Raw genomic sequence first — 144,179 nt, 5'->3', positions numbered from 1 at the left:
ATTCCTATTTATCTTCACCTTAATTTTCCATCTCCCTCCTAGGAAGGTTCAAAGGGGTCTTAACATAAACTGTGAATCAAAACCTAAGTGATATTGACATTTATGCTTGCAACAACCTTTCAATAATAAGGTGAGGAATGTTTTGTTGCAAATAGAGCTCAGTGCACTCAGCCAGACCGTATTGGCCTGCAATTCCAGCTCTGACAGACTGTCTAATATTTCACATCTAGCCAAAGGGGACTTAAAATGGCAATCCTTGAGCTAAATCCTTTTGAGTTGAAATGACAATTCATTTTCTTTACTCGAGAACAGAAGCAGATGCCTCTGCTGAAAACTGTGCTAGCTATGAGGGCAGGTTTTGTGATGGGTCCATCTCTGCTACTGCAGACTCAGTTTATTTACTCTGTGTTGACAACTTTCAGACTTTTTCAGTCTAAACCTGGTTTGAATTGGTAAGAAAAAAGTGAACCGTTGGGTATGCAATTTTTTTCCAACTGAGCTTTTTAAAATCTTCATAAGACTGTAAGTATTATGTAAGTATTACTAAATCCTAGCCTTAAGATTTTTCCTCTTTAGCTTAAACTCCAGTTCTGGTAAGATATAATCTTCATACACTGACAGTTTGTTTACAGGAAGCTCGCTGTGATGGCCTGTCCCTCTTAGTAATAATAATAATAAAAAAATTTTAGAAAGGAAAAATGTGCATGCCCAGTAGCTTACCAGGGAATCACACAACATTCTTGATTACTGAGGAGTTGTTAACATACAGGATTGGTGTTACATATACACATACACACCCATTTTGCCTTGTTCACTTGAGCAATCTTCAACACTATTATGACTACTTATCAGTATCACTTGACAGCCAAGACTGCATGATGTGGCCAGAGAGCTGATGCAGTGTCCTCTGAAGTCAACAGAAATCTTGCCGCTTTTTGAAGGATTACTTCTTGATTTCTTTTTGTCTTTGTAAAGTATTTGGAACTTTATCTTCTATGCTTAGTCTTCCCTGAAAGACAGACTTTTTAAGGGTTAAATAGCCCCATGAACTGTAGCATGGACTGCTCTCTGTGATGTTTTAAAAGCTGGTAAAATAGCTCCTCCTATTGCGATTTCATTTTCTTAGTTATCTATCTATCTAGGTTAGACTGATCGATAGATATCCAGATTAGACAAGTAGATATCTAGGACAGGGGGAGAGAGGAAGTAAAAATATCAGTCCTAGATGGGCAGGATGGATTGATGGCATTATTATTGGATAACTATTTGTTTAGTTCAGGCACAGGAAAAACACTTACTTAAAAATCCTCTGTCTTTGACGCAAAAGTTGAAGAATGACCATGGCTTCAAGATGCTGGTTGGCTTTTACCAGACAAAATGCCTATTGAATATTGTCATCACATAGATAAGTCACTGGGAAAAAGCAGGAGTGAAGTCATAAGGATGAGTTATGTCTTGCCAACTCTTGTAAGGAGGGAAAGGATATTGCCAGGCCACCACCGTTAACAAATTCTCAGACCTTTCCCGCATGCTGTGAAGGACTAGGTCATTGTGTTGGAGCTGCAGTGCATTTCCTTCCCAAACCTGAGGCAGGAAACAGGAGCACAAGGGAACAAAAGAAGAAAGAGAAGTCCAGAGATAGTTCCATTATAACCACATGTGACCACATTCAAAATATTTCCCTTCTCTTCCTCCATAAAAACATCTAAATTAAACTAAGCTATGAACCTGGACAAGAAGTGGTCTTCAGTCCTCCTTGGAGTTGCCCTCTTTTACTCCATGTTCAAACTTTTGTCATATGATTGGTATTCCTTATTCTTTCCTTTCCTGCCCAGCAAAAAGCCTGAAGTGCCTGACTAGCCAGCCAGGAAAAAGTCACAGAGAGATTGGTGAGTTACTAGAAAACCCTCCCGATTAGCATCTTCACATTTTAAAGGGGATTCAACGGATTTATTGCTTGAAAATATAATTTTTAAGATTTTGCTTTTCTTTTCCTCTTTTTCCCTGAGCAAAACATTACTGCTCATTTTTTCCTGGAAAGATATCCACCCTAGTCTAGCAACTGAAGATTAATAAGTCACTGTTATTGTTAAACCAAAGGCACTGGAAGAATGCTTGCACTCCAAGTCTCCATTAACTCCAGTAGGCTTTGTACTGAGACCTCTAGGGGAAACATGATATGAGACTAAACAGGTTTTCCAGTAATCGCATTTATTCATTCTTCCTAGTGCAATAAGGCACACCAAAGATCACTCATTATTAACCAAGAACCTTTTTAGATTTCCAAATATATTTTTCCCCAGTTAAATGCATATATAAACAGTTTGAGGATACAGTTTAATAGTTCCCTTCAGTATTAATCATTAAAACACAAAAAAATTAATTCACACTTTGAATTCACACTATTGAAATAGTTAAATGCTGAAATTTAAAACGGATCTTTCCATAACAGGATTGGGAGTATTACCTCTGGGCTAATGACTACAGTAAAGGAAATTAAAAAAGGCTGCAAAGCAAAAGTAAAAGTAGAGCTGGCTCTTACTGAAGTCAATGGCAAAATTCCTTTAAACTGCAGTAAGACAAGACCAAGCCCCAGCAGCCTGGATTCACTACAAAGCCAAGGGAGATTTTAAAAACATAAGTAATAAAAATAAGGAACAGCAAAACAATTATTAATACTATGAAGTTAGAAATCATGCCTATTAATACTTAAAATACCTCTCCAAATGCATATTTTAATTTGGTTTTAGGATTAGAACACATGTTATTAATACAAAGCAAGGATCTATTTTCTTAGTCTAATTAGTTTTTTTTTTTCTTCACAGTATACATGCAGTGTAAATGCACTCATATTTGTATATATCTTTACCATGTGTGCCTGCAGAGAGGGAAGGACCATAGTTACACGGGCAGGAAACAGAAAATGTTCCATTTTCCAAGCTTATCCTTGCCTTCAAATCTCTACAATGCCAGATTTTATCAGGAACGCTGCTTTAAAAAAATTAAAGAGAATTTGAGTTCCAGATGGAGTCTACAGTGATGTTACAAAGATAGTATAAGGAACAGAAAGTGGAAACAGATGTGTCATTTTTGCAGAGATGGATTACATTAGCGTAAAACTCTCCAAATGTTATGTGAGTTGTGACATCTGCAGCAATATTTTCAGACCTGGGTAGATCTCTTCCCCTCCCCCTGTGATTTCCTGGTTTGGATGGTCATTTCTTTCTTTACGGCTTCATAGATTGTAAGGGACCACCTAGCCTCACCCTCTCACAGACCGCAGGATTTCCCAGAATTAATCCCCAAAACAGGCTTGCCTTGAATTGCAGCAATAGACAACCCATGACTATACTTGCTAGCCATGCTAATGAATTTTTTGTTGCTATACCAAAAAGCCAAAACCAAACTTCTCAGAAGAGCCATCTTCTGAGCCCGCTCACAGGATTGTCACCACTTTTGCATAGTCATTAGCTCCTCTGTTGCATTGCTGTAACTTTTTATTCTTGGATGAATGACCTTCCCGTATGAAAATAAATTACTCTCTCTCTCTCTCTCTTTGCATCAGTACTCTGAGCCTGTCTTTTTGTATGTTTCTCTTCATGCCCAGTCTCAGTGTCCTCTGAAAACCCTATCAGAAATAACTTTCATATTTTCTTTTGTATCAGTGATGAAAATGTTACCAATGTAAAGGCCAAGAACTACCTGTCCTCTTATTAATGACAGCTCCCTGAGATGCTTACGATTTGAGAACTCATGCTGAGGTTTTAATCTGTGCTGTATCACTGAATGTCCCTTTCATGTCTTGACCAGAATGCCAAATGCCAAAACATTTTGGTGCCATTGTCTTTATGAATGAAACTTATCCCAATTTTTTAAAAATAAGATATCAAAAGCTGTTTTCTGTAAACCTGTGTCAATTGATGCTGTCACTAGGACCCTCGCTTCATTTTTCATGTAAAAGTTCTTCAGCACCTTCCCACAATTCCTCCAGCTATTGGGGTCACCCTCTTGATCTTTTAAAATATTGGTACGGGATTAATTTTTCCCAGCTCTAGTTGAGAACAAATATTTAGAGGGAGGTTTATCAAGTTAGCCGATATTAAAATACGTAGTTTGAATGGCATGTGTTCAATGTCGTTAAAGACTGGATGACTGGTGTGAATATATCTCTGTTTCTTTCTCTGTATTCAGGACATGACTACTTACTGAGCAGTTCTGCCCCTTTGTGTCATTATAGACAATTCTACCACTTTCTTTTAGCAATGAAGCAATACAGTTGTAAGATTTCTTAGTGTATTTTAAAACTTTCCTGTTATACTCTAGAAGTAAACTGGAGTTCTCTCTTTGTGTGCTTTTTTTCTTTTTTCCTTAACAAGTGTTGAATGATTCCTACCTTCTGACTCATACTACTATCAAATTTGCCTTTCTTCCATTTTTATATAAATTTGCATTTTTCCTGTTTTGGTATTTTTGTGTTTCATATCTGTTTCCACTTTCCCTTTGAGCCAGGGTTTTGGTTTGTTTTGTTTGGGTGGTATTTTTTTTTTAAACCAGTATGGCCTTCTCTCTCAATTGTGGCTTTTGGAGCATTTGGTAAAATATTCCTAAGCAGCTCCCAATTATCATTCACATTTTTCTGTTTAAATGCTTTCTCCCAAATGATTTAGCTCTTAATTGTTTTCAGCTTTATGAAACTGCTCTTTCAAAGCACTAAGAGAGAGGGTGTGTGAAAATTTTTTTTATGGTTTTCGCTAGTTTGAACACTGTTTTGCTTTCATATACATAATATAATATTGCTGAAGATGTATAGCTAAGCATTAACTATAGTATTAACACTGGGTTTTAATTTCCCTTTTACCTATCAAGGTAAAGTGCAGTAGAGGGCTCAATATTCTAGAAACATTTTCAGAGTTAAGAAATGGGTAAAAAGAAAATCCTACAACTTCTATAATGTTGAAAATAGGCATTTAAATCACCAGTCATCATGGTCTGTCCTGTCACTTGGTGACAATATTCTTAGGAGAAGAGCAAAATTAAAAATGGGGTTTGATTTGTAATTCGTTACCAGTTAAGTAGATAAATCTCCTTCCTGCAAGACTGGTCAGATCTTTTCAAGAGACACACTCACTGCTGCACTTCAGATTTCCACCATTCCTCTGAAATGTTCCTAAAGTATCTTGACTTTTTCTGAATCTGTTATCTTGACTTCTGCTGGATGCTTGGTGAAAAGGCAGGTAGGCTTGGCTTTTCAGTAGAACAACCAACCTCTTTAGGGAATTGGGGGGAATGGAGTTTGAGAGAGCAACAGTACATTAGTTTATATATTTAAAAGCAATGAAGTTTATATATTCAAAAGAAAAACACAATAAAAAGTTTGATTTTCAAATGCACTAAGTGCTGGACTACATCTGATCAGCAGGTTAATAGCCAAGCTGTGTCACCAAGATGAGCTGACAGATGCTTCAGTTTGCTCAAAAGAATTACAACCGGATGACAATATTTTTTTTTAGAATCCATTCAATCCCAAATTTTTAAATCAATTCAGTGGTAACATGGGGAAAAATAAGAACCAGTGACAAAGACTAACATCCTTCTTTGTGCTTGTAGTCAAAGTTAAATACATTTGAAACTGATATTCATTGCTGACCCGCTGGAACAAGCACAGAAATTTCTCCCAAGTGCTACATAATTCAATTATGGGCTTTGTTTAATGATTCAGAGCACACTTTAGATCATTTTTCCAATGAGCTCCTTAACTAAATAATCACTATTCTCTTCTTAACAGGATTAAAAGATATGTAGTAACTCACATGAATTACAAGAGAATTAGTTGAAGTAGTCACTTGAAGAGATCCAGTGTGGAATAGGCAGAAGTAATTTGGATGCCAAGATCAATTTCCTTATTACTGTAAGGGAGATGGTGCTTCTGAAACTAATGACATTGAAATGAAAGATTGTCAAGATCATACTGCCAAATAGTTTTAATAAATTAGTTGTAAGGGGTGAGGGATGGTCACTTATGGCAGATGTGCCAAAACAAGTAACCTTCAGGTTTAGTGGCATATCAAAAGTGTTTCCACCCAACATTTAGGTATGTGTTTTGGATTCCCCTTTTGATATAATCAGCTACATCTCTCAGGGCTGACATGTTTTGTCTGTGCCTGGCCAGTAATAGTGTTCATGAGGGGGACCTGGGCAGCTGGGGGAGGGAGAGTGTTTGTTTTACAGTGTAGGCATGGAGATATTTATTCTGCAGTGGCAAACACATTGACACATCAACCACTGTGCTGCATGTTCCCAGTCGAGAACTATTTCAAGAATAAGAGCAGACTTAGTCTGGTCAGCCACTTCCATTTTGTGTACCAGACGAAAGAAAAAAAATTTTTCAAAGCAGTTAGTCTTCATTTCACTTATCATGGCAAGAAGTGAATGATTTAAACAGGTAAGCAGAAAAGTTTGACTAATTGCTTTTCTTAGTCTGATGACTGATTTGAAGGAAACAAAACAGCACAGTGTGGTTAGAAATAAAAATGCTTTTCTGGCTGAAAGAAAAAAAAATGGTTTTAAAAAGAAGGTGTCACAGACTGAAAGGAAAGTTTGATTCAGGGAGAGAGTACTTCCTTCAAAGCATCTGTAGTAAGACCCTCAGAAACAAAAACTAGATTTAAGGAGAATGATTAATGCTTTCCCCTAGTAGCTCAACAAGTAAAATAATGCCCACCCCTATAAGGATTTCGGTTCCATTTATTAAGAAGTTTTAAATCTACATCACCTAGTTCCTTAATAACTGAATAACCAAGCTGTAGACAGGTATTGGAGAGGGTACCCTCAATCCCTCATTGCTTTTCCTCACTTCATGTTAAAACACAAGGTAATAATTGGAAATAATCACAGATCAGAAGTCTGCTTTCCCATCTCCCAAGACAATGGACCTAATTATTAGGCTGGAAAGTAATTTTTTCTGTGCTTCAAAAAATACTTAGATAACTTGCATAAAGCAAAACACCACTGATAGAAGAGGGCAGCCTGTATCAGGAAACATTAGAGAAGATCACTAGAGCACTCTTCCAAGTGCAGATTATCCATTTCATGTGTACAATGCTGTTAAAACCCTTTAGAGTTGAAAAGTGCTTAGGATCTAAACCTCCCACTTTCTGAAAAAGTCCTCTGACTTCTGGCTATTATTCAAAACACTGTTCAACCCTCTTCTCCCCAACACACACCCACCAGCATGTTAAGATGAATCCTGCACAAGTACTATGTATTAGGAACCCTAGAAATCACATGCCTAGAAACAAAACTTTCAAAGAACTAAGGCAAGGGGAAGTCTAATTTCTTGACCCCAAACATCATTAAGCAGAAGGCAGGCTACTGACAGCAGATTAGTGAAACCTGACGAGCTTCTGGTGCACACCCAGTCATCATCTCAAGCGACCGAGAATGCCTTTTTGCCAATCATCACTGGAGGCTGTTGCATCAGGTATGCTCCCAGGGGTTGGATTAGATGTCTAGCTCTCCATCCTCTACACGTGTACCAAAATTGCAACTTAGCTACTATTGCAAATCTTGCCCGCAATGCATTTATCTAAAGCTTTGCAGTTATCAAAGCAAATTACCAATTCTGCATGCACAGATGTGTTGAGAAAGACTCAGTAAAACCAGTCAATATTCTCCCAGGCTTCTGCTGGATTTCCACATGCCAGCTGTCCACTGGAGCTCCACCTTATGCTGAGTCTCTCCACTGCTGAGGCCAAGTGCAGTGGTTGGCGGTCTTCTCTTCCTCCAACAACTACATTATTAACACCAGCTCAGGAGCTGTGCTTTACATTGTCCATTTCCATTTTATAGGTATTACTGTCAGTCCCTAGCTGCCTGGTGAATTACCTTCCTTCCTTAGCAGCTGCATGCTAGATGGTGGTGCTAACAATCTCAGTTTTTCAAAAAAAGAGGAGTAAAAGGATGCTCTTAAGTATATTTTGAGTTTCCAATCACCTCCTCAGTAACAGAGCAGCAGTATGATTAAGGACAGGAGAGATGACAGGGGAGGGAAGGGAACGGAGACCTCCAATGATGGAGAGATATAAAGAACAAAAGAAAAAAAAATTCTGTTTAGAAAATGCTTTTCTTGGGAAAAAAATTACATTATGAAACTATTTATTTTTATTGCCTTTAAAAGCTATGTGGTTTTCCTTCTTTTTTTTTCTTTTGTAAATAAAAAGAACTATCAAAAGGTATTACAGTTTTTCTGTTGATACAGAAAAAAATTCTTAGCTCCACTGAAGTGAATGGCAAAATTGTTTATGACCATTTCAGTACAGGAATGTCCCCCATGCATTTACAGAGGGTACAAGCAGAACATTTCCGACATGATCAGGCCACTAAAACTTGAAAAGTTATAACAAAAGGGTGTGGGGGGGAATACAACAGATTGAAAACATTTAATTAGGAGATCCTGATGGCTTGTGTCAGCTTTCCTTCTATTCAAAATTTAATATGCTGTAAATCTGAAGCTGACATCGATAGAGTAATAATGATTAGAAGAAAATATAGAGCAAATGCCCTTCTCATTTCATTCTCATTTATGTATTGTTATATGAGTCAGATGGTTCTCAAACAAATTAGGCAGTGGGAGAGATTTAAGAGAAGAAGAAACTCATCTGAGTAGCAGCACTTTTCCAGAATAAAGAGGAAAATGCATTTTGTTTACAAAAACTCTGCTGCTTCAAAGTGGCAGAATATGTCTGGGAGAAAAAACGTCTATGGTGAATATAGTTAAGAGATTGAAGCTTTGCAATTGAAAAAGCCTCCCTGCTAAATGAATAAGACATATAGGAGATCTCTTTCCTCTGCTGGTAATGGGCACAGACAGTGATGCAGTGTCAGAGCTGCCCCTCTCCCAGTGCCAGTGACAGCAGCGATGCTGTTGATGAAAATGAGATTTCCCTGGGTGCACATAGTGTCCGAAAACCAAATAGGAAGGGACAGTGTCAATGAGTTTTTTAATAATCATAGGAACGCTGAGGAGATTGTCAGGGAAATGAGGGTTGTGGGGAGACAGACTGCATTGAAGGCTGAAGGAGATGTCTTGAATTCCTGGAGTCAAGGGCAAACTTCTCCTGGCATCTGCAGGGCCAGGAGCTCACCCTCAACATGTAAAACAGTGAATGCAAAACTTAGTAAAGGGAGCAAATTGTTTCCATATCAGAAAGAATTCTGTCAAGGAATCACTACCACTGATAAACCTACTATGATGATTTAAAAGCAAATCTTCTCATTGCCTACTAATGGTGATGTAAATGACGCTTAAAATGACCATGAGAAAGAAGCTTCTGAAATTATGGGATACTTGATATGGCAGCATGTTCACTTGTGACAGGAGTCACAAGACTTTTCCCTAAGCTGAATAATTTGAAATAAACTTCAGAGCACAACAGAGGTATGTCAATTCTGGTACATCAAGGGAGTTACTGTGGAAAACCTCCCTATGCACCAGGGACCAATATGGGTGCGAGTCTTCCTATGCTCTAACATAACTGAATAACATATCTGTAGCCAGCCTTGGTCAGAATACACACATTAATCATCTGATTTTACCTAGTAACAAATAAGATTTGTAAGATGGCAGTTAGGAACACCAATAACCCAGAAGAGAATTAGCCTGGATGAAAAGCTTACATCCCGGTTTCCAAAAGCTAAAATCTACCCCAGCTTCTTCCCTCTCTGCTCGTTTTCCTCTGCTGAAAAGTGACAGTGATTGATGTCTTCTCCCACCCAAAGTATGCTGTGGTTATTGCTCCTTATGGTTAGAATTAAGCTAACAGCCCAGCTCAAACACTCACCCATTTAGATGAAGTATTTATTAGCCATGAATCCCTCTGTTCTTACACCACCTCAAAGTTCTTGTGTACGTCACTGAGGAACACAAAGGGAAGGACTCCGGCGTTCGGTTGGAGGCTCCAGCACCAAACCCTCTAATAAGGCGAGCAAGCAGGGAACGGCTGCGAAGGCCCAGATGTTTAAACCATATGAAGCTGCAGAAGAAAATAAAGAGCAGCTGAATTACAAAGGAGGGAAGGATACAATGTTTGTCTATGGTTAAACTACTGTAAACTTTGAAATCTGTATTATGGAATCCATTAGAAAACCCATAACTTTGATTTAAAAGTAATAGTCGTAAGATTCTTACTTGACCATTATTTATGGTATAATGAGAAGGTACGTTACTAGAATCCCACAAACTAAATAGATGGATTTCATTAAAATTGTCCTGATGAAGAGTAAAATTGAAGGAAAAAGGAAATAACAGTTTTTATTTGATGCCAATTTATTTTCATAGAGCACTTTGCGCAGCAGAAACCTAGGAAGATGAAAAGACGGGGAAAACTTTTCCCTTTCTTCCATAGCATAGTGGAGCTTTTTAATGGTATTTGAAGGGCGGAAATGACCTACTTCCAGTTGCTTCTATATTAAGAATCTGGCTACATATCCAAGACTTGCCTGAAGAATCAAAGCAATGTACAAATTCAGATCAGGATTGATTTGTCAACACATCGGTTAAATAGAAGAAAATCTGTTGCTAAAGAATGTGCTGTAAAAATGAGTACTTGAAAGTCTGCCCTGCTAGGGTCCTTCAGGGACATACCTCAGATGCTCGCCTTGCCTTCCTCCCTGCTCCCTCCTTTCCAGCTCAAATGGCCACTTCCCCCCTACTAGTTCTGTTCTGCCACTTTCCTGCACCCTAGATCATGTTTCTGGCATGCTCAGCTGGCTTCCCCAAGCATGCTAGTGCTTTTCCGCTTCCAGCTCACACTCATCATCTCCCAGGGCAAAGAACCAGCGCTGGGTGCAGCCTTCCAGGTGAGTGCTCAGCCAGCCTCAGGTCAGAGGTGCTAAAGCTCTTCTGGCTTCACTGGAAACAACTCTTCTGTTTTATTCTAGGCCGTATTTACATTTTTCAATGACAGATTATATCAGCAGCTCATTAGTAACCACCATAACTCAAGTTTTCTTCTCTTCACATGTTGCCTACCAATTCACTTCTGGCTTACTGTTCCTAGGGGTGAGCCTTTGCATTTCATTTTAATATGTATATGCCCTTCAGATGGTAGAGCCCTCATGCTCGTCCACCCTTATCATAGAATCATAGAAAGCTTTGGATTGGAAAGGACCTCTACAAGTCATCTATTCCAAGCCCCCTGCAAGAGCAGGGACATCTTTAACTAAATCAGGTTGCTCAGAGCCCCATCCAACCTGACCTTGAATGTTTCCAGGGATGGGGCCCCCACTACCTCTCTGGGCAACCTGTTCCAGTGCCTCACCACCCTCATTGTAAAAAATTTCTTTCTTAAATCCAGTCTAAATCTGCCTTCCCTTAGTTTAAAACCATTGCTCCTTGTCCTGTCACAACAGGCCTTGCTAAAAAGTCTGTCCCCGTCTTTCCTATAGGCCCCATTTAAGTACTGGAAGGCTGCTATAAGGTCTCCTCCTCTTCTCCAGGCTGAACAATCCCAACTCTCTCAGCATGTCCTCGTAGGAGAGGTGCTCCAGCCCTCGGATCATTTTCGTGGCCCTCCTCTGGACCCACTCCAACAGCTCCATGTCCTTGTGCTGAGGGCTCCAGAGCTGGAGGCAGTACTCCAGGTGGGGTCTCACCAGAGCAGAGTAGAGGGGCAGAATCACCTCCCTCGACCCGCTGGCCACGCTTCTTTTGATGCAGCCCAGGATACGGTTGGCCTTCTGGGCTCCGAGCGCACATTGTTGGCTCAATGTCACCCTTGCAGCTCTGTATTCCAGTTCTTACCCACATCAGCAGCATTTCCCACATCTGTGTCACCCACTCATTTCATAAGGGCCTCTGGTGCATTGAGCTGAGACCTGCAGCCCAGTGGAAGCTGAAATCTGCAGACAAACCACATCTCACTGAATACCTGGAAAAATAAATTTTTTTTTTTGCAGCTTTTCATTATGAAGTTGCATCCACAGGTGTGCACATGTGCTTCTCAGATGTACCCCTGTGTGCACACACAGAATATGAGCATTAAAAGAGTAGGCTTTAAAACTGCTCAGTCATTTTGGTAATTTCACACTCTCAGCTATTAAACTAATGGCCTGAGCAGCTGAATTTTCTTTAGGGTGACATGTTCTCAGACAGGTTGTAAATTCAAATTATGAAGAAACTTTGATGCTCCCATTTCTTGTTCCTATTCTAATGTTTTAAACTGTTGATGTTGATTTATTAGGAGTTAAATAATCATAGCAAGAAAATAAGAGCCATGAAGTCCTTTTCACTCGTTTATTTTTAAATCTACAGACTTTTTGACCATCACTGCCTTACAGTGACACCTCCTGGAAAAAACTAGGAGAGGGAAAAAGCTGCTCCATAGAGGAACATGTGTGGGACGAGTATGAATCAGCACGGATCAGCTTTGGAGCACTCATTCCTGGCAGACTTCTGATGTTAAAATACCTACGCAGTATTGTTATAGCCATACTATGGATTCAGCTCTCTTTAAGAGAATGAATCTATTGCTAAGTAATTAATCTGGTCATATTTTTTTTTATTCCATAAAAGAGTACTCAAGTGTAGGATGGCAGTAGTACCACACTCTGTTTAGCATTTCACAGAAGTAAAAAAAACCCCACAGAATAATGTATTTTTGCTGGATAAAAATATCTTCTGTTTCAAATTATCTCTAAAAATATTGCTGTATTTTGAGAAAGCCACTTCTGTTAATACTAGAAGTCTTTAAGGGAGAATAGTAGTCGAAGTACAGACTTCTAGTTTAGGCAGGTGAAACAGGGGGAAAAAAAACCTCAAAACCATTAGAGGAGAATAGCAGAAGATGTGAAAATACATCTTCCATTTGTAGACAGCAGTTCAGCTGCTGACAATCCACTGTCGTGGCACAGCTCCCAGTTTCATCCGTTGTTCCCTCAGTGTTTAACTCAGAAGGGAGTTACGCCAACATCAACGGTAGTTTCTGAGGCAGCTCGCAATACGCTGTTGCAAAAGTGGCTCTGTTGTGTCTCACTAGACTTACAAACAAGAAGGCCTTTGAGGCTGGTTGCCATTTAAGCAAATACAAGTTTTACAAGTAAGGTCTGGGATCTGGGGATGGCCATGTTTGGTTCATTAGCAGCGCTACGCTGAAGAATAGCTTGTGCAGGAATGGCGTAGGAGTAGAGACAGTTTATTATAAAAAGCTGAAATCTAACTGAAAGCAGAGCCCTATGCCCCCACAAAGAGTACAGCAGGGTGATTTTCCAAACTCTCAGCTATGGACGTCATGAGTAGGAACTCCAAAATGTCTCAACATCCTTACTCACGTTGTCACTGATGACCCAAGTGCCATGAGTTTCCATCCATTTGTATAACAGTACTGGCTGTAAATTTCCAGCTCATTAGTTAGTATACGTAAGCATGAAATCAGCACAGCCATACTGATTTAAACCAGATGAGGGTCTGACCTTTAGTTTGGACACAGGATCATGTGGGAGAGGAAATTGTATTATATGGGAAAGAGCCATTACAACTATCAAAACAAAGCATTAGTCAGGTGAGCTTTGCTGTACTCGTAGGGGACTGAAACTTATGCCCAAACCCGCCAGGCTGGCTGGCACTGACAGCCCGGAGCACAACACACTGAGTGCTGCACCTGCCAAGCCCTCACCCCTGAGAGATGGGGCAGGCTGGCACCGCAGTGTGGCAAACCCTGGCCTGATCTGCCACCTGTGCAGATAGGGTGTGCCCCGATGTACCTGATGTGGGGACATCCCAGATTTCCGATCTCCAGAGCAGTTCAGGCTGCACAATTGGCCTGTCTGGTCCCAATGTGGAACCGGCAGATGGCCAAAACCTGCATTCAGTCTCAAGAAACTGAAAATCATCTCAGTGCTGCCAGCAAGGAAAGACTTCAGTCTTCAAGAGTCTGCTAAATTCACAACAGAGATTTTCTTCCCAATGACAATCAGCCCAATTATTCAATTATTTCCAAAGGTTTCCATTTTCCTCTGTGTTTTGGTTCCTTTTTCTGATTCCATCCAAAAGAGGACTCTACCAGTCCCAAAAATAAATTGTACTTACATCACAAAAAGGAGTTGGGGAGACTTTACTAGGCAGACACCCTTTCCAGAAGACAAGAGGAGAAAAATCCTTGGAGCAATAAAAAAATTCTCGTAGAATCAGGCTTGATCACAGATTTGGTCTAAACCCCATGAAATTTCCAGATTTGTGATTTCCATCCCTTAGAATTGATTTAGTTAGGTCCTCCAGCCTCACTCAGAAGGTAAGGTTCTCAGCAGCTGGGGGTTTCAGAAATACCAGGTACTGTAGGGTTTGTGATAAAGCAAAGAGTAGGCAACCCTGATTTTATTTGTATATAAATCTAATCTCATTATGTCTGTGTTGTTATTCCCAGGGCTGTGCCCTCTTGTACCAACCCACTACGAAGGAGGTTGCAAGGCTGAGTATAACAGGTGTATTATGGACCGTGTGAGACGGAAGGAGACTTAACATATACTCACTGGAACTCATGGGAGCAAAAAGGAAAAGAAGGAGAAGCAGCAGGAACCATCTGAGACTAGTGAGGAGAGACTAGCACAGTGATTTAAATGAAAGGGGCTTAGAGCTGGAATGTGAGCAGATGGCTATCTTTTAGAATCAGATTTTCTTTTTTTTAAAATGGTAATCAGATTTGTCAATAAGCTCAGACCATTTTTTGAAGACTTGCTATAGCTGCCCTTGCTGAGACTCTAGAAACACCACTGCAGTAGAAGAGTAGAGAAACTGAAAGAAGAAAAGGCTTTTACAAAGAACAGGTTCAGACAGTGACTATGAGGTTTGCTTTTTCTCTCGAGATCTGCTGAACTTTAAGCAAACATTATTCAAGATACAAGGGATGCATGCAGTTTTCACTGATAATTATGAGAGTCACATGGCTCTAACAAGAAGTTTATTTCAGCCTAGACATAAACCACTGGTCTTGAAACCATGACATTAGAGGGAAAGACAGGGAGACCGAGACACAAAGAGAAAGAGAGAGAGCATATGTATTTGCAAAAGGACACAATATGTTGGCTGGTATTGCTTGGCAAAGGACAGGGAGCCTTCTGTACTGTATATATAGTTATGATAAACTGCCCCTCATAAAATATTTAAATGCAAGTTCCTTTTCAATTCAAGAAGCAATCTTCAAAAAGGACCCTTTAACTGTAATAGTAATCCATATTAATTTACTACAACAATAACAGAAGTCAGTTTGCCAATTGGTGTTTTGCTTTTACTATAAAGCTTGAAATGGAAACTGTGGCCTTGATGAAAACTGTAAAATTCCAGTAAATGGGATTAGTTATCCTTTTGTGTGCCCCAGTTCCACATATCAAATAACAAGCAATGACACCCTCAGCTACCAAGTGGAAGCAAACACTTCAAAAAGGGAAAAAAAGCCACAGAGAGTATGAGTAACATTTGACATTTTCATGTCCGGAATTTCTGTAAATGTCTCTCTCCCAGAGGAGAAATATCTTCCAAAATATTTAGTTCATTGTGGTATTTCTTTGTGATAGAGTATTGTGAAATCCAGAGGGGGGAAACCCTTAATGAAAACATCTTAATATTTAATTAACGTTTTGCAACCTGGGACAGTTTAAGGCATTTAAAATCAAGGTTAGTATAGCAGATGGCAAAGGGGAATAGATTTCAATCTAAAAGATTCCTGACAGTTGTGGAGAACTTCACTGTCTGCTCTCTCTCCATCCAATAGTGCCCTGAGGCTTTTAATTCCATCCTCAAGAGAATTCCATCGAACAAGAAGCTATTGATCACACGAATATTGTATGCCTAATCACTTTGGTTTTGAGGGAATATGAAAGCCTTTAGAAAGGATTAATATTTCCATCCCAGAGCTCAATGTCACCAGTGGAAACCCTATATACTCACTTTCTGCATATGTTGGTCACACAGTATATTGGAGCCAAAGCCTAATGCATTCTGCTGCTTGTGCAATCCCAAGCGAGGCAACCAGATTGAAAAGTTTGCATATATAAGTTTCTGAGTTAATTGTCTGTTGCCATTGAGTAAAGCACCCAACTTTCATAAGATTTTGGCATACTGAATGGATGTTAAACAGATTTCCAGTGCAAACATGCTGCCAAGTGCGTTGTATAACAGGGTTTTATTATTCTGATCCATGGTTAAATTACAGGACAATAAAAATACATTTTAAAAATGTAGTTACAAATTTCAGCAATTGGCTCAGAATGAAATCAACTGTAGCAAACCCAAATCCTTGCAAGTGCTTAGTGCTTTTGTTATTCTAACTTCATGCCATGGATCAGAAATAAAAATCCCAACATAATATCTCACTAACATCAGTTAAATCCTCACAAATACTTGTAACTCCACAGCATTGGAAACATCCTAAGTCATTTATCTCCATCTTGCAAGAAATCCATGCTCCACAGCAATCCCACTCTTCAGCCTGATGAGGGGTCTGCTTCTCAAAACTCAGCCTTGGATGCCTTCCCTTGGCAGTGTTGGTAAAAAAGCCAGAATGGGAGACCGCCGACCTCCAGGATGCCCATGGCCCATTTTTAAGTGGACAACGGAAGTTCAGAGAATGGTATCTCTTCTTCTGCAATGGTAGGATGTGGCCATAAAGGGATACTGTGACATCCCCGTCTTCCCACCCTGACCAACTGGCCCAATGGAGGAGTGTACAGGTGAGAAACGGACTAAAGCTCTGCTTCTCTTGGGCACCCACAGCCATGGCAGTAGGTTTACACCTCAAAATGCTTTGTTTTAGGTAATGGAGATGATCCTGTCTTTATAGCTGATATAAACATTAGTTGCACCACATTCCTATCAGGAACGATGAAAACTTACTTTGCCTTTTGAGATGAAGGGGAGAATCCATACTACAGAACCATGTAATTCTTTGCACATTTGTCCTGGTTTCAGCTGGGGTAGAGTTAATTTTCTTCCTAGTAGCTGGTATAGTGCTGTGTTTTGGATTTAGCATGAGAATAATATCAATAACACACTAGTTAGTGTGTTAGCAACACACTAACACAGTTACTGTTAGTTAGCAACAACTTTTAGTTGTTGCTAATTCATGTTTGCACTAGTCAAGGACTTTTCAGCTTCCCATGCTCTGCTGGGCGCACAAGAAGCTGGGAGGGGGCACAGCCAGGACAGCTGACCCCAACTGGCCAAAGGGCTATTCCATACCATATGGCGTCATGCTCAGTGTATAAGCTGGGGGGAGTTGGCGGGGGGCAGCGATCGCTGCTGGGGGACTGGCTGGCCGCCGGTCGGCGGGTGGTGAGCGGTTGCATTACTTGGTTTTTTTCTGGCTTTTGTTCCTCTCGCTCTCTTGTTGTTTTCCTTTTTATTACAATTTTGTTGTTGTTGTTGTTGTTCCAATTATTAAACTGTTCTTATCTCAGCCCACGGGTTTTCTTACTTTTGCTCTTCTGATTCTCTCCCCCATCCCATTGGGGGGGAGGGTAAGCGAGCAGCTGCGTGGTGCTTAATTGCCAACTGAAGCTAAACCACAACAACATCGCATACAAGCATTTTGTGGACTTCAGGTGGAAATCCTCAATATTTCACCGTTTGGTTTTTGCAAGTTTATGTCATATATTTGATATCAGCTCTTTCTAAAGGAGCAGTAAATTGAATGAAGAAAATTAGGTACCCTGCACTGCATTCAGTCACAGACCATGCCAGGCAATGCCTGCGGATGAAAGGCAGCTGACACAGGCTGGCCAGGTAGTTTATACAACAGTAGGAAATGGCTGTGTTCTCCAGGCTCGCAGCAATTACAGCAGAGAGGGCAGAGAGAGCACACACGTACTGCACAAAGCCCAGCAAACCCAAGTGGGGCTGCAGGCAGAGCTGGCAACGATGCCAGCAGAAAATCCCAAACGCCCTCAAAATTCTCCTTTTAAGCTACAGCTGGCTGCCAACTGTTCAACAGCTGCAGAGAAGAGGAGGAGGAACAGGGAAACTTTATAATTTAACAGTATATAGCTTTGGTAGGAATAATTTCAGGGAGAAATGCAGGAAGGAAGAAAATACATGAAACACAGCGCCCTCCCCCCTTCTAAAGGAAAACGACATGGCCATTTACAAACACCAGGTTTCTGTACCAGCTGAAAGACCAGCAATAACAGAACAGCACAGACTATACTGTTTGTTAGATGGGACAAGGACTGGAGTTTAACTGCCCTACAAATATCCAAAGGAGACTCTTCAAAGTCTACAAAATACAAATGCACAAACCCCAGAAATTTTGACATTTAAAGAAAGCAAAGGCATATGAACAGATGACTCGGGACACCTGAATCAGAGCATGATTACCAAATGAGACACAAGACCCATTGGTACACTGCTCTATGTTCATAGCATCCGCTGATGAGAAGATGTATCATCCATTAAGCTAAATTAAGATGCACAAAGGAAGAGTGGCTTCTGGGACAGAATTTCCAGTAAAGCCACACTGGCAAGAGTAGCACAGACCACGTAGTCTGACACAGAGCAGACCCACCGCAGAATAAAAATTAGTATCAGAGCTTCATGGTTCCCCAGTCTGCCTGCTAAAGGGAGGCCAATAGGTATGGCACAGAAGAGAAAACGGGGAACAGCATGTTGCTGCTTTTCTAAACATACTGATATGCGAGATTTAAACTCATAGGCTGATGATTTCCCCATTATAACAGCGCTATTGCACTATTTGCAGACTAAGTTACTACTCAGCATGTTGGCTATGTCCCTAATGTGGTCCTTAATAGGAACATATTGATACACACTCCACCAGATGGAATGCATTAGACATTAAATATGAAAGTTGTTTTTGTTTTTAGAAGTCTATGTAACTTCACACACACACACAAAAATATCCCACAGACTATATATTAATCATGTTTACTGATCTCTGGAGAGTATTAGAACACTTTGAAGTTAGCCTACTGTGCCAAGCCTCTGTCACTTGAAGGCATAAATTTTCTTCTTTGCTCCTTGTGTAACTTTTTCTTTCTCTCCCCACCCCCCAATGAAGCAAGGTTAAATTTGAACTAGATGCATTTTTATATTAGCCTGCAAGAGCTTACTAGATGTGTGAATGAGTGAATTCACTTTCAAGGTACGTGTTCTAGTACCCAAGCCATCTTTTCCACCCAGTAAACTTCTCAAACAGGTACCTTTTTTGAATCCTTCTGCAACAGAATGAAAACTTTTCAAAGGTACGACTCTACCCATTAGCACATCATTAGATAGCCAAGCTTCAAACCTAAGGCTGCAAGTTACCTTTAGAAAGCAGTGATTATAAATAAAGCATCTGAGATATGGTTTCCCCCACATTGTGAAGCATAGCAATAACACACCTCCTTTAACCGAATAGGTATTTTGAATCAGAATACAAAAAATGTAAGTTCCAGTTGTAAAAAACCCAGCTGCTAGAACATACTGAAAAGATGTGCTGATAAAACTGAGCACAAAGAGTCTTATAGCATTTCCCTCCTTAAGACACAATGCCATCTAGCAGTGGAAAAGCAGTTATCTTTCAGCCATCAGCTGGTGTAGGCATGCATGGACATAGCATCAGCACAGATGTGGGCAACAGCCAGCCAGCTAATGGTAGATGGTCCCGGCATCTTTTTGCAAATCCTGGGACAGTGGGAATATCTCTTGAGTCTCTCATCAAGAGTCACTGAGAATTATTATGAATGCCATGTATGAAAGCACTTACTGCACGCCAAAGCATAAGCACTGCTTGATAAGAGCAGCTGAGGAAAGTCAGTCTAAACTATACATGCTTCCACCATTAACACCATCTTCAGCACAGCAAACAAGTAAATGCAATACTACAAAAACATAATCCTGTTCCTTCACTCAAAAAGAAACATGGACTGCGTATAAAAAAGAAAGGCACACAGAAATCTCAGCTGTAGCTAGCATACAAGTCAAAGTTAAGGACTCAAGACAAATTTTCCTTGCAGTTGCATCAGCATAAGTGATTATTTGTGGCTATGCATAGTCGATATCTATATCCATCTGCATTGCTTTTGAAAATAGGCTTCTGATTTTGACCCTCTAAACTGTACTGAAGCAAGCTGCCTACAGTAGCCTGAAATCAGTGATGAACATACATGATCCTCAGTATATTTTTCATAGCAAATAATTACTTCAGTCACTAGTTGCCATCTGACTACAGTTGTTTAAGATCAAAGATAGTCCTCAACTAGAAAGGACAACAATCAAATGGCCTTGAGAAAGCATATTGAGAGGTTTTTTCCTCTGCCTTCCAAAAAGACAGCCCGCCACAGCTAAGCAAACAAAAATTGAAAGACAGAATGCACAGAGAGCAAAAGTGCCTCTGAATCTACCGATATCACCAAAACTAGCAAAACTGGCAAAACACACTAGAGCATTTCAAACATATTAACAGTTTATGTATTTATTTTGGTGTGATTTTTTTTTTGCAGAGCCAGTGTTAAAAGCCAGCCTGCAAGAAGTCCTGGTGAGTGAACTTTCTCCTTAAGGGTGGACCCAGACCACAAAGCAGGGGAAGAAAGAAGAGCCACCCCTCTGGATGGGGGAATCATGAAGGGGCTTGTACTTGCCGAACGAGGTCTTTTCTACACAGCTATGGTGGGAAGCTGCTCAAACACTACTTTTCTCAACTGCTGGTAGATTGGGAATGTATAACAGACAAGAATGGAGCATAGGAGGGGCATTTAGGACAGGGGTGTGACACGAAAGATGGCCTCCTCAGCCCCAGGAAACTATCATTAACAACACCTGGAAAGTCATTGGTTTGACTCACCAATGGGCAAGTATAGGTCTTTTCTCTGACCATGCAGCCAAACAAATATGGCCTTTCTGAGCATCTGACTTGTGTTATACCATGCCAAGGCCTGTGCTGGCTCTCAGAAAGAACAGATTTGAAAGGTATCTATCTCCATTGCCTTGGAGCTGCCTGTTCTGTGCTGTGCCTGTAAACAGTGGGTGCCAAAACCTTACCCCAGCCTAGGATCATCAGCAGTTTCTACTTTGCTTTTTACCACCATTTTATGGGGACAAGAACCTGAGATTTTTAGTAAATAATTGTTAAAATATTAAAGAAAAATTCTACATTCATTTTGAAACTCTGAATAAATCTTAAGGCTTTCTAGCCCACTGTCTTCCCATTACATCCTAAACACACAAACATTGAAAGGAAAAAGTTATATGAGGAGCACACCCATAAAATATGTTAGTAGGTCAGACTAGTCAGTGTTACACGATTGTGTCGTGAAAGATCCTGCTACCAAAACAAATGCATGTTATTCACAAGGGAGTATTATTAAGGTAACAACAAGCCACCTGAACTCCAAATTCCCACTTTTTTATTTACATCTGAAATTTAAGCTAGTAGGAGTATGATTTAGTGCATTAAACAGAATAGCCTCTTGGAAAAAAATACCTGCCAGCATGCTTATTGCTGCACTGACACAAGATCTCTCTCCCTCTTCTTAGCACGCCCAGAGTGCACTTGCTCTTTCACCCACAACTCAGTATGGATAAAGATAAAAGATCAGAGACCCTTTTGAAGGCTTTAGAATTTGTTTCTACTTTGAACAGGTTAGTTATCAGGGCTATGATACAATTCAGAGGCAGTTTTCTGATGAAGCTGAAATGGCCACTCTCCTGGGCTGGGAAAGGATGTTACTTAAAGGGCTCCATTAGTCACCAAAGCGTTTTTCTCTTAAATGTGCAAGTTTTTGACCTTGGAGGTCAGCAATAGACTGTGCATCTGTTGTTGGTTGATTTTCCTGAAGACTCGCATCTAAGCGCTCAGGCTGATGTTTCCCTAATTGCATTTCCTTTCTACAACACTTTGCCATGGCCCCATTCAAGAAGGGGTTCATCCAGCCTGGAAGTGCTTTTTGAGGCACTCGGGACAGAGTCTGCTCCATTATTTCTGGCTGAGAAAGACCTGCCAAGCAGAGCATCACAGATCTTCACATCCCAGTAAAACTAACCAAAGGGATCCACTCAGAGCAGGGGAGGGGGAAAAAAAGAACAGTAATAATATACAACTAAATTGGAGCCATCCCACACCAGGGTCCAGTCAGCATGTGCCAGGCTACAAGGGAACTTTTATTTGCACCCAACTACAGGCAGGGAGCTCCTAGCATATGAACAATGGTATAAGAAGGGCAAAGACAGCAATTACTACCAAAATAAACAAAAACTGCAAGAAAGAAATAGAGAAATTTTTTTCCTAAATAATTCAAACAAATGGAGTAAAACTACAAAGAAAAAATTCTTCTTTAAGAATCTCTCTCCTTGCAAAAGATGAATACATCAAAGCAGGAAGCAAGCAGTGTGATGCATCAAGGTTATTGATGGTAAGTGTTCTTGTTTCCAGTGCCTATTTTGATCTCAAATGTGTGTTTCAGATGGCTTAAATAAAAGAAAAAAAACAAAAATACAAATAACCACTTCAGGCAAATACAGAGAAGCAATCTTTTTTTTTTTCCTTGCTTTTCCTTCCATGTTACTTGAATTGCTCCTTTTTTTTGTGTGCATATTTTAAAGTAAATATCTTCAAAAACCTGTTTGCATTCACCCAAGTTGTGATATACAAGAAAGGCAAAACACTGAGCAGCCTGTATATATCTTCTGCATGTGTGTAAGACCTAACGCTTTACAGTGCACATCTCTGTGCAAAGTTATACTATCAGGCTGTGATGGAGAAACTCAGTTTCTGTTTACCCTACCCACTGAGCATGTCATCAGTAGTCAAGACAGTGCCTGAAATCACTCAGGATTTCATCATGTTAAAAACAGTCCCTCAAGGAACAGAAAGCAGTCCCCCAGGTCACCTTGGAGATGATGGATACAACATATGGATTAGTATTTTGAATCAAAACCTGAGATTTCAAAGTTCCTTTTTCTTAAAAAAAAAAAACAGAAAAAAAGTCCAGCTGCACTTGATTTCCTGTTGTCATATCCTTAAACACTGCCAGTGAAAATGTCACTCAGGAAGAGCATTAAATGCACGTGCTGCCCCTGTGTGCACGCTTTAGCATAAAAGAAGTTTATACAAATACAGAATGGGAAATTTTTCAAAGATGTCACGAAAAATAATTCGCACTGGCTTTACAAGAAATTACATATCTGAAAAAAAACCAGTCCGTGGTGTGATGTATGTCACCTTGTGGCAATACTTTGCCAAATAGACAAGCCTTTTCACAGCAGCATAACTACAGTCTGTTATGTAAAGTCCAAGCATTTCAGGCTTGAAATCCAAGGAAAATGTATTTACTTCTTAAAGCTACTCTTTTACACTTTACTATATAATTGTAGAAGCTGTAAATAGTAGAGGGTTGTAGAAATTTGCTAATTCTTTCTTATTCACTAGGTGGCACTATGAATCCGTCAGGCCTATGCTAATGCGTTTAAAGCTCATCGGCAGTTTCTCCTAGAGTTGTTGCAGATGGCTGTCTGAAAAGCAATGTTATGTTTTTAGGCCTTCTTTAAGAGTTCTTCTGGGTTTTAACTTGGCATGTTTTGTCATCTTGAGCAGGAGAGCAATTTTTCAAAACGGCTGTAGAAACTAAAGCCACAAAATGCACCGCATACATACATCACTTTATATTTATAATGCTCTGAATGGTGATATAACCAGATAAAACAAAAGATCCAGCATGGCGGGGGGAGGAACAACTAACGTGTGTCTGAAGCTTCACTTACAGTGTTTATACTTTGCACAAGTTTCCTGTGAAGAAAATATTGAAGGAGAAAAAAAAAAAATTCTGAGGCCGCAGAAAATTTTATCCACTTCTAAATGTTCAGTTGTGGAGCCTGAGCTGTAATAATAATACATGATACTTAGTCTGTTTGTTGCCAGTTGGTTATTGATTGCTAAAACGTAAAGCAATAACCCATGTAGTAGAAGTTTGCTGATCTTTATTGAGAAAACAATGTGAAAATAAGGGGAACTGAAGTTAGAGCCTGACTTCCCTTAATCTGAAGAGCTAATAACATGGGACACAACACCCAGAGCTTTCCATCAAGGACCACACACTAACAGGGAGGGCAGATGTGCCAGCCCAAGGGTTTCTCACTAAAGTGTGCAGGAAGATTGAGTGTGCAGTAAAATGCCCTGAGAGCCGGCCTGAGCTCTAACGTTGGTTTGATCAGTAAGTCAACGATTTGCAAGGCTGATTAGAAAGAGAAAGGCGGAAAGAAAAATCTGATTTCACTTTGATGGCAAAGGAAAGCAGCAGCTCCTGCTTTATGCCTCTGCTGTTTCTCAAGCACGCTTGGTGGATAACTTTTCCTGGAGACCCCTGCAGCTCGTCTACGGGTTGCGGAGACAGTAAGCACCAGCCCACGGAGAAGGAAAAGACAGAGGAAAACCAAAATAAGAAATAGCTATGGCACTGCTCAGTCCAAGTGAAGACTCGATGATTGCCCATGAAGGGCCAGTGCCCGCTCCCTGTGGGAGTCTTCTCCTTGATGTAAAAATCACAGACAGGTTCTGCTATAAAGCTCCTTTCCACTTGCATAGCAGAAAAGGCCTGTATGCACAAGGATCAGTTTTTAAGAAGTGGTCTAGCCACAAAATAGAGCTAATGCCAGAGGCTGCTGTATGTGAGACCTGAAGAGGAGAGGCCAGACTGCCAGGGCATATCTGACAGGTACCCAGTACCTAGGGAGGAGATGTATGAGCTCTTGCAAGTGCTTATGAAGGCCACGATTCATGTCTAACTGGTGCGTCACAGAAAAGAAAGGTCCATTCACACCTGTGTCCCAGACCTCGCAGAGGACAAACGCCAGCCTTGCTCAGAGAGTAAATCATGCACCAGGTTTCCAAATGACCAAGAGGCCTTTAGGATTATGTTTTCAAAGGCACTTACCAGTTTGGTTACTCCTGAAAATCTGGATCTCAGGTGATGAAATAGGAGATGGGATAAATCTGACTCTAAGAAGGTGTCAGAATCATAAATATGAGAGATGAAAGTCTCTGTTAAATCATCCCTTCTGTATTAAACATATTTCCAGGATTTCTATGCAGAGTATGCATTTTTTTAAAATTAATATTCATGGGAACGGGTGCTTCTAAGTAATTCCTGAGGTCCTTTAAAAGTATTTATTTGAATGTTTTTCTTCTTCCAGTTTGTCACTTGCTCACATATCAGAAGTTTAGGAAAAGGCACAGAGCACCACTGTGCTCACAACCAGCTCCCTGAATAGTCCCTCTGCAGCTGTAACGCAGCGGGAAAGCGAAGCTGCTTGGATGTGTTAATTAGTTGGCAGCTCTCCTCAAATTTTCAGCAGTAACGCTTAGTGCTATAGGTCTGTCTCCAGGCATACACTTTTATTTTGCTGTTTCACCAAGCAAATCCTGTAAAAGGAAGAACAAGCACTGAGTTTAATAGGAGTTAATGCATTACTTTACAAGCTCTTCATGGTTGAGTCTAAAGTCTTCCTTTTGGTGATGTAACTGAGACAGCTGCAAACTGCCAGTAATGACCTCCGTTAAATGAGTTGGTCGGTTCAGTCCAACTCCCAGCAGATAAATAATGGCAGATATATCTACCCTTCAGCTATTTGACTCAGCTCTGGGAAGGAAATGTGACCCTCGTCCTGATGTGGCTCCACACGACCAGCTGTACCTGAGGGAGCAAGCGTGAGGTTAACCCCGCAACTGCGACCTTGCAGCCACAGTGTGACTGGATGTCCCTGTCACACAAGCCACCAGAGAGCCTTAACAGCCTCCAACGTGGCATCAGTTCATTAAACATGGAACCTGGACAACTTTTTGTTCTGTTTCAGGCTGTGTCAGTGGCTCGTTGCATCGCCTCAGCCAAATGCATGATCACCCAAAACTGTAAGATGGGAGGATTTTTTTTTTTTTAATTCAAAGTAGTATCTGCAATGAACAGTTAGCTCAGCTGGTTCTTTTTTAAAGCAAGATTTTAAAAGTGCTTATTTTACACATTTACTGAGTTAGTTTAAACACATTTTAGAGTAACATGCTCGATCTCCTCAATACTGAGAGCACTTTCAGACAGTGCATTACTCGGCACCTTCCACGTGTTATGTGCACTGCAGGAGGCTATCTCAGTTTTCAAAAACAATGTTAGGCAAAACCAGAGTCAACTCTGAGCACTGTAAGGGTCCAGTTTCCAAAAGCTTGGGAATTTTCTTTTTCTCTGTTTCGTCAATAAGCAGCAAGTAATTAGAACTCTCAGGATTATTTTTCCCTCTGTTTTCTGGACATCCTTAACAAAGTACACACTGAAAAAGTTTCTTTCATGAGTAGGTTTTCTTCTGCAGCTTTTCCTTATTGCAGGGTAACATCATAAGAGGACTTCAGTCAGCTGTATGTAGTAGATATCAGTTCAATTCACTTGAAGTGACATATTGTAACCAACAATCACATATAATTATTTGTACTGGTGCAAAATAAATGTATGAAATTAAAATAAAATACAATGCACTAACATATTCAGAGTTCAGTTAAGATAAAAGGATTTTACCTAGTTTTGTTTGGATGATACAGCATTTAGCCACTTCTCACATACATTGCATAAGTGGGTTTATCCTTAGTTTGGATGTATGGCTATACAACTGCCATACAGTCTGTCCCCTCTTCCCTAACAGTTGAAAAAAGATCAGTGAAGAAACTTCAGTCTCCATAAATAATTCTGCATTACGATGGTATAGCAAAAGTGTCATTTCAAGTGGTGTTTCAACGGTAGAAAACAGCTGACAATAAGTGTGGCCCTTCAAGACAACAGGTCAGGAAGATTAATTTATGTTTTTATGCAAATTATGCAAAAAGTGCAAAGAGCCAAACGTTGCTACTCTCTGTTATTAGCATCCCAGGGGAGAGATCAGTCACAGCGAGAACCAGTAACGAAGGAACAGCACAAACGTAATTCGGCAAGTGGGGAGAGACCAGCCACTGTCACCTGCGCATGTGGCCAAGGCAAAGGCACCCACCAAGGCAGAGGACCCACAGCGGGGCTCTCCACCCACAGTGGTCCCAGCCAGGCAGCTTTGAAAAATACTCCCTTTAAAATTATTAGGGATATAGTTTGTTTATAAAATTCTGTGTCATAAGGTTTGCAGCCTCACTTTCTTCAAACTGACTTATGCCAACTGCCAAATACATGTCTTAAAAAAGAGTATCTGCAGTAAGAGAGTAAATGTAGCGTTGTTTGCTCCACTGGAAAAATACTAGACTACCTGATCAGTGAAGTGATTCAGTTCTGATATTGCAGTTTCTGCTTTTTAAGGAAGTCACCTTTGATTTGGAGCTGAATAGGACTGCGAGTGTTTACCCATACAGCCATACACTGAATATTGAGATATTATCACAGCGCTTAAAACAATATTTGCTAGATTCTTTTTCAAGCATTAAACCGGGGAATTAAAAAGAAATTCTGAAAACAAAGTTTTACTGGTAAACAGCCACATTGCTCACCATTGGACTTTTCCAAGAGATAGTTTAAAGAGATCAGCTATGAATTAATTGTCCTTTCTTATCCCCACAGGAATACTTGAGGCACTACAATTCTTTTTCCATTTTTAAAGCAGCAAAGACAGCTCTAACTGGTTGCACTTCCCACACCTGTAATTACTTAATATCTTTAAATAGTTTATTATGTATGCCCCCTGTATTCTAGAGCTTAAAAGGGGGCACAGAGCTGGCTGAAGGTGATGAGCATCCTCGCTGTGATTGCAGTGGCTTCCCTGCGTGATATCCCCTCTCCCCAGGGTATCACAAACTCGTCACGATGGGGAAACTCAGTCTTTGACCAGCCACACAGTTAGCTAGCACATAGCCAGAAAAGCAGACATTAATACTTACTGTCATCTTAAGTCTGTTTAAAATAAATATCCCAAATGGCAACGCATCCCATTCCGCTCCGTTTCCAAGGGCTTTCCAGAAGGTGGCAATCTTGTTTCATATTTGTGCCTTTCCAAGCCAGGCTCCTGCAGCAGGACTGCGACCTGTGCCCTGCAGAATAAATGAAGAAAAAACAACTCGATTTTAAACTGGCAGCTACAGGCTTATTGTAGGCACAAAATCAAAGGAAAAGGAAAAAAACCCTCATCTCTAGAGATGAAGATATTATAAGGTTGAGCATTTTGACTGAAAACAATACCATTTTTAAAAGTTGTTCTTGGTAGGTGGAATTATTTTGCAACTGTCCTTTTATTTAGAATTACTTTTTAGGCCTGAGAAACTGACCATAGGCCTATTTTTATAGGCAGAACTTTTTAAGTGGCAGTGCGTGCAATGGAAAGCTTTTGTTTCTTTACTGGAGGCGTGGTTTGCCCACCTCACAAAGGAGCACAGAGGAGCTCGGTACGGGAAAGACGCCGTAAATTTTACTTCCTGGAAGAACCTGGAGTAATACAAAAGTAACAGGTGTCTGAACACACAAAAAAGTTATTCGCATAGGTATTAGGAAAAAATGAACACACTACAAAGCAATTCAGCCCTGGTTTGCAGAGAAAATGAGAAAAACTTCCCACAAATAAAGGGGAAGGAGTTACTTCTTGCACAGGGCTTAATCCCACCTGCAACACCTCACTCAGTGAAGGAAACGGGAGCTTTACCACAGCAAAGTCTGTAGTCCCTGCTGAACTGGAGGAAACACAAGTCCGGGATGATTTTTCGCTCCTCAGGTCTACTCTTCTCCCACGGCTTTTCTGTGTGTTTCGGGATAGTTTGTCCATTCTGCCCTTCCAAGGTCCTGGATGCAGACAGGGACACACTGAGACAAAGAAGTGTGTCACAGAAAAGAGCTTTACTGGGAACTTTTACAGGTGTCACAGCCCCAAGCCTGGTTATAATTTTTGCCAGTGTTTGTGCTCTCTGGAGGGGTTACTGTAACACATGCAATACTTCACGTAATTTGGTATTTTGCACCCCAGAAATGTTCTCCAGACTGAGAACCTCCTGAAAAAGAACTCCCTCTTGCAAGCTGTGTGTAAAACCCAGAGATGAGTCTCTCCAGAGGTCTAATCAGGTAGTAATAAACCATTTCTGATGTTAAAGATTTCAAACCAGTTAACATTAAAGGAAGAGCTTGTCCACAAGCAGCACCAGAAGCTGAGGTTTCTCAGGAGCGTCCCATAAGGTGCCCGGTGTCAGGATTTCCCGTCCCTGTACCTCGGACACGTGCCCAGTCAGGCTTTTGGTGCACCAATGTACTTCTGCACCTACAAAGGTGGCAGCTGAAAAGGGTTGTTTTCTCTGAGACTCAGTTGTGTCTTGCGGCAGATGCTTTTTCATCATCGTGTATATTTTTTCAAAGTTCCTCCCTGATACTTTAAGCAGTCATATTTTAAAGGACATAAGAGCACACAGAAGTAAAAGAAAAGTATTTCTGGTTCTTTGAGACTTCAGTCATTCAAGCCATGCTGTGGCTGCTGAACCACAGAGCTCCGCATCCCCTGGCTCTGAAAATACTGCATTACTTGTTGACACGCAGGGGACGTGTTTGTGCTAGTGTCTGTAAAAGCATCAATATCTCCATCCTCTGTGAGTGGCTGTTGCTCTGGGCATCCGTACAGCACAGTAACTGTAAAGGACAGAAAGCAAGAATTAGGTCAATAAATTTTATATTCCAAAGCACAACAATCATTACATTGTGCAGAGACATTTGCAGTTAGCTTAATGAAGTGAGAGTGAAGGCCCCAAGACCAAAGGGTGTGGAAACCTTCAATCTCCTGCAGACATGTAATAGCAGCAACCACCCATCTCAACATAGGGCCAAAATAAATCACTAAGATAAGAGAAGATTTCTCCAGGACACTGAAAAACACTGGAACATCTGGAAAGGAAAAAAAAAAAGTTTAGTTGAATGTGTGTTTTGGATGCTTTGTAGGAAAAATATCTGCAAGAGACTGTCTTGTCTTTAAACACTGAACATTGAGACCCAGGACGTTTCCTGGGGATTAATAACTACCGAGGAGAGTTAATGACCCAGAGAAAAGCCGAGGGTCATTAAAACCAGTCAGTCATCAGCTCATCGCGAAATGCCCTCTGCTGAAGTTTGTTAGGGTTGCTGCTAGCACCCCTCCTTCTTGGTAAATACAAGAAAAGAAAAAATTAGCAGCATACTTTTTTCTGCACAGCCAGAAAGCCCTGCAGCCATGCCTCTGTGAGGGGAAATGTTGGGGGGCACCACCATCGTGCTAAGCTTTCCAAAAAAAGGTGATAAAAATTCTCCCCTTGAATTCAGATTACATCACATAGACACTTAAATAAAATAGCACTATTTAAAAGCATTCAGCTAACAAGGTACCTGATGAGCTATCAAGAGGAGAATGTCACTAACGGTGCAGCACGTTAACGCGTGACAGAAGCTGTCTCTCCCCCCTGTTGGAAGAGCACCACGGGCTACAGGGAAGGGATGGAGCACAATTTCTGCCAGTTTTCTATGTGTCCCCAAAAGTGAACACAGCACAACTCAAATTATAGAGGAGTTGGAAATGGACCACAGAAACATTTCTAGACCTGAGAACAGTTTCTCTCTCCCTTACTGTTGCTCAGCGAGCCGCCGCCCCGCTCCCGCTTCAAAGCGCTCCCTGCGCCGAGCTGTGCTGCCTGTCAGCCCACGCGTGGGGGATCAAAGGGACGCCCGAAGCCCGGGTCACCCCCAGCAGCTCTGTCTCACCCCAGGATTACGGCGCACGTGTGAAACAGAGACCTGCTGGGGCACAGCATGGGCTGTAATGCACCCAACCCCCAGCGGAGCCCCATAAAAAAACGCAAGAAGGAAGAGTAAAAGCACGATCTAGAATACATGGTGACAGTGTACATTTCTTGCAAAATTTTGTGTAACCATCGCTTTCTTCTCGGTTCCCTTAACTCTGGAGTGTGGAGATGCCCAAGAGGAAAGACAATATTATGTTATGAAAGAGATTAGATACACCAAGTTAGGCAGCCAGGCAAATCTTTGCAAAATCAAGTATTTAATCTAGAAAATGAGGTATGTATGATTATGAAGGCATTTTACTAGCTTGCAGTTTGGGATACATACAGTATCTGCACACTTCAAACATGAAAAGTAGCATTGTTATATCATATTTCAGTGCCCTTAGGTTAGGTATAGTTCCACCTGGAAAGTCTCAGACGTCTTTCAGTAAATGCCAGATATTCATTAGTTTAACTATTATTTATTTAAGAGGTTCTTTACATAAAATATTAACTCTATTGATAAGTGCATTTACAGTTATTAATAGCACTTTTGGCTGAACAAGGACAGAACACGTTTCTGTCTTAAGGCATCCAAATATTATCAGTTACTTGAACTCTCTGATTTGGCAATGAACATTGGGAGAAGCATGCTTATCTGAACATTTCATTTGTCTGAGAGTTTGCCAGTAACAAGGGCAAGTACAAGATAGGCAACAACTACAATCACGTGTTTCCTACCTTAGTTTTACGCCATGACACTGTTGCAGGAGCCGGCAGCCAAAAGCAAAGTCATGATTGCTCTGGAAAAGACCTTCTTTCAGGGAAATCTGCGTGTGTGTTTAAGTTAAGGTAGTCAGCCATAAAAACTGGAGGCAGCAAAGTTTCCTTTAACAAGTAGATTCGGTAGTGAAGCATGTCCAATCTAAAAGTGCACTTTTACAAAACCTGAGCAGTAAGAGGCGGGGGGGAGTGGTTAACAAAGATAGCTTGACCAAACAGCAGTTAATCAGGTACAGCCATCAAAAGACCTTAAACACCAATTTTAATTCTCAGACATGCAGAAATATCCAAGTGGGCACAGATGGTCAAAGCAGTGAAATAGCGTGGGCACTACATGACTAGGGTCCTCCATATTGTCCTTAAGGCAGATAGCAGGGCAAGAATAAACAGGAACTACCCAGGCCATCTCCTTCAGCAGTAGAGGCTTCAGATAATTTTCAGAGAATCATAAAATCATTTAGGTTGGAAAGGACCTTTAAGATAATCGAGTCCAACCGTTAACCTAACACTGCCAAGTCCACCACTAAACCATGTCCCTAAGCACCACATCTACACCTCTTTTAAATACCTCCAGGGATGGCGACTCAACCACTTCCCTGGGCAGCCTCTTCCAATGCTTGACAACCCTTTCAGAGAAGAAATGTTTCCTAATATCCAATCTAAACCTCCCCTGGCGCAACTTTAGGCCATTTCCTCTCATCCTATCACTTGTTACTTGGGAAAAAAAGACCGACAGCCAGCTTGCTACAACCTCCTTTCAGGTAGTTGTAGAGGGCGATAAGGTCTCCCCTCAGCCTCCTTTTCTCCAGGCTAAACAACCCCAGTTCCCTCAGCCGCTCCTCATAAGACTTGTTCTCTAGACCCTTCACCAGCTTCGTTGCCTTCTTTTGCTGCATGGTAAAAGGTCTGCTGCATTCTTCCCCCACCACGCTGGGGTGGGCAGTGGAGCTGTGTATGAGCAATTTAAGAAAGACAGGGCAGGAGTTGTTCATCTCAGACAGAAAAATTTATATAGACACTGCGGTATCTGTGCAGTAGGGACCTTCTGGAACAGAGAGGCAATTCTTTTAGACGTGTCATTTTATTGATTTATTTGGGTAAATTATTCAGAGCTGATAAAATAAATCTCTGTATTTTCTTCTGTACAGAATCTCGCTGCACTTTCAATGGGGAAATCTTCTTGCTTCTCTTGACTGAACATTTGGCTCCTCTCAAGAGAAGCGTTCCACCAAATTTCTCTTCCTCTCCATCCCTCGCCGGAAAAGGATGCACCACTTCTCCTTACAGACTTTGTTTGGATGTTACTCCTCATGACTTTTCAAGATGTGCTGGGGCTCAAATACACAGGATAGCAACTTCCCTTTCACTGCAGAAAAGGGAGAAGACTTATTTTTAAGTAGTCCTACTTTTGAGCCAAGTCCTTAATCTTTGTTTTTTATTACAGAATTTCTCTGCACTTAGAAAAATAAAAGTTCACCAGGAGACAGAAGGATCTTAGGAAGTTCAATCCAGCCTACTCTCACCGGTGCTAATTAGGCAAATGTATTTCCCCAGTGTTTACTTCCCTTCTAAGCTTCACTTTTGTTTTCTCTGTCTCAGCATGACAATCTTAGGCAGCAGCATCCTTTCTCAGAGAGAATGGAAGAGCAATTCAGCATCCTCCACAGATTAACCTGCACATGCTGGAGTTTTACCTGACGTTTCTGTCATCAGCAATAGGCACACAAGTAAAATTATTTGCCATATCAGCTGCGTGATACCTTTTTGAAAGGGCAGGGTTCAATGTAAGGGTTAAAATAAACATGGAAAAGTGAGGCAAGGGAGAGGGAAGATTGCCAGCAAGTCAGAAATCTCTTCCAACATTTTATACACACCTTTCACTTTCTGAGTTTAGCTGGAAATCTGTCAAAACAGGGCCCTACCATCAGCTCATTTTTGACTCAAAATAGTGGCAATCAGTATGAAACATAAGTAAATACAGGCAAACAAACAAAAAAATAGTCAACCTAATAATTCTATTATGGCAAACCTGCAAGACCAGGAGGAAAGAAAAAGAATATATGGAGATTCAAAACATAGAGAAGCTTCCAATTTCACTGGCATAATATTGTCAAATATCAGGGACTACATGGAGAGCGAATGTCAGCAAAATGAACCTTTACCACTCAGTAGATGGATCTCGTGCATCGCACTGGGGGATTAGGAAGGCGATGCCGTGAGCAGCCGCAGGTCTCCTACCAGCTGCAGCAGCAGCTGCCGGACTTCGCCTGGGCACTAGACTCTTTGCTTCAAACTTGCTTGAAGAAACGTTTGCTGTACACAGAAAGTAGGTCTAAGAGGAGTATAAAGTAGTACAGCTGGGAGAGTTTCTTGGTGGTGAAAAAAAGTTTACTGCAAATCAAAAGCAGGGGAGAGAGGTAATATGCCAAAAACTGGCAAAGAGGACTCTTCTGACTTTGTTATGGGATCTCTCTGCAGATTAATTTTTCCTGTTACAATTACTGATTCTACAGGTTCTGGGGAACTAAAAAGATCAGGTACCCTGAAAACAGCTACAGCAGGAAAGCAGGAAATTATAATAGCCTAAGTTAAAAATATGGTCTTGGTGACAGCACTCTGGAGAGGTAAGATTGCACTTGCCAAGGCCAGGGGGAAAAGCAAGCTACAATAACCTGTATGATGATAGCCTTGACACGCGTTAAGTTTCAAGCTTCGAGCAGTAGCCGGCTGCGACAAGAGTGACTTTTCTAAAAATTCCTCTTTAGTCATCATGTGCAAGCAGAGACGAACTAAAAATCAAAACCTGAAGACTAAAAGACTGTTTCTTCTCAAATATCAGCCCTACATCCATGAAATACGTGCAGAATGAGAGTTACATTTTAATAGATGTCAGCTCTCTTGCCCACCAGGAGCTTTTACAGATACATGGAGCCAAGAAACTGATAGAGAAGGGCAAGAGAGAATGACTTGCTGAAACTAAGTAGGATATTGGGCCATCCTTAATAGTAACAAGACAATTGTTTTGGGGTTGGGGAAAATAAGAAAGAGTTTCTAGAGCTTCCCTACACAGTCCCTGTGAGCTGGCAGGGCTGACAGCTCAGCCACAGCTTCCACCCAGGTCTTTGCCCTTTCCACCTACAAGATCATGTGTCTGATGCCTGCTCTGCCAACGCCATCTGCACCACAGACTGCACTACCCAAAATTGTTATTCCGTTAGCCACAAAAAAAAAAAAAAGTCTTCATGCATCTCCTCAGTTTAAGACCCATTTTCAGAAATATGTTTTCAATCTAACTTATTATTCAAAGACAACATATTCACTCTCTGGAACAACTTATGGAGGGGAAAAGGATAAATATCATTTAACATAGGGAATACACTACTATACAGGGCTTTTCCCAAATGAAAACTGCAAAACTTGATAACAGCAGTCATATTCTTGCAACAATAATAGCAAATTAGTAACAGTGATGTTTTGTAAGACAACGAGTTTATCAGGATGGAAGTATCCTGAGCTAACAGGTTTCATTGGTAGTCAGAGCAGGTAATTTAGATTTGCTTCTGTAGAGCAAATTAACAGCCTATGTAATAATATGCACCACCACATACAAACTCTGTAATTTTTAGAAATTCACAGAGCTGACAGAAGACAAGAAACATTTGCTCAGAGAGAACAAGGCTGGGCAATTTTCTTCTTTCTTGACCTGGAACACTGAGATCCTCTACAAAGGGAAGCTCTGGAGATAACACTGGCTTCTGTATCTTGCAAATTCATCATCTTTCAGTCTGTCTGTTAATTTTGCCAGACAGCCATGCATCTTATTTTTGAAGATAGCTATTCTAGAGAGGAAGGATTAAGCTACCATAGCCTGAGGTCCAAGAAACTAAATTTGCTACTTCTCTGAACATCACTTTGGGACTGCCTTAAACTTTTCTGGGGCACGGGGGTGGGATGTTGGATTTCTCCAGCCCTGCTGCTTTTTGTGTGTTTGCACATGGGAGGGAAGGAGAATGCAGCCCTGACACGTGACACAGTCACAGTACAACTGCCAGGCAGCCAACACTTCTGCAAATAGCATTAGGAACTTTTCTGTTCAAAAAAACAAACTTAAATCAACATTAGCACCGTAATTATTGCAAAGCTGCTGAATGGGCCGTTCTGTTACCTAAAGTCCATTTTAATCCCAAAACAACATAGTTAGGATGGGAAAGACTTTTTAAAGGTATTTGAAATATGCATACTCCATTCAGGTCCAGGGAATCAAATTACCAGCTTGTAAGTGAGATAAGGCAGGGAGAGAGCACCGAGACCCCGGGCGGCCACGGGACTCGGGTAATTTGCTCAGCTCAGTCCTCAGGCCGAGCAAAGCCCCCGGTAACACCAGCTGGAACGTGTGCACTGCAGCCCCGGACAGCTGGGAGGAGAAAAGGCCAGTCACAAATTAAATTAAGAGGTGTAATATGCTGTGAGAAGAAAAACAAATTGAGATTGTGAAAACAGGTGCCAACTGACATTTACTCAATACTCAGTCACACTTTCCTTTCTCTCTATGTGATTAGCAGCTAAGCTGAATTAGGATAGATTTCATGCTTCTGTGACCTTCCAGAACCCCCCTACGGAAAAAGAAAAACACCTGTAGCTAGAAGTTTTTTCCCAAGAGGGTAAAAGTGCCCAACTGCTGTGGAGCTTGGTTGGCCAGACTGATAAACTAAGGCAAAAATATATGTATAAATTAGGTGACTGCAATCAGATAATTTGGGTTTTTTTAATTAGTCCAATAAGTAGCACTAAACACAGGGTTTTAAAGTAGCACCAGGCTGGCAAACTAATGGGTTTAGTCAGCTGCATCATTCAAGACTGTCTTAATAGTTGTTGTTTGGAGAATAAGCTGAAACCTGTGGGCACTCTCCTGAAATTCCCGGGAAGGACTGAAGTGAAACGCAACGGGCCCAGTCGTTCCCCGCAGAGCCTCGTTCCATTTCCATGCCTCTGAAAGCAGGACTGTGATTTTGTATCAGCTCCATTTGGGGCTCCTTGAAAGAGAGGGTTTAGCTGGGAGGGCACCAGAGATCACCCTGATACCACTACACCTGAACACTGTTCCTCCACCGGAGCTATAGCTAGTCACACTGCATGGTGGGAAACAAAACTCTTCTTCCACTGCCTGGACAGCCTCTCCCGCTCGAGCATGGAGGCTCCCATGGGCTCGGCAGTAAGCCCGGCCACTCTCGGCTAGAGGGCTCACTGGAGGCTTCTCAAGGCTTCTTCTGCTCAGTGCAGGCTCCACACAACCGGGTCCTACTCTGAGCTTCTCTCCTAGCGGGGACGCTACTGCAGATTTTCAGCAAATCAACCTGCAAACAAACCGGTTATTTCTCTTGAGCCAATTCAGATGCCACGGAGGTCCCTGACACACAAAAAAACCTTCTGGTAGGGTAACATTAAGTAGAAGATGTGCCAGGTCTAACTGCTAAATCCAGGACAACCTCCTCCTACACTCCCAGCCCTGGTAATTTCAGAAAAGTCTCTTTTGAAACAAAAAGATTGACAGGTCTGTTAAGTAGGGTCTGTGGCCACAGAGCAACTTTCAAAGCAGACATTTCCCTCTTTCCCAAAAGCACCAGAATTATCAGAACAAACGATTTTGGTGGAGCTTACCAAATGTATGTATGGCTATGTAAGGATATACCCATCCTGATCACACTTGGCTTGCAGCAAATATTCAGCCCCATCCTATGGGGCTCAGGAACACACTCACTCCTGCCCCCCCCAACCTAATTGCAAAACGTGAACCACCCCCAAACATGCTACGATGCACAGATCCCAAGTGCTTTGGGGGAAAATACTTCAAGCTACACCTTCCACTCGTTTTTAAGCTCACTGACTTTTATGTGATAACAGGAAGTTTTGGGACTCCATTAAGCACAGCAGCATTGAATTAACATTTTTTTCTCAAAACTCTCCATCACTGAACAGATGATGGCAAGCGTGTACTATAAGACCACTGGATGAAAATGTCAGGGGCCTTAGAAATAGTTCACATTCTCTGGCCTTCAGTTTCATGATCATTATCACAATAAAATGTTTTTGCTTATTCCTTGCACACCTGCTGTGTGTCAGTTTTCCCCCATTTCAGCTCCCTTACCGCATGCACTGCTCATACTGACATGTACAATCTCTTTATACCAAGCAGATCTTACACACTGTTGGCCCATCACACACTGATAAAAACCACAGCACATAAAACGCTTTGTAAAGAGAGAGGAATGTAGACTAGGAACGTGGTTCAGGGTTAGATTAAATGAGAACAGAGGTCTGGAACTTGCTGTCATGAAGTTTTTGGATCAAAATTCATAAATATTTCCGAAGTATTTGTTTTCATCTCATATGACCAACTATTCTTGTGAAATGTCAGCAGCAAATCAAGCCAAGAGACGGGCTCCTTGAATTTTGAAGCCATAAACCATAACCAAAACACTCTGCAGGGAGCGGGAAGGACGGGTGGAAGGACAGACAGAAGGGGTGTAGATCCAAGAACTCCACTCCCTGACTTCTTTTTAACCTCTACAATTCAAGGGGGGTTACATGCAGAGTTTCAGCTCCTCTATCCCACTTCTTCCTAATTGCTCTTAGTAACTTCATTACCTGTCCACGAGTACCTTATCACATGTGACATTCAATGTAAACTTGCAGTATGCACAAATCATCAGCCCAACAGTTTTACGTTAAATCATTTTAAAAATTAAAAGGTAGCTTCTTATGGATTCTTATTAATTCTAGTCCACAATACTAAAAGAAAAGTGTTATGGTGGCCACGGAAGTGCACACTTTCATTATATGCGTTGATGAAAATCACGTGAAGGATTTCTTCTCAACACGGATAGCTGAAGTTGTGACTGCCATTTTATTTAGATATGCATTAGCAATCCAGTTTTCTTAACTATGGATTTAGTAGATCATCTTGCATACAGGATATAACCCAATCATATTTTCTTACACCATTTACAGTGAAGGGTGTAACTATTGTCTACTCTCTTTGCACAGAAGTCATCACCAGAATGGACAGAGAATGCTGGGCAGAGCAAGGTGTGGCAAGATGAGAACTGTGCGTTCACTGATACTGCTTGATCTTCTGCTACACGACTTTGCAAGGGCCACTCCAGTTCTTCTGTCTCCCCTCAAACAGAACACTGTGCAGAGAACAATATTCTAGCTCTGGATTAGAAGCTCAAACTAATGCTGATACGACTTAGCCAGCTGAATTCAGCCATGTTTCTATTTTATTTTCTCTCAAAAAATATTCTAGTGAATTAGGAATGTGTCCCCCTAGTATTATCAATAAATGACAGAAATGACACTACTCCTTAAGTCAAATGAACATGCATGCAGTACAGGTGATATTGATGTCATTTTTGTTGAGAACTGTCCAAGATCAATCCCACTTTTTTAAAAATTGGAGTGGGCAAAAAATGAAACAAAGCAATCCTTCCCCCCCATTTGCAGACTGCAGAACCCCCCCTACAATTTACACAGGCTCTAACTGTATTACAAGATCCCTCATTATCCAGTATTCTCAATTCAATATGCTATGTAGAATGGAGAGAAGATGAAGTGGTCCATCCCAGAGACTTACACAAATCCCAGTGAGACAAAGAATCAAACTAGTCATGTGTGAGACCTCACTTCGCTAACTGCCCCTATTGATTCCTTCAAATTCTTCCCTTATCTTGATTACAAGAAACCCAATTATAAAGAAAATTGCTGAGAACAGTTTTATATATGAATTATACAAATTGTAGTGAATTACATTTTAGAGACTAAATAGTCATGCCATACTCTTCTACCTAGCAAGTAAATAATGAATTGTTTCAACCAGCGCTCAATCAATAGTGGCAGCAACAGCACAGAGAGGAAAAAAAAAAAATAATCTTTTCATACAAGTTTAAGGAGTCAGAGTCTTGACAGTGGCATCTCTTTACATGCTACTTTAATCAGTTTTTCTTTATTCAGTTTTTTTTTTTTTCTGTTGGTGAGTTGGGTAAAAATGCAGAAGTTTCTCTCTCCCATCATAGTCAGAAAGCCAAAAGAGTGCACCTACACAAACAGCCATCTACTGATCTACGTATTAGTAGATCTACCATCTACTGATCTACATATTACTACACTTCTTATGGCTCAAGAAGATACACTCTCTAGAGACTACATTCTTGGTAGTATCAGTACTATTGAAAAAAAAAAAAAAAAGATGGATTCTATAGCAAATAAAGTAGTCAGAACAAATGTTTATGTGTGGAATCACTTGGAATCGCTCAGGTACTTCAGCACATTCTTTCACTGGTGAGAGCCCATGTCTTTGTTCTAAAGAACCCTTGACAATAAACTCCACACTTTTGCAGGCTGCATTTACCTTATTAGCAGAACAGTTCGGCTATAGCACACTTAAAGACATTTAGCGCAACTGTTAACTGGAAGCCTCAGCACCACTTAGAACCTACACATAATACCTTCATTTTCTTTTTTTATATGTGATGTACAGGAGAACCTTGGGGCCATGTTTCCTTTACATGGCACTGCACAAAGCCAGCAAAATTGGTGAATTCCCAATTGCATGACATTCCAGTTTCACTTTGCACGAATATGATTACATAAGATAGCAGAATATTGGATGAAGCTCCTATCCCTTTCTCCCCAAAATACCTGTTGTGTTTTTACATTAGGTATAAGCAGGCCTTGTTTGTTTGCAAGAATGATGTTAGGGATTACTGGCAAGCCAGTGATTTAAATCAACATAGATAATATAAAATTGAGCAGGTAAGATATGAAACCAATTTTTTAAACAGACTATAAAGGAATGTTTTGTATGAAGTCCTTGAAAACAAAAAGGAAAACATTGTCTTTGATAATAAAATTCTAACTTCATCTTCAAACTGAGAAATAAAAAACCTGTAGCTTGCTAACATGAGATGACCTGTGCAAAGAAAGTTTTGTGCCCTAGTACTGGCTGGCTATTTTAAGAAAAAGAACAAAAAAAGTAAAAGTTTCTTTCAAGTTCTGGCTATTTTGTGCATGGAATAACTAGGTAGCTCACACAACCATCTTCCACATGTTCTGAACAACAAAGAGTGTTCCCAATTCTCACAATTTTATCAGAATCTCTTACCAACTTACCAGAGTTCTAGGTAACACAAAATTCCATCAGTATCTCTTGACTTAATTCAGAATTAGCATGTTTCTAGACCTATATAGCTGAGAAAATTCAGAACACAGATTCAAAAGACTACTCGGGACTTGCTTTTAAAACTGTTACGGTAAGAAAGAGCAAGTCTATTTTTGAAAGCTACATTCCTTACTCCTAATAAGTAGCTCTTGATTACCAACAAATTCAATATAGTCTCGTTCTCTACTTAAGCCCAACCTCAGAATTAATTTATGTACTATTCCAATTCTAAATGAGAATTCCAGTTAGCCCTTTCTGAACCAAGTATCAAATAAAACTGGCTCATGCAAATTATCCCAACCCCAACATGCCATAGTAATTCAAAGAGACATGGCATGGGAAACAGTTATTTGAGATATTTGAATACGGAAGTATTCAAACATATTTCTGTGTGCGTGGGGGTGAAACTGCAGTGGCATAGATGTTTCAAGTGTTTCGTGAAAATAAAGCTTAATTTCTTTCAAAGTACTTGACAAAAGTGAACTAATTGTTTTCACTACATAATTATCTTTCTTCCAAGAGATAAACCATGAAATCTGTAGTTAAATAAATTGATGCAGAGTGATGCTGATTCCTGAACTTTACAAAAACTTCAGCAATCCTCACACATTCGCTAGACATCAAAACCAATATAAACCAGATAATGTGATAGACTGGAGAGTTAAATAAGCCACAGACACATATTATCCTCGCTTAGCAAATGGCAGATATTTTTAAGACCTTTAAAAAAAGTTTATAATTGAGTGGGTTTCTTGCCATAAATTTATCCTAGGGTAACAGCTTCAACAAATAAGAACTTGCAATCAGCTAGTGAAATTCCTGAGATGTGTCTATATCCTGTAGGAAAAGTGTCTAAGTTAGTGAAAGCGGTAAACACTTTACCCTAGGGTCAAAGAACTAACATCTCTCTAGCTCAGGACATCTTTTTGATGAATGTGAAACAGCTGGAATAAATATATCAAGGGTAACAATTGTGCTCCCATGGTAGATCCAGCTGCTGCAAAAATAAACCCAGGGGGGAAAAGCCAAAGAGTAAAAAAACCCAACAATATAAAAAAACCTCCTACACCATACAGTCCCACTGTTTCTGCATACATATTTTTAAAATACAGGACTCTCTGCAAATACTGGTTGAAAATGAATGTAGAGATTAATTTGTTAAAAGCAAACCCAGATTATAAACTGTTTAAAGGAAATCAAGGAATGACTGTTTTATTTAAACAGCACTTAAGAGCAGTATTTTTATCTTTAGTGATTTTTTTTCCAGACTTGAGGAACATTCGTTACCTGCTAGTGAGAAAGTTATTTTAAAAATAAAGAGAGACTCATAATAATCCTGTTAATACTTTATTAGTGTAATTTTTTAGCTTTCTATTGGACAGAACATAAATGCAAACTCCAAAAAAAACTTCAGAGTCCTCTGCCATTCAGTAGAAGTGACCATGGCAGCCTGTTTCATGTTCATTCTTTGTTACGGAAACGAGAGGAGGGGGAAGGGAGGGAAAAAGCATCAATAGAACAATTAGGCACACAGCTGACACTTACTGTACAATGATATGCACAAGTAATTTATAACAGCTATATTCATGAGATGTGCTCTTCAGATTTTTCCCTTGTAATATATGAGCTTTGCTCAGTTGAGCAAGGATCATTGAGAACAAGGGAATTAACAAAAGGAGTAACAAATAAAGACTTTTAAAACAAGTCCTTAAATAAACTAACGCAACAACAGAATGCAAAATTGTTCAGCTGAGAAGACTTTTTTAACCTAGACTTCAAAACATTAAAAATTCATTTATTTTACAGTTATTCAAATACACATGCATTAAATGAAAATATTGCACAAAATTAAAATTTAGATTGTGGAATTCATATATTTTTATTTTGGTACACATTCTGGTAGCACTTAAAATTTACTGTTTAGTTCTAGCAAACACCAGCAGCACAAGCTTGAGGATGAACCAAATGAAAAATTCAATTGCTCTTTTTCTCTTAAAAATAATTAAGGCTAAAACAAGTGCATTTGTTGACAATGGCACAATTTTCAGCGGCCAGTCACAGCACCCAAAGGCCAGAAGATACACCCAGACACTTAAGTGCTGTATATTAACATTCAGTTTTGGAGACTTTCTAGGATAACAGGCTGCATGGGTTGACAGGGCAGGTATTTTAAATTGTCAACAGGAAAACCATTTAAATAAAGATACATACAAACTCTTTTTAACAAAAAGTATTAATTTCTGATGATTCTTGCCAGCCAACGGGCACCACTGAATTAGGAAGCCACTTTCTGTAATTAAATACAGAAGACAAAACTTCAATACATATATACATATGCACACACATGTATATAAATGTGTGTATAGGTATATATATGTAATAAATTCATTAAGTAAAACGACTAATAAACATGGCGTATTATGTTGAGTTCACATTCCTAGAGATATTATTTTTGTACAGAAATGTACCAAATAATTAAAAAAAAAAATCCCAAATTTGCACATCATCACTATTCTCTTGAAATTTTTCATGGTACCTACAGATAGATAAAGGGTTCCACAGATTTGACAAAACAGTATTTGAACTTCCCACTTTCATACTGCATTACAAATTCAGTGATTTAAAAGACATAAATTAGATTTGGTAGGATCAATGATATATTTACTATATCGCCAAGAACAATTGCTGAATGATCTTTCATCAGTCAGATGTCAGGTATGCTTGAGCACCCTGACATCAGAGGAAGATACAGGCATGTAAACAATAGGAGCTGGCTATGTTGATTACTTCACACAGAACTCAATAATTTTGTTAAATTCAACAGCACTTAATCATCACGCTTCTACAGAACCTGCAGAGAGGAAGGGGGAAGGGTTCTTACATATTTACCAACTTGTCTTCCTAGGGATTATAAAATAAAGGGATTTCATTTACAGTATTCAGTTCTGCAATAAAGAAAAAAGTGCACTTGAGCCCATGCATACTGTATGAGAATGTTAACAGTACAATATGATCATCATTAAGTAGTATGATAAAAGGCTACATTGCATTAATAGAGTCCATGAGAAAAAATGATCTATATAGAGGCTTCAGCCAATTTAACTAGGTCCTTTGAGAGCCTTCTATCTTCTCTTAGAACGCTTTCATAAAAGTTCTATGTTCCTCCCTCACATAAAAGGATCATTTGTTCCCATTAAGACACAAATTACTATAAGGATCCTTGGTCAATAGCCATATCTTACCCTCTGTTTAGCGTTCAGAAAAAAAACGGACTCTATAGGATTACTTTCTCTTCACCCGGATAGTGGTGCTCAAACAGTTGGGGACTATGAAAAAGAAAACACAAACTGAGATATGCTGTGGCCAAACAGGATTATTTGGTTGTTACTTTATTTTTAATTGGACAGAAATTCTTCAATGAAACTAAACAGATGGATGTGGGGCCTTGATGTCAAATTTGTATTAAAATTTTACACTATGCAAAAAATAAAAAAATTATTTAAAAAAATATTGTAGTTTTCTCTCCTTTTTATTTTCATATATACACTGAGATGCATTCAGGAATTTCCAAGTGTTTGCATATGACTAATGAAATCCTTTACCTGTGAGGAAACAACTAATTTTTCCACATGAGGCTTACACAGTAAAAGGTAAGGAATCTTTCAATTAAGTAGGACATAGTTTTTCACACCCAAAAGAAGTTTCAAATTTTAGTGGGGAGTTGTGTGTAAACTGTGTCTTAGTGCAACTTCTTCATCTTCTAACGTGATGTCTATCCTCTTTGAAACATGTACCCCCTTCCTTCTACAACTATCAACTTGACATACGTTCAAATACGCCAATTGAACATAAATATGATGCCCCTTCTCCATTGAAGTTACATGCAAAATGTATGCCAGGTGCTATAAGAGCAGAATATGGCCCTTAAAGCTACAGAATAATCAGAATAAAGGTTTATTTCTATTGCACCTCTGCCTTTACTAAAACCCCTATTAGATCTAACGTTAGTTTATTTTTCAAACATGAAAGGTGAAGTAAATGTGGCATAAAAGCCACATTACCTCAACTTTTCTTCAATAAATGTACTTTTATGATGGGGCTATAACTATTTCTCCCCTCTCCTATGAACCTGCTATTCCAGAGACTGCTTTTCCTGTTAGCTCAGCCTTTACAGGAATGTTAAAAGAGCCCTACAGAGCCTCAACAGTCATAATGTAGAACAATTCCACCTGATTCTCACACATTGCACTATCTCCCAGTGCCAAAACATCCTTTTCTTCCATTGTATCACCACAGTTGTGCTTTACTTGACAGTCTGGCACTCTTCATTGCTGGCAAAACATCGACTCAGGAACGGAAGGAATCAGCATTCTTATATATTGGGCCAGTATTCTTCTCAATGTTGCATGATGACGCACCAAATCATTTAAGACACACAAACCTTTCTGGTAGTGGTTGAATTACAAGTGAAGATGAGAAGATCCACAGGTCTTACAGATGCATTAATAATCTAATATGTGACACTAGAAGACTGGTGCAGAAATAACAGCATGTGAGTTTGAAGCCCCAGAGAATCTGCCCAAGTAATTAGTCCTGGACAAACATACACCAGCTTAATAGGTTTGAAGTGTCACCTTTTCTGCAAGGAAGGCGCTTGAGTAGAATGTAGTCTCTGCTTATACCTCTGCATCTGCTTTGACCGTGAATGCAGTTTGTTGAAGAGCTCATGGAACTTATTTTGTGGAAATAAGGTTTCTAGGAATCTCTCCAGAAACACGTACACCATTCTCTTATTCAGCTGAGTGTGCTGAAACATTTCAAAGACCCGAAGAATGCCTTTCCGTGTTGTTTCAGCGCCTATGATGTGCTTTAGTTCATCTACAAAAACAAAAGTTACACAGAAATTTAAGCTAAATTCTGCTTCTGTGTTAACAACAAACTTAAACTGAACTTTAAGTCTTTCAAATTATGTAGCTTGGAATTTGAAGTAACAGTGCCTCTATTATATATAAGATGACTAAACTAAAAGTTCTCTTACAGCAGAAAGGATTTCCAAAAATTACTTCACTTTTACACTACATACGTGGAACCATGTTATTTTACATGAAATCATACTGATTGGAATATAGGTATTTAATAGAGGAAACACTCTAGGAGGTTCCTAGAGTGTGTGGCAGATAACTTCCTGACACAGCTGGTGAGTGAGCCAACTAGGGAAGATGCCCCGCCGGACCTCTTGTTCATGAACAGAGAAGGACTTGTGAGCCATGTGATGGTTGGACGCCGTCTTGGGCAGAGTGATCACGAACTGATAGAGTCTTTGATACATGGAGAAGTGGCGAGGGGGGTCAGCAATACTGCCACCTTAGACTTCCAGAGGGCAGACTTCGGCCTGTTTAGGAGACTGGTCGACAGAGTCCCCTGGGAGGCAGCCCTAATGGGCAAAGGAGTCCAGGAAGGCTGGACATTATTTAAGGAGGAAGTCCTAAAGGCACAAGAGCGGGCTGTCCCCAGGTGCCGAAAGATGAGCCGGCAGGGAAGAAGACCGGCCTGGCTGACTAGAGAGCTCTGGCTTGAACTCAGGAAAAAGAGGAGAGTCTGTGACCTCTGGAAGAAGGGGCAGGCAACTCAGGAGGACTACAAAGGTGTAGTGAGGCTGTGCAGGGAGAAAATTAGAAGGGCCAAGCTGAGCTAGAGCTCAATCTGGCTGCTGCTGTAAAACACAACAAAAAATACTTCTTCAAATACATTAGCAGCAAAACGAGAGCTAAGGAGAATCTCCAGCCCCTAGTAAATGGGGGAGGGAACACAGTGACCAAGGATGAGGAAAAGGCTGAGGTACTTAATGCCTTCTTTGCCTCAGTCTTTAATAGCAGGGCCAATTGTTCTCTGGGTACCCAGCCCCCCGAGTCAGAAGATAGGGACGGGGACCAGAATGGAGCCCCCATAATCCAGGGGGAAATGGTTAGTGACCTGCTACACCACCTACTTAGACATTCACAAGTCTATGGGGCCTGATGAGATCCACCTGAGAGTACTGAAGGAACTGGCAGAAGTGCTCACCAAGCCCCTTTCCATCATTTACCAGCAGTCCTGGCTAACTGGGGAGGTCCCAGTTGACTGGAGATTAGCGAATGTGACACTCACCTCCAAGAAGGGCTGGAAGGAGGACCCGGGGAACTACAGGCCTGTCAGCCTGACCTCGGTACCGGGAAAGCTGATGGAGCAGATCATCCTGAGTGCCATCACATGGCATGTAGAGGATAACCAAGGGATCAAGCCCAGCCAGCATGGGTTTAGGAAAGGCAGGTCCTGCTTGACCAACCTGATCTCCTTCTATGACAAGGTGACCTGCCTAGTAGATGAGGGAAAGGCTGTTGTCTATCTAGACTTCAGTAAAGCCTTTGACACAGTTTCCCACAGCATTCTCCTGGAGAAACTGGCTGCTCATGGCTTAGGTGGGTGTAGTCTTCGCTGGGTAAAGAACTGGCTGGATGGCCGGGCCCAAAGAGTGGTGGTGAATGGAGTCTACTCCAGTTGGCGGCCGGTCACAAGTGGTGTTCCCCAGGGCTCTGTGTTGGGGCCAGTTCTGTTTCATATCTTTATCAATGATCTGGACGAAGGGATCGAGTGCACCCTCAGTAAGTTTGCAGATGACACCAAGTTGTGTGGGAGTGTTGATCTGCTTGAGGGGAGGAAGGCTCTACAGAGGGATCTGGACAGGCTGGATCGATGGGCTGAGGTCACTTGTATGAGGTTCAACAAGGCCAAGTGCAAGGTCCTGCACTTGGGCCACAGCAACCCCATGCAACACTACAGCCTTGGGGAAGAGTGGCTGGAAAGCTGCCTGTCAGAAAAGGACATGGGGGTGTTGGTTGATAGCTGGCTGAATATGAGCCGGCAGTGTGCCCAGGTGGCCAAGAAGGCCAACAGCAACCCAGCTTGTATCAAAAATAGTGTGGCCAGCAGGACTAGGGAAGTGATTGTCCCCCTGTACTTGGCACTGGTGAGGCCACACCTCCAATACTGTGTTCAGTTTTGGGCCCCCCACTACGAGAGAGACATTGAGGTGCTGGAGCATGTCCAGAGAAGGGCAACGAAGCTGGTGAAGGGTCTAGAGCATAAGTCTTATGAGGAGCGGCTGAGGGAACTGGGGTTGTTTAGCCTGGAGAAAAGGAGGCTGAGGGGAGACCTTATCACTCTCTACAACTACCTGAAAGGAGGTTGTAGAGAGGTGGGGGTTGGTCTCTTCTCCCAGGTAACAAGTGATAGGACAAGAGGAAATGGCCTCAAGTTGCACCAGGGGAGGTTTAGACTGGATATTAGGAAATTTTACTTCTCTGAAAGGGTTGTCAAGCATTGGAAGAGGCTGCCCAGGGCAGTGGTTGAGTTGCCATCCCTGGAGGTATTTAAAAGACGTTTGGATGAGGTGCATAGGGACATGGTGTAGTGGTGGTCTTGGTAGTGTTAGGTTTACGGTTGGACTCGATGATCTTAAAGGTCTTTTCCAACCTATACGATTCTGTGATTCTGTATTTCATGCATTAAACTTAAATCCTTTAGTGAAACTAAATACCGGGTTGGTTCTAAGAGCATTACAGTTGCAAAGTCACAGTATATGTGAAAATGTTCACTGCTTTAATAATTAAAAACCTTTTTATTTAAATACAGTTCATATGTCAACATTTCTTTTCAACATTTCAACAATCAGCAAGAATACTGACATTCATTCCAGTAACAATATATGGTAAGAATTATTAGGCTTCAATCCCAGACTCACTTACCTGGCATTACCTCCAGTAATTTGGTCTTTCCTGCCACTCTTGTTCTCATTCTAATAGCTTTGTCCCTCCGTGGAACAGTCTCTGCTAAAATGCCGTTGGGCCAAAAAGCATCTCTGTAACAAAAGCAAATCTGTCAAAATACATTAAAATTTTATCAAGGGAAAGGCTCTTTTTAATCCCTCAAAGCTATCTCATAAAATAAATACAAGAAAGTAATTTGCACACAACCTAACACACACTTCAAATATTAGAACAGGGAAAAGAAAAGGTGAAAAAGAAATCAAAAGCAAGAAGTACACTCAACCTATTAGTAGTTACCATATACTTTTCCAGTACAAGAATCAGATGAAAGAGAATTTTAAGAAAATATTACACACCACAAACATTCAAATACCACATAGTTGTTACATAAAATATACCTAAGATTTGCTTTTACCAATCAGTCTCTATTGCCACTGAGAGACTCTAGGCTTAGATCTATCAACTGCTTCATTAGATCTCTTGACAGTAGTTAACCTATCAACAAGCTAAAGCTGAGACAAAGTAGTTTCAGTGCAGTATAAAGCCTAATGCAAAAGACATGCCTCTGTCTAAAAAGGTATTATGTCTCAGTGAATGACATATTCTTTTTCTGAGTAAGAAGCGCACATTCTTACTTGGTTTTATTAAAGAATAACAGAATATCTGTAAAGTATGACCCTTTGGCTAATACGTTATCCTACTTCATCTCTTTCACCTCATTAAAAAAAAAGGCAAGGGGGGTGGCTCTCACTCAACAACACTGCAGAAGCCATTAAGACATTTAGGAAACGGAATGACAGAGCCTTTGATACTTTCAAACTCAGACTTCAGTTCTGTTGTATCTGCCCACATGCGAAACATATTAGCTTAGAGCTAGGGGTTTTTTAGTAATAATTGTTTGCCATTTAAGGCAAGACATGCACATGCCTTCATCAAGGTAAACAAGACGCTTCATCCAGTAATAGGATGAAATTCATAAGTATACCCATACTCTAGCTCTTCTAGACTGGTTAACACCTTTTTAAGGAAGAAGAGAAAACTCAAAAATATTCTTCATGTGACAATTACTTTCTCTCACTTAGCACATGTAAAAAGCAGGGTATGCTCCAGTCGAAATTCTGTACAGTAGTAATAATTTCCTGACATAAAAAGAATAGGAAGGATACATAGATATTAGACATCAATTGGCAAGTACTTAATATTTAACATCTATGATAAAAGGCATACCTGAAGCGTTTCACCGCATCTGCCACTTGCTCAGGAGATGTCATCCAATCAACATGATCAACTATTTTTCTAAAATCAAAGCAACAAGTCTCTCTCATTTCATTTTTAAAACAGGGAACAAATAAGTAGAGCATTTTAAAGAGCACTCCAGGGCAAACAAAGTATAATTTCAGCTTTCTCCAACTCCATAAGTAGGTTCTATACAACTGCACACTAGGAAGGCAAACACTGAATCTCAAGATAAAAATCTAAGCTCACTGATCACTCCTAAAGCTAAAGCCTTTTTCTTTTTGACGAAATGTACAATGACTAAGCAGGCTGGAAAACTGATGTTACATCTCCCATGAACATTAGATAAATGTTCTGCTTGTAGAGCGCTCCTCTTCATGGAGCGCTCTTCAAGTTCTGCTTCTGTAAGCAAAGAACCTACCTAAAATCTCCAATTACCATACTTATGTATGCAGTTACTTCATAATCTTTAACAGGAGATACAGACTGATCCTAAACTTTGACCTTCATTCATCAACACACACACACAGCTCAACAGCCAAATCTAGTATGTTTACAGAAATGATATACGCATCTGTGTATCACCATAATACCAGGATTATTTCCCTAAACATAATTTGAATTTAGTTTTCTAAGAAACAGGAAAACACAGTTTTGGTGCATAATGCCATTAAACCCCAAGAATCTCCTAGGATAAGGTATGACTGCCAAACCAGAGGAAGCTGTGAGTATCTGGAATAGCTCCAAATGCAGAAGCAAAATAGTTCTGCACACATCTCTGCAATAAGAAAGCAGCAGCCTGTGCACAAACTCAACTAGTTATACTACAATCTGAAAACACCAAAAACTATTCAGAGTTGTTCAACAGGGCAGCATGTTTTTGGAACCACAGGTCTCAAGATAATTGTCACCCGGCCACGAGGAATTATTTGAAAAACACCCAGTATTATTAGATGGCTGCATCACTACTGGTACCACAAGAACTGTCTATATGTTTAACAGTGATTATGAAAATATCAAAAATATACTTGTGAAGGGTAAAAAGTAATGATACAGTGAGGAATGTCCTGAAAAAGTAAAAGGAAACTACTTCTCACCTGCAAGAAATTATGTTTTTCATTCATGGCACTAATCCAAAGTGACAATTTAGGGCCGAGCTTGTTTCTGGAATTTTTTTTGTTCTATATTTTTATTTACATTTCAGAAACAAATTATTAGAAGGGAAAGCCTGGAAACAGTAGATTTCTAAGCTGAGGGCAAGAAACATTACTTATTTAGCACTACTAATTTGCTTTGCATTTGCATGAAAAAGGGTATATGTGAATTACAGAGAACACAGTGGGGGCAGAACAGACCCCATAACAGTTGTGTCACCCCCCCCCCCCCCATCTTTTAAAGTGTGAGAGCAAAAACTTAACATAGCAACTCAGTACAGTTCACATAATTTGACAGTGCCAGTGTATGTTTGTGGCAAAGAGATGTAAACAGATATAGTGCAGAAAGTAATAAACAGTATTAACAACAAAAAGTATAGTGTAAACAGGGGGCAAAAAGCATAGACACCATCAGTATTAAGTTACATTCACAGAAATGTGAACTCTTGTTGATATGTGAGAGCTCTTTTGGAAGTTCTCTGGCATATAAGAGTTACTGGAATTTGTCTTTCAGCAATGTTTTGTGTTTATCTCCATTTTACACCACATTTGTACTTGGTTTACTGATCCTCTTCAAAGGGCAATGCATGCAGATCTAAACCACAATAATTTAGTAATACCAAAAAGGATTTGTAGACACCGTCTACATAGTCTCACTCACACGATCGCTCTATATAAGAAAAGCAGTACCTATTAATTGTGTCACCGTATGTTGCTCTAATAAGCTGCTGAAGCAGATTTTTTATATTTCTTCTTAACCACTGATTTCTTTCCTTTAAGTCAAAGACTTCATCCATAAGGAGGAGCATTACTCTCAGCGGAATATTGTCATCCACCTGATCAAGCGAGTAAAAGTATGATCAGTAAACTTTTATTTCAGTTCAAGAAAGCTACAATTCTAGTAGCTACTTCACAGGTCAAATGCTTCAGTATAAGCAGAACAATGACAGAAACACTTTGCTCTGTATTCCCTAAATCTTCTATAACCTCACTAATAGCAAAGAAAGACTGAAAATTAAAGTAGGCTTAAATCCATTGAATTTTTGAAATAAGACAAAAAGAAAGTTATTTCACCAAAGCTGAATAAAGTCAATACAAGTAAATATGTCCTGAAGAGAGTGCTTGTCCCTAATCCCTTCCTTCGGTAGCTGTGCTTCCAACTGCCCAACATAAAAACTCTGGAAGGAGCTTTTCTTTGGTATCTTTTTCTTATGGATGCACTGCGCCAAATTCAGAACCTCCTAAGAACAATGACACTTCACTGCAATGAACTGCTTTTTATTTAGATATTGTTCTAGCCTGCATGGCTATTAAGTGCTTGTAGATTAAGAAAAGCATCATCATTTTATTATTTAATAGAAGATGTTACACAGATCAGCTTACAAAAAAACAACTTTCGTGGAAATCCTAAAACAGAGGATTCAGTAACTATGTAAAAGTTTTTACAGATGGATGTCATACGCTTGCAGTAACTGTAAACATTTTTTCAAATCTTAAAATTGGAGGGAGAGTTTACTAAATGTGTCGTATGAAAGTATTAGATTTTCATCTTAGTTGTTATTACTGTTTCTTTTATAGAAACAACAGCAGCTTCTCATGGCATGCTTATATGCCGAAATACAAGCCTACATATTTTTAAGGTATTGCATAAAAAGACAGCTTTTGGAGTTACAGCTGTATTACACAAGAGACCAGAAATATTTATCTCAAATACAACAAATGAATTTGATTTTTTCACTGATTCATTATTTAAACTTTATATTTATTATTAAAACTTTATAGAATAGCAAGCTAAAATCTTACTATATCCTCAGCAAAATTTATTTAAAGACTGAATGCACTTTCTCTGTTGTTTTTTTTAATTAGGATTTTTACATTCTAAGCATAACATTCAGAATTTTGTTTTGTATTTGAAATCTGATACAGCTCCACCTGGAAGAGAAGTAGCTTGCACTGTATTGTTAATCCTACGCTGGAAAAAGTAGCAAGATCTCACAGGTATGTGGACATTTTTTTGGTGGACTACACAAGTACATCTTTATATACAACTGGAACACAGACAGTGGATTCATAATCCAGATGGAGATTCTATAGATCCATGCCTCATTTTTACAGTACTGCTTCTTCACGTAAAATTCCATTCAAACTGTCATATTTTTTGTCTGATTTAGTGACTATAAGTTGTGAACAATGCATCTTAAAAGAGCAGTTGAGAGTTGAAAGGTTTTAAAGCATTTGAAGCCTGCCTTCCAGAAACACTTGGTATGTTAACTTAGAAGCTATCAAGAATTGTAGCTTCTATTCATTTTACAGAAGATCAGTGAAATATTTGCAGAGAAGCTGCTCGTATACTTGAATGACATTATTTTGTTTTGCCTGTGCAAAACAGAAGCCTCAGGAGTATCAAAGATACACATTTGTAATTACAAATTTATGGATACAGTCTGATATGGTGAAAACTAATGGGGAAAAAGAAAACCCAGAAGAACTCAAGGCTATGTTATTTGAGCAAAAATACGTCTACCAAACCATCATAGCAGTTATGCACAGGAAGACAAACTGGAATGCTTTGATGTGACCAAAAAACCCAAAATGTGAAGGGCAGAACAGGTGCAGATTTATGACCATAGCAAATTGCATATAATCACTGGTAATCTTTATGGCCTTTCTGTCCTACTTGGAGATAAAAGTTTTTTCCAATTGTTTTCACATATATGATGAATGTTTCAATCAAAACAATAGCAAAATACCTTAGCTTATGATAACATCAAGAGCTTAAACTTCACTTTCAAGTTTCTAATATTACTACTTCATACATTTTAGGTATCTACATACCAGAAGTTTATTCTTTAGGAAATCTTTCTGAAGATTTTTTCCATATAAACATAGCAAACTACTTCTGATCCATTAAACAAATGCCCCCTAAAAGGTCTCATCAGAAATCAGAATCCATAAAATGCCAACGGAAATGGTGCTAACAGTCTGGTACCTTTCTATCTTTGAACAGACAGAAACCAGAGGGAGGAGGGGGAAAAAACCCCAAACAACCCCCCACCCACAAAACACAGAAGCAGTAGCATCTACAGTCTAAGTTATTCCACTGTTGTGCAAACTATTTTAGTACTAACAAATATGTTAATTTTAGAAGGAAGCATGTAAGTTTCTTTTTAAAAAGTTAAGAACTGTTTGTAAGTGCCTGGTATAATATCAGAAAATAATAAATACATAGTTTAACATAAAATAAGTAACTCATTAATTTGGTTTTAGAGGAGTCAGCTTTGAAAGGACAAATGTCAGACTCACGTTGTCATCAATTGGTGCTGCAACACGGCAATGGTCAGGATCTGAATAGGTTTTCTGGATCAAAGGAGGCACCTACAATGAAAAAAAGGTAATGTTTATGAAGTAAAAAATACTTTAGAATACCAATAAATCAGATCAATTTTCATAATCAATTTGGTTATGAAAATGAAAACCAAACATTTGGTCAAAAGTCAGTTGCATATTAACGCAGATAAATATACAGTAGTCCTTTTGTCTTCCAACAAATCAAGCCTGTAGGTATTCCTCTATAGCTATCAAAGTTATCAACACCTTTAAGACAATCCACATATATTGGCTCAACTGCCTAATGCTTCAACTGAAAAACACGTAGAAATTCATATGGGACTGATACTTCTGGTATTTCCTCTTGATCTTAAGTCCTGCCTAGTCACAGACTTCCCAGTCAGTATAACTGCAGATATATTGTTAGTCACACATCAGGGAAGTTACCAGCAATGAGAAAGTCCAGACCCAATCATTTTATCTCACAAGTAATGAAAATAACAAACAAAAAACCCCACAGCCCCATCCACCCCACCTCCAACCACAGATTTATTACTCCCTTTCATGGTTTAAGGGTTAACTCATCTCAGTTGCTGTTCTGCATCTGCCACATATAACTGTTTTGGTAACACAAAATGGAACAATCCCTGATCACAGACCTTACAGCTACACACAGAAAGAGGAGGGCAAGGGAAAGGAAGGTAAGAGGGACATGTTAGGAAGATTACTACTTTCATAGAACTTTTAGATAGCATGCCATGCTACCATTCCCCACCTCTAAGGTATTACATTTTAGGAATATAAGAGATGAGGAAAGATGGCAGGAAAGACAGAAAGAAAATTTAATTAAAAACAGAATCCAGCAAGAAATAAGCAGAAAAGAAGCTATCTCCTTATTCTAAGTTTCATAATATATGGGGTTTTTGTAATGAAAGCAGCAGATGCAGCAAACTAGCTTTATGAGAATGGGGGTAAAAAAATAAGCAAATCAGTGACTCTCATTCTTCTCAAGTGGCTGCATCGAATTCAGTGAAGAAGGATCACTCTAACAGTCTGTAGATGCCATCTTAAAATGTGTTACTTAATAGCAAAGAGAACTCCATGTTTGTAGTAAAAATGACTGCTGAACCTTAGGTTAGGTATAGGTATAAAACAGATTGCTTTCCTGTCTAATGACCTGGCTCTTCATTATAGTATACAACATAAATTTAAGTGAGTCAATAGCTAATCTCCTATTAATTTGCTAGTATGTATTTAAACTACCAAATATTTTCTTACCTTGAAAAATGATTGCTTTATGTCTTGTCCCAATCTCTCTGACATTTTACCCATGTTGTCTGACATTTTAGTCATTCCCTCTGCCAGGCTGTCAGGGAGAGACTTGACTGCATTTGATACATTTCTCATAGAGTTACGCAGTGGGTTTACAAATGTGTCCATCTGAAGGGGAAGATGTTTAACCAGAATTGTATAATCTATGAGGACACCAGTATATTAATACACTATGAGAAGTATCACACTGTTCCAGAGAACAATAATATAAAGAACAACTCAAATTGCTTAACTCCATTACAGAATGCAGAATAAAGCTTTAGCTTCACTTTCATTTATACTTCTTATTCCTTACAGCCCTACTGTAACTACATCTTTCAACAGATCTTTTTCCTGAGTCATTTCCATTTCTCATCCCTCAGCTTTTCTTAGCTTGAATTTATTTTCCTTTTCTTTTTCATTCAATGCAATTTCTCCCTTCCAAGCTTCCTACTTCCAGATGTTTCACTGCTGCTTTCAACTCTTCATCTTTGAAACATGCCTCTTTTAAACAGCACTGGAGTAATATGCTTTAATATCATGGCAAGTATAATTAAAAACATAAAGTAGTTCCATAGAAACTGTTACAATTTTTCTTTCAGTATATACTCTAAATTCAGTCCAAACAGAGACAGAAATACTAGTGTGATGCCTTTAAAAAGTTAAGTTTATGAAGAACCTGATAAGCTGGAAATCAATTCTTACTCAGTCATTACATAAACCTTGATAAATATTTAACTGTTTCACTGTTAAATATTTAAGGAATATAGGTAGAACAACTTGATGTGACAATACAATTGCAGATGCTTTTTATATTAAAATCACTGAAAGTTTAGAAATGGCTATATTTGCAGAGCAGATGCTCACACAAACTGGTCAGCTGAACAAAGAATCACTTGTCAGAAGAGAGTTCTGGTGGCTTAACAAAAAGGGTGCACAGCTCTGAGCTCTGAATTTGACCAATGACTCTGAATGCTTAAAATGGCTAAATACATAACAGCTGCTTTTGAAGGGAAATGCATTTCATCTTTTGGGCTGAAGAGTGGAGAGCATGGTAACAGCAGCAAATACAGAGTAAAGAACTGAAAAAAGAAATTAGAAGGAATGAGACTACAACAACAAAAAATCACAGATGTCTGACAGGAAGTAACTTGCAATGAACACACTTTTAAAGTAGTCTTGGTGCAATACACTGTGTCTGATTTAAATATTTTATTTCCTTGTCATACAAATAAATGTACCTGTTATAAAAACAGTAAATTTTTGGTTCCATATGTCCTCAGATACTTTGCCACTCACAAAGTATTAAAGCAACTCACGTACAAGTATATCTATATAGCTTGCTTGCTATATAGCCGTTTAATATGAGGTCAACATCTCTGTTTAATGCAATCATTGCACTAATGAATGTTCTAAAGTTCCCTTGACAGTGCAAAACATTCTTACCTTCCGTGCAAAATCCCCCTTCCCTTTGCTGTAGGCTTTATTCTCCAGGAAGTCATACACATAATGGGCTAAAGCTGGAGAAGCCTTCATCATTTCAGGATTTAACAAGAGCTGAGTAAAATAATTTGTAAAAGGTGCTTTTTAATACATAATGAAAAAGGCAATACCATTCAGTTCAGTAAAAGTTGACTATGCACAAAGACACTACATCTTGCAATGTATTTTCTCATTCATTCTCTAAATTTTATTCCAACATTACATTATTCTCAAGATAGAAACAACATGCTTCATGGTAATTCCTGTAATTTTAACTAGTGTGTTAATTATAGCATCTCACAGAAAAATACACACCTTTATGACCACTCAAACAGCTTCTAAAACTCCAAGAAAAAAAAATAGCTGTGACTGGAAAAAAACTTGCTATTAAAAATGGGGCACATATCTCACAAAGGAATACATATTAGCACTCTATACAGAACAATCAGATTTCACAATGTTTTATTCATCTTCATTATTTATTGTTAACATGTCCATTGATTTGGTCAACATATTTTAACGCTAAATGACCAGAAAGTCCCTACGAAGCAGGACAACTGAATTCCTTTATTTGGGCTGATACAGGCCTTATCTGAATGGTGAAGCTGTGTGGTTGTGCTACACCACCGGAGCGGGTGCCACGCCACTCCTTATGCAACAGCACAAGAGAAAGTAACCACAAACATGAGTGTAATGGAAGAATGTTAAATGGTGTAGAGCTCAAAACCAACACAGATGGAACCTCAGCAGCTCAGAGGAGCAGGGACAGAACCGGCTGAGAATAAACCAAAACAGCAAAGAAAAGGCAAACTTATTAGATAATATGAAGTTCTTATGGTATACTATCTAGGATTGTATACCACCTACAACACAGCATTCTAGCAAATTTTCTACCACAGAAAAAAGAATTCCAACCTAAAGCACAACCAAAAAACCATAACAGCTTACCTGTAAATATGCATTTAAATCTTTTTTCCTCTTTTCCAGAAATTCTCTGTCCATATTGTTAAATGTCTTTTTGCCAGGAAGTTTCAGTATATTTGCAAGGTTTTCAAACTAGAAAAAAAGAGAAGATTTTTTTTTTCTGTTTTCAAAAGAGTTTCAAATCACCATATAAGCTCCGAAATGATAGGGCTCATGATATTCACCTATTCTTATCTACCGTATAACACCTGACAATTTCTGCATCAAGCCCAGAACTCAGATTCCTTGGAGAAGCCAAAATGAAAGGCAAGCTGTCAAGATCAAATGCAGGAAAATTATCAGGAGACTGTCAAGGACAAAATTTAATTTCTGAACACACACGTGATGCTCACTTTTGAAATACAGACTAGTATAGTGTGCAAATTATTCCTGTCATTACACCTGCTCAGAAAGGTTTAAGCTCAAGATTTATCATTATTATTTGTACAGAAGTTAGTAGGGTTATGAGACTACATCAAGAGAACTTGCAAATCTTTCTAAAACATCTTCCCTTTCCTCTCCTGATCAAACCTACTAAGGAAATGATTAAGTGGAGTGGATGGCAGCACCCAGTTTACACATAGGTTATTATACCATGCTTGACATGCCATCACCTGTGCCTTTTCTCCAGGTAATGACAGTGATTGGCACTGGCTGACATGTCTTCCACTGTTCCAGTTTTACAGAAAGAACTGGTGTTCCAGGGCAGCAGCAAGGAAAGAAGAGGCCCTAACACTTAAGAAAGTTGAACATATCTGCTACAATGCACAAAAATATAAAAGTGACAAGAATAAAACTCGAAGAATCAGGATTATCCACATATAGAATCCAGACTTCCTGTGAGTAATAAATAATATTCTAAAGGGGGTAAAGAGAGAAAGGTATAGTATCTGGGCTTTAAGAAACAACCTGGAAAAAGGTTGTATCCTTTTCTCTCTAGAGAAGACCACAAAATTACAGATTTAATGAGAGATTGATTCCACTCAGTCCCTGCAAGGTGTCTTTTTGCAAAAAGACATCATTAAACTTTGGAAGGTCACAAAGCTCATATAACATTTATGGCCTGAGGAAGCACCAAAGAATAACTGTTTCCAACTTTACAACTCCCATTCCCTTGCAAATAGGTCACATGGGAAAATAACTGAACAGAAGATGGTCTCCTTTTTATTTGGATACTTGTATCTAAACAGAAGCAATGTAAGCGAAGAACAGCCTCTCTTTTAAATATAGGTATCTACTTCAAATGATATTTATTACATTACTGACTAAAGAAACTGGTGTGAATCTATTCAGTACTTTAAGGAAAAAAGCTCATAGGTACTATACACAGCTAACTTCAATTCCATTTTGGATCAAGTATCTATTTTCTCTGAAAAACATAAACAATAATCCCTGCCCTTCCTATTAATTTTAAAGAAAAGATTCTAACTTTTACCCTTAACATGTCAATAAAAATGTCTCAGACAAGCACACAAGAACAGTGTTCAGTGTATCAGTGACATTCCTGTGCCCATAAACTCAGTAGGAATGTCTATTTTATTGTCAAAACAAAGCAAAATTGTTGAGAGTTTCTGAGATGCTACAATGAAGCACAGGAATTTCTTTACTTTTTGCAATCTTCATGCTGGAGGATAACACTTCCATATTCTGTAAATTCAAAGAACTCAGATTTAGCAACAAGAAATTTCTGAGCTTTCATATTTTGAAAATTTTTGCTTCTGCCATTTTTTCTAATCATTTACTGGTAGGTCAGTTTTAAATGACTGCCCCGTATCAGCAGAACATTAACTCAATATAAGGTCATGGAACCCATACCTGTTTCAACAGGTCAGGGGTTCTTCAAAACAGTGAATTAATTAAAAATAATAAAATAAAATAAATTTGAAGAGGAGAACAAAAATTGGTATGTCAAGTTTACTGACAACACACTAAGATAATCAGAAATTCAAAGGAAAGTCAAACTCTGTGTTTATAATTAATACAAATATTCAACACAATCTTTGCTTTTTAATAAAGCCTTTTCCATTTTTACTACTGTTGTGACTTTACAACGCTAACCTACCTGCACAGAATTTGTTCTCTATGCCTCTCTATTAAAAACAGAGTAAAGGGATGTAATCCAACACTTCTGACTAGTTCAAAGGTTATGCAGTCAAATCTGACTTCTCCAAAGGCTTGGTTTAAAAGCGCTTCACCCTCCTCTTTTAAAAGCACTGCATTTTCGACACTTTTTCATGTCAGCAGGTTCTGCTTTGTACCAGCTGGTGAATGACAAGTCTCTATTTTTTCTTCTTTCATTTTAGGAGGGTTAAGAGTCTGAGAATACAAATACAGCAATAAAAGGCAGATTGTCTAGCAGGCCACTGAACTGCCAACAGATGTCCCTTTTGAGACCCCACCAATCCTTAACATTTCACTTAAAACCTAAATACCTATTTCCCAAGCTCAGTTTTCATTTCTTAATGTCTGTGACAAATATCACAAATGAAATATGCCACTGTTTGAGACCAATAGCACTTCCATACAAACATTTTAAAGTAAAATCAAGCAAAGAGTGGGGTAGGGGGAACTGCTTTTTAAGTTTCATTTTCTTTTGTTAGAGCAGTTATATAGCTATCAGGTACTAAACTATACAAACATGCAACTGTAAACTGCTCAGTACAAATAATGTATGATAGAAACGGTAAAAAAAGTACACTTTAATGGAAAATAACGTAGTGCTGTAACTCCACGTCTTAAGTCACTTTGAGAAAGCCAATACTCATGCCATACCATCACACAGAAAAAGCACCTTTCAAAGAAACCTTAAAAGATTTTTATGAGATTAATTACCTGCTCAGTGATCCTCATGTGAAAGTCATGGAAGTCACTGTAGCGTCGATATGTCTTCCATGTCTCTTCACTGTTTGGATTTCGCCGATGGACTGTGATAGCATACAGCGCATATGTCTTGCCGTGGTCATTACACACTCCTGCCACAGCATATGGGTCATAGTCAGCATAGACTAGTAGTTTAAAAACAAAAACAAAAAAGGAACAAACAGAAAGAAGGAAGACGAAAGGACACAAACGTGAAGTGAAGAAATGTCTGGAATGACAGACTTGAGAGACAAAAATGGACATGCAAGCAGAAGAGTAAGCCATCCCTTTATCCAAAACACTGTAGAAGTTATACCTTCCAGAAACTTATTATGTAAACTTAAATATAGAGATTAAGCAGCCTGAAAGTTAGACAAGTTTCACTGACATGCAAAACATAAGAAAAGAATAGAAAAGGTTTCAACTTTTAAGAATAGTGAATAGATCTTTTGCAAAATAATTTTAACCTAAAGAACTCAAGACATGGGTGAAAGACAACTGTGAAAACAGAAGAAATTCCAGTCTGCAAAGTACTCTAATCATATTGCAAAAGTTTGTCCATCAAAAAATCTGTAAATACAAAAGACCGTGCTAGCAAGCTGTTAAGTATTCAGTTTTGTTATTAACACAGCAGTTTATTATTAACTATAATATAAAAAATACCCCCCACACTATTTAAGTCAAAAGAAACTATATATACACACACATGTATATATGTATTCTGTGTGTGTGCACATATATATATATAATGTATTCTGTGTGTGTACACACACACTCATATTTTATGGAGAAGTCAATTTACAAATGGAAAGAACACAGGTAGTTATCTTAAATAGAAGGAAATATCTTTTTTGTTCTTCACTGAATGTTTAAGTTCTCTTGGACATTCCTCCATCACAGAATTCCTCCCAGTGTAGAGTTTGTTTCAAAAACTTCCATTTAGACTACACAATAACCTAGAACCAATATTGTTTACACTGCACACTGTTTAAATTGGTAACATGTTGTATCTCTAACTATTGAATCAATTCCCAGTAACCGCAATTTTCCAGTGGCTAGATAAAAATACTTTTTAATCAAGTTCTGTGAATTTCTCAATACACCCATGCTCCATAAAATACACGTTTCCTGACAAATCACCAGCTCCAACCTCTGTTGTGCTTCCAGCCTTGACTTCTCTCAAGTATAATGCCAAGGTCTAAGCAGCCAAGGAGCACCTCTAGGATAAGAGCAGCTGCTGACAATGTAAGAATTACGCACTAGCAAGGGGCACAGTGGGCACAGAGCATCTTTTCTTTCCCATTTATCTTTTGGCATCCTTCGGAGCATCTTTTCTTTGCCATCTACCCTCTAGAAGAACAACGTTGATTGCTGAACCCCAAGAGAAAAGAGCAGGCAGTCAGGATGCTGCCAAACGACTGCCCAGAGAATGGAGCCAGGAAACCCCGGCTCCACGGATGCAGAGCAAGCCCTATCCTCTAAACTCAGGTTGACCACTCTGCCATGCAGCCACCATACCACATCTCAGGGGCACTGCTAAGTTGCACCTTTAGGAGTACCCCTTCAGGACAGGAGTGGCAGAAAAAGAAAGAAGTTGTCCCCACCACTCCTTATGTCATAGCCTTTTAAACACCATTTATTTTCCAACACAAGATAAAGTGAATCCTCAAAGATTATGGAGAAGATCTTGTATACACCCCACAAGCACAGTAAAGGGTAGCAATCGGCAGAGGAAAGGAGCCTGCACACAGATGCAAGATGCACCTACTGCCTGTAGCATCCAGAAAGCAGGGATTTCTATTTCTTGTTCAAACATGAGGTGAAGAGGAAGAAGACATCCAGTTTAATCCTATCTTACAATATGAACCTGTACATATCCCCTGGTTCAACTGGAGTATTATGGATTCACAGAGTCAAGCTGTTAGTTATCAACACACGCTGCCATCAAGATTATAAATTTAACATAATTTGTGTGGTTCTAAGTTTATCTTTTTTCTTAGATCAAAACAATGAAACTTCTAAGTTTAATTCAGAAAAAAGCATCACATGCCATTTTAAATAAAAAAGCAAAATTGTGATTCTTAACTTTTAAATTATTTTTTCCCCTTCTCGGGGAATTGACTACATGAGACTTGGATTGCATCATGCTCTCACATTTCATTGAGTAACAGAGTTTAATTAAAATGTCAAGTAGTTGAATTCTTGCTCACAGCTCATGTGTCTGCTATATAAATGCATAGATTTAAAAGTCTATTGCATAGTAAAATCTACCAAAAAAAGTATCTGAAGATTCATTCACAATTTAATTACCCAGTGCAATCTCATCTAACTAGAATATTTGCAAGTAATACCTGAGAAGTTTCTGTTATTTACTCTCACATAATAAAAATTTTTAATTTATTACTAGGCAAATTTTTTTCAAAAGATAACCAAAAATGCCACCACTGTAAAGACTGAAGTCACTAACTTAAATTAAGCTAAGTCAATAAGGAAGCACAAAAAATAGGGGAAAATATTATAGCAACAGAAGCAAACAGCCAAGAATTAGAATTCTGTGACTATGAAAAAAAGAGATGGCTGTTACAATTTGTTCTTTAAATAATTGCTAAAATAAATGCTACTCAATATTAAGTTTAATGAATGATTCTCCAGAGACAGAAAAAATAATAATACCATAAATAACAAAAATTAAATCACTTTTTAAGTAGAGATTAAGTCTACGACCTACAGCACCAATTCTGTACAGATTTCGATTACAAGGACTTAATGGGAAATATGAATTAATGTTTTATGAGGTTAAAAAAGTGAAAGGATTAGGATTTCAAGGGCCTGTAGTATTAAAAAACTCAGCATAAATGGTGGAAAACAAGTACGCAGCCATCCTAACAGATGCACTTACCAGTATCTGAGATGTATGCATGGAGTTGAACTGTCTCATCAGAAGGGACATTTGAAAGGTCATCTAAGGACTGCAGGGTGGGGGGGTAGAGAGGGGAGAAGGAAGAAAAAGGCAAGAGAGAATAAGATCACCGATACATCTCATTTTAGAAATGCTTTTTGATTAATCTATTTCATTTTCAAACTTTCAGTTCACTACACTAATAGAATAGTTTAATGCACTGTAACAATGCAAATAAGTGTTTGTATTACCTGGTTACTAAAGCCTTTCCTTTACACAGAGTGTAGGGCCTTCATTTCCCCTACCAGTTTCACATAGTTTTGTGATCACTCTAACATATGTGCCACTTTCATCTGATATCTCAACTCTAATAAAAGTACAGCTACAAATAGTCTTTTACTGAGCATTAAAAAAAAAAACAAAAGCCACCCCCAAACAATTGTGGAAACATAGAATCACAGAATCATTTAGGTTGGGAAAGACCTTTAAGATCAAGTCCAACCATTAACCTAACGCTGCCAAGTCCACCACTAAACCATGTCCCTAAGCACCACACCTACACGTCTTTTAAATACCTCCAGGGATGGTGACTCAACCACTGCCCTGGGCAGCCTCTTCCAATGCTTGACAACCCTTTCCATGAAGAAATTTTTCCTAATATCCATTCTAAACCTCCCCTGGTGCAACTTGAGGCCATTTCCTTTTGCCCTATCACTTGTTACTTGGGATAAAAGACCAACACCCACCTTGCTACAACCTCCTTTCAGGTAGTTGTAGAGAGTGATAAGGTCTCCCCTCAGCTTCCTTTTCTCCAGGCTGAACAACCCCAGTTCCCTCAGCCGCTCCTCATAAGACTTGTTCTCCAGATCCTTCACCAGCTTCATTGCTCTTCTTTGGACACACTCCAGCAACTCAATGTCTCTCTTGTAGTGAGGGGCCCAAAACTGAACACAGTATTCAAGGTGCAGCCTCATCAGTGCCAAGTACAGGGGGACAATCACTTCCCTAGTCCTGCTGGCCACACTATTTCTGATACAAGTCAGGATGCTGTTGGCTTTCCTGTGCCTAGGTGGCCACCTAGGCATACTGTCAGCTTATATTCAGTCAGCTGTCAACCAACACCCCCACGTTCTTTTCCGCTGGGCAGTTTTCCAGCCACTCTTACCCTAGCTTGTAGCATTGCATGGGGTAGTTGTGACCCAAGTGCAGGACCTTGCACTTAGCCTTGTTGAACCTCATACAACTGGCCTCAGCCCATCGATCCAGCCTGTCCAGTTCCCTCTGTAGAGCCTTCCTACCCTCAAGCAGATCAACACTCCCACCCAACTTGGTGTCGTCTACAAACTTACTGAGGGTGCGTGCACTCAATCCTCTCGTCCAGATCATTGATAAAGATATGAAACAGAACTGGCCCCAATACTGAACCCTGGGGAACATTCCTTGTGACTGGCCACCAACTGGATTCAACTCCACTCACCACAACTCTTTGGGCCCAGCCCAGCCAGTTTTTTACCCAGCAAAGCATACACCTGTCCAAGCCACGAGCAGCCAATTTCTCCAGGGGAATGCTGTCGGCAACAGTGTAAAAGGCTTTACTGAAGTCTAGGTAGACAACATCCACAGCCTCTCCCTCATCCACTAAGCGGGTCACCTTGTCACTGAAGGAGATCAGGTTGGTCAAGCAGGACCTGCCTTTCATAAACCCATGCTGACTGGGCCTGATCACCTGGTTGTCCTGTACGTGCCGCGTGATGGCACTCAAGATGATCTGCTCCATAACCTTCCACAGCACCGAGGTCAGGCTGACAGGCCTGTAGTTCCCTGGATCCTCCTTCCAGCCCTTCCTGTAGATGGGCATCACAGATGCATAACAGATCTTTTGGTTCTATCTTATTCTGTTTTCTTTCAGCTGACTTACAGCACTACACAAAAGTTACAGTGCAGTAAGAGTTGAATAATTTCTCTGCTATATGGAAAAAAATAGTAAACACTTTTCTCAGAAATGTCTTCCCTCATAAAAAATGAACAGGTACATCCTCAGCTGGCTAATGCCCTGTCTCCCTGTTCAGTAATTATTGGGATAAAAAGAAGCCTAATAAATCTTTTGGAGAAGCTTTGCTATTATGTAAAATTAATACATCTAACTACTAAGATTTAACGTAACAAAGCTCTGCAAGATTGTTGGGTAGAAAACTTGGATACACAACTGAAAGAAATGGAGGATGGGCCACTGCATGTGTGATCCTAATCTTAAATTACCAGGTTAAAACAAAAGCATGGAGGTACTTAAGTAGAATTCATAGGCACTGGGATCCCAGCTACTTTATATCTTTTACCCCCAAATTCTACAATTCTTCAAAGATACAAATTCAGAATGAATATGCAGCTATCGGCTATCTTTTATGATTTAACCAAGCCACTTTAAGTGTGAGTTGCCACAAAAAGTTACCTAGAATGGGACCTACTGGGTAGCAGTGCCATACCTGTGTCAAACTAAAACCTCAACATACATCAATCAAGTTTCTAAACTCCTCTGTTTCCTTAAACAGAAACCAATCTTATGTAGTTACAATCAAAACATAGGTTGGACTTGAAAACCTAAGTTATTTAAAGACTCTGCTCTTGCCCCTTCTTCATCTGAATCTATCATCTCCATGATATCCCTACATAATATTCCACTCCTTCCTTCTCAACCTCTCTAGAGAGAGCAGCTCTTCCCTGCTTCAACCACCTCAATCAGTCTCTGCCTAAATATCCACCATGGAAGGTGAGGGGAATAATATTTCTGTTATAAAGTCTAGATGCTGAATAAATGGTATCATTAAAAACGTCTAAACACACTAACTATGCTTTAACATGTACTGCAGTAAGGAGTCTCCTATGTATCTTATGACACAGCTTGTGGACTTACAGTACAAAAGTCCCAGACTGAAAAAAGGTAGAAGAAAGAGGAGCCCGTTTGGGAAATCTGTTTTGCCACTGCATGCTATCATGCTGAAAGTTTATGTCTTTTAGCACTATAGTATGTCTTTATGTCTCAAAGACCAGATGAATTCATACAAAAATATTTTGAGAGCAGACATCATCTTTACCTCAAGAAATTCCCAAATCTGTAAGTTACTGGATGCTGGAGAGTATTCTGGTAAAGTATCACCGTAAGTGGACTGTTCCTATAATCTTCATTAAACACCTGCTTTTGGTCATTGTTGGATATAGGGCTAGACTTTCTCTGACCTCGTCTGCTCCTAAGCAATAACCCTATAAAGTGTGCTCTATACTGCAGTGTCCAAATTTAAGAGCAGGAGTATCACCTGAGACTGATGAACAGCAGGAATTTGTGGAAATTTGGATAAGTGCTTGATATTCTGAGAGCTCTAGGATTCAATCATCAGTAAGACGGAAGGGATGTTATTAAAGGAGACAAGTAATAGTCAACTGCTCTAATATTTTGTTTGCTATGAAATACTGACAATAAGCTACTGTTATATTTTTTAAAAGGCATCATTTTTTCTTGTTTTCCTGCCTCCCTTCATTGCCACCCTAACAGTTCATTTTTTTTCATGATAACTGAATGGGGTTCAAACTGACATATACTAATGACTGCCAGAAGTTCAGCCAAGCCATTTCTGCTGCCATTCAAGGTCTTGGATATGTAACACCGGTGCAACTCCTTTTATTTACTCAATGCAAAAGCAATATGTAAAGCTTATATTATGGATCCATTTAGATGAAACCTGCAAGAATCTATAAATATTCTACAATGGTTTACAAAACCCCCAAAATACGCCCTACTGGTTTAATATAGTAGACTAATTTGTCAAATTAAAAGGAAGAAATTAAGATATTTTTGTAAAATACCTCTTCCCCAAAACAGTTTTGAGCCTCTCTTCCAAACAATCCTAAAATACATTCTTACAGTGAAAGTATAAGCTGCAGGCGATGTATTTTATAATGGAAACTTTAGGAAACACTCAACTGCTGTGGCAAGGCACTATACAGCAACTATTAATACAAGTAAATGAAATGATTGAAACTTGAACAGATAACAGGTAACGCAACAGACAGTTTGCATTTAATATGACCTAACATCTTTGACATCATGTCTATTCACAGGAACACAAGTTAATTAAAAAGCAAAAATATCACACCGCAACCCAATCTTATTTAATGCACTATCATTAGCTAAAAGTTCAGAAATTCCCTGACCTTTGAAGTAACCTTTCCAAGGTCTATTTTTCTTCATGTAACTGACTAACACAAGGGAGCTAAACTATGTGTACAGAAATTTACTCCTGACATGGAATTCAGCCAGGAAAAACTAATCTACCAGTATTCAAGCACCTGTAAAAGCACTGAAAACCCTGAACAATATGGACTACAGAAAGCAAAAATTCTTCTGCATAAACAGAGACTTATCATGCATTTCTGCTAGAATGTTCTTCACTCTTTATAAAAATAATAAAATGTAGTATTCTGCAAATACACTCTTCACAATCACAACAAAAATCAAGACTTTGAATTGTCCCATGCAAATATCTATTTGTATTGCAACAGCGCTTGATAAAGGCTTTAAGACTTTCTAGCTTAGTTTGGAAAGGCCACATGAAACTAAGCAGCAGATAACCACTAGTCAGATGAGCCATCGCAATGGCAAATCCCCGTCTATAAAATATGACTTTGATATGTCAGAACATTCTTAGAAAAAGTACTTAAGAGACATTTGAAAGATCTTTTTAAGAGATTAGTCAATTAGAAGAATCTCTTGTGAAGCGTTACCAGAATTGTATGTAAATTTATAAAAAATATGGCTAAATTAAGTTTTCTTCTGCATCTAACAGGAGTTTGTGTAAATTGTATCAGCTGACCTTGTCTTCGTATTTCAAAATGTAAACAAGAGGAAAATATTAGGAAAAAAAATTCCAGCTTAAAAAACAAACAAAAAACCCCCAAAAACCAAACCAAAAACCCCTCACCCCTCCCCCCCCAAACCACAAAAAAACCCCCCACAAACAACCCCCACACAGAAACACATTTACATTTATGTTAAATGTATTCCTTTACAAAATAAACTCTATTCCTCTGCGTGCAAGCATGATCTAGCCAATGCACCAGTGCACTGGAACTCCTACGGAGCTACAGCATCTTCCAAGAATGAATTAGAAGGGCCTATGAATCACGTAAGCCAGGAAACTGCATGCAGATTGCAAACCTTTGTAAAACTAAAAGATATGGAAAAATACTCTCATATGCACAATTGAATCTTGCGTATCTTGTGGCTCAGCGACATATAGTCTGAAGAAACAAGTTAAGGGGAAGGGGAGGAAATACATCAAAATTTTAATGATTTTTTTTTCTTTTTAAAATAACTGTGATTTGATTTTCCGTTTAAAACATTTTAAACCTAATAAGATCTGGGACAGATTATTTGGAAAAACCCTGGTAGAAGTATACAGTTCTCTTCAGACATATGCAACCACTAGTACACACAGAAGCATATTTCAAATATTTAGGTACAGTCATGTAACTTCGAAAAGGTTCTGACAAACTGACCCAATCAATTACTTAAAAAAATAATACCAAAAATTGTACTTGAAATTGGTCAGATTAGAAAACAAAGATTCATATTTTGAATAAACTCCAGATACTTTTATGCTTTCAAATCAAGTCCTAACTCAAACTAAAAAAAAATAATCAACCTATAAAAATATAATTAAATGCCTCATTTATAGTCTATTTGAATTTAATCCTTCGAGATTCCAGTTTCAAAGGATTTGTTTTCACCTATTATTACCTAACTCCAAATTTATGTCTATTTAAAAAAACAAACACAGATAAGAAAGTATGCTTTGCATAATTTAACTATAGATTATTACTGTTTCTGTGAGAAACAATGCAAAATTTCATTAAACACCGGGGAAAGTACAAAAGGGACAGTTTTATCTTACAGATGAATTGATACCTCACATGTTTCAATTTGATTCAAGATCATTTGCAGAAATTAAACTGCAGTGAACTAAAACCTCTAACATACACAATTTAAGCTCTTTTATAACACTTTCCCTACTGTTGGGGAGAAAAAATAATAATAATTAAAAAAAAAAAAAATCCAAGCACTTACCAGATTTATGCTGCCAGTAGGAGACCCATTAAAAGATTCTGGGAGCAGTGACGAAGGGGAAAGGAAAAAACAGGTTAGAAGATTTTCTCCAATGTAGGGTCACACAAAAGAAATAAAAATGCAAAGACAAACCATTATGGAAAATAACGGACAACTGTGGCATTGGGCAAAATGATGCACCCAACATATAAGTACTTCAAGTTTTTAATAAAGATACCTAAAGGAAAATGTACGTAAGTTTATACAGCTATAGATATGAAATAAATAGTCCAGAAAACATTCCTTTTTAAGCTTATATCACCGCATGAAATTCTTCATTAAGGAGTCAGTTTAACAGTTAAACAATTTCCATTAGATTTGTACTTCAGTTAATGAGAAGAATTATTTTAATTTGTTTAAAAAGCCACATCTCCCATGTACTTTCAATTCTATTTCCAGATGAAGAATATAGTTACGGATTAAAACCCAACATGCTGAAGAACCTCAAATATTTTTGAATAAAAAATGAGAATGAAAGTCGCACACTTACTTTAGCGACACACTTGTTACCCAGACTCGACAAAAAACATACATGAGTATTAATAAAGTTACTACAGAAAAAACTACTTGACTCCCAAAACGATTTACAAAAAAAGCACAAGGAGGAAACATTAATTTAAAAGTCAGAGATAGTACAGGAACTTTTTTGATTTCTCAAAAACAGTGTGGATAATTTTCTTATTTTCATTTTAAAGCAGAAAACAGAACGGTCCCAGGAAATCCACCTTACAGATACAGAGCTCACCTCCTTCACCATCATCTGATCCTCTGAAACTAGGATCCTTCAGCATATCCAGCTCAGCTAACATACGCACATACAACACATTCTGTTTGAACGAAGGATAGAATCTTTCATCTCGCAGCATCAATTCATACACCTTATTGAAACAAAAACACCAACCTTAGAAATACTTATTACATTTTTTAATTAATCACACAAGCTTTCATAAATTCTACTTGACCAATTCTACAATAGAATGTATTTGTGCATTCTATTGTGTGTTTCTGGATTTCCTTTAAAAACCTAATGCGAGTTTGTGAAATTTCAATTCAGGTTTAGTCTTAACGGAAAGGTTATGAGAACTAATTGTGCTAGAAGTATAATACAGTCTCAGAAAATACCTTTCTAACTAGCGAGACATGCACATATAAGAAGGGAAGTAGCACATTAACTGTAAATGTTTCCTTCCTCTGCTCTTAACCCTTCCAATTGCACCATAAACATATTTGGTCTTTACCCATTTCACAACAGGTTATCTCTCAAAATCCTTCTTTGTTGATGAACTATGAGCATAGACCTGCAAATACTTAGGAGGAGAGGTGAGAAGAGGGAAAGGAAGGGAGGGAAGACACTGCATACTACTTTCCCGAAAATGTCCAGTTCAGCCAACACAGTATAACCCTACCTCACAAAGATTTAACCATACCACCTCAAAAAGTTATCTACGTAGCCTGTACAGTGACAGTATATATACATATACACACATGTAATCTATATGTAATGGGAATTAATTCACAGATGAACAGAGTATACCTTTCTCTGAATGTCATCAAAGATTTCAGGTGTTGGATCCTCATGGTTCAGTGTTTCTGCCAGTTTTGCTACTAAGTTGTCATCAATATTAACTCTCGGAGATGCCTGTCAGAGATCTAAATCAACTTTTGCAGCATAAAAATAAGAAAGCTTCTATTTTCACAAATAAAATCCAATACAACTCTGCAATTCTCTAAGTAAACTAAATTTATTCTTGATAATATCTCTAGAACTGTCTAGAACACACAACAGAGTCAGACCCCCTCCTCCCCCCAAAATTAAGTTCAGAGTTTGTATTAAAACTCAAAGTTTCAGGATTAAATACTAAGAATCACCTCAAAAACAATTTATGCACATTATTTTGAAGCAATATCTAAACCAGATTTAGTCAGTCTTAAAACCAGATTTTATTTATTTATGAATAGAAAAATCGAGATTGAGAAATTAAGAAAAAGCTAGTAAGAAAGTAAACGGATGAAGTCCTGAAGCATCTGAGGAAAGGCTAACAGTTTGTCAGTTCTGCCAATTTCTGGAGAGATTGCCAGTAGCTGTAATCATGGTAGCTTTTCATGCACACTCTATTACAGCTGCCAGCATACTAACTATATATATCAGCCATCAGATTCATAGTCATCCCTTGGTATGACATATTTCAATCCACTGCCCATTAAGCATTCTTTTAGATGGGTCCAAGTTCACACACCTTCCCCATTTTCTGTAACACAGACAGAGAGCCAGCACTGAACCAGACCCAACATAGCTCACTTGACAGCATAACTGAGAGGCTGAGTTCATTGGCTTTGGAATAGCTCTGGTGTTAGGTGGCTTCCGACTTCAAACTGGTAAGCATTCAGTCAGCTCAAAAACCCATCAGAGCAAGCTCTGCACAGTCCACCAGGTTGATAGACTATTGAGGTGAAAAACCCACCAGAGCAAGCTCTGCACAGACCACCATGTCGGTAGACTATTGAGGTGAAAAACCAAAGTGAAAGAAATGATGTGGAAAGAGAAGCATTACAAGGTATTTGAGGGATAATTTGTTGAGGGAAGCTTTTGAGTGAGTTGAGAGGTGATTTTTATGCATACATAAATTCAGAACAAAGATGCTTTGTTAACACAAGTTGACAAGTGTTTTCTTTCACAGAAGACCCCGTTATTACAAGACTACTGCAAGCATTCAAGCTTAGCCTATTGAAAGATACCCAAGGGTGATATTTGAGCAATTTATACAGACATTTGTAGGGAGGCACAGAAGTTATTTGATTTGAAAAACCAATCTTAATCCAAGTTTATACAAATATTGGGTTGCTTTTTTTTTTTTTTAAACCATTTCTTCTTAAGGAGGGGGGCAGGGTAGAAGGAAGGGAAAGGACAGCATACACAAAGGGATGGAATTTCTTATTCTGTCTTCACATTTTCTCTAGTTTTTCTCTATTCTAGAAAGTCAGCTTCTGAGGAACACATTCAATGCATTTGACAGCATAGCCAGTGCCAGTATGAGCCTTTTTAAATAGAGAGGGGAGGGGAAAGGAAAAAAAAAAAAGAAAAAAAAGAAAAAAAAAAAGAGGAAGACATTTTCTTACTGCTTGACATAAGGAGAGAGAAGATACACAAGTAATAGCTTAAATGTCAACTTGTAAACAACTTGTGCTACAACACATCCATTCACATCCATTTCATATTAATGTAGCCATAACTACCAAAGCAGCATCTGTACAAAGAATAAATCCCAAACAATGCAGAAATAAGTTATTCCTACCTTTTCTGATAAATATTGCTCATAAACTCCAAATGCAGCTGCTCTTAATAGACCCTTGGTTTGATTAGTCTGATGTTTTCCATCTTTCTGCCGGCTTTGAAGTACCTCCAGCTGTTGCTGTGCTGTAACCCTGTATCCTTCCACTGTCATCCAGAAAAACAGATGTGCTTGGCCACCAGTCTGCTGCATGTAATCTACAGAAAACAGCCACCACACAACCATAGTTATTCTTGTGCATCTTAGAATGAGAATTCTCTATGATGTTAACTCCATATGGAACTCCAGGATCTGGTTATACATCTGGAATACTTGTCATCTAGAGTCAAAAAATAAAAAGTACTATATACATATTGGTGATAATAAGTAAACAAAATTGGGAGCAAAGTTTAGGAACTAAGCACTGAATCCTAAAATGCACATGTAAAAAGTGAATCCATCATTACTGTGTGGATATAACAGGCTCGTACAGCATGATACAAGCTGAGAGGAAGTTCAAACTGGAATTCTAACAAATCACGCACATCTACTGCAATAAAAGGACTATCACCACCAACAAAACTAATCAATATTCTTTGTGATGACCATTAGCAGCCCAATTAATTCACAGAAGAGAGTCAAGCATTGGAAAGTATTAGAAAGAATTATATTTTAATCCATCTATCAATTTCTTGATTATATGATAAACCTAAAATAGTACATAAATTACTGCTGTATTTTAGCTTCTCAGACAACCTTCAGTAGCCTTGTAATCCTCTAAACTTCAATCTAACATCTATAGTTGTTAGCTTCAGTGAGATCAGCAAAAGTAAGACTAACGATTGTGATAAGTTTCAGAGTCATTCCAATCATAAACCTCTAAGCAATTCTTGCAACGATTCTGTTCTAAACAGAACAAACTTGTTAACTGACAGACTAAGAAACACTGCAAGATCAGTCTTACAGAGCCATTAGTATCGAAACAAGCTTGATACAAGCTTTCAGAAGTACTACGTATACATATGGTGTTCTGCACAGTTAATTACGGACTGATTTGCAAAAAAGGTTTTGGTTCCCTCAGGCAAGGGGCTTATACACATTTAGCTCTCAGTATACACCTATATTTAGCAATTTCAAGTATACAGTCCTGTGAGTTAGCACATCCTTTATAAATAAAAAAGATCAGATAACTTAACACTTACCCATAAAAAACTGTAGTGCAACATTGTCTACCAGAATATGGTCCAGAGGGACTGTGCAAAGTTTTCCAAAGTTTGCTGCCAGTTTCACAGTATCTATTTCCTGTAAGACACAGACCAGCATGTTCATAGGCTTTTTTTTTTTAAATTACCTTTTAAAACTTCTGCTTACCACAAAGCAGATGTAATAAAAAGTAATTTACATTCTAGATAATAAAGCAGCCTCTCAAAGGTTAGTTATTTTCACAATCACTAATAAGTGAAGATCAAGATCATAAGGTCATGTTCTCATCACTATTTGCCTTCAACATGGATGATTTCTGCCACCTAGGAAGCTGGCTTTTAACACTGCCATTACTGTAATACTATACAGGTCAAATTAAGCCCAAATCCCTCGGTGCTACTGTCCCAATGGTGACAGCAGCATGAATTAACCAAATGAACTAATTTCAGAATTTGATGGGGTGCAGGTCACCACAACTTAAATTAATCTCTTCCCAACTTTCTTCTGTTAATATGACATTTCTTGGTATTACAGTAACAATTCCGGATCCAGCTGTAGAATACTTAAACATTTTAACAGTCAGTACGCACAAGATTACATTATCTTGCAGCCACATCTAGGTTCAATTAAGATAGTCAAGAAACTAAGCGAAGTCAACCATACCGACTCTGTCAGCCTTAAAATATAAAACAAAATATAAAACAAGCAAACAGAACAACATTAGTTTCTCAATTTCACATCCAGTTTGCCTTAGGCTTTTCATTGAACTAAAGAGGTAAATGTGTCTGACAAAAGGCAATACATGGAGTCTACAAAGCATTGCAAAATAATCAGCGTTACCTTTATCAACAAGAAAAGAGATCTTTGGCAAAGACTAAGCTTGAGGCACACAAGGTATGCACTGGAGCAGCGAAGAAGAACTGAATCTAGGTGTATAAATACAAAGATGCTTTGCCTCTATGCAACATTTTGGTTTAACTCTTGTATTGAGAAGGTAAGGATAGTTTTAAGATGTACTGACATACTTAAACTGCTAAAGCCAGAATCCAAAAAACTCTAAACATGTGCACCTTTAGACAATTTTTGCATACTAAAACCGCAAATACAAGACTCACTTCAGTTGTATAATGTATCCCTATAACTGCATGATTCCAGTTGTGTTTCAAAACACAAGAATTAAAAAGCTAGACCAAACTAGGAAGTCATTTGCAACTTCACTAAAATAATTCTAAAATACTTACTTTTCCTGACTGCAATCTCTGAATTCTTGAATCACATACTTTAATAACATATAATAAACTGTTTATTTGATTTTTTATAGTGTTGATATCTGAAAGAAAAACCAAACAAGATTAAGCAATGCAGATGAGTAAATGAACTCTTGTTCTGAAATGCTCTAAAAAGATCATACAAAAAGTAACATACCACATACAAAACACATCAGCTTTGAAGAGAAGGGTTTTTTTCAGTTTAAATACCTTACTGATGAAAGTGAACAAGAAGAAATATTTTTCTCTTTCCTTTTTCAGATCAGCTGTCAACTGACTACCCATTAATACCTAAAGTATTATTGAATTCAGAACCACCAGTCAGGCAAGTTTCAATTCAGTGGAAGTATACATCTAACCAAATTAGTCTCTCTCTACATATATTAAAAAAAAAAAAAAAAAAAAAAAAGACACAAATGGTAGAAAGGACTTGTTTTTCAACACACAAGAAGATTCAAGTTTTAACAATTTACATCTATTTTTTTTAAATAAAATATTTTATACTGTGCTCCATCAGAGTTTGTATTTTCTAAATTTTTTGAATGTTCTTCAGAGATCATGCTGGCAAATGCATTTCATATTTTGTAAAACAATACAGTACCAACCATCTCCTGCTGTATCTAGAGATCGAAGATATTGCAGTTCTTCACTTGCTTTATCTTTCACTGCTTCCAACTCTCCTATATTATCACTTAATTTAATAATATTCATAAAGGCCTCATAGTTACAGTTGGAATCACGAATCTGAAACAGAAAATTTTACAGTGTGAATAATGCAAAACAGGTAAAAGCAGATGATGTGATTTTTCACTAAATGAATTCTTTTGACACAGCACTGCAAAGTGGCGTTTTGAAAACACTTTGATGCTTCTAAACTCTCCTCTTGATACTAAAATTGTACATGGACCAAGAAAGAGGAAGCATGCACACAGTCAAAACCTATTTCACACCATCATTTTCTGTTTTCAGGAAGTACAACAAAGACACATGGAAAGTATGTCAACCTACTTAATAAAGATCTTGTCCAAAACCCAATCCACCTTCTTCTGCTATTACCCATCTCCTTAGCTAAGTAGGCAGAAACTGGTGAGACCACTGAAAAGGCTTCAGCTTTGCCAGGGTTCCCTGTAAGTGTACATGCTCCCAATGTAATGGCTTCTTAAGATACAGAACTACAAAAAGAATTAAAACATTCTACAATGTAACCATAACCTACTGGGGAGAAAAAAAAAAAAAAAAAAAAGGAAATGACTGAATTAATATACTCTCTGAAACCCTAATTCAGATACCCTTTGTAAATACTATTAAGCCATTTCAAGACATACTATTTTCCCAGCATTGGCACAGGGTGAACTGCGGACTCAAAGGAATTTGTACAAGCGAAGGAAGCCTGCTGTGCTGCCAAGACCACTGGAAACTGTGTTGTGAATGCAGCATGGAGATCAGGGGAAGGTTGGCAGCTTTACAGCATGTGCACACAGGTGCAGAGGCTTGAGTTCTAATGCTGTCTTTACCATCTGAAGCCAAAAAAAGTTGCTTCACCCATGTCCTTTATAAATGCTCACTTTGATATGGAAATGTAACACTTGGTCTGCACTGCAGAAGTGCATTGAAATGAGCTGCACAAGTAGAGCGAATGAAGAGTGGATACCCTTGACCAAAGTTAATGGAAAATCTTCCTAGAAATCTGCTTTTAAAACAGTAATAGTAAAAGCAATACTTGAACTTCAACCATTTTGTAAAAACATGAATTTCACAGTGAAGAGACAAGTTTGTATTAACTTCTAATTTCATATTGAAGCTTTATATCTTTATTGCAAGAGAATTAGTTCGAACTAAGGTGTGCCTAGAAACATGGAATTAAACTTCTCATTTTCAGAAATCAAGTTTTTTTGTTCAAATCGTATTTTATGTCAAAGGTTCCAAAAGGAACCAGAATTTGAGACATCTCTACTTTTGACCTTAATTTCTGCAACAATCTTCATTTCATAAGACCTGTATTAAATTTTTGAAAGCATTTATTCTTCCTTATCTTTCCCCCAGCACATTTACTTCCTCATCTCAGAAAGGAATTATGAAAACTAATATTTGGGACATCACCATCATAACAGAAAGCTTTATAAAAACCTCAGAATTCTATCTTTGGATACAGCCGGTGGCAGTGCTGTGTAAATAAAGAATGAGGCCAAGTTACAAATAAAGAACATGCACAGGAGGAAAGAGGAAACAAAAATTGAAAAGCTTGGTCCATATGAGCAGCAGTATTTTTTCATATTAAAGCTAGGTTCCTGTAAGAAAAGCAGCGTGCAAACTTTTACATAAAATGAAGGTGGCCAGAGTGAATGAAACTTTGTACACATTCACTTGAATTCATTCTATATGTAAGAATTTTTACTGTGAACTCTGAGGGTGTTTTCAGCATCGTACTTGAATGCACACTCTAAGACTAAAATATATGGATAAATGTAGAGAGAATGTGGGGAAAGGAAAAAAAAAATTAAAACTTGACTCATGACCTACAAAAGATAATAAACTATAAGAATAAGTTTCAACTTGCTTTGCAAAAGATCAGTAACGTTAATTAAAGTGTGAATACTCTATTTATGTTAATTTTACTACATTTACTATTTCTTTAAAAGTGTTTTTTTTTTTCTGCGGGTGCATTAGAGAGATATTGAAGTAAAGACTTTGTTTCTTCCCATTCCGTTAAATTATTAAGAGTTACCACAAATATCCCTAAAAAACCCCACCCTGAGATTGCTTAGCAGGGTGAGGGGCGTGGGGGGGAAATCTTACTACTTTTGATTCTAGAGGCCTCTTAAGCTTTAAAGGACACGCTTTGACTAAAAAGAGTCAAGGAAGAAAAACTTCCAGGGTTACTGCCATACTTCCTGAACAGCTAAGTAAAACAGTCAAAGGACTCAGCTTTACACTTTGCCATACATCTGTCCTCAGTCAGCCAACTTCAGCCAAACCACAACACAGAGTACAGATAATACAGTGAGAGAGAGGGAGAGGGAGAGAATAAAATTTAGTACAGCAGCCATAAGTTCACTATCTCAGCCAATATATCCATTGGTAACTTTTCTATCAGATATCTATCTGCCATGATTACAAGAAACATAAAGTAAAGCTTTATATGAACATATTCTGGAAATATCATTCCTTTTAAACATTATAAATCTTACCATCCATATGACATACTGATTAATATAATCAGGATCACTGAGCTGGTTTATTAATGGAAGAAGAATTCCTCGGGAGAGGATTTCCTGAAAAACAAAATATAATAAATCATTTTTATACATTTATTCATAAAGCTAATACAACTGCAACAATTTAAAAATCACTGTGTAGGGGCTAAATAAAAAATGTGTAATTATAAAAAACATTCAAAAGGCACTAGCACATTCCCTTCCAATTAAAATTAGATGTTAATATCTCAAGAAAAACAACCTCCATTTTATCATGCTTTTCTAATGTTGCTAGAGCTAAAAAACTTCAAAAATACTTCACACAAACTGTTCTCTGCTATTAAATACTTTGCAAGATTGTACTGCATTTAAAATAACCTAATACTAAATTAGATCAATTCTACAAAACAAAATAAGAGCAGCAGCTCAGATCTTAAATTTTTGATGGCATTAAACCAAAGAATTGCAATGGCTTTTAGAGTCCGTACTTACCCTGACAAAGTATCGCATGATCTTGTTCTGGAAGTCTCCAGGAGGTAGCAATATATACAGTAAAACCTCACACAGATCCCTTAGGAATCCTAGGGAGGGAGAAAAAAAAAAATAAAAAAACCCAAACAAACAAAAAAAAACAAAAACAAAAAAACCCCACCCCTCAGCACAATTTTATGTTATTTCTCATCTTATCTGATATAAAAACCAACAGATAAATCCTTAAAATGAAATTCAAATACACAGTCATATATATTCTTATAGTCCAAGCATCACAGTAACACCTTTCAGACTGAATATAAGCAACACTGATGTAAACCTGAGACAGATCTAGAGTCTCAAAACCAAGACAAAAGAAAGCCAAATTCCAAACCCCCAAAAAATAACTCCAATGTATTTTCCTTATTTAACATATACAGGATTTTTTTCCCCTCCTTCACACTTTGCCCGAAAAGATAAGCTGATTTTTTTTTCATTAAGACTATGGAGTAGTGATAAGGAAGGCAGATCTAAAAAAAACCCAGTAAGAATGTGCAAAGCCATCCCCTGCCTCCCAGAAAACATATTTCTACCTTAAATTCTTCCAACAAATAGAGGAATAGGTACATATGTACATAATTATAGTATAGCTTTGAAAGTCACATGCTAAGATTTCAATATATTTCATATTGTCAACACAATCGTTAGCATTTTAATTTAGCCTGCTATACTAAAATAACTTCAGAAGATAATATTGAGAGACCTTCTTCATCTTTGGGAGAAGTACAGACTAGATCACGACAGACTTCTTTTTCCATTTCAACTTCAACCTCAAAGAATGTATCTACAAGTTCCTCAGCTTGGTCTATTCAAAAGAAAATAAAACAAAACATACTTTTTTGTAAAGATCAGAAACTTTAGAGTAACCTTGAATTATAAAATAAAGCTAACTATATTTCACACATGTGAGAAACCTGCCTACTCAGACTCAAAGCAAAAAATATTTAAATCATTACCTTTCATCTGATCACCTTTCTCTGCTATTCTTTGCTGAGCTTTTCTGAAAACTCGAAGATGAGTGCCAAAGTCATCAACAAGTCGTGTAGTGAAATAAGGCTGCCAGTCTGTTTCCTTTGACCTATCAGAAAAGGGCATCCATGAAAATGAATTATTTTATCCTGACTACAAAGAACAATAATACATTTCTACTTCTCCTTCATTCCTGCCAAGAACCACACTGATAGTAAACATGGAAAAGCAAAGAAATAAATCAGTCTCCTAATTGCCTATTCACTGAAAACAAGTAAAATATTGTAAAACACCACTCTCACGCCACATTAATATTTATGCTTGATTTACTTTACGGTCAACGTTAATATCCAACAATAGTGTTCTAATTCATGATATTGTCAAATATCTGTGAAAAACCCTGATATAAACAGTCCACGAGAATCTACAATCTAAAAATAAAATACTCCCCAGGTCTTTTCCAGCCATACTGTCTATCGTTTTGGAAGGCACCTAAACAAAATAATTTTCTTCTGAATTTGCAGTATATGCATGAGTGAGAAAACACACATTTCATTTGAAACTACAAGCAACCTAGTATTATCAACAACTGATTCTACAGCTTATATAAGAGGTTGTTAGCATGAACCTCCAACAATGCACATAGATTTGCATCAAAAAATACTCACTGTTACAGTTGCATAAAACCATTTCATTAGTGGTATGAAAAAGATGCAGAGATATTCTTGTGATGTCCATGCCTTACTAGTCAAACTAAAAAGGCACTTGTGAGTTACAGGTTTAATGAGCTAGATATTAGTGATGGCTTTTACTCTGCATTTAAGTACTCCACTACCTGAATTCTCTCGGATACCTACTTTGTTACAGCAGAATCCTTCTACAACACTTTCTTTTTTGTTTTTATTCCCTCACTTGCTCTTTCCCCCCCAAAAAAAGAGAGAAAGGGATAAGGAACTCGAAGAGAGGGAAGCCTACTGCAAAATCTAGATGTTGAAATAAGAAGCGGAGCTGTGTCAAAGGGCAGTCAACCAAAACCATCAATAATCCAGCTCCACCATCTGCACAACCAACAAATCATATAAATACACTAGGTGGCAGCCTTACATCATTACTCCAAATGTTCAACTCTCAAGGAAAAAAAAAATATCCCGCTGTACTCATTTCTATCCAGAAGCTCACAGGGTATATGAAATTAGGGATGATGGTACTAATCTAAGACTGCTACAGCTATATCCAACTACAATCATTATAAATACACTAGATCATTTTCTCTTAACAACAACAAACTGCTGCAGCCCTGTGAAACTGATTTGATTTGTACAGAAGAACACAACTGCACAGGAGCGGTGGCTATTTTTGAAGAGCTATAGTACTGCAGGAAAAAAAATTACATTGGCTATAACTTGACCTGCTTTGACAGAAACCCAGTGCTTGATACTGTTCAATGAAGTAGCTTCACCAAATAGACAAAATCACCACAGTTGGGCAGCCAGGTCCATTTCACATAAGCATAGGATTGCTTGCTGTAATGTACTGTTTATTTAGCCTAGTTTTCAATATTTCCAACACCGTTTCCTAGTATTTCCACTATTTCACAATCAATAAGATTTTATTATAATGATTTTTTCCTAGCATTAAACCTAGCTCTCCATCTTTGACCTTTCTTGCCAGAAAAGCACACTGCCCTGCATTTTCAAGTCAATAGAGGGAGGGGATAACACCACCCCAAAACTGCTAAGTTTATTATATTTAGTGACCCACAACCTCTTCTGAAGGGAAAACAGATAACAATCAGCACAGTGGGATGAATACCTGAAATCATTACTTAATAAAGAAGTTGGATATAAAGGTATGTGGTACCTTGGCTAAGAAATCAGCCACACTAAAGATAAAGAATTTCCTAGACAAGTTCCCTGACTTCCTGCTACTTGATTAAGCAACAGCAGAAAAAACATGGGACAATTAACAAACTATCCATTTGTTCTGAAACAAATTAATTATTTTTAAAAAATAGAGTTATTTGTGACATATCATTTCGTTCCCCAGATTACTATTCCTTTGAAAATACTCATTGTTCTTACATATTGAAAAGCAAGACCACTTATACCACTTTTAAAAGTTATCTGAGCTGATACAGGTATTTGAATTAAAGGCTTTCAGATTGACTTACATTGGGCATAGCCCTGCTGTTTATATGAAACAGACCTGCATATAAAAATGTGATGATTCATGCAACCCAATGCTTAAATGCTTGTTGCAGAAAAACAGCTATTCAGTAATTTTAGACATTACTCAAAATTGTGAAAAGGCCATTTTGCAAAAGACCATGACTACAAACATCATCTCTGTTCACTCCTTTAGGGAGCAGCAAAAGACTGTAGTTCTCAGATCATGATCTTAAAATTGTACTTGTTCTTTCTGTAAAATGCACTGAACTATGCCAATAGATAAACTTAATAATTTATCTACTACCATACAATCCAGAGAGGTATTTGTCCACTTGCTTAGACAGTGTATTGATGTAAATACAAATAATCTTACCTGGCAGAAAACTGAACAAGTGCATACTGAAGAGCCTGCCTGATTTCTAGAAGAAACGACTCATCATCACTTAGTGTGTAATACCAATACTGCACATAGTCTCTCAGGGAAAACTGGATTACCTGAAATAGGAAAGGAAAAAAGAAAGATGAACTAATGAACAAAAGACAACAGAATATAAATTAGCTTTTTGTGCCTGATAACACAACAGCAGTCTTCTTAAAAGGTTAACACAGTGAACCATACTCCCCCTACCATTATGAAACTGTGAGTGAAACAATACAACTCACATACTGAAACCTCTTTTTCATATTGGTTTACATGCATTCATCACCACTATGCTGAGAAACTATAATATACAAAAAAGAGACTTAAATATTACCCAATATCCTGGCCCATCCTCAATGTTTTTTCACTTACCACTCTCAAATATGATGAAGTTTCTCAACTTCTATTTGTCTCTGAACTACTTAAAAATTATGTAGTCAACACTTGCAAAAATGAAAATACATTAAATAGTCCTGGTTAGAACTTACCTGTTGCAAAGGCTCATCAATGATATTCGCACCCGTCAGCCTTCTGTCAATCTTAATAGGTCTGGCTTCACGTTTCATTTCTTCTATGCACTTGAAAGAGATTAGGAAATGTAACATTACAGGTTTTAGTTATAATTAAAAATCAGCTCTACTGTTTATGATATATGTACACTTCCAATAATGACTTTATACAACATTTTCCCTACTATTATCATTTATAGAGTAGATAAGATATAATCATAGAATGGTTTGGATTGGAAGGGACCATTAAAGGTCATCTAGTCCAACTCCTCTGCAACGGGCTGGGACATCTTCAAATAGGTCAGGTTGCTCAGAGCCCTGCCCAAACTGATCTTGAATGTTTCCAGGGATAGGGCATCTACCACCTCTCTGGGCAACAATAATATCTGTATTTTTCACTATGTAGTAAATAATGGTGAGGAACTGACCTGAAAACCTACTTCTTGCTTACTGTAAAGGAGCAAGTTTGCTAAAATACTAGATCAGAAGGAAATAAAACTCAAATCGTTTTGGGGGGGGGGAGGGAGGAGGACACGACACGGACGACACACAACAGCAGCACAAGATAGTTTGTGGGTAAGACCCCAGTTCCATACTTGATTATGAAGTTCTTGTGCAACCTCAGTCAGGTAATTGTTCAGTTTGTTTTTTTTTTTTTTCTCTCAGTTTCTTTATCCATCTCAGTTTATTCTATATGCCAAAAGAGAAATTACTCTTTTTACCATTGCTACTTGACAGATGAGTCTTTAAAAAGTAATTGATGAGGGGGTAAAAAATTATTTTATAGAAGGACTTGCAACTCAGAGCAGTTAACTCCAGGAATGACTTCATCAGAGCTGACTTTTGGCAAGTGACATACTGAAAAAGAACACCCTTTATCAGTGCTTCTCTGAGGGGACTAACACAGTGTCTTTCTACAAACTTAAGATGAAATCTGCAATAAACCCCTTTATTTTCACAGAAATAATAATACAACAACCTACACTGTTGTTAAAAATAAAAAAAATTATTTTATTCTTTGATCTAGAGAGAAAGTTATGACTATCAGAAACACAGAAGAACTGCCAAAAACCATAAATGAAAAAAATTATAAACCCTATGTCCAGTGTTTCTATTCTACATGACTCTCCCTAAGTATCTCTCATTCAAATCAGTTAACAGTGAATGGCAGAGAAATACCTGAGGCCAGAAAACATTCCTCCTCCCACTTAACCAACTCTGTATCACAACACAAAAGTATTTTGTTGCAAAATTCTGTATATTTTTTAACTTTCAAGACAAGGGAACAGTTGAATGCTACTTTAATATGAATAAAGTTGACTCATATTCAAACAACACTCCAGCTATATAGTAATGAATTTGCAAAATATTTTTGTCTTGACAGTGTCAAAAATACAAAAAAAATACAGAATGGAATGATTAAATATTTTTACTAAGCACAGCATAGTTTAAATTGCCAAACAAAATTGTTAAAAGAGAGTTTTGAAGTTTGAGGACTGCATGCATAAAACTACATTTGGAAAACACAGAAGAAAAAGCAGCAGCAAAAAAAGCAGCAGTCAGAAGAAAGAGAGGGAGGGACACACAGAGAATACCCAAGGTTACTTGGTAAAAATCTGAATGTTCATAGGCTCACAGGGTTCAGGTTTGGGTCTGGACTTCAGGAAGTCACCCTGTCCAACCTCCTGCTCAAAGCAGAGCCAACTACGAGGTTAGACCATTCTTTCATATTCTTTTTTCCCCAGTGAAATGTTTATGTACATGCAGTACAATTTCATTTGCTTTTGATATGCCTGAAGCCTTCTAAAATTTAGAATATCTGCTTTTATTTCAATGCAGCTACAACAGCTGACCGTAGTGCTCACTTGGAAAGCATTACTGTTTTTAAGCCTGGCCTTCCAGACACTGACTTAGAAGACAGACTTAAAGGAAGGACTCAACTCACATGAAGAAAACTGTCCTATTCAACTGTCACTTCATACACAATATTAGTCTGACATACTCTACCAGTCTTAAATCATTAGTTAGGAAAAAAGAATATCACTTGTTATCCTTAAATTTTATACCTACTTACTTCATTTTAAGCAGGTAGGAAGCACTTATGAGGAATGTGGGACCTACACTCCACAAAGTGAGATGCAGCACAGAGTAAAGAAACCCAGGCTCCACAAGGACATAATTCCAGAGACTGAGTAGACTTCACACTTTTGCTTTGCTGCACTAATAGATATTTCTAAAGTCCTTTTTTGAAACTATGGTAGGTAACTGTTAAATATGAAAAATGCCACTATTTCCCAAGTCACATACTTGCGGTCAAAGGCTTTCATGAGCGGATAAGACACAGGGGATTTACACTTCTTCATCAAATCCATAACATAGCGTATGACCAACTGACTCAAAATAAAGAGATTCAGAAACTAGTCACGGATCAAATATGCAACCAGCACTTATAACAGTGATAACAACTCATCTTATAGTAATTTGGCAGTATTGTACCCAGCCTACAGAAACTCCTTGTGTTTTGGATGAAGCATAAGTGACATCAATTACGATAATAACTGGACATTCCACACTTCTGTTAAAGTTGGACAGAATCTGTAATTTTTATTGAAAATGGCATTCCAGTTAACAGCTCAGAAGGCTCTAAACCTGCCTTTCATTCAACATTATTTTAATATAAACCTGCAGACAACTGTGTATCTTTCAGAGCCAGTACTTTATGGCATCATCAAGTACATTCCTGACACAAAAGTTATATAAAGCAGACTTGCAAAAGGAAAAGCAAGTCTATTCCTAATTTTTAAAACTCCCTGGATGTATGCAAACAAACAAACAAAATAGCAGAAAGGTAAATAATCTTCCATCAAACTTACATAACTATTTCTCCTTAATGTGAGGCATTCAATACATATTCGCTAATAAATATAATAAGTGGCAACCAAGGAAACCCATCTGCACCAAATCTTGTGTTGTAACTTAAGAGTCTCGTACATTCTACACTTTATTTCCATCCACAATTTTGGTGCTCTGAATTATAACTAATTTCTTTAAAATCAAGCATTTGAACATTCATCTTAGCCTAAAAAAAAAATCCCCAAACAACAAAAAACCCTCAAAACAATCAATAAAACTGACTGCCTTTGGGGAAAAAGAGTTTCTTATAAAGAACCTGTATCATCAGATTACTTCCCAAAACACAGTATCATGAAAGAATTTAATACTGAGGTGAATTCAGTTTGCACTTGGTTCATGGAAGAAGCATAACCTATACACTAGCCACTAGCCACTTGAAAGAATATTCATTGTTCAAGACCACTTAGGGCCACAATGGTTTTAAACATCAAAACAATTTCAAGTTAAGAACATTACTTTCCAATAAAGATAAGTCAGCAGAAATTTAATACAGAAATGGCTAATAGGAATCCCAAGCAAACCACACATTTGGTTTTGGTTCTTGCACTGCTACTGAAAAACTCAGCTAAACTAGCTAATGCTATTTTAATACAGTGGCAAAAAAGAAATACAAAACGCTATTGTAGAAGGCAAACAGATTTTAGTTGGAGAACAACTTCAAACAGCATTTGTAAGCCAGCTAAAAATAAATACCTCTGCACTACAAAACTTAAATCCAGAGATTAGTCAAGATAGGTCAGCTGTGAAAAGTGAGGTGTCAATAATCCACACTCAAATCAGAATTTGCAAGGATTACAGAAAAAAAAAAAAAACAAACTACAAAATTTTATTCTTTTATAAAGCAACCAGAGCACACATATGTACTCAGCTCAAAGAAGTAACGTTAACGTAAAAAAAGTTTCAGCAACATAGAGGAAATTTAAAAGACAGAAAAACTTCTTGTAAATCTGCTCTCAAAACACGAGACATAGGCAACACTCCACAATCCATATAATATAAGCACTGAAGTCTATATAGTACCAAGAACCTTAGTCCCCTAAAATGAGGTTTCATTAATGGAACAGAATTATTAGTTGATTGCTGACTTGCCCTTTTTCAGCCTTAAACTTTATATTTTTCATTTGGAACAGTGACATTAGAGTTTAGAATATACTTAAGTTCTAGATTTATCTCAACAAAGACTTAAGTGAAAAGGCCACTTACCAACTGAGCTATGAACCAGTCACAAAAAAAAGTTCTGTGATTAGAAAACATACCGCTGAATCACAAAATAAAATTCTTTGTATGTGCTACTGATAAGAAAGTTGAACAACCCCCCCCCCATAGACAACATGAAGTGCAGTGACCTGATAACTAGAAAGGGCAGCATGCTTCAGTCAAAACAGTTGTGAGATTAAATATAACATAACCAGCAATCTTTGGGTTAAAGTGTTTTCTCTACTCTGATGAGTGCAAACAGATTAGGCCAAGATATATCTAAATTTCTGAGCTGCCAAGATGTATTGGTTCATAAACCAGGAATTCCTAGAAATTCTACCTCTTGGCTATTAAGAATGTATTCTGTACTAAACAGATGCAGATTTGTCCAGTTAGGGACCCTGAATTTAGGTCCATCAACCAAATGATGTGTCTGTTAACAATTCAGAAAAAGAGAAAAGAGTTGAAAAGGGGATCCCACTGCTGCTCCTCATTTACGTATGCATTTCCAGGATTTTTGCTTGGTCTTAAAGATAGTCAAAGATAACAACTTCTACATCCCTGAAGTACTGTAAATCTAGACTTTATTAACAGTTTAATCTTCTTAGTTAGGCAAGCAACTTTCTGACCACAAACAAGCAAAAGAATCATAACTGGAGAGACTACAGATCCAGTGATGGAAGAATCCTAAATAGTCATGACAATCTTCCAAGAAAAAGCAAGAAGGAGCTACCACTCCCTCCCAAAAAAACCAACACACACAAGTAGTCTAGAAAGGAATGGTTTAGTAATTCCCTCACAGATAACATTAGCCAGTTACATCTCACTCATTTCTCATAATGAAGCCAGAAACAATACTTGAAACAAACTTTCCATAAATGCTTAAAAAGCTTGTATTTCAAAAAGGAAAAGTCTTGCATTTCACTTGTACGTTGCAGCTGACTCAAAACATAAGAGCAGGCTCTTTCACCTTGGGAAATGGGTACAATTCTTAGATTAAAACTGATTATTAGTGTTACTCTAATTTTCAAAGTTATAAAATCTGATGTAGAAGTTAAGACCAGTAAACTCTGCTTACCTTAGGGATCCCAACTGATGTACAAGGAAGAAACGAATGTTCACACTGCTCAAGGTATTTTTCTGAGTTGCTTTTTCCAAATAAAAGAGTAACCACAAACCCCCTAAAATGGAAAAAGAAAGACCAGCTAGAACAACAGTCATCTCCTACCCCCACCCCACCCCCCCGATAAAATATTTCACAGCAAGTTATAAAATGACAATATATGACAATTATCACTGTTTACTCTCATAGTACAGTGCTCTTTCAATGTGTAGCATGCTGCTCAAAATAACTGACACAATACTACGTACAAAATTTCCCAGTCTTGATATATTCTTATCACATAGCAGATCTATATAGCACAGTCTATACTACACAGCCTGCTGCATGAGAAGAACCTGTGATGGCATGCTATCTATGCTCACAAATATTAGTACACGGAAAGAGAGGTACATATATAAGCTGCTCTGGTTGTATTTATACAAAGATTCTTTTACTTCAACACTATGAAGAAATAAATTCTTTAGAGAGACATACTGCATGGTGGCATCAGCCACAAAAACACAAACCAGGAAGAAACTGATGTAGTAACTAATGATTGCACATGTTTAAACAAGAAGTAAGAAAATTTTCAACTGGGAACTTATTTTAAGCTGCAAAGAAAAAACAAAAGAAACCAACCAACCAACCAAAAAAACACCAAAAAAAACCAGTAGTCCTGCCAGGCTGCGTAAGAACAGAGTCAAGGAAAAAGTCTACAGGATAACTGAAGTGAAACACAAGGTGTTGGGTTTTTTGGGTGTTGTGAGGTTTTTGGGGTGTTGGGTTTTTTTTTTATTATTATTATTGTTGTTGTTGTTGTCTTGTTTTTAATTAATTCAGCATATAAAATCTAAATAAATGCACTCCTGGACCATTTAGAATGTTAGATCATAAATTCATTATATTCTTCCCTCACAACTCTACAATGATATTTAAATTATGACTTATAGTTAAGCAGGACAGTAGTTAATTTTATTACTGTTTTCTTTATTATATAATGAAGGCACACGGAAAAAGCAACCATTACAAAAAGTTCAACCTTGCCACAACAGCAATAATTTATTTACAGCTTATGACACTAGGGCACAAAAACACATGAACATAAAGCTGGTTTTACTAAGAAATAGATGAAAACCTAAAGTCTGTGCCAATTATAGCATAACCAAAGTATGTAGCCTTTGAAAAGTCAAGCAAAAAAAAAAAAAAGGGAATACAAAGTTACTGCTGCTCAGACTAGCCTTGGGATGGCTAAAAGACACATAGCTTTTTACACAAATTTCAAAGCATTCCATTTAAAGGCTAGCTGCCCAGCATTTGTGACCACAGGAACTCACAAAGTTATTCCAGGCTTGAAATGTGCTGAAATAATACATACTGTTAATATAGATTGCTGTTGGTAAATGATACTCATATGAATTAGAATAAAATTCCTAACCAAGGTAAAATACACCATTTGAAGGTCTTAATTCCCAAACTGGGAACCATTCTTTTTAAGTACTCCAGATGCTCAGCAATTCAGAAGCAGGGAGGTGGTCATTTATACTTGAACAACTCCAGGACACACACAAAAAAGCAGCTACACACAAAATTATTATTGGTAACTTGATACTGCATAAGAAAATTTCACTTGATACTCTGATTCTCTTACAGCCACCTTTATCTGCCAAACATGTGTACTTTCGACATATGAGGACAAAAAATAAAAGCAGGTCTAATTGCTCTTCTGCTCCAGATACTTCCAGACAGCTTTAAAATCATAACACCAATGGTGCTAGTAGTACCATAATTCAGTTCAAGGACAAAAACTTGCTTAGAAAAATCTCAATATTAGTTTCACTATGCTTAAAAGTTAACTAACATTTTGGATTGGGGAGGGGGGTGTTTTGTTGGGGTTTTTTTAATTATTACAAAGTTTGGGTTTTCTTTTTATTATCTAACACTTTTCTATTAGAAACCTCAGTCTTCCTTTAAAGAAAACAGTACTCCCAAAATGTGGGGGGTTTTGGCCAAAAAACAGTTTTAACCTCAAACAGGTATCAGCAAGTTGAGGGGGGGAGTAAGGAGGGGAAAGGTCCTTCCCTTCTTTTATTCAAAAAGATTGAAGCCTTGGAAATAACTAGCTATAGATTATACATCTGTTTTCTCTCAAATGTTATGACATTTCTGAGGTTAATGACTTATTAAAAAATACTAATATGCTACCAAAATAATTTAAGTATATGCTTGCTTTCTTAGATGCCTCTAAGTATTTTCATTTTTAAGCTAGAAATGCCAGGAGCTTCTGCCTCTATAGGAGAAATTAATACATTTTATTCTCTAATTTAAAATCTTGTGTGCATTAGAGGTATACATTGCCTGACCATCCAGTGCAAATGCTCACCTAAATCATCAAGAGGATATTCAACACAAACTCAGATTTTCCTTTTCTTAATTTATATAAATTATATTATAATATATAATTGCTAATTGTAAGTGAAAAAGTTACTTCATAACATTAATTTTTGTTTGTTTCTAAGAGAAACAGGATGAAGAATTTTGTGTAACTTAACGGGAATTAATTCATAAAGACAAAGCAGGCAAGAATTATTTAGACATAAATCTATTTGACCTAGTTAGGATCACCTCACTTATCTGTATGCTGAATGTTAAAATTTAAAGTAGGTGTGTCACTTTGAAAAAGATTAACAGTGTAAAAAAGGACCAGATCACAGCCTTAGCCAAGAAGATGTGTATGTTAAAGTGATGAAGTAATGACATTCTGCTGGGAGGGCTGAGACTTCATATCTATCTGCATAAGTAAACACATAATAGGAAGATGGATACAAATTCTGCTTTAACAGATACACTACCACAAGATTAATTTATTCTTAAGAAGATCGATGTTCACTGACTAGATACAAAAATGAACCAAAGCAGCAAAAGAATCACAGCAAAGAGATATCAGAGCTGACTTGAGAATGAGTAAGCTGAGGCACTAGAGGCAGTCTCATGGTGGCAAACTGTAGCTGACTTCAGACATACTCCATGAGAGACTGCTTTGGCTGTTAGCTTTGAAAAGCCAAGCAACTGAAATTTAGCAAGAAGGAAGGATAAGTTTTTAAGAAATTATTATATCCCAAATTTTTTTTCATACTGCAAACGCTAAGGAAGTGGTAATACAAAACAGTAAATGGACGAACTCTTGCCCTTTGGATTAACTCTTTGCCTTTTGCCCTGGACAAACAGCAGGCACATATGCCAATTATACATGTATCAAGACTTACAAGACAAAAGCATTTACTTACAAGTTAGTTTAACTAAATCCTCACTCTAGACGACTGACTATTCTGATTTCTCCGAGATGGAATTCCAAGTTTAATACAGTTGAAACCCAAGCATAGCAGCTCTAATTCTAGCCACTAAACTCTATCACATTTGTGATGAGACATACAGGAATATACATACATTCTGTTCTGTATCCAATAAGAAGGTTAAAAGGGTGTTTCAAAGGAAGGGAAAAAAATATTAAAGATAGCCCAAACACCCCATTAGAAGTCAAGCAGGTCTTGGAGAGCCTAGAAATGTTACTGTCCTGCAGATTAGTCTTATGAGTGAGAGGAAGGAGGAATATCTCACTAATACATTTAGACTTGGCATTAAAAGTTTTAATGGTTACAGGACCCACATGATAATATACAATGTAATAATGGTACTAAAGACTATAAAAACATCACCTGTTTGCTCCCTTCCTGTCTACAGATAAAGTATGAAATGCCTATAGCTGCTGAACTGATCTACTTGTTCAAGATGTAGCAAGATGTAGCATCATTTCCACACACCCAGGAAAACACCCACTCACTTTCCTCATGAACGAAGTACCTTAAGTAGGAAAATGAGAGTGTGATACGGAAAGGGGACATAATTACTTAGTAAGTACCTGGGCAAAGAACTGACATGGTAATAGAAAGCATGAACTGAATTTAACATTGGTTTTATGTGAGTATTTGTCCTCCAACACCTGTTATAAATAGCTACTTTTTTTTTTTTAGATCAGTTTTTTTTTTTTTGCCTGGGCAACGGTAGTATAAGCACTACTGAACAGCAAAAAAAAAATTACTTTTGATAAAACTGAGATTTCAAGAAGAAAAACTTGGCTCATAAAGAGCTGCGCAAATGTGGAAATACTTATTACACAGAAGTCACTTCAGATTTTCAGAGCAAACTACTTGCTAATATACATATTAAAATTTTACTTTCATAGTAAAATATACAGAACACTAAGTAGTATACTTACCCACCCACAAAGCAGAGGATATAAAATGCAAAGTAAAATATAGCGAAGGGTCCAAAAGTTACTAGAAAAAGCACAACGCCAAGACTTCCCCATCCCCATATGGAAAGACTGGTCTGTAAATGAGAACACATGGAAAAGGAATAATTAATATGATATTTGTACAACTTTAAGTCTCCAAAGCAATATTTGTAGTTTCTACAAAGCTTGATACATTTTAACTAGATATTTCATAAGTTTTGCTTGATGAAATAAAAATCATCTTTGTTTTTTAAGAGTATTACTATGAAGTTATATTGTGGGCTAGTAGTCCAGTTTAGCCAACATTAGAGCATTTTTCTTTCAAATACTGTTACTCATCTCTCACTTCAGATGCAACTATCACCCTTTAAAGCGTCATTTCTTTTTCTTCTCTATTCTCATTTTGTGCACTTCTGTTTCTTGAGATCTCTTTTTTTTTTGTCCCCTGTGAAATTCTCCACTACTTCGAAGAAAAATGCAGGCTTTGTAACAGAACAGGGAGTGATGAATACAACCTTGTTTTCCACAGCTAAACATGTAATTTTCCACAGCCAAGCAACACTATTTCTTCCCTATATCAAAGCAGTTGCAAGACCAAAAAAAGCGTTCCTTTCTCCAGTCAAGTCACACACAAGTCAGCAGGTGCACCAAATATTTGGTGCAAGTTTACTTTTACTCTTCCCTTTAAATAAAAGAGAGGGAAACTTAAGAAACTGATTGCTACCTCTAAAAATTTTTTACCATAGAAATAATGAGCATTCAAACAATTCTTTGAAATATCTAAATACAATTCTGTTTCAAAAACAGGAAATTTAATATATAAGAAGAGAGATCCCAGATTTACATTTTCTCCATGCAGGCATTATCACGTTCCTAGAAGAGATCTGGCTTAGCAGGCACACTTCGGCAGCGGGGGGAGACAAGGGTTGTTTGGAAAGCCCGTGGTGCAGCTAAAGTTAGCCACAAGAGCATCTGTGGGGCTGGCTGGATTTCGGGGCTGATGGCTTACGTAACACAGCAGGCAAAACTTCAGCTGGGCTGGTGGATTCACCAGGAGTATGAAAAAAGCAGCAAGATTCAGGTTATTGTGCCAATATAGGTTACAGCGTAAGTGCATTCATATATACATACATATACATACACACTTGATCTACCTAGGTAAATAAATATAAGTGTGTATATACATATATGCAGGGTAATCTAAAAAGCAAGGTAGTGAAAACCTGACTGAACAGAGCTACAATAGTTTTGGACCTTCACAATACTGCAATGCAGTCAACAAAGATTATATAAATTTAATTCAATCTAGTCTCTAGTTCAATATGGAAAGCATGTTTCAGCCAAGTCCCAAGAGTGTGAAACCGATGATGACAAGTATTTATAGGCCACCAAAACTGTTCCAGCTCTAAGGTTCTCAACTTTTCTTTTTTTGTTGTCTAATTTACGCCTTTCCTACCAGTAATCAAATGACACCCTGATGGGAACTCAGACAACTGCTATGTCAACAAGTAACACTAAGAAAGTATTTAAATAAACTCGTCTTGCAGTTTGACATTTAGAAAACAAGCAGTGATCAAACACCATATTTGCAGAGAGCCCTTTTTTAGCTTTTAATATGGAGGACAGGGGAATCTTGCCTACAGCTCTTACTTCTCTAAAGGGACTATTTAGATTTCACCTTTCCATCTTAGGCATGGGAGTCAGAAAAACCAACTTCCTCACAAAAAAGTTTTAAAAATCCTACGAACAAGGAAAAATAATATAAAATAAGGATTCTCGATAAAGCAGCTTCGGTTCTTTTCTGAGAGCAAGACATCAGGCTGCCCAAAAGCAAAATCATAACTCTAAGCAAGACTGTTTCATAGACGTAAATTGTAATCATCACAATAATTTAATTCTTCCTAGTTTACTATAGTTTAATGGAACGTTGAGATTAAATTCTATTTTCTTCCTAGTTAAAGTTTCCTAGCAAGAGATGGAGAAGTTATACTGGCTTGTTCCTTGGTGTTTGAGGCTGGAAAAAATAACACTCATCAACACACTTATGTGTTTAATTAAAGTGCTGCAATTCAAAAACTGGATTGCAAGTGATTCAATCCTCTTTAAGCTGAAAAAGCGGTTTATTAGATGATATTAGCCATACAGTCCACACAGCTAAAATGTTGAAGAACAGTACTACAATAAATTAAAAAAAAAAATCTTGGCTCCAGCTGAGAAGATTTTGTTGACTCAGAATAAGTAAATGCAGTAGATAAACTGCTTGAAGGGTGAGGAGGAGAGACACAAGGAGAGGGACACCAAGATAAAAAACCTGGCAAATACAACAATTAACTGAAAAAGACATGAGCTCTCATTATACATCTATATTTCAATACACAAAGAAGATTCCTCATATACATGCCCTCAAAAATACATTTTAAAACTTCTGCAGAGCACTACAAACAACAGGAAGATATGCACACAGAAGATAACATTTAATCATGGTCCTTTTTTGTAAAAAAAAATAAAAATGTATCAGTATGCTTAATGGCATTATTCAAAAAAGTTTAAGTTCTAAATATGGGATAAGCACTCTAAATGACTTAACAAAACTTAATTAAACTAGATAGCAGGATGCATATTCAGACTTGGATGAATGCATAATTAACAAAGAAAGTTCTATAAGTCTAATAGATAAAACAGTGGCCTTTGTCCTACACTCTAGTTTTGCAATTTAGCATATGGGTACAGAGATTCAAATCTCATTTGGTATTTTAATAGGATTTCTTAAAACTCGCACAGCTTGGTACACAGCAGTAGGTACAACAGATACTGGCCCAATTCTTGTATACTTTAGATGAGTGGTTTATAGTCTTATGGATTTGGAGACATTCAAAGGGATCTAATCATCAGCGTGGTTCCCTTAGACTGACTGTAAATAAAACTTCCCCTAACTTCACACTTCTTAAAGGGACTTTAGCAGTACAACTCCCACACAAAAATGAAAACTTTGTTTAAAGTTCCTTCAACACATCAAAATCAACCATTAAAAGCAAAGAAAGTCCAAACATTACACAAATATGACTATGCAGCTGGTCAGTATGGAACTAGCTCAGGTATTTAAATTCAAACCCCACTACTTACAACTTACTCCCAAGTAAGTTATAAATAAAACATCAATTTTTTAGAAGATTCACAGATTTACTGAAGCTCTGCCTAGCTTTACTAAAGTTAACTGCAGAGTGAATGCTTGTCACTCTTGATAGAAAGAACAAGCCAGTCTTCTGAAGAGCTTGTATAATGCTGGCTTTAAAGTAGTAGCTATCCAGACCCTTTAAAAGAAGCTGACACGCCCTATGCTGGGAGGGCAAACTTCCAAGCTGAACTATCATACTGTATGCATACACACATGTGCACACAGATAAAGAATCTTTATTCCTGATCAACAACCATTCCACCTCATCAGTTTTAGCCACTTTTGCTTACCACCACTACAGATGCTGTATGTTAGCCTCACCATCACCACTTCTTATCTTTCATGTCTGAAGTCCTATAATGAAAGACTTCTGCAAGTGTATTAGTAAGGTCATATACGCAATGGGCTAATGTAGCATCATATTCACACACAGTAATTTTCTTCCCATGATATGGAACTGCTTTAGCAAAATAAACTGCAACTGAAGTAAAGGGCTGTCTGTAAGCCCAAACAGGGTACTGAAGAGTCTCATCATGTAGAAGAGACACACCAAGGTGAATATTCACATGAGCTTGATTCAGGTGTTACAGATAACAAAGACTATCACCTCTCAATGACACCTGCTTTTTTTTTTGTTTTTGACTAGGGTTTGTCCATTTTTCCCACTGAATGTTTTTTCCACAGTATACAGACAACTACTAGAAGAAGTACATAAAGAACTTACTTGCTTATATGCACCTTTTCCTTCCTTTGGCTTCTACTTTCTAATTAATGCAGCATTTTGATGATCCCTATTGCACACTCTTATGGCTAACAGTGCTGAGCTAAGACTGACTACGCAACTTAACATGACCATTCACATGGGAGCTTACGTAAATCCACAAGATTCACTGCTTATAAACTGTGTACTAAGGCCACACAGACAGTCTCAAATAAACAGTTTAAGAGAAGAAAAAATCCCACTATAATTTAGTATGCATGCCATTATGCGTAATATAATTTACTAGTTATGAATTAGCTATTTTGCAGACAAATCAATAGGACTGTGGCAAGAATTTAATGTACCAACCACAACAGCAATGAGTTACTCCAGTAACAAATACAACTATGTCTTACTTTACTTTAAAGTAGCTTCAACAGGTTTCTTGTTCACTTAATCCAGCTGATAAGCCTTCAGAGCTTTGCTCTGTCCCATCCTTAAGCAAAATCCTCAGCCTTGATAACAGCTTTCCCTCCATGATTCACTGAGGTACTTAAAGGTTTTTTGTTTGGATTTAAACTGATGCTGTCAATTTTAGCTTGCAACTGGCAGTAAGATATGTAAGTGTTTCTAGTTTAGCACAAAAACACTGCTACGCCAGAAGTCCCGTCGACAGGTAGTCCTTTTCCTCCTATCGTCCTCTCTGCCACCAAACAGCAGACACATGCGTTCCCTCTCACAAGGCTCTGGATGCCACCATCCTCCCACTCCAGACAGGAGTTCCTGTTCCAGGGACTCGGCTCTCTTCATGATTCCCCCACACGCTCAGAGTAATTGTGGTTTCAAGTTTGGAGATGGAGGGGAAAGCAGGAGGGGAAACAAAGAACATCCATACAGGAAGGCTGGGCTCTGGAATCATTCACTTGTCGATCTTAAAGCTTCAGCAGAATACTACTTAAGTCTTACAGCTGTAGCATCCAAATGGCCCATACCACTTCAGAAGACTGCAATTTATGATTGTTTTCAACTTTAAGGGTTGCAACAGAATAATCTGAACATTAAAAGAACTGTCATTTAAAAACAAAAACATGCTGCTTTGCCCACAATTCTTTTACTGTGTATATTCAATTACATTTGCCCATCAATATTTTTAAAATGGCAGTAGCTAATCTGCCCCTAACTAGACACTGATAAGCAAATTATTCTTTGCCATTTGGGTAAACATTTTTTTTTAATATGATGTTTTGCCAAATGTATTTAATGCCACCTCTGGGCTCACATTAAAAGAATTTGTCAAGGATTGCATAAACAGTAGATGTCAAGTTTAATTTTGTTAATTCTACACATCTGCCTTTTGACTTCCATTTTGAGTGTAAATGGAATGTGTTCATGTATAAACCTTTCTATAATTAAGGTGAGTGTCATTTTTGTCAAGTGATTAAAAACATTATTTTAGGATTCAAATTACTGTTTCTTCACTAGCATGACAAATAAAATTGGAAAGCTGTATCAACTGGAGTGCCAATTTCATCTGCAGTGAAATTGTTATGTTACACTACTAGGAGAAATATTTAACAATTGTGAAATAAACCATTAACATCTTTGTAGTTACATTCTCCTATCTGCCAAAATTACAGCAATCAAGTGAAAGACATGTCAAGCAGAGTTTTGAAAAGCATTCTGCATATCCTCATTTCCTAACATCACTAAAGGTCTCTTTTTACCTCTTCCTTCTTATCCTTTTGCCCTTTTCCTTCCTTAGCCCAAAAAAACAAGGCAAAGAAAAATGCTAAGCTCCATTCCTACTTCAGACTACATAAAAATAATGGCAGTGAACCTGCACAACAAATTACTGCAGTACTCAAAAGAAAATTCTGGGGATTTTTTTTTTTTTTAAAGAATTTTATATAGTTTTTTTTTATTGTTCTAAGTTTAGATTTTTTTTTCCCAAAGCAAGCCTAAAATATTAAAGTATATAAATATACACCAATCATCTTTTAAATAAAAAAATTTACACAATTAATGTTAAGTTTTAAGAAGTCAGGCTAATGAAGTTTCTTCTGGGGAAGTGCAGTATTCCTGCTGATCCCTCCTGGTTATAGAGGCTGGAAACTCTCCTCTCCTCTGCTAAGCAAGAGTCCATCTGTCCTCTCTCTACCTCACCTCCTCCTCTTCCGCTCAACGCACACTTTGTCTGTCAAATGGCTTAACTGGTTAACAGTTGGATTAATTCAAGTGCAATCACGTCTAACTGTATTTAGTTTGGATTCTCCTGCTGCTTCTCACACTGCATGAGACAGAAAAGCTTTTGGGATCATTTTCCCCTACCCTCCCCCACAGTTATACAAGGTGGTCTAACAAAGCTCTTATGGACAGGCAGTAACTTTTCATTTATATTCTAAAACCACAATTACTGCACTGTTTCAACAATTCATGAAGTTCATTTTTAAAAGTGCAAGCTTTTAAATGAAAATATAGACTAACATTTTCTTAAAGTACATAACATTGAAGTACAGTATGTAAATAAAAAGTTTAAAAGCTATTGTGCACGTTACTTCAATTTCAGTATTTATCCAGAGAGCAACAAATCCCATTACTCAAATAAAACCTGCCTGCTTGCTATAGTCAGAATATTACTATTAAAATAAAAATAGAAAAATTATGTTCTACATTTTGGTACAATTGGTTTGTGCAATAAAACTGCTGAAGAAAAAGAACAGTCTTCTGATTAACACTGATCATTGTTCTACCAGAAATGGTAAATATTTTCAACACTAAACTTTCTTTTCAAGTGAAAAAACAGAGTAAAATTCAGCCTGGATTCAAGAGTCAAGATTATTTTTTTTCTCCCTCTCTCACACCTGCTCTGCCAGCATTGCTGATTACAACATGAAACTAGGAAGTGGATTTTTTAATTTTAAACCAACCTTCATTTTACTAACATTTAGTTTCAGCACTAACAGCTATTTTATTATACAGCAGAACTATCAGCAGGGGACAGAAAGCCTCATTTCATGTAACCTTATTTTGAAAGTGGAATAAGTATTTATCTTACTACGAAAAACATAGTAAGGTGGCCTGTGAAGGCCACCTTCACAGACGCACACACTCTTTCTGATCACATGCTTGCATTAAAACCCACTCTGAATCCTATTCTAGTTTAAAATGATACGGAGTTTTGGTCAAGTTTAAAAGAAGCACTTGAGCGTCTTGGATAATGGTGGGAAACAGGAGATGCAAGCTCACTTTCAGCTACTTTCTTAAATATAGAATGACACACTCAAACTCATTTTTAATATAATTTCAAAGAAAGTGATCCTTTTCCTTTGTAACAATCCATATTGACTTGTATCCAAGCTAGTTCAGCCATGTGGACAGAAAACAGACAAAAAGGATCAAAGCATTTTGGATTACCTTAGGTGATCCAAACAGGGCCAGGCTTATTGCTTGACAGGATCACCTAAGGTGACCCAAAGTGAGAAAATAAAGTAATCCCTCTAACTCTAGCTTGAATTCAAGCCAATGAGATAATCTAGACTGTTCCATGTCCAGCCTCTGGATAAACAGATTACATCTATTTCAAGTTTTGCTAGTGCAGAACACTGGCAAAGGGGAGAGAGGGGGAAGCCCCCAGAATCTTTATCAAGTAAAAAAAAAGTCTGGTCTCCTAAATGACTAAAAATAATGAAGTCACATGTTCTTTAGTCAAGAAACTGTTATTGCATATTTCATTTGTGATTACTGCTCAAGCAGCATTTTAAACTTTTTACTTTCTTGCCTAAAACTGCAGCAAGGGATTATGTGAAAAGTCCTTTCACCAATCTTTTCTTTCTTTCACTGCTAAAGAAACCTGATCCCACTAAATGAACTTAAAGAATCATCACCTTTGCTTCTAGAACAATTTCTACCACTTAAGATTCCCAATCTTTATCTTGACAGAAATACATTAAATCAGCCTCTCTCCATAAAGAGCCAGATCTAGTAGGCCATCTCTTTATGTTCCATCTAATTAAAAACTTGTAGGCAGAGCTCAACGCTACTACAGAAACAGTCACACAAGACATGTTTTTAAAAAGGTTTCTTCATACCTTAACAGCTATGCTTTTTGAAGGTAGAAAAGAAGTTTCTTTAGTTTTAAGCTCATGTTCCATGCTTGTGGTAACTTCAACTGAGCATCCTTTCTGCAAAGCAATAAGCAGCTGCCTATTCCTTGAACTCAAATCTCCACTATACTGCCCAATTTATGCCATTACCTATATCAGTTCAAACTTACTAAGAAAACATATATACAGATTATTTATATATAATGGTTTGAGACATAGCCTTCTGTTCAAAGGCAACCCATTCTTGCCCATGATATTTAGAGGGAGGAGAAAGTGGAAAAAGATGGGTTGTAAGAGGTCTGATGAACAATGATTACTTTTCTTAAAATAAATCCATTATTTCTTCTATGGAGGTACCACACAATTTCACAGCAGCTGCTGTGTGCAAAATAGTTTGTGCAATGTTAAATTGATAGAATTAGCTTAAAAAAAAAAAGGCACAGAACAATACTGTATCTACTTTAGGAAATTTCAGAAACTTCAAACAATAACAGTCTGACAAAAATAGAAAGTGAAATGAAGTGAAAGTGCTTAGTTTTTGCAAATACAGCACTGACAAATACATGAAGGTATAAAATAAGACAAATTCCATAAAATTATGAACATTTTGGAACTGCACACTGCAGCAGAAGTTATTGTGCTTTTTTTTTTGCTTTTTCCTGAACGACTCTCAAATGTGAAACAGCAGATAATACCTTCAAATTTTATACTGAAAAATAAAAAATTTTTGTTTCTACCACTTGATGACTTGCTTAGAAGCACCTATAAGCAAATAATTATTCTCAAGCAAACTCTGTAAAACCAGTATGATAAACCATATGTTTCAATGACATATCTGCAGGATGTGTGTGATTTTTTACTGAGAATTAAACTTATTATATGTGTTTATATATATTTCATATATACATAAATATTATATATACCCACACACACAAAATCCAGTACTTAATTTTACTGTAGAAAGATTTAGTCATTAAGTTCTGAATAATCTTTCAGTACCGTGGCTTCCTCAGGCTACACAATTAGTCACCTGAGAGTTTTGTTTATTTCTTTAATACATTGGTTATATTATATCTCCTATTTGCTACTTGCAGCACAATTTTCAGAGTACTCTGAACTAAAACGTTATCCCACCAACTTGAACACGAAACTGCTTTGGATGCAATATAGTATTTTACTGTGGTTTTTCATTATTTTAAAAGTACATACCACAATCTAAAAGTTTCCAAATAAACAACACTCCTCATCTAGATTAAAAAGTTACTTTAAAAATACTAAGTTAGCAACAAAACTTTAGAATACTTTTATCCAAGACTGGACTAAATATAAAGAGAGACTCTAACTGCCTTATTAGGTCAAGTTACAAATGTGACGGAATACAAGTAGAAGAAGCTAACTCACATTATCTCTCATAATTGCCAAAAGAAGTCCTCCAGTAACAGACACGCTCAACAAGACTAAAAATTAATTTCCACATTGTCCCTAGTGATCAAGGCTGTTGTCTCTAACTACAGTCAGTCATGTCACATATCTTTGTGGAGTTATTTTGGTAAATGAAATAATGTAGTTAAAAGATCCCCATCCCTCTACACCTCTGAAAAAAGAAAATAATTTTTTTCTTTATTAAAAATGAGGAGAAAAGCTATAAACAATAACATAGGGCTCAAAGGAAAACCACATTGAGTTTCTCAGCTGTAACGCCAAATGGCACCTTGACTGCAGGCAGTACTGCAACCAGTATTACAGAATCTGGAAAGACAAAGCTCAACAGAAAGCCAACATAAATGATTTCTCATATTATACTGGCAGCAGAATAGGATCTGCAAGAAGGAAGGCCCAGGCCAGCAAGGAAGGAAAATACATGCCAGTCAGCCTCACCTCAGTCCTTAAGAAGGCTGTGAACAACCAAAATGGATTTACCAAGTGCAAATCATGTCCGACCAACCCAACTGCTTTCTATGATGAGGTGACTAATGTTGAGGACAAGGAGGGCAGCTTAGATGCTGTGCACCTTGCCTTTAGCAAGGCCTTTGACACAACATCCCATGGTCTCCTTTATCACAAAATTGGTGAGGTATGGGCTAGATAAGTAGATGATAAGGTAAGTGAAAAATTGACTGGATTGATGGACGCAGAAACACATGATCAGTGGTACAAAGTTCAGCAGGGAGCCAGTAACTAGGTGGGAACCTTCAAGGATCAATAGGGGAACCAATGCTGTTTAATGTCTTCATTAACGACCTGGGTGATGGGACAGAGTGCACTCAGTAAGTCTACACAGAACACCAAACTGGGGTGAGTGCTCAATATGTTGGAGGGTAGAGTTACTGTTCAGAGGGATGTTGATGAGCTAGAGAAATGGCTTGACAGGAACCTCATGAAGTTCAACAAAAACAAGTACAGGCTTGCATCTGGGCTAGAATAACCCTGGGCCACAATACAGTCTGGAAGCCAACCCTCTGGGGAAGCACCTCTACAGCAAGGGACCCAGGGGTCCTGGGGGGCAGTAAGATGAACATGAGTCAGCAGTGTGCCCTTGTAGCAAAGGCAACCAAGAGCATCCTCCCCTGTATCAGCAAAAGTGTCACCAGCAGGTCCAGCAAAGTGATCCTTCTTCTCTATTTGGATATGTAAGACCACCCCTGAAGTCCTGTGTCCAGCTTTGGTCTCCCCATTGCAATACAAAACCACCTGGAAAACAACATGCAATACCCAACTCCACCACAAGGGATTTTGTGCCAAAACAAAATACTTCCATATACTGAAGCCACATACCGGCTACATTGGCCACCAAGGGAACAGTAGATTTAAAAAGTTTATTGGTGCTCCAAATTAATATTCTGACCCCCCTTTATGTGACTGGGAAGTAACACAAATTTTAAAAGTATTACCCCCCTCCTGCACCCCCTGGTGCTCACCTTTTATCTTCAAAAATAAACAAGCAAGAGCAGTAGTCTCCTACACACCTACCACCAACATAATAACGGGCATCTACTGCCTAAACATTGGAATCTGAAGAAACAGCTACCATCATTATATTCATTGATTTTAATACTTTGGGGGGTTGTTTTATTCTTTTAATTCCAAGACCTCAATCAGTGCCAGCACCATAAATCTAGTTTCAGTTTGGACTCCTGCTCGCAATGATCACCCCTTCACTATATGTAATTTCTCTTCTCAAAAATGTACTGAGAGTTCCCCAACAATTTTTAAAAGTATGTAGTGCTTTTTAACCAGCATCATAATTAACAAACTATGAAACGAAATGGATGTAAAAATAGAGGAACCTCAAAGATCAGAGTATGCACCATAAAGCAGCAGTTTTCAGTAGCCAAATAACAAATAGATCCCAAGTTGCAAATGCAGTGCATTTTCAAGAAGGAACTTAAATCCACTGACAGAATACTAGCACCTTCCTCTGAAGATTGTGATGTTACTCCACTGTTTCCTTCGAAAGTTTAAACTTGCTGCAGTTCTTTAAGTGCCGTAAGTTTTCTCCAGTTAGAAAACAGAAACTCTGACACAACCACTATTTCACTACAAATTGCCAGTAGCCTCTGAGAGCACATCTGAACTCCTATGTTCAAGGCCAACAAGGCCAAAAGCCTACAAGGCCAAATTTCCTATGAAGCATGCTTACTGGATGAAGACAAAATAACCATGAAAACAGACGTTATACAAAATAACGAAAACCTTTACAAAGCTAAAGTAAGCCTCAAAACTTCCAGTTCCTTGCAACTGTTCTTCTGGACAGAGTATCATCCAGTTGCATAAAATAAAGCAAGAGAAAAAGATTAGTTCAGTGTCTCCAAGTTATTCAGTAGTTCACAATATCAAAAGAAGACTGCAACTTCTTTAATGAGCAGTTGATGCCTAAATCTTGGCAGAAGGGACAGCGCCAACAAAAAAGGCAGCACTTCGAGGGTATAGCAAAAAATGCCTTTATTTAAGAGGGGAAAAAAATTGTTTAAAAATTATTGCCTTTTTCCAGTGGGATAAATGTAATGGGAATATTAACAAAAGCATTCCAAATCTTTCCCCTTCATGTGTTTAATATCCAAATCCCTACTTCAGTCCTTATTGCTTGTCTGCTTTACCCACTCACTTCCAAGAGATCTTTGGTTCACCATCCTTTTTAGGAAATCATGTTTACTCTGTGCATCTCTTTCATGGTCCTCTGTGCACTTTTGCCTTTTCCTGAATACTGTTAGTGAGAAAACCATTCTGCCTGCTGCCTCTGCAACCCCTAAGAAACTTCACAGGTTTTATCCAAGTGATTTGCTACTCAACGGTGCTGACAGGGGCTGCAGCGTGTAGCTCAGAAGCAAACGTGTACGTAGAGTGGAGCCTCCTACAGTTTCTTCCAAGCCTCTGCTCTGTAATCTCTGTCCATCTGGCCTCTCCATGGAAGCCAAGAGCCTGCTGAATATCTGTCCTGGTTTTGGCTGGGATAGAGTTAATTTTCTTCCTAGTAGCTGGTATAGTGCTGTGTTTTGGATTTAGCATGAGAATAATGTGAGAAGACACTGATGTTTTAGTTGTTGCTAAGCGGTGTTTATACTAAGTCAAGGACTTTTCAGCTTCCCATACTCTGCCAGTGAGGAGGTGCACAAGAAGCTGGGAGGAAGCATAGCCAGGACAGCTGACCCAAACTGGCCAAAGGGCTATTCCGTACCACATGACGTCATGTTCAGTATATAAACTGGGGGGAGTTGGCTGGGGGACAGCGATCGCTGCTCAGGCACAGGCTGGGTGTGGGTCAGCAGGTGGTGAGTGGTTGCAGCACTTGGTTTTCCTGGGGTTTGTTCCTCCCTCTCTCTCATTGTTTTCCTTTTCATTACAATTTATTATTATTAGATTTTATTTCAATTATTAAACTGTTCTTATCTGAACCCACAAGTTTTCTTACTTTTGCTCTTCAGATTCTCTCCCCCATCCCACCAGGGTGGCAGGGTGAACGAGCGGCTGTGTGGTGCTTAGTTGCCAGCTGGGGTTAAACCACAACAGTATCCTAGATGAATCCTTTAGTCTCAAGTAGTCTTCCTCTCCTTCCTCATAAAAAATCTGTGCCCAGACTTACTGTGCCAACTACTCCCTGCATATCTCCCAGGTGCATATACTACCTCCTGCCCACTGCGACACTGAAGAGGGAAAGCAACCATGAACATCTGCAAATAAAGTTTACATAAAGGGACAGTTCCATAAACTCGGTGGAACACTTCATTCTCAAACATCAGGGCATGGAATATTTCCAACAAACTTCAATGGATTGGGGGTGTGGGGGGAGGAAACCACAGAAAATGGCTCATCAGCTCTTGCCACTACAACTTCAAGATCATAGACTGAAACTAATTATAGATGAAACTAATTCAGTCATTTGAGTACCCAGCTCTCAGGGCAAGTTTACAGAAGATATCTAAAAACCTCTATCATTGCCACTTGCTCAAGAACATAAAGGACAAAAAAGAAACCTAACCAAAGTGGAGCTAGCTAACCTTATTTGTAACTTTTTCTGGAGGCACAGATGCATTCAGAAGTCACAAAAGGAATGATGACATTCCCTGTTTTCAAAAGGACAGGAGTTATTTTGGATATTGATTCACTTTAGATGTAAACAGAAGGAAATGCAGGAAAGCACTATGCACTTCCCTCGCACTGGACCATGCAGCTGTTGATTTGGCAACTTCTCCTGTGCTCCCACCCTCATACCTCTCCAGAAGGCTGGTTCACCAAGACGAAACAATTCCTCATGCAGTTGCTGCTTAGCTGCTAGACCTGATACAAGAAGCAGCATCACACCAGCTTGTGTCTGGTGGGAGGGAAAAAACCTTTTTAGTAGCAGCCCAAACTAGATCCAGTTAAGTCAAATGTGAAACAGCACTTTTAGTGTCTTAAATTCCTTTATGCATGTAGGATATCTAAAGAAAAATATATGGCCAACCCAGTGAGAGCAGCAGGAAAACAAAGACAAATACATAAGGAAGAAAAATAAAGAGGAAGGAAACACACAAGAGCAACAAGTAATAAACAAAAGAACCACCATACAGACAGCAAAGTGCAAGCATTCATAGACTAACCTAGGTATACTATTCCACACAGCAGCAACACAGTTACTCTGATCACTGGAAACCAGAAAAATGCTTTGCCTAATGCATCAAAAAATAGAGAACAGTTATGGGCAAATCTTTAGAAATCCAGAAAGAAAAATTAAGAAGAGTGCAAGCATAACACTATACTATTAAAACAGAAAAATAATTTAAAATAGAAAACAAAAGAAGAGAGGGTATTGGTAAAATAAAGCACAATTAAAAGAAACAGTAATGGACAACAGCAGACCATCATTAATTGGAGAATTCAATTAAGGAAAATACCCAATAAAGTAATGGAAGAGCTTAGAAACATTCATAGAAACAAGAAGTTTGCCTTTGGTCTCACTATCGCTAACTCGTAATCTTGAGAATTCTTTAAGAAGCTGTAGTAGGGCAGCTGCCAACTGAAAGACACAAGACCAATACTATTTAAAGTCCAGACCTTAAAACCAACATAAAGAAATAAATAAAGACTTATTTCAAAGTTTTAGTCACACGTGCAAGTTGAATTAATGCAAGCATGAAGCACAAAAGAGAGAATGCAGATTACAGTGGTAAGACCATAAGGCAAAGTGCTAGTACTAAATGCTTGTAAACACACAGCAAAGGTAAATTATGTTTAACACAACTACTGCAGAGTACTCAATTTAGAAAAAAATGTTGATTGTGAAAAGGAAAACTGTGGTAAGAGTGAAAATTTAAAATAAAGCCTTATTCTCCTAGCCTAGCTTTATAAAGAAATATCATCTTATCAAAACAATGAAAGTTATATTCACACAAAACAATTTGTTTTCCACAATAACTTTAAAATTATATGTAAGCAATAAATGAACCGTAATAAGTAATTCCCATTTCATTGTATGCACCATCAGATTATATCTGTAATTGAGACATTAAATCACAAGATTTAAGATTTCCATAGTACATGATTTTACTTTACAAAGTTAGTGAAATTTCAATTTGTTAGCATCGTGATCAGAAATACTAATTTGAGTATATAAACTATAAAAAACTATTTTTCTTCCAAGTATGTTAAAAGAGGTTAGCTACCTCAATCAAACATAGATTTCATTAAAAATTAAGATATCTATCAGTAACAAATATGCCAAGATATACAGGGGGGTGGGGAGAAAAAAAACACTCAGCATAGCATTTCAGGAAACTAAAAAAAAAAAAAAAAAAAAAAAAATCGCACACCAAAATACAGATGCAATTTCAAGCACATATAGTTCCTCCAGTGGATAAGGTATACATATCATTATTACTAATCCTATTATTTTCAAGATGTCACAAAAAAATCATTAGATATGCTGCAGAAAAGTAAGACAATGCAACGTTATAAAATACTACAACAGTTGGGAAAACTGAAAATGAACAAAGTTTTGAGTTATTAAAAAGGACAGGGAATGCAAAGGTTTAAGTGAAGAGGTGCCAGGCCTCACACAGAAGAAAGGACCCAAGACTCATCAGAGACATCTCTCCTCAGTCTGCAGCAGCAGTTGTTAGAATAGCAGCATGGCAACGAGCAAGGCTTCATCATGTCTCTAAGTCAAACAGTTCCAAGATCATTTTGACAATCAGCAAAACTTTAAAGCAATCACTCTTTCTACAGTTACACAGGTGGATGAGAGAAATTATCCAAGTCTGAGGCACTGTTTCATAATCAGTTGGTTAGCTGTGGCAAGAATTTCATTATGAACTTCTAGAGTATTTTCTACTTGGCCTTGTCTGACAGCACTGACAGGAAGAGTGGAAATGCAGGGCATCCTACAGGATATGTAGCAATTCAAACTTCCTGCTCAAGTTCACTCCCTTGACATCACGAAAGATAGCCTAACCTATGCTGCCTCAGAGGCACCAGCAGAAGTGTTGTGTACAGTTAATTCTTAGAACTGCAAAGATATACTGAAGAACAGGAATACATGATCTTAAAATAGCGATATTTATGAAATAATAGCATTCTGACACAAATAGATTTGATTAAAATAGAACTGAGATCACCCTGTTCCTCCCAGAAGCACGGGATTAAGGGAAGAAAGGCAGAGGAACAGACATAAAAAATAAAAATAAGATCACACTGTAACAAAAGCACAGCTGCATTTAAGCACCTAATACTCCTCAAAGCAAGCGCCCAAATCCATGAACATTCTTCAGAAGAAAATGTGTAAAGCTCATCTTCCTATCCAAAACTCCAACGGCAATGTGATACTGAATTAAGCATTTTAGACATCAATGGTACATACAACAGGTACCTGTGAACTTTTAGTTAGGCCATATTACCCCTCACTTGAATAAACACAGTGCTATTTCTACCTGTGAAATAAAAAACCAGTTCCTGATATTTAATATTTCTGATTTTCAAAAATTCTTTCAACCAAGTCAAGGCACAGAAAGGACATCATGCAGGCCATTTGATGTAGGGAGGGACTTAATGGAAAGTAAGCAAGCAGAGGTGAGTTTATCTGCTTCTCCTGCTGGCAACTGGTGGACTGACTAACCGGTGAGGTTCAAATCAAATTCATCTTGTGCTTACTGTCTGAGAAAATATGCAAAGCAGCAGGACTGAAGAAGTTTAAGGGCCACTGGCAAAATAGCTTCAAAATAAACTACTGAACTAACCACTATGGTCAACTCTGTATTCTGTCCTGGGAAATCCCTGGATTTTCAGAGAATCCCACTTGAACAAAACTAGTTAAAAATGTGTGGGGCTTTTTTCATGTTTGTAAAATGCCAATGTTAAAATACAAGAAGAAATTTGATTCATGCTGTTTTAACTGCAACACTGAGATTGCATCCCCTTCCATACAGAAAACAGAAAGCCAATCGACACCGTTACTTCTTCAGAAATCCACCTGCCCTCTCTGAAGATTTTACAGCTACTTCTGCTTCAGAGCAAGAATAAAATCTTTAACAGGTATTCCCGAACTCTGACAGGGTAGGAATTGACCTCTTTTCCAACATAAATGGCAGTTATAAAAGGAGACCCCTAGCTGAACATACCTATCACCTATGCTTACTCACATTAAAAATAAATGCCCGTTTCACCTCATACCTATAATCACAATTATGCAGTCATCATTTTAAGGTGTAATACTACAGAAATTATGTAAACAAGGTTAGAGTGCTCTTGTTAAAACATTTCAATGTTTACATCATGAAATAATGCCTTGTTTTTTCAATTCAGAAATCAAACATCACTGGGGTGGGGGGGAGGTGCAGGGGCGGGAAAGAGAACAAACAATTAATCCCAAAATCACAATGCCTTGTACTTCTTGAAGTTTCTCTCTCATGTAACTGCAAGTGCCAATTGCAATTGATTTTTCTATTATTCCAGCCTTGGTACTCGCAGCCAAGCAATGGTGAAAGGTGATAATAGGACTTCAAAATATAAATTCTTTAAGTGTTGCCAATAACTTACATACAACACCAATGGTTTCTTGTTTCTAATAATAGCAACTCTCCTAATGCTAGTTCAAAGGAAAACATGCTTTGTCATCTTTGTACGGGTGGGGAGAAAGGGACAAACATGCTTTGTCATCTTTGTAAGGGTGGGGAGAAAGGGACAAACATATTTAAAACAGAGATAATTCCCTAGAGTGCAACCAGACAGAGGAAATCATCATTCGGAGCTCCTTCAGCTATCTAACCAGACAAACTACTACTATTTTTATTGAACTAAGGAACTTTAAACTTGTCTTCTTTCACGCTGTTTTGGGGAGTGGTCCAGACTGACATTTTAAGATGCAGAACTCTGCATTCAGTCTTACCAGTTTAGGCCCAACTGTACACTCTAAGAATAGACCTGAGTGTTTAGACACTATCTTTTACTAATAGCCAAACTATTTAAAAACAAGTACTAGGAACACATGACATCCATTCTTTGTAACAGGTTAATTTTCCTAATTTTACCATTCCTCATGTAATTTTAACTGACACTCCACAGAATATGGAGTTATTAAAACAGCTGTCATAGCAACAATTAGGGACACAAAGCAGACCAGCAATAGCGTAGACTGCGTTTACAGAACATATTGAAGGAGAAAGAGGGGTTTTTTTACTTCCCGAGGGCTTGCAACTGGTGCTCCAGCTAGATCTCATCTGACAAAACACTAGCACCAAGGCAAAGCCCCAGCATACAAGTTTCACAAAAGGACAGAAAACTAATTTCTTTCCACACCCTGCTAATTGTCTACACATCCGAAGCTGTCTCTACCAGCAAAACACAGTTCAGTCACATGAAGCATCAGAGCAACCTTCCACAGCCATGTATCAAGGAACAGAAAAAATTAACAATGCTATAGTATATCAAGCAGTTAACTGTGTTCTGCATCTTTCAGAGCTGGACTAACATATACATTACAATGTGCTACTGTTTCAGTAAGGCTAACTCATTCTTCTTCTAAAGCAAGTTAAAACAAGCTGCTCAGTCAACCTTTATTCTTAAAAAAATCGGGCTAATTTGCTTGGTTTTGCTGAAAAACAGTTCTCAATGGTTAGTAGCTATCAAAGTTTAACAAAAAAGTTTGTTAGACATCTCATATAAATAAAAAGTAGATTGTTTAATGGAAAGGAAATACTACATGTAGTTAGTGAATTATCTTGACCGGTTGCAATAATAAGAAATATCAACACGTCAGAGATCATTTTTTGTGGCTCATTTTTAGTTGTGGACAAGAAAAAAAGAAGTTTTTCTACTCTGTCAAATTTCAAAAATCTTCTCAGCTGTCACAGTACTGCAACAAAGTACTCTTTGCTAAGCTGGGAATTAAGTTGTCGAAAATTTAGCTGCTGATAATTCAGAAGGAAGTCCTCACTAAGCATCTCAAAGCAGTTTAATGAGCTACTGGAGGGAAAAAAAATGGAAAAAGAAATCTACTCCTCACTTCAGAAAAAGTGCCTTCTTTAGACACAACACAGGCTGCAAATGCAGATAGCACAGGCCATCAATTTGAAAGACATTCTAAAACTTCTTGTAAACTAAGTCCCATTGAAATCCTATTTAATGTTTGTTCCCATCAGAATTTAAGACACTATTGACCAGCAAGAGCTAGAGTTATAAAACACCAGCTGCATCGCTGTAGTCAGGGCAGTACAGTTGCTACCGCACAAGAGGCGAGAATGGTGAAGACAGTTGTCTGAAAACACAAGAGACAGACCATTGCAACTTGTGTCCATCATGGCCTCATCAGACAAGAAAGTGCTGAAACAGTAAATTGCATGGAAACAGGCCACACTGAGTCTTGAAAAGCAAAGGAGACATCTGATTAACAAGAAAAGAGGAACAAGTGAAAAGACACAGAAAGGCCAACCCAACAAACTAGGAAAACAATCACTGCAGCAGGACTCTGAACGCATGCAGACAGAATGTATTCAAAGTGACTGCAGAAATAAGTTCCAATGGCCAAGATTATAAAAAATTGGGGAATGGTGTTTGCTAAGTAGGTAAATAAGTATATGTGCTTGGCATCCAACGATGCAACTAAAATAAGACGACCTGCGGTAAGGGCCAAATAAAAAACACACCCGGTACTTTTTCCTGACAGGAAGTGCGATCTTCCCCTGAAATTACTGATTACAAGGTCCTAATCCTAACTGCACCCACACCAAACTGGACTGAATCTGCTGGGGGTCTGCATATATGGACACAGGCAAAGGATGTAGGAAACTGATCCTGAGAAACTGTAAGTTATGTTTTGACTACAATGTAACAACACATGTAGAACCAGATTCTGCCTTTCCTTCATGCTTAAATATATTTAAGAATAGTATTGTCTACATTGTTAAAACTAACAGTTATAGTGGGGCAAATGTTTCTAAATTTTTAATGGCTCAAAAAAAAAAAAATTACAGTAATCTTGGCCATTCCAGACAGTAGCAAACTACACAAGTCCACAAATATTCAGCAAATTTTTTAATCTCATTTCACTATATGTTCTTAAATAAAATAGTTACTCTGAGAGAGAAAAAAAAAACCCAACAGACTTACTGGCTGTCCAGTGTTCCCCCTCCTCAAAGTTATTAATATAAATTTAGGCAGCCTACAGACATGTGCAATTTTCACTACTGTCCTACTCTAATGTCAGTCTGCCATACATTCCACCTCAATTTTCACATATAAAGGAAAAAAAAGAAGAGGAGAGAGATTTAGGTGTTTATAGAATACTATACATATATCAGTAGGCTTGAAGCAATCTGCATCTTCCTGCAAAGTGTGGAAAGGGTTCATGGATGTGACTGCATGTCGTTTTCATAAGGTGTTTTAGCTACCAAGTCACCATTGGAACACCCAAAAAAGCACACTGGAAAGGACTCCTTCCAGTTCACATGTCAGGTAGGTCCTCTGACAGCCAAGAGCTGTCTGGTTGTTTGGAGAACTCCCCACAGCTGCTTGTCAGGCAGGCAAGCAAAGCCTGCAACTTTGCTCGACCCTGACCCCCACCCCCACCCCCAAATTTAAAGTCATCTCCTTGGCAGAGACCAAGCCTGGAATACCTCACCCTGAAGCATCTTGTCTACAAATATTTTATATACAGGAACTAGAAGTAAAGGACATCAGAACCTAGTCCTCCAGACACCAAGGCTAAATATCATAACTGGTCATCACATGCCTAAGCACTAGGTTTTACCTCAAAATGGCAATAGAGCAAGTGTCATTCATGCTGCTACACTAGTGCTATTAGAAAAAAATTTTCAATTCCAAGACAATAAACTTTCTTGGATAGGCACACACAGCCATCGTCAAACAGAACAAACAGTCCAGTATGAGGCATCAACCCAGAACGTTCTATGCCACCCTTAAAATAATCTAAATTACTATGGTTATTGCTTACACATCACACTCACCACTATTTAATGCAGGTTACTAACCCCAAACACCCACCATATACCCTTCATGCAAAAATAGGTCATGTATTTTTACAGGTTTAACTCACTTGGCAAATTTTACCCTCCCAGGGAAATCTGAGAGCTCATGGCACTACAGAACGACTTTCCTAATACCCTGAAACTTTGAACTGATGCAAACCAAAAGCTTCAGGATACTGTTTTAGCTATCATTCAGGAAAGCAAAGCTAAATTTTTCAAGTGTCAGAAAGCAAGCCTTCACCCTTCAGGAATTAAGACAATTCAGTTTTGGACAAATAACCTTCACCACAGGATAAAATAACAAATTATAAAACACAAGTAACGCAATTATCATGTTGGAGAAGTATGTGTATGCCAGACACCTTGCTGACATATTAAAAATAGAAAATCAATCAGTCTTTGTAGAGAAAACTGAGTACGGTGGAAAGTCTCATTTCCAGCAACTAGAAAACACCACCAGATTCCCCCTTTGAGAGCACCTCTGGACACAGTAGCCACTTCCAGCCCACTCTGATCCTCAAATACCTGCTTGCCTCACAGCTTAGCTGCCCAGCTGCTTTGGGACAGAAACCCCCTACCAGGGAGAGGCGAACCGAGGCAGCTAACTTCTACCCGTTACCTACAACCACAAACTCCTGCAACAGCAAAAGTGTTCGGTTTAAGCCGTTTAAGAGGAAAGCAAACACGAGGCCTTTACGAAGCTACCGCAGAGGAGAAGGCCAGAGGGGCTGAAGTCGGAGCCGGCGTTCGGGGCCCGAGCAGGGACATCTCTCCGGCGAGGCCTAGGGCCGAGGCAGGCCGCCTCCTCACCAGGTGTGCTCTTCCAGAAACGCGGCCCGCCGCGGAGGAGCGGCGCCGCGGCCCCTCGCCGGGAGGGAAAGCCCAGCCGCCGGCGGGTCGCGGGGGAGGGCGGCCCGCCCCGGCCGGCGGCCGGCTGCCGCACGGAGCAAGGCACGGCGGGCCGGGTTCCGCCGCCGCTCTGGAGCGTCCCCCTCCCGTCCCGCCCTGCCGACCCCTGACGGGGGAACAGCGCCCGGCCGGAGAGGAGGGAGGGGTGATAAGAGGGGCCCGGCGCTGCCCTGGGCGAGCTGGCCGGCGCCTCTGCCCTCCCCGGCCAAGGGGGAGGCTGCCTGCTACCCAGGCAGGTCGGAGGCCCCGGCGGAGGGCAGAGCCTCTCTCCGCCGCGGGCCGCGGCGCGCAGCTGCCCGCTCGGGCAGACGGAGAGCCTCTCCCTTCCCTCCCGCACCCCACCGGCCGCGGCAGGGCTCTTACCTCTGCTAACATTATTACCCCGCTGCGCTGCGGCGCCTCGGCGGCTCTAGCCCCGCAGCATGGTGAAGCCTGGCGGCCGCGCGGAAAGCTCCCCCTCACCCTGCGGGGAAGCGAGGCGAGGCGAGCGCCGCCAGCCCCCTGCCGCCTCTCTCAGCGGCCGCCCGCTGCCCCCAGCCCCGCAGCCGCCCTCGCAGCTCGGTCCGGAGAGGCCGCCATCTTGGGAAAGCTACGTGCACCGCCACCGCCGCTCCCCGCCCGGCGCGCCCGCCCATTGGGGCTGCGGGACGCGGGGCCGCCCGTGCCGGGGCCGGCTCACTCCCCTTCCCGCCCCGCCGCGGCCCGGCCCGCCGTTCTGCCAGTCCGCGCCGCTGCCTACCTGGGCCGGGGGGACCATAACCAGCACAGACGGCCCTCTGCCAGGGTCCGGCCCCAGGGCTGCGGTGTGGCGGCCGGGACGGCGCCGGGGCCCCCCGCTCTGGTAAATCCTGGGGCCGGGAATGGCTCGGGGGGTCGGTGCCGGAGCCCGTCCTGCGGTGCAGCGGCCCTGAAACACTGTGCAGCCCGAAGGGAGAAGTTGAGGGCAGCAGAACTCGGAACGTTGTTGTCAAAGCCGCTCTGCTGTGGGGTTTTTCTTGCCCTATTTCCCTTGAGACGCTGGGGTGCCTTCTCTCTGAGCTCTTCGGTGCCAGGCAGCTGTCCTGAGGACGCTAATTGAAATATTTTTTTAAATTTCTGGCCAAGCAGCATGCCTCTCATCCACCTCTAACGTATGTAGCACTGCATGTGATGCTCTAGATGTTAAGAAAGAGACATCTATAAGTCTGTTACCTACAGTGTTGTTAAGTAGTGGCGTAAATTGTGGAACCGAAACACATCTGAGAACCAGAGCCGTGTCTGCACCAGACCAGTGAGCCCTGCTCACGGGGCGATGCACCCCGACAGCTCAGTATTTGAATACACGGAAAGATTTCTGTCTGAAACTTGTTGCTTTTCCTTTAAACACTGTTCTGTGGGGTTTTGTTTGCTTGCTCGCTTTTTAACTAGACTTTAAAGTTACAAAGTTAACCTTAGGTGCATTAGGAAAGTAGAAACAAGATGGGATTTTTTTCTGCATTGCCAATAACAGAAAATGCACACCAAAGAAGTAGTAATGGTTAGCAGTGAAGATGCAGGAAAAGCAACACTACTGTTATAATGTGAATAAAACCAGCCTTCTTCAATTACAGTGGTTTTTTTCCCTGAGTAAAAGCAAAGCCCCTTTTCTTGCAGAGGTGCAAAGGGCGTTAGACAGCCCTTACGGCTGGTGGCTTTTGTAGAAGTTCTCTGATTTTCCCACGGATTGTTAAAAACTTAGGACTTCAAGGTTGCCCGCTTCTTAGTTTTATTTGTGAGTATTACTGAGTTTCAGTTTTACTCATACAACTGTTTTTCCCCTGTCAGAGACCCAGCTGTTAGTCACGTGGATCGCCCTTTCAAAAAAGCAGACCCTTGATATTTATTTGCCTTTTCTAAATAATCCAAAATATTAGCTTTTTTATGTATCTAGTAAGCTTTGTACTTCTGAGTCTGTATTTTCGAGTGTTTCATGTTAGCATTACTCTTTCCTCCAAGCTGATCCCTCAGAGAAAATCCAAATCTCACAGCACACACAACTCTATTTAAAAAAATAGCTTTAACAATAACAGAACCATGCAGTGGTCTTGCACATGGTATTTCACCATCTTGATAAATTAATTGTTCAAAACCATTGAGCAATAGGACTTGTGAAATACCAATTCCCTAACATTTATTTACAGCATTCTGTAGATGCTTATTTGGAAGACAGCTGTGGTTCTCTATTCGTGGCTTTCATCACACTTCAATTCAGCCAAATAATGCCCTGTGCTCAGGTCTGTGTAGAGGAAACCCTGAAGGGACCCATAATATAGCAGAGTGCTCAGTAAATCATCAGTTGTGTAATTATGCAAAAACATCAACACATACTTAGCTAGGTAGGAAATAGCATCAAAATACTTAAAGTACCTACTGTTTGCCATGTCACTTAGTCATAAATACATTCTCTGGGCAAGGCACAGTATCATGCGCTGATAAAATAAATTACCCAGCTTATAAAATGTAAGGGGTAAACAGGAGGTAGAAGTCTCATTGTATTTATGAATATATATAAATGATAGCAGTTGAAACAAGCTGATGGTGTAGCAAAAGAAACTGTCTCTTGGCACCGTATTTTTTTACCTTGTATGTTTAGACACATCAGCTAAGGTTTTCAAAAGAAGTAATCACCTTTGAAAACTTCCTGCAAAACTGTATATATCCTAAGATGTAAACAGAGAGCAAATCTTACACAAATCTCACAGCAAGATGAAGTCACAATTAAGACTTTGTACTTGAACTTGAATCGCCCCTATTTCTGCTTGGGTTTTGGCAGCCCAACAGCATACTAGTCAGGGAAGCATCTTCCATTCTTGTACTGCTGGAATAACCTACCAATAGTTCTACTAAAAACTGTTCTCTGAATTTACACCTGTCAGCATAGCCTTAATACTGTTGCAAAATAGTTATAATCCATTGTTCTAATTTTTGGTTAATACCATCTCAACTTCAAAAGGGAATGGTAGTATAATTGCAACAGCAGGAATGAGGCTGTGAGGAAGGACTGAACCACACAAAAGTAGACTCAAGGGAGAAGAGGAGGCAGCATTGTAAAGGAGGGGTGAGAAGAGGCAGCAGCTTGGAAAGAGGATGATATGAGGGACTTCTTCAACAACTAGCCCGCTGGGAGTAGCCCAAAGGAGAAAGAGAAAATAAAGCTGCCCATCACTGAGGAATTAAACCGTTATGCTGCCTGTTCCTGTTCTTGGAATAAACTGAAAAAATGTAGATACAAATTCTTTCTTTCTTTTCTGGGGAGGAGGGTGTTTCTAAATTAGTATGAGCAGGTCTGGAAACAAGGCTTCAACTGTGATTGGAAGGATTATCAATGGTAGGCCAGAAGCACTTGAACACTTACTTGTTTCCCTGAGCCCGTCTTCAAGCAACAATAACGCTATTAGACTTGATGAGTCACCCGTAAGAGAGTCATATTCCTTACATTTTATCCTTGTGCATTTGTTACACATACAGCTTGGGACTGGCGGTGCAATGAGCTAGCATACTTAACAGAAGCTGTGCAGCCACGTTAGCACCATGCTCGTCCAGGCAGAGCAGCACACTCGTTATTTTCCTGTCACTTTCACAAACCTGCAAGCACTCGGCAAAGAACTGTGTTAGGGCAAGTATATATATCTGTAGTCAAATGCAAACCTGGCAGAAAGTTTTTGCACCCTTAAAATACTCAGAGAATTTGCTTTGTCATAGACCTAGACAAATGCTTAAGTCAACTAGAAGGAGTACCTTAACACTGATGGCTTCAAATACCTTCATATTTATAAGACAACTCCTACCTGTTGCCAAATGTCTTAGTGTTCTTTGCATTTATTACAGTTTTCACTGACTATAAGCAAAGAAAGTTGTCTGATGGTCTAGATCCACATTTTGAAATCCCACTGCAGACACTGGAAGCTGTGGGGGGTATCTACCGAAATTATGGGTGAATGCAGCATTAAAATCTGAAATGGAGCGGGAGGAGATAGGGATAGCACCGGCAGGCTCTCCCATCCAGAAGTTTATAAAGATTTTTGTAAAGTGAAGCGTAGTGAGTGCGCTAAGTTGAGAGGCAGGCTCAGAGACAAAAATATAGTTGTGAGGGGGCGGACGCAGCACACACAGAAGAAGGGGCACAGGCAAGATTTAGCAGTAAAAGAGCAACTGTGCCAACTTGCAGCGAAGCACAAAAGAGCACAAATTATTTTCCAGCACTGAAAGGAGGGCAGCCCCACAACCTAAATAATTGTTAGCTCACCAGCTTATGAAAAATGAAATCGGTGACCTAATTGCCATCAAGACAACCTCTGAAACAGCAGTAACCTGCATTTGGAGGACAAAAGGGTATGTTCTTTTGGCATATACAAAAAAACAAGTGAAGACTAAGGAAAGGGGAAACAACAGGCAGGGTTGGGGGAGGGACAGACTGAATGAACAACAGACCAATTTTGCTTTACTAAGCAGTTTCATTAGAATGGCTACTAGACTGTTTCTAACTTCATCAACAAGCCGGAACTTTTGCACCTTTCTCTACAGTCTAGAAAAGATATTTTACAGAATTATTTCTGTATACTATAAATTAGCTCTGATTGTCCATAACCAACCAGTGTAAACCAAAGTTTGGCTTCTGTTCTCTTGTTGTTTAAGTTGTTTGTAGCTCAGGCTGGCAGTATGGTTGGAGTTTGCTTAGGGTTGTTTGGTTTGGGATTGGGTTTTTTGGGGGGGAGAAGGTGGGGTGGAGGAGGTCTGAAAAATGTGTAGTCATTAAACGTTCCAAGTGTTCAGTCTCACTGTTTAAAAGCAATTCTCTGTCTTTATGGTTGAATTCCATTGCGTTTCAAGTAAGATCAGATGACCCCAAAAGTCTGCACAGCAACATGAGTGAAAGGGGAAGTCAGAGTGTCTTTTATGTGTGAAATCTGAATATTCTGTTATTTCAGGATGTTGCCTATTCTAAGCTCTTCAGTGAGAGCTGCCTGATCAGAAGCAAAACTTCTGATCAGGATCACAACTCTATAATTTCCAATTAAAGAACTCATTCACTTTCTGATTTCTCAGCATTCACCTGAGATGCAGCACAGACAGAAAATGCAAGAGTGTGTGTGAAAGGGCCACTCTAGACAATATGATGTGAATGTTGGGCATGAGATAAATAATTACTGAAGAAGCATCAGGTGTAATTCCTCCTTCATCCTTTGCAATAAGGATACAATATCTGCCCATTGTTCATGTTCTCAGAATTGTTTATTGGAGGCTGAAATTTCTGTTAAAGCGTTTGCCAGCTTACATTTCTTCACTGTTGTGAATTTTCTGCTGTTCAAACAGCTGTCTCCAGCTAGGACAGACACTGTTTGCCTTAGCAGCTTAATCCTAGTTGTCTAAGCAAGCGTTAGAATAAAGAGAAACTATATTTCTTAATACAAAGGAAACTCTCTCAAAATTATAATGGTGTCTCTTTCAGAAGTCTATAATGACATGACTAGACTCATGTCAGAATTGTAACATAGATGTTAGTCATCAGCTGCTTAGCTTCTGGCCATGGATTTTCTGTGAAAATAATGCACACAAACAGAAGGCTTCCTATGCTATTTGCACATTGCTGCTACAGAGGGGAGCAAGATAGGATACAAAATCTTTAGAAGAGTCACCTTAATTCTTAAAATTCATTTGGAAGCAACCAATGCAATTCTTCATCTGGATGATACACTAATTTGAAGACAAAACTGTTAAAAGGAATGCTTATTCTGCAGTATAGTAAATGATCCCATTCCCTCTTTCCAAGTCAGTCAGGAGTCATGAGAACATATCTCTGTGGTTTGAAGATATTTCTGCTGCTCTTCGGAGTATTTGCTGTTACCCATGCTTGACCTGAAGTTGCAAAAGGGTTTGGATGGTTTCTCTTCTGAGATTTGAACTCCTGAATGTATCTGGCAGGTAGATCAGCCTAAGTGATGGGCCCACAGGTTTGAAAAGTACCTCTTTTTTATCTTCTCAAGCATACATATGGCCATTTTTAGAACATATTGCAAACAAATTGTGTACATAACTTTTAGTTTAGTTCAGTGCTGGAGACCTAGTGGAGTCAGTTTACTTTTCTGGTAAGAAGTATTTGTTTGCGTCATAAAAATTCTGGTTATCCTTCCAGGCATTAGGTGTATGTCACAAGCAGATGGAGTGTGGGCCTGAGTTTTCAGGTTACATACTGCTTTAATAGTGATTACAGTGATACTGAGACTTTGATAAAGTGTTACGGTGATACTGAACTTTTGCCAGTGACTTAAGACCAAAATGAAGATATCCAATGGCATGGAGAACACAAAATGGGTTATATCCAAAACATTTTGGTGGAAAATACCCACTTAATAAGACTGACAGCTAGCAAAAGAAAGACAAGTAGGAAGCAAAGCTATTCACTATGCATTAAAAAATTTAGCACCATTAACCATATTTGTATTCTGCAAAATTGGGATTGATGGTGCCCTCTTTACATAAACCCAGATGAAGATATCATCCTGAGAAGTCTGAGAAATCTGAACTCTACTGCAGTTAACACATGATATGAGAGGTTCTTTAGTTAGGAAATATATTTAAAACCCAAAAGCTGAGCAGAGGTTAAATACTCTTGTAGTTTAATGCATTATCTTGGGGAGGGTGAAGGGAATTAGAAGTGATTCTAAAACTTTTTCCTTTTTTTTCTTTAAGTGATGTTTTCCACTGAGTCCTAAATGCCTAATCCATAATCAACAAATTTCCTAAGACAGTTAATCTGCTTATGGGGGGCAGGGGGAGAAAATGAGAAGAATGGAACAGCTAAGAGTAAAATAAATATTCTGTCTGCAGTATCAGCAACTCCAGGTGTTCAGAGCCATTAGCCAAGCTCTAGGAATCATGACATTGGAAATGAAAGTTGTTTACATTTTCCCTGTTTCCTGAACCTCTAAGAAGCAGTCAAGTCATATTTTCAGGCTTTGCTTTGCAATCATAAAGGCTACAAACTCTTTTTAAAGCTTGTTTCTTCTTGCGTTTAATGATGTAGCTCCACAAACTTTAAGAAGGAAGCTAAATATTGTAAATTATAATAAATTTGTAGGACTTGGCAAAAATTGTGAGGATACTGGAGGGCTTATTATACTTTTCTTCCATTGTGCGTCACTGCTGTTTGTGTCTTCTCTCTGGGTGAAGGAGTTTATTATTATTGTATATGCTCTCAGAGCTGAAGCTCTCACTGCTTAGACCTTCGAGGTCACTTTGCAAATTGGCTTCATTCTTCTGGTCGTTTGTTTTGCTGCCCACTTACAGCAGTTTGTTCATAACAAAGACTGATGCAAAAAAACCCTACAAAATGTAGAGATTTAATTTAATCGTTGAAAAGAGCCACGGGAAATCCAAACTCCTGAAATGAAATGCTGCTTGTAATGCATTAGGAAGAGGACAATACAGAGTACAACAATCATTGCTTATTTGAATGACGACATTTCCCCTGGTTTTGTTAAAAACAGACCCATAATACTTTCTCCTGTGTATTTTACAACAGAAGTCAGTAGCTGTTCCCCTGAAGGAGGGTTAAATACTGGTCCTATGTCAACTCCAAATTGTTTTTCATGTATTACAAGGACTACCAGGTACCTCCTTCACCAGAAAAACCTGTTCCTCAGGCACTCCTCTTCCTGATAGATAGGCGTATAGTCAGAGAGGCCATTATGAAGAATCTTTAACTGGGTGGATTTTGTATACAAAATGTGTCCTTCACTAAAGATTTGATACCTCTGACTATTTCTATGGTTTGTTTGGTTTATCACTGAGATTCTGTTTTTCTCCTCAAGTTTTTCAGAAGATTTTTTTAATGTTACTTTTTGAAAAAATTGGGTTTTTGTGATTGTGACACTCCCTCTACAAGGTAGGAGACTTTCTGCACGACCACTGCAAGCCATTTAGGATTAAATTAAGGATCATTACACTCTTAACTTCAACTGCTACTCATGTGTTGCCAGTAGTTCCCTTTCCCTTAATGCACAAGAGCATCTCATCTATCAACCTGTGCCACCTAGACAGGGAGGTGTGAGGTGGAGCCCAGCTTTCCTGTGTGGGTTCTTCCTTCACTTTACCAGGAGGACTAATTGCCACTTGTCCGTTCTCATAATTCACATCCAGTTCCCAGAAAGACAGACAGGTTTCTCCACAGTTTATTGTGAAAGAATTGGAACAACATATGCCACTGCTGCTGACATGAGGACATCAGCAATACATCTAAGGTCATGAAGGATCAGCAAAAGCATAATCTTAGATAGGCTTTTGCAGAGTGATTCACACACCTGAGTAGTAATCCCTGCAGCAAAGGCATATCCTAAAGTAGGACGGTGAAATTCTCCATATTAAATCCCATAATTTCCTGATAATTCCTGTTCTCTCTTGAAATAGTTCCTCTGGAAATGCCAACTTGAAAAAGGATTTGTAAGCCTAAAATGCATGTTTCGTCTTTCCTTTCCTCCTTGATGTCAGTGGGTTTAACAAAGGGTATCACTTTTTCTTCAGGCTGAGCATACAGTACTTCAGGCTTATTTATGCCTCATATTACAAGCAGTACAGATGCTGCAGTCAAATTATATCCTCACATTAAACCAACAATACAGTCACATACATTTTATTTGGAAACACTGAATATAAACATCACTTGACCCAGACTACTCTGGAGTCAAAGTTGAGATGGCAAAGTAACAGACTAAGCTAAATTCTCTTAAACTGCTATGCACAGGAGTCTGCAATGCAGTTTTGAGTTGAAATTCAGATCTGCTTAGTCATCATGCTGATAAGAGATTTTGGATTTATGCAGATTGATTAACAGACTTTTATAAATCTGTGCTTGCTTGATTCCCACAAGGATCACCATTTCATTTTTGAGATATGAAATAACTGCCAGAAAAAGCCTGATTTACTCTAAGCTCACCAGTGCTTTGGAGGTGAAAAAGGAAAGGAGAAAAGAAGTGTTCTGTCCAACTCTGATACATGACTGCTTTTAACATTGTTATTTTGAATTTTTATTCATCTATTCAATTAAAAACTTGCCAGTTAAGAACATTAGCTACATCAAGTTCTTCCTCAATACAAGATGCAATTTAAAACTTACTTAATATCTTCAAGTGTTTCCAGAGGTAAAATCCAAACAGCAGCTACTTCTCTAATTTGAGCTCCAGAATTATCTGACAAAAATGACAAAGAGCAAGGCCGGAACAGAGATTTTCCAGTTACAAAACATAAATCAACTGCACTAGATCTTTTCTTGCATCTTTCAGGAGCAGCAATGAACACACAGTTAGAAAATATATCAGGGGAAAGAAGCAAAACCAAGTTAGAGTAATATACTTATTGTGCAATTTTAAGATTAAAAAAATAAAAAAACCACAGTCCCATCTACATCCTGCTGTGGAAAATAAACAACTGCCCTGCAAAGTCTCCTAGTATTCACCTTCATCCATCTGTACTCTCTCTGCTCACCTGGTGCCATTTTTTTTGTTCCTTACCCTACAATACCTGGACTTAATACTTCTTTACTTCTATTCTTCCTTTTTCATACTGGGAATATGCTTCCTTCCTCCTTTCTGCCCTAGGCTCCTAGTGTGGCAACATCTCCATACTCCCTACAGAAATACCTCTCTTTCTCACGGCTGAGCATGATTATGGGCTGATGTCTTCTGCTTTTCACCCTGGGGGGGTACCATCCCAGGGGAGGAAGCATGCTGCCAGGCTTCGTCCATCTTCTGCCTCTCTCTCAACCCAAAGAGCTTCTATCTCCGAGAGGAACGGTGCTCTGGGATAAGGCTGATGGTAGCTACCAAAAGCACTTCTGGATCTAATGTATCAGTCATTCTCACTAATGGGGAAAGGAAATGTCTGCTCTGTAAATTTAAACCGTATAGCTTTTCAATAAACATGAAATAGCTTTAAATAGACATATCGAATACAGTTACAGTTCATCATTATAGCAGGTCCTGTGGTTGGTTTTGTTGTTTCACCTAAAGCCACCGTCTGTGGAATCATGTGTCTTAGCCATGTGATGATGAAAAATTCTGCTCTAGGCAAGCAAGTTTTCATCCTTCCTCTTGACACAGAATTGCTTACGTATGTGAATCCTAAAGCCTTGGAAAACCAAGGAAGTACAGAAAATGCATTTCTGTTTTGTGATACAGATACCCCTTGATTCAAAACTCTCCATCTTTGTTACTCCTAATGCTTTGAGCCTTCAAAACCCTTTGCATCTGTTAACACTGCTACTGGAATAACTTTTGTAATCACTCAATGCACAAAACTAAAGCAAACATGTTTAAGTGTCTGTAGGATTGTGACCAAAACACATTTAGACATCTTCTGACACCTGCCTACTGGTTGGGATTGGGTAGCTCTATTCCAAACAGTGCTCCACAAGCAGATTAATATTTCAAAGGATGTCATCAGTATTCATCTCCGAAATGTGGAGATTTCCAGAAGTCAGAAGACCTCTTTATCACGTTAGCATTCTGTACCCAAAAGTAACTATAAAGAGACAGAGCTTTGTTCCCCAAGGACATTTATTTCTGGGATGATAAGGAAAAATACCATTCTTCTCTTACCTTAGGTAAGAGCTGCGAGTAGAATTGCATTAATTCATTGGGGTGCACATAGCTAGGACTGGGCTAGTTACACAGAAGCTGTCATAGTTTTGTAAAATCCTTCTTAAATCTTTACATTATGTCTAGAGAAAGTTCAATTGTGGAATGAATTACAATGAATTGGATTGCTGCACTGGAGCTAGCGAAAGCAACATTACATCTATTTCCACAGAACATTTTCTTTTTTTTTCTTTGTAGTTAACATTCTCATCATGTATGTAAAGTACACAGCTGCTGATTAAAAGATTGCAAAAGGGATGTGGAAAAAAAATCTTTTTAAACATACAGAATGAAATAGTTTGAGTGGCACTTTGTGATTTGTTTTCCAATTAGGAATGACATTTAATTTTAAGAGTTGAGCTGTTTTTAAGATAACGTTTTGTTGGTTCAGGTGCATATGCCCACTACTGTGATTACTGACTGTAATTTTCAGGATTTTAGGCACTGAGTAGGCCACATGCTCCCTTGTATCTTTTTCCAATGGTCTCAGTTTTAATGTGTAAGACTATACTTACTGTTGTGAGTGTTACAACCCCAAATTTATTTTTGGTTCCAGTTTTTATGTATTTCTAGATTATTAAGGAAGCTGTAGGTTTTAGATGTTCACTGACTTCACAGGTATTTGGGGTAGGCCATTCTCTTCAAGAAGAACAAGGGAAAACACAGCTTGTTATGCAGATCATAAATTGTCCTAAGGTCAGTTTTGAGGTGTGTAGGCATTAGCATTGATTTCACAGTTTTCGCATTAAAATCCAATGGTCGAACTAATAAAAAGTACTTTCTTCATAATAAGTATTTGTGAGTTGTTTAGTTAAAAAAGGCAACAGTTACAAGGAAAATACACTTTTTTAAAGTACCCCAGCTGTATGAAATACTTCATCGAAATATATAAAGCTACATCTGTACTGCTAACTTGCAAATATGAGGCCTTGCAAATACATGCTCACGTTGACCTGACACAAATTGACTCTGTCTCCCCATGCACCCAGTTGCTCACTCCCATCATCTTCCTTGTGCTGGTACAAGCACTGAGGCTTTCGAGCGGGCGCAGTCAGACAAGTTAAGGAGTGCATGCCACCCATTTGACAGCAGCATTTAATCAGCAGGATTTAATCACATTAAACTGACTGTATAATCATGACCTGATTCTGCAAAACTGTAAGTTTGAGTTCTGCATCTTAAAAGACTGCACATTTTAATCATGTTACAGCTTATATGATACTAAGCACAAAGCAGGAGACCTATGGAAAAGACATCTATTTCCACTTCAGTATGATACAGCTGACAGTAGTACTGAAGGAAAATTGTGATGAGGGAATTAGGAGGTTGGATATGTGCTTTTTATACCATATCAAAAATAGGTGTGCCACAAAGTAAAAAGAGGAAGGACGGGGAACAGGATTATTTCCTATTTTGCTTTCAGAAAATTGTTTACTTCAGAATGCTTGCATGTCTTTAAAAAATGCTTTAAAAAAACTGCCTGGATTAAATCAAAACAGTAATTAGGATTTCATGAGTTATTCTGTGTCTTTTAGGACCAGGCTTTGATCTGTGACATGCTATCTCATATTAGTGTTTGTTACAGACCACCATGCTGTTACTTAACAAATAGGGAATCTTTCGTTATGCTAGGACTTGCATATAGTTAAAGTATCTTTCTGGGACTATAAAAATAATCTTTTTTCCTGTATAAGCTTAATGCTATATTTCAATTTTGTTTTTCATGAGCAATAGGGAAATTTTCCAAACCAAATAAATAGTCAGCTGTTCTTTATGTATTTGCTGTTGTATAACACGCAGATTACTGCTGAAGGGTTTGTTTTAAATTGTATTTTCAGGTTGCTTTTTATAAGATAACAAAGTCGCGTGTGTGGGCACATATGGCGCATACGTATGTGTGTGAGTGTGCATGCATGCACACGTTCATGTTTATCTCTCCCTCTGTTTTCCATTAATACCTTTGAGCCCTTTGGCTAATTCCAACCAAATTAACTTAGGAACAGAGTTCTAAAAATAAATATGCTCCCACAAGGCTTGGAAAATTGCCAAGTAAAATAAGGAAATCTTATCAGTGTTCTGATTAAAGGAAAAGTTGTAGTGTAAGTGCATCTACCTTGAGGACACCATGTATAAATATCTCAGATGTGGAAAAGAGGAACTTTCTTGGCCTATGCCTAAACTGGATGGTTCACATTATGATACATTCAACATGCATAGCTGTCTGGTTTTATGTCTTCTTTCTTCACCAGCCTTGGGAGTATTTCCAAGTCCTCCATTCGTGTGTAGCCTTTGATGTTACAGATGTAAGTCCCTAGCATACCCGGCTTCATGAAACTACTTGAAGAGTTTTAAAGGATACCTGTTGCCTTCATGCAGCCTGTGTAGGTGTTTGTTGCCTGCAGACAGCAGCGCCAAGCAGGCAGAGCCTGCAACAGGAACAGACATCCAGCCCTGCTACCCTGTCTTCCACCCTCCAGGATCCCCCTATGGTTTGTGGAAATACTCTGCAATCAGATAGCTAACTGAAATGTCTAAAGATAGATTTGCAAAAGCTTCTCACCCCATTTTCACCTGTGAAGTCATAGGCCAATCTCCATGGACTAGCAGAGACTTAGTGCTGCCAGCCACCTTCAAAGGTCTCCAGAGCACTAGATCACATAGCTTAAAGGAACTGAAACTGCATGAAACTTTGCAGGATGTGCCTCACTCGATACTTTACAACTGTTTTTTTTTTCCATTTGTCTGATACTTCCAAGCAAAATACTATATGGCAGTATAAGAGTTTATCCTTTCTCTTGAGTCTCACATGTGTCTCAGGTACTTTTGTCAAAGCTCTTAAACTTATTTATTAATAAATAAATAATATTATTTATTAATAAATAGTAATTTATTTGGTTATTTTAAATAAATAAATAATTTATTACTTATTCTTACATGATCTTGATTTTCTTTAAAAAAACCACACACACGAAACATTAGTTTCTTGATTTTGTGGTTGAAGAGAAAACTTTAAGAAGTGATGTAATGACGAAAAAACAAATCTAAAGAAATAAAAAAATCCACAACCCTGCACTTACTTACAAAAATAATCTCAGATTGTTTGTAGACCGGTCTCATGATTTTGACTTACAATTTTGACTGTCCTTGTATTGTCCTTGTATGTTAATAGTGTATCTTAACTGGACAAAGAAGTCAAAGGGGACATGCAGAACACCCATAGCAACAGCAGTACTACAGTTACATATTACTTCTAGATTTTTTTGTTTGCTGCAGCCTAGAAAAGGCGCTCTCCATTTGGCATAGGATATAGCTCTACTATAAAAATGTAAGTTGTAATTTGGTCTTTTCTGGTTATTCTATATGCAAATATATTCAAAACATTTGATGAAGAAGTAAAGTTTTCTTCTCTGTGAAACTGCATTTAGTATAGAAACTGGGAGGAGAAGAGACTGGTTTATTGTTACTCTTATTTTAATTGACAGGCATTTGATTTGGCAATAGATTTTTCAGGATCTAAAATGCTAAGAAAATATAAGGACAACTATTTACCTCTTTAAATTAATTATGGAGGACATTTTGGGAAATAATCATCATCCCTGCATGAAATTATTCCTTTAAAGGCAAACAGCAGTCAAAAATAAGTGGATTATGTAGCTTTTTTGTGTAGTGGTGTACATATGTACATATGGTGTACATACAGTATGGTGTATGTAGTAAGAATTTAGAAGCTTTTACGGAGTTTATGATCTTTTGTTGAGCTTTCTGGGAATGTTGGTATTTCTAAAATATTTTACTATAGAAACTCATATGGAAGACCACTGATGATCTATAAAGCAGAGTCTAATTAAAAACTTTAAGTATCTGTGAATGCATTCCATAGTTCAATCATAAAACATATTTATAGACAAACTGTTTTATAACTAAATATATATTTACTTAAATCCAAAGGCTAAAATGCACAATGGAGAAAAGTTATCTTATTAAAGATACAGCTTCTTGCTATTGCAATTAAGGTATGAGATTTCAAAATAAAATGGTTGAGGCTCCTGTAATGTCTTTCCACAAGACCTAGAATTACAAAACTTAACATTCTTGATAATTTTAAGTTAAAAAAATACTTTCAAACCCTAGTTATAAATGATAAGGAGCAAAATAAGGTGCCTTAAAAACTGGAAGTTAATATTAAAGTTTCGTTTTCTGTGGATTTATGACCTAGTCCTGCATATACTCTTGCAATAATCCCATGTTGCCCCAGGTCCATATAGCACACCCACTGCAGAACTCTGGTCTTCTCCAAGACCTTTGCTGACCTCCTCCCTAGCAATATCACCAATGTCCACCATGATTTGCAAATATAACCCAAATACCCCAGCATATCCTAAATCTATCTTATTTTACCTGCTAGCTGTACAAGACAAAGCACATGGTATGACTACCTCAGTTACGCATGTGCTGGCCAGCTGGCCAGTGTATGTAGATCAGCCAAGCACTTCTGTTAAATAGGATGTAAAATGTCTGCATTCTTCATGTCTTTCTTTTAATGAACATTAGTAGCAGCTCTCTTCTCTCCCCAGGTGTCATTTTTTTTCACTGAACTTCGGGACATATACCAACTGTGAAATCTCAGTGCCTTTGTTGTTGCTGATGCTACTAGGTTCCCAGTTATCAGACAGGGAACTTGCAGAAGGAGAACCATTTCATAACCCTCATTTTCTGAGGAAAGCACACAAAAAAGAGCCAAATCCAAGTTTAAAAAAGTCACATTACCTTCTCTGTTCTGCATTTTTTCATAGTGGATTTAATATAAAAACCATGAGCAATTATTATATACAAGTAATTCTGAGCACATTCTTTTTGAAGCCCATGCATTTTGGCATAATGCATTGGCTCCTAAAGTGATATTGGGTTAATTATATGATTCTGAGCTACTACAAAAGTGGAAGACCAACAAATGCTGAAGAAGAATGAGCCTTTGAAACCATGTCTCATGTGAAGTGAGATCATATTCCCTGGATATGTATTCAAGGATGACCCCAATGTCTGGCTCCAAGTGTATAATACACTAGGCCTGCCATTTCCATAGTAGTTTTGCCATCCCTAGATTTTGAGTACAGAGTGTCACTGATGAGCATTTAAGTTGTGAGGCTTGTTCTACATTGTCTCTGTCAATCCAATTATAATTATGTTTATTCATGAAAATCTGTAGTAGTTTCTGATGCTCTCCCAAGCTTCTAACATTAGTGCAGGAATACCGTAAAATTCTTTATTTTGCCAACTTTATAACAGTCTGTCTGAATTTCCTCTTAATCACATCATCTTCTTTCTTTTTCCCATGTAAGCCCCAGGAGACCTAATTTAGTGCATTATATCTTCCACAGTGATAGCTCTACCTTTATGCTTAGCTGAAGAGCTGACTAAAAATTAAAAGTAAAAACCTCTACAATCCAATGAGGAAGCTGCTAATAGGTGTATAAATTCACAAAATTATTTAAAAGTCAGAAAGTATATCTAATACAGTTGCTATCTGTCAAACAGACAACAATGCCAAAAACCACACTTATTATAAAATTTTTGACAAAATGTTTTCAAGAATTACTGTCTTTTATTCATCACCACAATTGCTTAGTACAAAGTCTCTTGAAGACTAAAAATTGCAGTCTCTGCTGCGATCCACACCGTAACTAAAAGGAAATAAATTAGTATTTTCTCCACAGTCTTTGTCCCAGCTGGTGTTGCTAATGTTTATAAACGTATACCTATGTTCAATTATCTTTTTAGGATAATTCTCTTTCTGAGGCTGTCTGGTTGTTCAATTGTATCAGTTGAGCCATTCAAGGCAATATTTTTGAGTTAATTTTTTTCAGCAGGATAACTGTATTCTGTACCCAGAGGAATTCTCTTGGTGAATGAAGACAGATTGTTCATGTGAGGGCCCCGAGTACACAGAGAGGCTGCAATTGCTGTGAGAGGCCTCACCTGGGACCTCCACCCACACAGCTGCTGCCACTGGCCCAAGACCTCCATTTAAGCTCTGGCCCAGGCCAGCAATCTCTGTTTGAGCTCTGCTGTACTTGTACTTCTTTTTAGCCCTATTTTTTGGGGTGTTGTTTGGTCTAGGTTTTGTGGGTTAAACTTGGGTTTGTTACCTTGCCTTTGCCTGATGATGGCTGGATAGTTGGTGGGACCTGTTGCCCTTGCTGTCCCTGCTCTGCCTGCCCTGCTGTGGTGCAGTGGGACTGTGCCCTGTTGGTGAGGTCCTGCCCATTCTGTGCTCATCCTCAGCTCCCCTTCTCTCATGGGCAGCCCTGCTTGTACTGCTCCTTAACAACTTTGGACTCAGCCTGCTGGCTACCTTAACTACATGGCTTAGATTTTCTTTTGTTTCTTCAAATATGAAGTCCATCTATAAAAGGAGATGATGGTGAGTCTTCATCTTAGATTTCATTGTACCAATTAAAAATGGGAAGAGGGACATGCTCCTAATTTTGGAAGAGTATTAGGAGATCTCTACTAATCTGAAAAGTTGCTGATACATACAGAAATCTTAGCAAATTTAGCCAATTACTTTTCTGGTGGTAACTATTAGTCATTTATATACTTAAGTGTCATTTTAATATACTAGGTGTTCCTCTTTCAAGCCTATTACCATATATTAAACAAACTGGAAAATGTTTTGTAGTGGAGGATTGCATAATGTACTATTTCTATATGCCAGAAACAACAAATGTTCAGTTTGGCCTGCTGAGTTTTATTAAGAGTATAACACTGAAGAAAAACTTGGTGTAACCTTGTCTCCTATTTGAAACTTAAGGTCCTTACCACTGACTGTAATGCATGCAGAACTATGCCAAAACTATCAGTTTTCCCTGTGTGCTACCAGCCTATTTCTTTTGAAGCCCTCTTGCTTGACACCTCAGAATAGAGGCAATAAAACAAGTTCCCTGTCTAAAAGTCTGCAAGTAATTTATTGCTCGATCTAAGTTTCCACAGTAGCATGTGAGAAAATGCAGGCAGGAGGGGTGGGGAAAGCAGTATGAGTAAAATAAGCAAGAACATGCTTTGCTAGGGTAATCAAGGGTACTGGATGCTTCCTTATATTTTAAAAGGTCTTGGGTAGTTTTTCACTCATCTGATAGAATATGTTGGTTTTATACTGGGGCTATGAATTGTCATGCTGATCTGTTTACCATGTGTAATTCTGCAAGAAGTGTTGGAAAATGTAGTGCAATATTTTGTTTTGGAATGTGCTAGAACATAAGATGAACTTTCCATTTCACTAGAGCAAGTCAAATCATGGAACCTAATTATCTATTCTGAGAGTAGGGCTCTACTTTCTGCACAAGTGCTTTGTAGGTGCCAAAGGTATTTTGGGTTAGCAAAACTAATTTCTGTCAATGAGGGATCATTTCAGCATGAAACCTAAAGGTGACAAGACAAGTGTGGAAGGAATGCTCTCATGGGGAGCAGCTGAGAACTTCAGCTGCATATCCAAGAAGTATAATGTATTTTATATGTAGAATCATTTAAGTTAGAAAAGACCTTCAAGATCATCAAGTCCAACCACTAACCTAACACTGCCAAGTCTATCCCTGAACCATGTCCCTAAGTGCCACATCTACACATCTTTTAAATGCCTCCAGGGATGGCAACTCAACCACTTCCCTGGGCAGCCTGTTCCAGTGCTTGATAATTCTTTTGGTGAAGAAATTTTTGCTAATATCCAATCTAAACCTCCCCTACTGCACTTAGCCTTGTTGAATCTTTGCATATATACAAAGAAAGTAATAAAATTTTTATCTAGTTTGGAACTTATTTTGAGATTTAAAACTAATAGAAAATAATTATGGGAGTACCAGAACTAATGGCAATGGATTCCCTACAGATTTGTCTCCTTTGCTGCCCAAGTCTTATCTCCTGTGATGGGTTGACCCCAGCTGGCAGCTAAGCCCTATCTAGTCACTCACTCATCACTTCTCCATTGACAGGTGTAACTCCAGATCAATGCTTTGGTTTTGTTTGCTCTGTGGCAGTTGTAGACAGCAACTCTGGACCTATGAAAAGCCAGACAAGGGCAGGAAAACATGGTTGCTGTTTCTAAGACATCCAGTTGAAATTGCTGCTGAGGTCTCTTTCCAAAAGCCATTTCCCCTCCCACCCCATGTGCTGGTGCTGCAGTCTCTGCTAGCACCCTCTGGTGATGCTCGGTGAGGCCAGCAGCACCCGAGCATGGCTGCAGGCCAGGAAATGGGGCTGTGACTTGGCCCGCTCCTTCCAGTCCTCTTTTACCCTAATTCGGTGCCAGCTCAGGCATACTTTATCGAGACTATTTATTAGTTTTAGTTTCTTTTTGTCAGAAGATACGATTTTTACTGAATAAAACCACCAGCTATTAACTGATAACACTTTACTGATTGGTGCTTGGAGAAACAGGACTTGACTTAGCTTGTGAAATTTAGATGCAAGAACTTCTTTCCTCAAGCAAGGATTTTATCCAAACTAATCCTGCATCTCTATCAGTACTTGGTGTATGCATTAAAAGTATTAGAATTTCTGAAGAAGGACTGTAAGGAAAACTTGGTATGTGTTTGGGTACTGTGTGTTCTTCATTGTAAACTTATCTTTATCTCTTAGCCTATGCAGTGACAACAGAAATAAGAGCAGGTTATTAACCACTGCTTTTAGCGAAGCTCTGCAGTTTGACTTCCACATTGCGATACAGAGGGTTTCTGCAGCCAGAGGCATATTCAGAGTGAAGCAGCATCTCTCTTCAGTGCAGCACTATCTCCAGTGTCACTCATGTGACTTCAGTGGTCCTAGATGAAGTTGGCAAAGTATGTGACTTGTGAACTAATGGAAGTGCAGCAAAGCAGATAGTGTTTGGCAGGTAGAGACATGGATATTTCACCCCTTCTCTTGTCTTCCAAGATGGGACTGAGGTGAAAAATTCCAGACTGTGGAGGTCATAGGTTGTGTTTGTTCACATTAGAATTGGGTCGTTACAGTTTATACCTCCTATTTCTTATCTTGCAATTATTCAGACTGCTTATTGAACAAAGGCTGCCTGGGCTACTAATAGAGTTAGAACCCAGCCACTGCATAGATTTCAAAAAAAAAAAAAAGGGTGATCAGCTAGAAACTTAGATTTTGAAGGAATTCAGTTGTGTGAAGAAAAATAGTATGCTTTTCAGTACTTTGATAGTTGTCTATCATTGAACTTAAGTACAGAAATGCACAAGTACTTGAAGAAACCTGTCTGTAAATATTGTAGATGAAAGCAATTCTGCAGTTGAAAAAATGTATAACGATCTGCTTCTAGGGAAGAATCATGCATTTATGGATAGTCCAGGTATTCACACTGCTTGTCCTAGGTATGAGGCCTTCAAGACTGACTGCTATGATAAATGTCACTTTTCTAAATGAGTAAGGTATTGTCTTGAACCTCATGATATGGATAATCTACAAAGATAAATGTACTTTTAATACAAAGTATGTATTTGTAACTTTTTGGAAAATATCACATACCATGTCCCTGCAGGCCTTTGCTTGACCTCCTGCCTCTCAGCTGGAGGGATCCTTGAAAACCAACCAGCTCCCTCAGACCCCTCTTTCTTCTGGGACTATCTCATGGGATTCTTCCAGGCAACCCCATGAACAGGCCAAAGTCTATTTTCCTGAAGTCCAGGGCTGTGATTCTGCTTGTTTGCCTTTTCCCTCCTCTCAGGATCCTGAACTCTACAATGTCATGGTCACTGTAGCCAAAGCTACCCACAACCTTCACATTCCCAACCAGTTCTTCCTTGTTTGTCCAGCAGAGCACCTGCCTTTGTCCATTCCTCAATTGCCTGTATCAGGAAGTGACCACCAGTGCCCTCCAAAACCCTCCTGGATTGCTTGTGCCCTGCTGTGTTGTCTGTTCAGCAGATAATGTGTGGTTCAAGTCCTTCCTGATGAGCTTTAAGGACTGCAAATGTGAAGCTGCTTTAGTTGCCTGAAGAGGCCTCATCTACTTAGAATCATAGAATCATTAAGGTTGGAAAAGATATCCAAGATCATCTAGTCCAACTGTCAACCTAACACCTCCATGCCTACTAAACCATGTCCTGAAGTGCCATGACTACATGTTTTTTGAACTCCTCCAGGGATGGTGACTCCACCACCTCTCTAGGCAGCCCATTCCAATGCTTGACCACCCTTTCAGTAAATAAATTTTTGCTAATATCCCATCTGAACCTCTCCTGATGCAACTTGAGGCCATTTCCTTTTGTCCTCACTTTTTACTTGGGAAAAGAGACTGACACCCACCTCTCTACAACCTCCTTTCAGGTAGTTGTAGAGAGTGATAAGGTCTCCCCTCAGCCTCTGCTTCTCCAGACTAAACAACCCCAATTCCCTCAACCACTCCTCGTAAGACTTGTTCTCCAGATCCTTCACCAGCTTCGTTGCCCTTCTCTGGACATGCTCCAGCACCTCAATGTCCTTCTTGTAGTGAGGGACCCAAAACTGAACACAGGATTCGAGGTGCGGCCTCACCAGTGCCAAGTACAGGGGGACAATCACTTCCCTAGTCCTGCTGGCCACACTATTCCTGATACAAGCCAGGATGCTGTTGGCTTTCTTGGCCACCTGGGCACACTGCTGGGTCATGTTCAGCCAGCTGGCAACCAGCACCCCCAGGTTCTTTTCCACTGGGCAGGTTTCCAGCCACCCTTCCCCAAGGCTGTAGCATTGCATAGGGTTGTTGTGACTCAAGTGCAGGACCTTGCACTTAGCCTTGTTGAACCTCATACAAGTGGCCTCAGCCCATCGATCCAGCCTGTCCAGGTCCCTCTGCAGAGCCTTCCTATCCTCCATCAGATTGACACTCCCGCACAACTCGGTATCATCTGTATACTTACTGAGGGCGCAGTCAATCCCCTCATCCAGATCATTGATAAAAGTATTAAACAAGACTGACCCCGAAACTGAGCCCTGGGGAACACCGCTTGTGACTGGCCGCCAACTGGATTTAGTTCCATTCACCACAACTCTCTGGGCTTGGCCATCCAGCTGTTTTTTTACCCAGCGAAGAGTACACCCACCTAAGCCATGAGCTGCCAGCTTCTCTAGGAGAATGCTGTGGGGGACAGTGCCAAAGGCTTTACTAAAGTCCAGGTAGATAACATCTACAGCCTTTCCCTCATCCATTAGGTGGGTCACTTGGTCGTAGAAGGAGATCAGGTTAGTCAAGCAGGACCTGCCTTTCATGGATGGCCCTGATCCCCTGGTTGGCCTGCACATGCCTGTTGAGTGCACTCAAGATAATCTGCTCCATAATTTTCCCCAGTACCGAGGTCAGGCTGACAGGCCTGTAGTTCCCCAGATCCTCCTTTCACCCCTTCTTGTAGATGAGTGTCACATGGGCAAGCCTCCAGTCATCTGGGACCTCCCCTGTTAACCAGGACTGCTGATAAATGATGGAAGAGTGGCTTGGCAAGCTCCCCCGCCAGCTCCCTCAGTACTCTTGGGTGGATCCCATCTGGCCCCAGAGACTTGTGAGTGTCCAGGTGGTGTAGCAGGTCGTTAACTGCTTCCTCCTCAGTTATGGGGGGTTTATTCTGCTCTCCATCCCTGTCTTCCAGCTCAGGGGGCTGAATACCCTGGGCATAACTGGTCTGACTATTAAAGATGGAGACAAAGATGGCATTAAGTACCTCAGCCTTTTCCTCATCCTTGGTGGCAATGTTCCCCCCCTGCATCCAATAAAGGAGGGAGATTCTCCTTGGCTCTCTTTCTGTTGTTAATGTATTTGCAAAAACATTTTTTATTATCTCTTACAACAGTGGCCAGATTGAGTTCTAGCTGGGCTTTTGTTTTTCCAGTTTTCTCTCTGCATGACTTGACAAGATCCCTGTGCTTTTCTTGAGTTGCCTGCCCCTTCTTCCAAAAGTGGTAAACTCTCCTTTTTTTCCCTGAGTCCCAGCAAAAGCTCCCTGTTCAGCCAGGCCAGTCGTCTTCCCTGCTGGTTTGTCTTATGGCACATGGGGACAGCCTGCTCCTGCGCCTTTAAGATTTCCTTCTTAAAGAATGCCCAGCCTTCTCGGACCCCTTTGCCCTTCAGGACTGTCTCCCAAGGGACTCTCTCAACCAGTGTCCTGAACAGGCCAAAGTCTGCCCTCCGGAAGTCCATGGTAGTGGTTTTGCTCATCCCCCTCCTTACTTTGCCACAAATCGAGAACTCTATCATATCATGGTCGCTAAGCCCAAGACGGCCTCCAGCCACCACATCTCCCACCAGTCCTTCTCTGTTTGTAAACAGCAGGTCAAGCAAGGCACCTCCCCTGGTAGGCTCACTTACCAGCTGTGTCAGGAAGTTATCTTCCACACATTCCAGGAACCTCCTAGACTGTTTCCTCTCTGCTGCATTGGATTTCCAGCAGACGTCTGGTAAGTTGAAGTCCCCCATGAGAACAAGGGCTAGTGATTGTGAGACTTCTGCCAGATGCTTATAGAATGCCTCGTCTGCCTCTTCATCCTGGTTGGGTGGTCTATAACAGACACCCAGCAGGATATCTGCCTTGTTGGCCTTCCCCTTCATCCTTACCCATAAGCACTCGACCTTATCGTCATAATAGCCGACTTCTACACAATCGAAACACTCCCTGACATACAGAGCCACCCCACCACCTCTCCTTCCTTGCCTATCCCTTCTGAAGAGCTTATAGCCATCCATTGCAGCACTCCAGTCATGAGAGACATCCCACCACGTTTCTGTGATGGTGACTAAATCATAGCTATCCTGCTGCACAATGGCTTCCAGCTCCTCCTGTTTGTTGCCCATGCTGTGTGCATTGGTGTAGATGCACTTGAGCTGGGCTATTGCTTTCACTCCCAACATTGGCGTGTCACCCTTAGGCTCCTCTGTAGTGAGCCTGGTTACATCCCCTTCCCCCTTTGAACCTAGTTTAAAGCCCTCTCGATGAGCCCCACCAACTCACGAGCGAGAATCCTTTTCCCCCTTTGAGATAGCTGAACTCCATCTGTCACCAGCAGGCCCGGTGCCGTGTAAACATCCCCATGGTCAAAAAACCCAAAATTCCACCAATTGTACCAGCCTCTGAGCCACATGTTGAGCAGGTGAGTTTCCCTGTTCCTTTCAGTATTCTTCCTTGCCACTGATGGGATTGAGGAAAACACTACCTGTGCTCCTGATGCCTCAACCAGTCACCCCAATGCCCTGAAGTCCCTTTTGATCGCTTTTGGACTTCTCTCTGCAACCCCATCATTGCCAACCTGCCTAACCAATAGCGGGTAATAATCAGAGGACCGCACCAGACTGGCGAGTTTCCTAGTAACGTCTCTAACCCAGGCCCCAGGGAGGCAGCAGGCTTCCCTGCAGGATGGGTCTGGTCGGCATATTGGGCCCTCTGTTACCCTCAGAAGGGAATCGCCTACGACAATAACCCTCCTTTTTTTCTTAACAGAGGCAGTTGTAATACATGGGGCTGGCTGGCTTACCCTATAGGCAACCCCCTGGGTGGACCTTCACCTGCATCCTCATTTGCCTGGCCCTCAAGTTCCTGAGCCCCACCTCTGTTGTGTAAGGGCAACTGGGAAGGTGAGGGAGGCTGGGGGGTCCGCCTGCTGCCCTAAGCAGGGGCCTGTTTCCATTCCCCCCGTCTCCTAGGTCCCCTCCTTCTGCTTGGCAGCAGGAGAGTAGAGGATCCTCTACTTCTTCCTGATCAGACAATCCATAGCAGACACTCAGCACAACATTGCCCATGTTGGCCTGCCCTCCCATCCTGGTCCATAAGCTTTCAGCTGACTCATTGTCTGTCCCAGGACAGAGCTCCAGGCATCCCTGCTGCTCTCCCACATGAAGGGCAGTTCCCTCTCCCTGCCCTCCCGGGCCTGTCCTTCCTAAAAAGCCTGCATCCACCCACGACAGCTCTACAGTCACGTTAGCTATCCTACCATATCTCTATGGTCCTCATGAGACTTTAGTCCTGCAGCTGCACACAGACTTCTACTTCCTCCTGTTCATTCCCCATGCTGTGTGTGTTAGTGTTCAGGCACTGCAGGGAGGTGCCCAGTTGTGCTGATTTCCACTAAAAGGTGTAAGAGCATTCCCTCTCATGCTTCCCCCCTTGTTCCTTATTTCCCCCTTCTGCCCTGTTTTGTTGTTTTGAAGGCCTGTCTCATCCCTGTCTTCCTACAACCTTTGCTTACCAAACCTGGTCCACCACTTTCTCACTTGATTGTTGGTTGTCATCTCCCCGGTTTAAATCTCTCCTCACCAGGTTGGCTAGCCTGTTACTGAAGATGCTTTTTTTTCCCCATCTGGTCAGGTGAATCCAATCTCTTTCTACCCATCCTCAAAGAGGCTCCCATCATAAAAGCTGAATCCCTGTCATCAACACCAGCTGCCCAACCAGTTGTTGACCCATACATGAGTAACTGCGATTCAGTATGCATGCCAAACCTGCAGGCGTGCCCACCTTTGTGTGCCAGGAATGACCTCTCAGAGGAGACCTCTAGGATGTCAACACAATCTATGCTGTCTTTTCAGCCTTTGATTATATGGTTGCTGGCAAGAGCACTTCAGATTCTGTTAGTTGAAACCTATTGCTTTCTGGTACAAAGTTTCTGGATTGTCCTCTGCTGGAGTGAATTTCTTACAGATAACTGTTCTTTATTGGATGTTTATTCATTTGAAAAAACATTGTGCACACTGGATTTTTCAAACTGCATGTATTTTCTAATAACTTACAGCTGGGTATTTTCTTGATTGGATTTCATATTACTAGGTCATTTGAGTGGTCACAATCTCTGAATTGAAAAGAAGGCACGGATTAGGAAATAATTAACAAACAAATTTCTTTTGAGGACAGAAGTAATGATCTCTAGTTTTTTATAGATTTGCCTTTTTTTCCTAATGCCTCCCTCCCCTGCAATAGCCCCAATTATTTCTGATATTCCTTTGAACCTTACCCTCCATATGGCAAATCAGACATAAGTTAGTATGTGGTTTTTCTAATGTGGAGTTATGCACAAGTTGATCAGTTGGATGCAAAAGATGGGGGAAGGGGGAAGGTAAAATGGCTTAATTTTGTTGGCCTTTCCTTTATAGATGGCTATTAATTTAGGTTTATCCCCTCTACTCAATCATAGATTTCTTCAAAGCTTGTAGGAATTGAAATCTTCTTTCCAGTTTGGTTTGTAGGGGCCAATGCATTAAAATCTTATTGGGGACAGGCTTTCAGACTTGTGAACATACAGCATGATTTGGTCAACCTCACTGTATCAGAAAACTAGCTGAACAAGGGTATGTAATGAGCCTGTCCTATATGAAAGGAGAGACAGGTGTTAGTGTTAGGGAAGGTATCAAAGTGGTCTAACTTCCATTTCCCATTCTGCCATAGACTTGTATGCATCTGTAATGTACTTCTTGTTGTATCTCTAATAGGGAGATAATTTTTTTATATAAAATCTGTGTAAGCTGCTATAGGAAGTCAGATTACAGAAACTATCAGTGTCTGGAGAAGCTAGGTATTCACAGGACTCTGGGCAATGGCCACCTGCAGGATCCACTGCTGTCCTCAGCTGTCACAACTGCCTTAATGCAGAGATTAATTTTCTACAGGACAACACAGGATTTATCAGCACTTTCTCTTGGGTTAGTTGTACTGGGTCTGGCTGGGATGGAATTAACTTTCCCCATAGCAGCCCCTATAGTGCTGTGCTTTGTGTTTGTGGCTAGAGCGGTGTTGATAACACAGCAATGTTTTGGCTGTTGCTGAGTGGTGCTTGCACAGCATCAAGGCTGTCTTTTCAACCCCACCCTGTCAAAAGGCCAGCAGGCTGGGAGTGGGCAAGGGTTGGGAGGCTGGGACAGATGTCCCAAACTGACCAAAGGGATATTCCGTACTATATAACATCATGCTCAGCAATAAAAGCTAAGGGGCGAGGGGGTGGGGGAGGTGGAAATGGGGCACTTGTTATTAAGGTGTTTGTCTTCTGAAGCAACTGCTATGCGTACTGAGGCCCTACTTCCAAGGAAATGGCTGGACAACGCCTGCTGATGGGAAGTAGAGAACAAATCTCTGTTTTTCCTTTGCTTCCATGTGCAGCCTTTGCTTCTTTCATTAAAGTGCCTTTATCTTGACCCATGAGTTTTTAATCTTTTTGTCCCCTGTCCTGTTGAGGAGGGGAAGTGAGGGAGCAGCTTGGTGGGCACCTGGTAGCCAGCCAAGGTCAAATCACCACACTTACTTAATATAATTAATAATTTAGTTTAAATACAAATGTGAAAAAAAAATTTAGAATTCTTACAGCAGGTGTAGTGGGCAGTAGATATTTATTTGCTTTAAAATGCATCTATGATGAAATGAACCAGCCAATAATACATATGAAGTCCCAATGGACTGAAAGTGACTGTCAAGAAAAAAAAGATGGCACCTTGTTTTCAATAGTACTTGGTCAGTCTATTGATCACCATTTGTACTGGCTTTGCGTGGCAAGGTTTTGGTAGTGGGGCGGGGGGGGGCTACAGGGGTGGCTTCTGTGAGAAGCTGCTAGAAGCTTCCCCTCTGCCCAATAGCGCTAATGCCAGCTGGCTCCGAGACGGATGCACTGCTGGCCCAGGCTGAGCCCATCAGTGATGGTGGTAGCACCTCTGTGATAACATATTTAAGAAGGGTGAAAAAATCCCTGTGCAACTGCAGCTGGAGAAAGGAGTGAGAATATGTGAGAGAAACAACTCTGCTGGCACCAAGGTCAGTGAAGAAGGAAGGGGAGGAGGTGCTTCAGGCACCAGAGCAGAGATTCCCCTGCAGCCTGTGCTGAAGACCATGGTGAGGCAGGCTGTCCCCCTGCGGCCCATGGAGGTTAACGGTGGAGCAGATACCCACCTGCAGCATGTGGATGGCCCCATGCTGGAGCAGGTGGCTGCCTGAAGGAGGCTGTGACCCCATGGAGAGAGGAGCCCATGCTAGAGCAGGTTTGTTAGCAGGACTTGTGACCCCGTGGAAAGGACCCACGCTGGAGCAGTTAATGAAGAACTGCAGCCCTTCGGAAAGACTCATGTTGGAGCAGTTCGTGGAGGGCTGTCTCCTGTGGGAGGGACGCCATGCTGGAACAGGGGAAGAGTGTGAGGAGGAAGGAAGAGCAGAGACAATGTGTGATGAACTGACTGCAATCCCCATTCCCCATCCCTCTGCACTGCTCACGGGGAGAAAATAGAGAAATTGGGAGTGAAGTTGAGCCTGGGAAGAAGGGAAGGGTGGGGGGAAAGTGTTTCAAGATTTAGTTTTTATTTCTCATTATCCTACTCTGATTTTAATTGGTAATAAAATTAAACTAATTTCCCCAAGTCAAGTCTCTTTTGCCTGTGATGGTAATTGCTGAGTGGTCTCCCTGCCCTTATCTTGACCCAGGAGCCTTTTGTTATATTTTCTCTCACGTGTCCAGCTGAGGAGGTGAGTGAGCAGCTTGGTGGGCACCTGGTGTCCAGCCAGGGTCAACCCACCACACCATTAATAGGGTGAGATTAACATATGCTAGTAAAGATCTCTGTTTCCTTAGTGATATTTAAATAGATTGATATCTGTCAAGAAATTAAGCACATCATCGGATTCAATTTGTAATCTATGACAAATGTGTACTCACTTTGCCAGTGTTCAAAGACTATGCAGACTAGTGGTACCTGTGTCCTGAATACTGTAATACTAAAGCTGTCTATCTTGAATATAAATATAACCAATATTAACATCAAGGATTTAACTCTAGGTGGCAGTTTATTCCATCATTTTTTTTTAAATGCAGGCTTAGCAGCAGCATATTGATCAGCAAGCTTTTTGTAAATGCAACATTATAAACACTGAAAGAGAAAGCAAATCAAGCTGTGATAACAGCTATTCTGATTTTTTAAATATATTTTTTCCTATAGATGGGTCACTGAGCAAATGGGTTTTAGAGTGTATGACTCATTTTACTTTCCTGAAGATTAGTCTTTTCTATAAATCTGAGATGGCTGGGAAGGGCCTGATCCGGACTCCAAAACCCCTCTGCCAATTCTTCTTTTACCAAATTTGGGGTGAAACCAGTCAATAGCTACTGAATAAATTGTCTCTAATATTCTTGCTACTGCTACTTCACGTACTTGATGTTGGTTGCTGCTCCTGAGCAGCCTGCACCCATTTTTGTAGTCCCTTGCTGGGGTATTTACTGTTGCAGTGTAACCTTTTCTTCTGGCTTTCTGCAAGCCATTTGCACCAACACTGGGTTCATAGCAAACTGTTTTGTCTGGTTGCACTTGCTGAACTCCTTGTAAAACTGCTTCCTTCTTAAGGATAAGACTTCCTCATGTTCTTTAAAAAAGAAATGAGACGTAGGAATTATAAACAATTCATTTAGGGGGAATGAAGAATCACCAAGTGATGGTGTAATAACACTGCATTGGTCCCAGATCCCATTAAGGCAGTGCAGTTCTGGAGGGACTCTGATCTGGTCACTGACATTTTGAAGCAAAAATAATAGTAATAAAAAATTGGAGCAGCTAGGAGTGGTCCAATATATAGGCACTATGATGAAAAGTTATTCGCAGATTTTTCTATCACTAGAATTGCACAAGATAATGAGCTTTCAGCACTATTTTGGCTCTTTTAATTTTGCTCTTTGCCTTTTGATTGTGCAGGACAGTGGTAAGCATTTGTCATGTAACAGGCAGAGTCCTCACAGGCCGTACACACCCACCTAGAGGGTGATATCACTAG

General features: G+C 39.0%; 1 protein-coding gene across 4 annotated transcripts; it reads right to left on the bottom strand.

Annotated features, from left to right (window-relative positions):
* Positions 1-42,047: 42,047 nt before the first annotated feature.
* On the bottom strand, positions 42,048-115,369 carry SNX13 (sorting nexin 13). 4 transcript variants are annotated; one of them, XM_072854180.1, is made up of 28 exons: positions 115,145-115,369; positions 92,924-93,036; positions 88,627-88,729; positions 83,418-83,507; positions 82,882-83,003; positions 80,328-80,449; positions 80,075-80,176; positions 79,333-79,421; positions 78,835-78,918; positions 76,252-76,390; positions 75,620-75,708; positions 74,378-74,477; positions 73,200-73,393; positions 71,441-71,545; positions 70,652-70,784; positions 69,868-69,905; positions 64,496-64,693; positions 63,750-63,819; positions 60,824-60,963; positions 57,977-58,084; positions 56,993-57,103; positions 55,514-55,675; positions 54,212-54,283; positions 51,599-51,744; positions 49,746-49,814; positions 48,498-48,610; positions 45,348-45,591; positions 42,048-45,244 (listed from the first exon to the last, which is right to left on the bottom strand). In XM_072854180.1, exons 1-28 carry the CDS (start codon positions 115,154-115,156, stop codon positions 45,205-45,207), a joined length of 3,108 nt encoding a protein of 1,035 aa, XP_072710281.1. In that variant the 5' UTR covers positions 115,157-115,369; the 3' UTR covers positions 42,048-45,204. The 4 variants fall into 4 exon arrangements, with proteins under 4 accessions (XP_072710281.1, XP_072710279.1, XP_072710280.1 ...); XM_072854178.1 differs by lacking the exon at positions 64,496-64,693 and having other exon boundaries at positions 115,145-115,302; XM_072854179.1 differs by lacking the exon at positions 64,496-64,693 and having other exon boundaries at positions 42,048-45,591; positions 115,145-115,302.
* Positions 115,370-144,179: the final 28,810 nt, after the last annotated feature.

Source organism: Ciconia boyciana, chromosome 2 (genome assembly GCF_034638445.1).
Source record: "Ciconia boyciana chromosome 2, ASM3463844v1, whole genome shotgun sequence".
Taxonomy (NCBI): Eukaryota; Metazoa; Chordata; class Aves; order Ciconiiformes; family Ciconiidae; genus Ciconia; species Ciconia boyciana.
The sequence above is the reverse complement of the archived record's forward strand: the minus strand, read 5'-3'. Positions and strand labels throughout refer to the sequence as shown.

Bases quoted from the DNA above. Each gene is read 5' to 3' on its own strand.
- SNX13 (XM_072854180.1), bottom strand. The intron at 55,676-56,992 runs GTAAGAATGTTT...CTTCCCCTTCAG, and splicing joins AGGGGGATTTTGCACGGAAG to ATGGACACATTTGTAAACCC. The intron at 45,592-48,497 runs GTAAGTGAGTCT...TTGTTTTTGTAG, and splicing joins ATTACTGGAGGTAATGCCAG to ATGAACTAAAGCACATCATA.